We start from the raw sequence: 144,179 nt of genomic DNA, 5'->3' as shown, positions 1-144,179 counted from the left end.
GGGAAAATAAAAAAGAGTGGATATAAAAGAGAGTGTATAACAAATTCACTTTGCTGTACACATGAAACTATCAGAACATTGTAAATCAACTATACCCCAATAAAAATTTTTTTTAAAAAATTTGTGGCCTGATCTTTCTTAACTTGTTCTAGTCATTTGGAAGTCAGTGTATGAAATAGAATGGGAATAGGCAGATACGAGAAGACCAGGGCTGTAGGCCTAGATCTTCTGCAAATTGCTTCCAAGATTTCAAACAAACCTCTTATCTCAATGTGACTCAATAGCCTTCTATTAAAATGAAAAATTTTAATTAGTAAAAACTTATATTATTTAATAAATCAGAAATTGTATATGCATCCTTCTCACTTATAGTAAATATAATTTCTCCACTGATGCCAATTATACCATCTATTCCACAAAAAGAATGGTTAAAAAAAATGGAATTTAGGGCTTCCCTGGTGGCGCAGTGGTTGAGAGTCCGCCTGCCGATGCAGGGGACGCGGGTTCGTGCCCCGGTCCGGGAAGATCCCACATGCCACGGAGCGGCTGGGCCCGTGAGCCATGGCCGCTGAGCCTGCGCGTCTGGAGCCTGTGCTCCGCAACGGGAGAGGCCACAGCAGTGAGAGGCCCGCGTACCACCAAAAAAAAAAAAAAAAAATGGAATTTACTTCTAAGAAAATATACTTGCTTTGGTCATGTAGGAAAATATAAGAGATGCCAATATAAACGTACTAGGCCTCATAAACATGTTACCTAATAACAGAGGTTGGCAAACTACAGCCACTAGGCCCACCACCTATTTTCGTAAATAATGTTTTATTGGAACACCGCCTTGCCCATTCATTTACATGTTGTCTATGGCTAATTTCCAGCTAGAGTGACAGATCTGAGTAGTTGTGACAAAGATCAGACGGCCTGCAAACCCTAAAATATTTATCAGTCTATATGTAGAAAAAGTTTCCTAATCTTACCTAATAAAATGGCAGAAGACCAGTGTTAAATTCCATATCACATGTTAAAATCAAATTAAAAATTTTTGAGTTCCGTTTTAATGATTATTTTTTTCACTGTATACATTTCTTCACATGGTATATAAAAGGTGATGCCACCTTAACAAATAGTTTGTGATCTATTTCTTTTAGTTGATTTTCTTTTCTGGGATAGTAGCTAATTTGCTGTTACTTTTATTATTGTTAAATTAAGGAGAGGCAACATTATGCTGCAGTAATAAACAATCCTCCAAATCTTAAGGCCTTATAACAACAAAGTCTTATCTCTCATATCCACTGGGTCAGCTGGGGGGATCCATGTGCCCTCTCTCTGGGAACCAAGCTGACAAAGACTCTTCCATTCAGATAGGTGCCCATCACTGTGGCAGAAGGAAAGTGAATACAGCAAATGGCACACTGCCTTTTAAAGCTTCCACCAGAAATGATACATCCCCTGCAATCACATTTCCTTGTTCAAAGTAAGACACATGGTCACATCTAATTTCAACGGGGCAGTGTAATTCTACCACAGGACCAGAAGGAGGAGAACTAGAATATCTGAGACGGAATCTTATGACAGTCATGGTAACTGCCGAAAACAATCTGAAAGAGAGATGGAGTTAAATGCCTCTTGCCTGTGGTGACTCTGCATCAAATAGGGCACCACCACGGAAAGTACAACACTTTAATTCCACTGTAATTTACCAAAGCCTAGACTTTCTGGCTCTAAGTTCAGAGTATTGGTAAAAGCGCTATACCATTTCTGCAAACCCTATGACAAACATTTCTTTAGCAGTGTGAAGAAGTATTTCTTCAACTAAAATGTTAGTTTTAGTTTTCTGAACCCTTGGGCATTTCTGAATTCCATTTATTTGATATTCAAAATAATTCCTTGGTCCTTTCCAACATTTAAAATTAGCAGTTGAAGTTTAGCTGTGAGTTCTCTATAGAAATTTACTTGCCACACTGAGTAAAATGCACTTTTTAAAAAATCATTTTCTCACTATTAAAAGGAGCATTTAAATCATGGTCTATTTTAGTTTCTAAAATTACTTTCCTGCATTTTTTTAAAGAAAGCAAACAAATCAAAATAGAACTCACAAATGATGTACCACATTCTTTTCATTTAAAAACCATTTAAAAGAGAATGAACTTGCTTTTATTTAACATACTGCATTTACATATTAGCTGTTTAACATAATTTTACTTTTTTGGAACGGTCAGACATAATCAAGGAATTTGCGCCAAGCCTCCCTTTTGAAACCTACATCTTTAAATCACGTTGACTAATAAAACTCTCAGTGCTGCACAGCAGGAAAAAAGGATATAAAAATTATAAACCATTTTAAAATTGAAAAAAAAAGAGAAGGTTTTCATTTAAAGTTAGGCAAATATGGGGCCCACAGAATCCATGGCAAATCTCTTATATTCAATGTATACTCTTGAACTCTTGCTAAACACAATTAACGTTTAGCACGTAGGCATGGAACAATTCTGCACCTTCAGTACACAGAATTTTCTGCAATAATGGCTTAAGGAAAAAAGTGTATCTATAAAATATATACTGCTTTCTTGGTCAAATATAAGTTGACTTTATTTAATGCAAGATTATTTTCAGTCTGGGTGTCTTCACTATTGATAAAATAGACTGTGGATGGGCTCCTCTAGCTGGAGGGACCATATGCATAAGAAAATGCTTGCAGTGAAGATGACATATGTCATACCATGTGCCAAATACCATGCTAGATCTGGAAGTGACAATTTTCTCATATATACTGGCACTTGGAGCTCTCTAGCTTTGGATTTATTTCTTCTCCATAAGAACTCAAGTGACATTATGTGTGTTTCTGAAATGCTTGGTAGGAGGTTTCCTGGCAATTAGTTATATTACATTTTATATTTTTTATCTGATATCCTTTAATTAATATGCTTTGTAAACTATTCTTGTTGTACCTCGAAATGTCAGACATGAGCTTGCATCATCTACTCTAGAGTCTTCAGGTTTCTAAGGAACATGCAACTATACCCTTGTACACATAAGATAGATAATGAACTTTGCTCCTTTTTCTATGAAACTAAGTTTCTCTGGAAAATGGGGTAATTCTATTGCCATGTACCTTACTATTCAATTCATAAAAAATCAATATGAATGACCAACTGCCATATTTACTAATTATCTATTTACCAAAATATTTGTTTTTAAAAAGCAAATAGTTATAAAACGTATACCAATTTATATAGGATGGAATGGCTTCTGACATGTTGAGGAGTTCTGCAAAGTCTTAGTTGACTGATTTCTATTTCAGAATTTCATATGGAAATTTTTCAGTTTATTCTGATGTCTTTTCAATTCTCTTCTATGTCATTTCTGCTTTTTGAAAATTTTAAGGTTCTCTTACCAATTTTTCAAGGTGTATTTCAACATTAGTATGTGATCCCTAGCAATTAGTGGCCAAAATGTAACAAGTAATGTGGCTGTTCTTGTCTCTGCTTCGTTCAAATATACCCATTTTTAGCATGTTTAAGGTTTTAATGTTTTTAAGATTTAACCAAATGTATGCTTTTTTATTCTGTTATTGTTCTTTCTCACTTGAACTTAGTGTCTCGTCAATGTTACCACACATGGAAGTGATACCTTCCATGCATTCTCACTTCCTTTCCATCACTTTGATTGATTTGCAGGTTTTGTGCTGAATATCTTTTCAAACCATTGTTAGAAACCAAAAATTTTGTGTGACTTGATTATTTTGGCCACTTCTTGTTTCTATTATATGTGCTTAAAAGTTATTTAGTTCCTTTTTTTAATTTTAGGTGTTTAATATTCCTGTGTCAATTCCTTAAATTAACATGTAAGCCTTAATTTGTGTTTCTGGAAATACATTTTTAAATTTCAATATGATTATTTCTACCTGGTTTTGAATACCCAAATTTCTGGTAAGTGGATAAAATTAGAAAAATTGTCGAACTTGGCTATTTGAAGAATTGGCCAATCAGTTAAATCATTATTTATTGGATTGGTTTTGGGTGAGTTGGCCTGCTTCCCTAGATCATAAGTATTTGTAGTGATGAGTAAAATGGAGGATGCAAACGTTCTACACACACACACACACACACACACACACACACACACACACACAAAATGAGTTATATTTTACTGCCTATACAATTCAAGCATTCATCCCAAGTTTCAAGTATGATCTTTCTCTAGTACATACTAGGAAAGCAAATTTCTATCTCATTTTCCTATTAGTTGTTCCCTTGGAAGTGGCTCCCATAACAAGTGCACTTCCCCACCACACCCAGCTTCACCTCAGATCATGGCTCACCTCAATGTTAATCACCACTGAAAACTGCTAGACCCAAGCATTGCATTATAAGGCTTTTTCTTCTCTGAGAGCAACAGAGATGTTGTGTGGGGCAGACAGCACTTCTCTCTACAAGCCATGTCCTTCATCAGTTAATAGCAATTGCAGCATAGGATGTAGAAATGTAATGCTGGGAAACAGGTGACTATTCCTAGATTCTGGGGCTAAAAGATAAAGAAAGTAAACTCTTAAGAGGGAGTACTCTCAGGTTGGTACACAGTTCCAACCTGGCTCCTCTTCTTCTAACCTCAGTCAAGTCTGATAACCCTACCCCACCTCCCTCCCAAGTATTTTTTTAGCCCACCCTCTATCTTCAATATCCATTCCTCTACTCTGAATTTCAGTCCAGAGCAGTGTTACTCAGCCTTAGCATCACATTCAAATCACCTGGGTAGCATTTTTTAAATGTCAATGCCCAGGCCTCATCCAGAAATTTTCATTTAATGGTCTATGGGACTTAGAAATGGGTTTTTAAAGTTCCTCAAGTGATCCTAAAGTACAGCTAAGCCTAAGAACACTAAGAACACATCTAAAGAGAGCTTCCCAAACATTTCCACATCACTTTATATACTATAATGACTTTGTGAAACACACTGTGGTAAACTTGAACGGCTGCTGGAGGTTGCAGACAGTGTGGTGGTGTGGAGGGATAGGAAACAGTGGGGATCTCCTGCCTGACCAGATCCCATCCAGCCACCTAACCAACAAAGATGTAAGGGCTTTGATCTCCATATGCAAGCCATTTTTGGCATCGTCATTTTTTTTTTTTTTTTTTTTTTGCAGGAAAAGGGATACTGTGATCTACAGCAATAATCAGGGCAGCTTCCACAGGTTCATCAAGTATGGCTACTGGCACCCCAAGTGCTGAGGACTGTCCAGCCCAGTACATGGCTCTCCTAATATATTTCATTTGGAAATCACCCACTGCTGTGCATTACATGCACACACTTTCCAAATTGTCCATGGACTTACTATCAAAGTAAGAACAATCTAATTTACTTACTATCGAAGGCAGGAACCATGTAAGTGCTCTTATTACCTACCCTAAGGATAGATCCACACTACATTTCTAATAAACACTGGTTGACTGGTTAAAGGCCATATACCCTGATTAGCTACCATCAGTAAAAGCTCATAATCATACTCCCCAGGCAGTGAAATTTGAATAAGAGGCAAAAGACTAGAAGATCACAAGCAACAAATGGTTAATTTGGGGAGCTGCTTTCTTGTTTGGATAGGCAGGCAAAGCTCAGTCACTCCTCCCTCCTCAGATCAGAAACAGGATGGAGGAATGAAAGTCCAACATTGGGAGCTCAGACAACACCATTTCACCCCAGAGGAGGGTAAACTGACAGGACAGTTTAGGAAGAATCTCCATTTAAATAAATTGGCTTCATGGAGAGTGGGAGCAGCACAAGTTCACACAAGTGCATGCCAGCACAACAAGCTTAAGGCAAGAAATAAAGTAATGATGGTGAACAGACCCAGTCATGTCCTTTTCCTTTAGTCAAGGTTGGGAGGGCCACTTGCTTTTCATGTTAGGTTCTTATATATGGTGTAGATAATAACACATGCCAACTGTGTAAGCCAACTCAAAGACTCTTGGTACTAACACTAACCCTGACTTCACCTTGCTTTTTTTGTCTGACCCATATTTTTATCTATGAGAATTAGAGTACTCAAAAGATTTTCTATGTCTGTGAAGAATTATGATAATTTTTTTTCTAACAGTGATGGCACCTGCCTATAGGTACCAGCAAGAAACAAATGACTGGAAATGCACAGGGTAGCCCTTCCTGCAAGGGAAGCTTAACAATGGAAAGCATGTTCATCTTTCCTCCTATGATAAATTCAGAATTTAGTGTCCAAATAGCATTACCCATACATGCCATCCTAACTCCTAAGTAGTGAAATAATCAGAGCTGGGTTTAGCTGATAAAAGCTCTGGTGAAGAATGTAACTTACTTGGAGTAGGCAACACCACCTATCATTTTCCTGGTTTCAAATGTTTAATATAGTTTATTGAAAGTGGAGCGGTCATGAGTCTTGTTCAATCTGGATATTGATCCAAGAAATTGATCCTCTCAGTTTGTTATTGTTGGCCCTTGCCCTGTTTTCTCTAATGGAACTAATGTGGCTCTGGTTGAAATTATTGGTGGACAATAGGATAGAAGCAGAAAACTTTGGTTACTCTCCGGCAAAGATATGGGAGTCCCTTGTAGGACGGAAGTTGATAGCTCTATAGGATATAACAAAGGTCAAACATGACACTACCTTAAAAACGAAAAATTAGGTGAGGAGAGTGGTGGTCTATGCAGCCTGGCTTTGTCTACTTTTCTTCAGTTCATCAGAGTACAAAGAGAGGAGCATAATGTAAACTGGCATTCTTTCCCAACAGGAAGCAGCTCAGGTTGAAGGAAGAAGCAAACTTGGACTTGCATTTGCCCAAGTATAAGAAGCCAACTTGGGAAAATGGAAGCAATCCCTTGAAACAGGAGCTGCCATGATTAAATCAAACTCTCAATGATATCACTTGAAAATGCAATATTATACAACTTAGCTTTTATGTTTATTCAATTTTTATATAATTATTTGATGCGGTTTTGCAGAAAATACTTTCATATTATTATATAAAAAAATGAGCCCAGGGCTTCCCTGGTGGCGCAGTGGTTGAGAGTCCACCTGCCGATGCAGGGGACACGGGTTCGTGCCCCGGTCCGGGAGGATCCCACATGCTGCGGAGCGGCTGGGCCCGTGAGCCATGGCCGCTGAGCCTGCGCATCCAGAGCCTGTGGTCCGCAACGGGAGAGGCCACAACAGTGAGAGGCCCGCGTACAGCAAAAAAAAAAAAAAAATGAGCCCAAGGCAGAGGTGGAATAAAGTGCAATCCAATTCTGAGTGCAATTATCAAAAATGTGTGGTTGTGATTCCAGTTTCATTAGCAGGAAGAGCAACCCATCTTATGGAAAGTTGGAATAGTGACCTTAAACTTTGTATCTCTGATTGCTCCAGGAGGCTCACAATGCATAAATCTGAAAAACCCCACGGAAAAGCCTCTCATCCTAGCAGGGTATATGGAACAATCTCCTCTGAGCTCCAAGGGGAAGGAAGGTAAATTAGAGGTAACACTGGGCAAGTGGCATCTACTTGCCCAGCAGCTATCTACTGCAAGAGCAGTGCAAATTTACAGTTAAAGGAGCTGATGAATCACAAAGAGTTTACACCACAGGCTGTTTTTATTCTAACCAGGTGGCTCAACCTCTTTTAATTGCCCTGATCAGAACCTTACTATTGACACTCCTAGAGTATACTAAAATGAAATGGGAACCAGGAAATTTGTCTTTCAGTTCCCTGACAGTAAGTGGCAAGAAAGTTTAATTTTGGAGGAGCTGTTACACAACTAAAAATGCATTAGGGACGCAGGAAAAACCAGGCCTCTTTACATAAGAAGACAGGTACAGAAATGTTCATTGAAACACTGTCTATAATAATTCAAGACTGGAAACATACTAAAGACTGGAGACATATTAACTGTCCAACGACTGGCAAAATACATTGTATGAATATTCATTAGAACATGATATAGAAGTTAAAATACATAAATTTGAGCCATGTGTTTCAAAAATCTTAATATTTGTGCCCAAAAAAGTTACAGACTAGCACTTCATAAAATGCCGCTTGAGTAAAATGCTCTATTTTATTTATAAATATATACATTTAATAATGATTAAAAAAATGCATGGGGACTTCCCTGGTGGCGCAGTGGTTGGGAGCCCGCCTGCCGATGCAGGGGACATGGGTTCGTGCCCCGGTCCGGGAGGATCCCACATGCTGTGGAGCGGCTGGGCCCGTGAGCCATGGCCGCTGAGCCTGCGCATCCGGAGCCTGCGCGTCCGGAGCCTGTGCTCCGCAACAGGAGAGGAGGCTGCAACAGTGAGAGGCCCGCGTACCGCAAAAAAAAAAAAAAAAAATGCTTGGGAATGATAATAAATTTAAGATACTACTTCTCTTGGAAGAGGCCAGGAGGTGAATGAGAAGAGAGAAAAAGAGGCACACAGGTGACATTAATTTTTTCTGTATTTTTATTTCCTCAAAATAACTGAAGCAGGTATGGGAAAAATGTCAAGATGTGATTGAACTTGGTGAACAGGTATTCACTACTATTTTCTGTATTGTTCTGCATGTTTGATATACACTGTATAACAGACCTAAAGGGAAAAATAGCAACACAGTAGTAGTTGAGGACTTTAACACCCCACTTATATGAATGAATAGATCATCTAGACAGAAAAATCAATAAGGAAACATCAGCCTTAAACAACACATTTGACCAGGTGGACTTAGATATTTACAGAACATTCCATCCAAAAACTACAGAATACACATTCTTATCAAGTGCACATGGAACATTTTCCAATATACATCACATGTTAGGCCACAAAACAAGTCTTAATAAATTTTAGAGGGTTGAAATCATATCAAGTATCTTTTCCAACCACAGTGGTATGAAATTACATTCAGAAAACTAGAAAATTCACAAATATGTGAAGATTAAACAACATGCTACTGAACAACCAACGGATCAAAGAATAAACTAAAAGAGAAATCAAAAACTACCTGAGACAAATGAAAATGTATGTTACATTGAAATGGTATGAAATGTAGCATACCAAAATTTATGGGACATAGCATCAGCAGTTCTAAGAGGGAAGTTCATAGCAAAGAATGCCTACCTCAGCAAACAAGAGACATCTCAAATAAACAACCTAACTTTACACCTCAAGCAACTAGAGAAAGAACAAAGCCCAAGGTTAATAAAAGGAAGGAAATAGTAGCAAAGATTAGAGCAGAAATGAATGAAATAAAAAGACAATAGAAAAGATTAATGAAACCAAGAGCTGGTTCTTTGAAAAAATAAACAAAATGAACAAACCCTAAGCTAACTCACCAAGAAAAAGAGAGAGAGAACTCAAATAAATAAAATCAGAAATGAAAGATGAGATATTACAATTTATACCACAGAAATACAAAGACTCATAAGAGACTACTTTGAACAATTACATGCCAATAAATTGGACAACTTAGAAGCAATGGATAAATCCTAGAAACACACAACCTACCTAGACTGAATCATGATGAAATAGAAAATCTGAACAGATTAATTACTAGTAAGGAGACTGAATCAATAATCAAAACCCTCCCAACAGTCAAAAGTCCAGGACCAGATGGCTTCACTGGTGAATTCTACCGTACATTCAAAGAAGAATTAATACCAATCCTTCCTAAATTCTTCCAAAAAGTAGAAGAGGAAGGAACTCTTCCAAACTCACTTTATGAGGCCAGCATTATCCTGATACCAAAACCAGACAAGGATGCCACAAGAAAAAAATATTATAGGCCAATATGCCTGATAAACATAGATGCAACAATCCTCAACTAAATATTAGCAAACTGAATTCAACATTATATTAAAAGGATCAGGGGCTTCCCTGGTGGCGCAGTGGTTGAGAGTCCGCCTGCCGATGCAGGGGACACGGGTTCGTGCCCCAGTCTGGTGCTCCGCAACTGGAGAGGCCACAACAGTGAGAGGCCCACGTACCTCAAAAAAAAAAAAGATCATACAGCATGATCAAATGGAATTTATGCAAGAATGTTTCAACATCCACAAATCAATCAATGTGCTACAACTCATTAACAAAATGAAAGATTAAAAAAAATTCATCTCAATAGATACAGAAAAAGCATCTGACAAAATTCAAAATCTATTTAGGATAAAAATTCTCAACAAAGCAGGTTTAGAGGGAACATACCTCAACATTAATAAAGACCACAAGAGGTAACATCATATTTAATAGTGAAAGGTTGAAAGCTTCTCCTCTAAGTTCAGGAACAGGACAAAAGTACCCACCGTTACCACTCTGATTCAACATAGTATTAGGCAACAAAAAGAAATAAAAGGCACCCAAATTGGAAAGGAAGAAGTAAAACTGACACTATCTGCAGATGACATAAGTATAATATCTCTATTTGCAAATGATATGAGATATACATATAGCTCCTTAAAGACTCCATAAAAAAAACTGTTAGAACTAATAAACAAACTTAGTAAAGTTGCAGGATACAAAATCAATACACAAAAATATGTTGCATTTCTATATACTAATAATGAACTATCAGAAAGATAAATTTAAAATAACTCCATTTATGGGCTTCCCTGGTGGCACAGTGGTTGAGAATCTGCCTCCTAATGCAGGGGACACGGGTTCGAGCCCTGGTCTGGGAGGATCCCACATGCCGCGGAGCAACTAGGCCCGTGAGCCACAACTACTGAGCCTGCGTGTCTGGAGTCTGTGCTCCCCAACAGGAGAGGCTGCGATAGTGAGAGGCCCGTGCACCGCGATGAAGAGGGGCCCCCACTTGCCACAACTAGAGAAAGCCCTCGCACAGAAACGAAGACCCAACACAGTAAAAATAAATAAATGAATTAATAAACTCGTACCCCCAACATCTTCTTAAAAAAAAAATAACTCCATTTACAATTGAATCAAAAAGAATAAGATACCTACCTAGGAATAAATTTAACCAGAGAGGTGAAAGACCTGCATATTGAAAGCTATTAATGGAAGAAATCAAAGAAGAACATTAATGAAAGAAATTAAAGAAGAACATTAATGAAAGAAATTAAAGAAGAAACAAATTAATGGAAAGATAGTCCATGCTCACGGATAGGAAGAATTAATATTGTTACAATGACCATACTACACAAAGGAATATACAGATTTGATGCAATAGCTAATAAAATTTCAAAGCCATTTTTCACAGAAATAGAACAAACAATCCTAAAATTTGTATGGAACCACAAAAGACCCTAAATAGCCAAAGCAACCTTGAGAAAGAAGAACAAAACTGGAGGCATCACACTCCCTGACTTCAAACTAAATTACAAAACTATAGTAATTAAAACAGTATAGTACTGATATAAAAACAGACACATAGATCAATGGAATAGAACAGAGAGCCCAGAAATAAACCCACACATATATGGTCAATTAATTTATGACAAAGAAGTGAAGAATATATGAGGAGGAAAGGGCAATCTCTTAAATGGTGTTAGAAAAATTGGACAGACACATGCAGAAGAATGAATCTGGACCACTATCTTATACCATACACTAAAATGAACTCAAATGAATTAAAGACTTGAACGTAAGACCTGAAACCATAAAACCATAAAACTCAAATGAATTAAAGACTTGAACGTAAGACATGAAACCATAAAACTCTTAGAAGAAAACATAGTGGTAAGCTCCTTGACATAGGTCTTGGTGATATTTTTTGAATCTAGCACCAAAAGCAAAACCAAAAGCAACACAAGTAAAAATAAACAAGTAGGACTACATCAAACTAAAAAGCCTCTGCACAACAAAGGAAACCATCAACAAAATGAAAAGACAGCCTAATTAATGGAAGAAAATATTTGCAAATTATATATCTGATAAGGGCCTAAAATCCAAAATACATAAAAAAAACTCATACAACTCAGTAACAAAAAACAACCTGATTAAAACGTGGACAGAATAACATGTTTATGTGAATAGACATTTTTTTTCCAAAGAAGAAATAGAGATAACCAACAGGTACATGTAAAGATGCTCTACATCATTAATTATCAGGGAAATGCAAATCAAAATCACAAAAGGTTATATCACCTCACACCTGTTAGAATGGCTATTACCAAAAAGACTAGAAATAACAAGGATTGACAAGGATGTGGAGGAAAAGGGTACCCTTGTGCACTGTGGGAATGTAAACTGGTGCAGTCACTATGGAAAACAGTATGATGTCTCCTCAAAAAATTAAAAATAGAACTACCGTATGATCTGGCAATCCACTTCTGGATATTTATCTAAAGAAAAGGAAAACACTAACTTGAAAAGATATCTGCACTCCCATGTTCATAGCAACATTATTTATAATAGCCAAGATATGGAAACAGCCTAAGTGTCCAACCAATGGATAAATGAATAGATAGATTATGGTATATGTATACAATGGAATATTATTCAGGCATAAAAAATGAAACATTGCCATTGCAATAACATGGATGGACCTCAAGGGTATTATGTAAAGTGAAATAAGTCAGACAGAGAAAGACAAATGATCTCTCTTATATATGGAATCTTTAAAAATAAATAAATAAATGAAAACGCTAAGCTCATAGATACACAGAACAAATTGGTGGTTGCCAGAGGTGGGAGAGTAGAGGATGGGAGAAATGGGTGAACTATTTTTGTTCTGGTTTTTTTATTTAAAGAAATTGATTACATTTTTTAAAATTTTACACAATCTATTTCAGAAAATAATAGGGGAAGGAGCACTTCCCAAACTCATTTATGATTCCAGTATTACCTTGATTTCAAAACCAGACTAAAAAAGTATTTAAAAAGAAAACTATAAACCAATATCTCCTATGAATTTAGATGCAAAAATTCTCAAAAAATATTGGAAACTGAATCTATCCATGTGTAAAAAGAAATATAGACCATGACCAAGTTGGATTTATTCCACGGATGCAAGGCTCGTTCAACATTTGAAATTGATCAATGCAATCCATCATGTCAATAAACTAAAGGAAAAAAATTGTATAATTTTATCAATTGATGCAGAAAATGCATTGGACACGAAAAAAGAAGGAAAAGAAAAAATATGCTGTAAGAAAAATAACAGAAAACAGTATTGTGTTGGGGGAGGGAAGATTGCGGTGGAAGATGGCAACAAATTTTTTAAATGGGGCAAGAAGCAGAACAAAGTTATTGATGATGGTCAAAAGATACTGTTTCTGGGTTTAGCAACTAGATCTGGTAGATGTCACTTTTAGAAGAATAAACTGGAAGAACTGTACTATTATAACAAAAAGTCACACTATTCTTTTTATTATTATATTATAAAATGCATTATAAAATAAAAAAAGAAAACAAGGACCAACCAAAAAGAATGTGTTAATGGCATCTTTTTTATAGAGCAATCAAGTCAGGAAGACATGTAAAAGTTAGATGTTTCACAGATAGGTTGATGGGAGAGGAAATTCAGATTAGAGAGAGATGTATTAGAATTACTAGAATATAAATGTGTGAAGTTAGTGAATTTAGATAAAAGTATATAGACCGTGAAGATCTTTTAGGAAAATAAATATATGGAGAGGAAGCAAACAAAAGTGTGTACGTTTTGCCTTCGTGCAACCAAGAAAATGAGGTGATACATGAAGTAAGACCAGACAGTAGGAGTTTAACCAAATCAGATTCCAGTTTCCCTAAAGGCTCTAGTCTGCCTACATCCCTCCTGCTTGCCCTGGCTGGACTTCTCTCCCCCTTTCCACTACATTTTACTAAGAAACCACCTGAAAGGCAGTAACTAGTTATTCAAGGCACAGAAGTACTTGTTTTAGTTGGCAACACCTTGGAGAAAGGTGAGAGAAACCATTAGTGGGGATTTGTGATGAAACAAAAGGTCATAGGGAGCAGACAAAAGAGGAGGGCCTTGGCTGTGGGTGCAGGTCACCACAGGGGTCAGCATTGCTGTTGAGGAGACCCTTGACCTGGTGAGCAGCCACAAGATGGAATCCAGAACAGAATGAGACATAACATCAGTCTTTCCACAAGAACTCACATTAGTCCACACCATGCACTCAGATACACACAGTTAGGAGGGGCAGCCTGTAGAGAACTATAGAAACCATACTTATCTCTAAGGAAGGGTCCACATCAGTTCCCCCATCATCTTCTCTACCCACTGGTCCTCATTGTTTTTTTCACAAGTAACAGAGCAGAACGTGAGACAAGAGTCACAAATGTTCATCCCAGCTCCACTGCTATGTGACCCTGAAGCCCAGTAAGGCTGAGTGACTTGATCAAAACTTCATAGGCAATTAATGGTGGGTCTCTTGTTAGTGTTCCTATAGATATAATCATAGACATATATCTACACATATAGATATACAGGTATAGATACAGGTATATAGATATAACACTACCCCTAAAAGCAACACTGAGTTTTTTTTCTGACACAAATTGATGAATAATTAATTGTCCCCTTCTCTTTTAGGCAGCTGAACTAACTGAACAAAATAGGTTTTAAGGTTTTTGTTGTTTGTTTGCTTACTGAATTAGCAAAGAGTCTTTGGGTATATTTTGCCTTTTTTTTTCCTGATGAACAAATTCCATGACACTGCAAAAAAACAAGAGATTTTCTGGAGTATAAATTTCATATCAAGTATATTTTGAAAATTAAAAAGCCTTCCTGAAAATGACCGAAATATTTTAATTGCATTCAACACAGACCATAATACGCTACCACATGGCAAAGGACAAAGTAACTGGGATGGAATAAAACAGGATCCATACTCTATTCTTTCAATAAAAGATACACCATTGAGGGCTTCCCTGGTGGCAGAGTGGTTAAGAATCTGCCTGACAATGCAGGGGACACGGGTTCGAGCCCTGGTCCGGGAAGATCCCACACGCCGTGGAGCAACTAAGCCCGTGTGCCACAACTACTGAGACTGCACTCTAGAGCCTGCGAACCACAACTACTGAGACCGCATGCCACAACTACTGAAGTCCGCATGCCTAGAGCTCGCGCTCTGCCACAAGAGAAGCCACCGCAATGAGAAGCCGGCGCACTGCAATGAAGAGTAGCCCCCGCTCGCTGTAACTAGAGAAAGCCCATGCGCAGCAACAAAGACCCAACACAGCCAAAAATAAATAAAAATAAATAAATTTATTTTTAAAAAAAGATACACCATTGAGAAGCTTTAAAAGAATAGAATATTTGAGTCAAGCATTCTGGTAACAGAACGCTATTCTGTTTTAGCATTTATTTACTGGTGGTCCTCAATGCTGACTGTATACCAAGGTAGCTTTTAAAATTCTGATGGCAGGACACTGCCCCCAACCAATTAAAGCAGTCTCTTTAGAGTTGGGGACTAGGCAAATTTTTAAAGCTCCCTAGGTGATTCTAATATGCAGTCAGGGTTGAGAACCACTGATTTAGACATTGCTATCCCAATTAATATTTAAACAGTCACAGCCCGTTGGCTTCACTAATCCAGTTGTATTACAACTGGCATATAAAAGATTATTTTTTAAATACCATATGAAGAGGAAGATCAATGGGCTTTTGAGGTACAAGTTACTCTGTAATCCTTCTGAGGCACTGTCCATTCTGGTACTCCTCTTTTGTTTTCATTCATCACCTGTGCTTTTGTAGAACTGAAAGTGTTAATCCTTTTTCACAGACTCTACTGCAAACCTTAACACTGAATAATCCACTGAGTTGTGTGTTTAAGATCTTCGCTTCATTAAGTCACCAGATATTCCGGGCTGCAGAAGAGTGGCAAGATGTCAACCTGAGCTTTGCTGAGCCAAAAGAATTAGCTTTTACCGTATTTCTAAAGATGAACATGCTCTTAGACCATGTCCATTAGCCCTAATATTCTAATGAATATATGGCTTGACAGACACAATAATTGGCATAGTTCAGAGTGTAAGAGAATCAATTTGATGAATCAGAATAAGGTCAAGTAAAAGAAGAAACAAGGATTTAGTTTTTGCACATATTTCTAACCATAGTAACAAGAAAGATTAAATAGTAAAAAACAAGATTAGGTAGACATTGATAATCCATCAATGTGGGGTTCCCTCACCTCATTAACACTAATCAATAAAAAAGGGGCTTTGCTATAAAACAGTGGCACTTGAGTTCCATAGAAGTCACTGCGTATCCTAGCAATGTCTTTTTTTTTTAAGAAGTCTGAGAATCTTATCTATTGTGGCTAATCTCTGGAATTTCTCACCTTATCTCCTGATTACTACCCAATGAGAGAGCTCACTTAGGATAGTCTAGGATTTTATTTCCCCATGGGTTTACCATCAACATTTTCCCTTTCAAATATCAGCCCTGACCTTAAATGGAGCAGGGCTTTCTCTGCTGGCTCTGGAAATATTTATAGCACTCAGGTATAATTCTTCTGATTGAAATATGTTTTGCTTCTACTCTTCAGCGAAACAATACAGGTAGATTGCAGAGCAAGCCCTTTTATTCCTCCTGAAAGGACCTGCTGTGAACTACAAAAGCGAAATACAAAAGTAAATTGCTTCAAACTAACATGAATGTTGCTCGCTCATGCTGGGTCATACTAAAAGAGACTTCCCTCAGTCCTGGCAACAACAAAGAGGAATCTAATTCTTAACCAAGCTTGACATGTGTCTGGGACAAGATGTTAGTCATGCTTGGCTTCATCTTCTCAGGAATCTCTTGTTTAATTTAACTCAGTGACTTTGGATTGTGAAGGAGGAGTTGATCCAAAACTTGAGTTAGACAAAGGAATCTAAATAGGAACCTGAAACCATTCTACCTCTTCTAGGTTCTGACCTTACCATAATGAAGAAAAACAAATCAAGTTGGGAGAATGTGATCTCTTTCCTTGATAGAATCACAGATTTATAGGTCAAAAAATGGAATGGATTGTGATAAGCTATTTGGAATTCATGAAAGATGTTTTTGATAACTATCATATGTCCTATTTTTAAAAATTCAAAACAGATTTGCTTTGAAAACATGTGCAGATAGAAAATTGATGTGTCAGCTACTGACAGACAGGGATGGTGGGCAAAACTGCTGGGTTATAATGCTGGAACAGCTAAAATGATGCAGATTATATTTGACCTTCTTTAGTTACTCACATTTTTATTATTTTTCTTTTTATTTATTTATTTATTTTTTGCCGTACATGGGCCCCTCACTGCCGTGGCCTCTCCTGCCGTGGAGCACAGGCTCCGGATGCACAACCCCAGTGGCCATGGCCCACGGGCCCAGCCGCCCCGCGGCATGCGGGATCCTCCCGGACCGGGGCACGAACCCGCGTCCCCTGCATCGGCAGGAGGACTCTCAACCACTGCGCCACCAGGGAAGCCCACATTTTTATTTTTTGATGGGTCAATTAACAAAAATGTTTTATGAGATTACTATGTTCTCAGCATTACAAGACACATTGAAGAATTATATGACCACTTCTACTTCACAGAGTTTAACTTCTGGTTGGGAAGCTCAAAACACCGCTAAACAAGTTATGAATTATCAGTGGGAAAGACAAATAAGGCTATGTTTGAGGGAATTAGGAATTATGGAGTCTAACATATTCTGTTCTATATTTCAGCCGTTTTCTACTTCATAGAGTTCAGTGACAATTTGACCTTGCCCTTACTTTGGGACTGGTCCTCATACCCTTGGGAAAATTCCCTCTGTAAATTATTCTTCATTTTATGTCAGATGAACCCAATCCAACCCAATCCTATATTCTCTGGTGGCTTTCACAGATTTTTTACCCCACTCACAGTGAGAAATGTATTTTACATGATGACAGCATACACACTATAGTCATATAACATCAAAAATTTTATGAATCTGTTGTAAGTTTTACAACGTGAGACATTCTCTGATACTTTGTATTTGATTCAATTTTATTATATGGTCTTTAAAAAAAACTGTTGATCATGACCCACTGAATTGATTTTACAAGCACCTAATGAGTCACCCTGCTACAGTTTGAATGGTATCACTTGAATCTAGATCTTTACCTTGAATGGACCTAGTGAAATAGATCGTGGATTTAAGGTCACACACTTCATATATAAATTATAACTGGCTTTCCCACAGGGCCTTTAAAAACATGAGTTGGCATCATAAGCACCTGTAAACATGGGTGATAGATATTTGCTCGAATCAACCCTAAATCCATATGTCGTACCCTGTACTTTCAGCTTGAGTGGGTCAGAAATTTGTTTTCCAAGCCTCACCATCTTCTGGGCACTCCAATTTCTAACATTGATATTACACCTGAAGCTTCATTAGGCAAAATATGTTTTGATATCTGGCTTCTAGTGTTGTTACTTTGGGTCAATTTTTTTTCAAGTGCCCCTGGGCACAAACAATCCCTGCTGGCTTCCTTTCAGGCACCACAAATTCAAGGGCAGACCTCTTCAATACACTTCTCTGTTGTAAGAAGATCTTTAAAACCTTTGGCCTTAGGATCCTAAAATTATAGCTGTCTACGATTGAAACTAAAAGTGGAGAGATAGAAGGGAAAGATAACCGCTTGAATACTAAAGATTGAATATAATACTCAAATGTATAAAATTCATAATGAAAAGAATATCAAATTACTTTCAGTTTAAGGGCAGTAGAAATTCATTGTTTTAAAAAATAGAAGCATATTATAGATATTCTGTGTTATTTCAGGAAAGATACATTTTATCACTATCTACATAGGGGACAGAACTAACCAACTTAATTAATGATAGATCTAGATTTGTTATAATTTGTTTAGCCTCATATCCCAAGTAGAAAATGTTAAGAAGGTTATGATTCATTCAGTAAATATTTATTGAGCACAAAGTACATAGCAAACACTATCCAAGGCTCTGAGGAAACAGAGGAACAAGACAGGCACAGTCCTCAGTTGTAAAGACTTGCATTTTATTGGGTGCAGGTGGCCAAAACACAACAACAATAAATAAAGGAGATGAGCGTCGGAGAGTGGTAAGCGTCCGAAGAAAATTGAGAGAGGTGATATGATGGTACTGTGTGGCTACTTCAGATGGATTGGTTGAGGTGCGCCTCTCTGCAGATGAGACAATGTGACCAACAGCTCAGTGACTGCAAGCAGCAGTCCTGGAATGATGGGAGGAAAGAGCACTGCCCACCAAGGAACAGGCCTGCTGGAGGAACTGAAAGAAAGCTGGTGATCCTGCGGTGCAGTGGGCAAGAGGGGAAGCAGCATGAGATGAGGTCAAGGAAGAGGCAGGGACTAGGTCATGTTTGGATTTGATTTTAAATATCATGGAAAACTTTCATTGTGTTTTGAGCAAATCTGACTCATGCTTTTAACAGACCATTCTGATTTCCCTGTGGATAGTGAACTGTGGGGAAAGAGCGGAAGCAAGGGAGACTGGTGAGAAACCTACTTTGGTGTCCAGGAGAGACATGACATTTGCTTAGAATACAGTGACACTGGTGAGAGCTTTATTACTTGGTGATAATGGGTGATGTAACTGGTCTTTGGGTGAAGGTAACATGACGCTGCATAAAAAGTGATGTATGCAACATGTCCTTGTGTAAATGCATCAGGAATAAAGCAGAAAACAAACACAAGGGTAGAGCACACTTCAGCTCTCGTTTCTGTGTACGTTTTCAAGACGCAAACGATTGAAATTCAGGCATTGTCTACACTGAAAGTGTAAAGTCTCAAAACCACCATTGTTCTTGGGATCCTTGTTAAAACAGGGTATCATCCATTCTATGACTCAGGGTAAGAATCTTCCGTGAAAGAAGAGACTTGGTTCTGTAAAGAACACGCTGACCACAATAGACCAAGAGGTTAAAATGCTATGGAACAACAACAAAAAAAAAACTGGGAGAACTAGGAGAGAAAAATTTAAAAATAAAGTGTCTAGAAAGTCAAAAAGCTGGGAGCGGGGGGCGGGCGCGGGTGCGGAGAAAGCAAGAAATCAAAAATGTATCCACATGCACCGATCAAACCTCTTCTTAACCAAGTAGGCAGCAAATCAATCTATAATTTCTGCAACTCAGGATGGTACTGGGAAAGGCCCCAGAGATCACCAGGCCCTCAAAAATATTCGAGGAATTGAATTGAATTGAACTGAATTTTACAAAGAAGAAATCTTTGCCTTTATCCTCCCTAAGAGCTTTACTGGAGAATTCAATTCCATGCTAATCATAAAATTTAAAGTATTAAAATAATAATTTAATTTCAAAAGTGTCTTGACATATGTATCTGCCCTCTACTTGTCTCTACGAATTTATGTTCTGGAAATTTCTGTCTGTGAACTTATTTTGTTAGTCAATATATGGAGATACACCTTCTTGTTCTAAATTAAAATACATTCAGAGTTAAATTTTCACAGTTGGAGGGTTTTGCACCTTAGGTTACTTTAGAAACCGTTACTTAGATTAGGTTTAAGTTTCATTACTGAGTTTAATAAATCCTCCCAATTCCCTCCTCTTCTAGACTCATAATTTTATAGTCTGAAACAGCTCTTCCCCAAGGCATATACTTCATTTTGCCCTTACTTTGGCTGGCTGCCTTTTAGGCTTCATAGTAACAGGAATTAATTTTAATCAGAATTTCTCCTCTACAGGTTTTCATAACATCAACATTGTAGTAATGTAGCTTTTTATTCCAAAAAGGAATGTAGTTAAGGTTCCTTAGGCCTTGATGTACATAATTCCCTTAAAATAAGCTTTTATAAAAGGCAAAATATTCTGTCTCTTTTTTCAGAACTCACTTGATCTAACTGTATAAATACTTTCAGGTCTAATACCATTAATATAACTACATATTTCTTGCCAGCTTCAGTCTGATTCATTGCTCTTGGCTTGTACTTAGGTATAATACCAAAACTTTGAAGAAAGACTTCTTGTAACACCAAGAGCCAACCTCTGGTTCTTCTCAACTATGCTGTGATTATCTCAATCAGTATCTCAGGAATTAAACATACTAGTTTCAGACCTCTATTCATGTAATTATTCTTAGAAAAAAATTTCCCCCACCTGTTCTTTATGACTAAATCTTCAAAAGTTAAAATTAAGTAGGACAAGAATGATCTTATATGTATAATTTAAAATAAAGGGAATTTGAAACATAAATTATCCAATTAAGTGCTTAATTGTTCACTTTCGACTGAGGGGGTGGCAAAAGAAGAGGGAAGAGGAAAGAAGAAACTCCTAGAAGTAAAATACAATTTTCTTTTAATCTGAAAGAATAGTTTCAAAAATAAATCCAAACTTTTAAATTGTCTCAACATCTTGCCAAGAGTATAACCCAAACAAAAATTTTGGAAAAGGCTTTCCTAGCTATAGTATGGTCATTCCCTCCCATTTCATGGTCAATAAGATCTTATCATCTTTGCACAGCTGACCACTGGCAGGCAAAGGATAACTAAATAAAGTAAAACAAACAAGCAAAAACCAATAGATAAAATCTAAACTTCATCTGTGCTATGGTTTCCAAAGGCATAATGCATAATGGAGATTTAGCCTAAAAAAAAAAAAACACTAAATAAGACTGCTTCTTTCCTCTAAAGAAGGTTAATTCATATCAGGGAAAAATAACTCACCTGATTAATTCTTTCCCCTTACAGATGACTGAGAAATTTTCAAGACCCGGAACTGACAGTCCATTGTCAAGCACAGGGTATGGGTGAGCTTCCATATGCAGGGCTAGGCTTGGAGAGACTCAGAATGCTTCTCTTAATAAAACAGAACAGATTTGGGGGTGGGGGGGTTGGAGATATGATTCCAGGGGCAAAGAGAAAGGAGAGAGATTGGGTGAGAGGCCAATATCTTGGAAGTTAGAGACTGCAGAATAGCTTAGAGGATATATGAATGTCTAATAATCAATTATAAGTTGTTTGCGTTACAATGCTTCCTACATCTACTCAAACCGATAATAAAGGCCACCATACACGTGGGCTTGTTAGTGGGGAGGAAGTGTGAGGAAATCGAGGAAAAGGAACCTTGTGACATTTGGAACATCAAGGTACACTCAGCACATAATGAATTGACAGCTGCAGCTGAAGCCAAAGATGAATAAAGAAACATAAGCCATCCTTAGAATCCCCAGAGACCTGAGAAGAATGCTAGAGTCCAATGACATGGGTTGGGGTTAATCAAGGCAACTTCGCTTGAGTCTCTATATTAGAAAGAAAGGAAAGAAGGAAGGGAGGGGGCAAGGAAAGGGAAAGGAGGGAGTGATGGAGAGAGAGAGGGAGAAGTGGCAAGGGTACCTCTCTGAAATTTGGATTTTATTTGTCTCTAGAATCTCTAGATGGAGTTAGTCCCCTTATAAAATATGACCTCTGTGGCAAGACCATCTCACTAAACCCTCATACAGCATCAGCCCAGAGATGGCCTGGCCTTTTTTAGTTGGTCCCACTTTAATAAGTATTATTTAGGCAAAGAGTATGAGTGTTAAATTGTTTTCCAATATACTATTAAAGCATTTCTATTTCTTTCCACACATTCATTGGTTTGATAACAATAATTCTGTGCCTCCCACATGGTTTTTCTTTTCAGTAAACGCTGCATTGGGCTCTAAAAGTATGTTGAAAACAAAGTCACTCTCTTCATTCAGCCTGTTGTTGCAAAATAATAGAAAAATAAAATTCACAAATCCTATTGCAGAATGACTTTGTCTGAGCCTTGATAGGTGATATCTCTCTCTGTCTCTCTCTCTGTCTCTCTCTCTCTCTCTCTCTATATATATATATATATACATACATATATATATATATAAGAAATGTACCATATTTTTCATTTATTTATTCTACACTAGCTTTGGGGCTTGTGGGATCAATGACTTAACATAATTTAGTATGTGTGGTATGTAGTGCCGTGTTTTCCTATAGAAGAGAGGTTGGCAAACTGCAGCCCTTTGGACCAAATATATATATTAATAATTTTAGTGGAATACAGCCAATTCATCCATCCATTTGCTCTACAACAGCAGAGTTGAGTAGTCACAACAGAGACCCTGGGGCCCACAGAGGCTAAAATATTTGTTATCTGGCCCTTTATAGAAAGTTTGTCCACACCTGCAAAAGCACTGTTAAATTAATTAAACAGAGACCACTAGACTGAGTTGGCTCTAATGCTATAGATGTCTAGCTAAGCAAACCAAAATCCAAGCCTGTAAATGCCTCAAGATTATGAAATCAAAACCGTTAAGGATGGAACTTCCCTGGCGGTCCAGTGGTAAAGAATCCTCCTTCCAATGCAGGGGACATGGGTTCAATCCCTGGTTGGGGAACTAAGATCCCACATGCCGTGCGGCAACTAAGCCCGTGGGCCACAACTACTGAGCTTGCGCACCTCAACGAGAGAAGCCAGAAGCCTGCGTACCACAACTAGAGAGAAGCCCGCGTGCTGCAATGAAAGATCCCACGTGCCACAACTAAGACCCGACACAGCCAAAACAAAGACAATAAATAAATAAAATAAATATTAAAAGAAAAGCACTAAGGACAACCAATCACAAACAACCAACTAGGCTTTAAGTTATAGCCAATCAAATTACTTCCTTTCTTTGCTTCCACACTTTCTCTATGTCAGTCTTTCCCCTGGCTCCTTTTGGTGGAGTGCTCCTAACTACTCCCGGATCAATAGTGCCCAATTCAAATGAATAAATGCTCAAGTAAATGCTTAAATTTTTTAATATACCTCAGTTTATATTTAATAGCACATCATTACTAGTAGTTATTGTCACAGTCTGTGTAGGTGCTCAAAAACATTTCATAAAATATCTTAATTTCAAGTTAGTACACTGTGTTACATTATAGCATTAATTCTCAACCTGGGGTAATTTTGCCTCCCCTCCCCTGGCTATGTTTGCAGACATTTTTTACTGTAGCAAAACTGAGGGGTGGGGGCGTGTGCTACAGGCATCTAGTGAGTAAAGGCCAGGGAAGCTGCTAAACATAGTACAATGCACAGGGCTGTCCCCCCAAACAAAGAATTTTCAAGTCTGAAGTGTCAATAATGCCAAGGTTGAGAAACCCTGCGTTAGAGGATGATTTGGGGCTGACATTTTGGGGGACAAAATGAGTTAGAGGAGTCCAGCCAACTTATATTCCACACACTCTCCAGTTTAGAATAGATAATCATGCCATGTGTTGGGGGGGAAATGTGTTTTCCTACCATTTCAACACTAAGAGGAAAGATTTTTGATAAATAGGCACATCCTAAATAAGTTTAAAAAAATAGACAGCCATTTAAAACTTTTAAGCAAATAAATTTTCAAGTTTCACTACCCACTAAACATGAAAGTGAACAAGTGGTTCTAACACTTATTTTAATAATGTAAAAAAGGAGAAGAGCAAGTAAGCACATTGCTCACCATCACAAAAGTTAATGATAATAGAAGTAGCCTCAATGACTCAATTTATCTTCTTCCCCATCCCCCATCCCACTCGCAGTGGTCTCTTCCCCTAAATCCACACAGTGATGCATTTCATGCATATTACTTCCCACTTTGCCCCACAATTTCACACGTGGGCCCTTGTAGCAGTCAGTCAAACAGCAGCAATTTTGGTTTTTGTGGGTTTTGTTTTGTTTTTGTTTTATTTTGTCTTTCGCAAACTGGGTGGACACTCCTATTCCTACATTCTGTGTTACATCATTAGTGTTAGTACCAAAACAATGGTGTCTGAGAGAATCCTAGTCATTCAGCTTTTATTCAAAGTTGTCCTTCCTCACATGCCCACTCAGGCTTTTTACAACACACTTCGCAGGTCAGAACCCACAGGAAGGAGTCCACTGGGGTCTAGACCAGAAAACAAATCAGCTGCAAACAGCAAGACTCCATGCTGAACTCAAAAATCCCTGCTTCCTTCTGGAGATTGTCTTTGTTATTGGGACAAGCTTCACTGTCTCCCTCCCTTCTTTCCTCAGAAGGAAGGCATCCTCTCCAAGGAAACTTCCTCAGCCCTTCATGCACCGAATGCACAGTGCCTTGCTGGGCTTCAGACATGCCCAGACATGTCTGCATCCAAGGGGTTCTGCTAAAGCAAGACCCTAGTTACAACGGCATTTATTATATAATACTTTCACCTGACACGTAGTCAAAACCATTAGCTTCAACCGTTCCTGACTGGGAAAAGCTGGGTAATAGACCACCTCTTTGCTTACCAGACTCTTTATTAACTCCAGTTCTTTTCAAATCATCAGTATCCAAATATATTTAATTCTATAAAAATTAATACTAGACTAGAAATCTCCCAAGTGAACATATTCAATGGAAACTATGGAATATACTCATAGAAGCCAATCAGATGACTCTGCAGGTAAGTGCCTTTATGGAAGCTGATACTTATCATGCAACTTTACGGGAGAATACAGTAAAACCCTATTAAGAGATACCTTCCTATATCACTAATCCAATTCTACCATGGGACAAAATTGTATTTCTGTGTTAAAATGAAATATACGTTATTTCTCCTCCTATGATATAGAAAGTATATAGAGTTATTTTCCTTGGTAAAAGTGACAATGGTGATGAATCACACTTGACTATCTTAAAATTAATTCCTGATATATTGCATTATTTTTAAATATGTGAAATAAAAGCAAAAACCAATTTTTTTATATTGAAAAACTCCTGTCTCCTATTACTGTGTTAATGTGCAGAGCAAGAGCAATTCATGTATTATAATTACATCCTTTTCCTCTCTAGATTCAGCAGAGGATATGCTAAATTTTAGTAGCTCAAACAGATAGACCTCTGAATAGGTTTAGAACTGCAAAGATGAAATGCAGAACTGAATATACAAAGAGGTAAAACTCTGGGTCGTTCTTGGGCTTTGTCTCCTGGAGTCATTTCCAATGGCACCAGAAAGATTTGTATAAAGCAGTACATTGCACACAACAGCAGGGTGACTGTCTATGATCATGAAGTCTTGGAGATAGTGTGCTGCCAAGGCTCAAAGGATGCAGAAAGAGGACTGCACAATGGCTTACGTTCTAAGAAGGAATGCTCTGCTATGTATAAATGTGGACTGAAGAGAAATGTGGCATTTAGCAACTTTATGAAAATGGGAAGTATTTAGTAAACTGAGCCCATGTTCTTCTCAGGATCAGCTAATGTGACTCCAAAAACCATTCTGCTCAGTTAAACATGCATGAAGAAGTTACGTTTTGTGTAAATGTACTTCCCAGCATGATTAGAGTTCTTTCAAGGAGATACCTTATTGAATAGGTTTTTCAACTTCACATGTTCACATTCTTGAAAGACTAATGGATCCTTCATTAAAGAGATCGCAGCTTTTTAGGGGTCATGCTTGAAGGCACACAATGAATTGGTCATTAAGGAAATTCAGCCACGCAGAAAGGACAGGAGAACAACTGGTTGACTCTTCTAATGACTCAAACAATGTTGGCAGAGTGGCTTTCACTTAACAGGCTGGTTTATAGTTGCAGAACAAGCATTAATTTTTCAGACATAACAACAAGGTGAAAGAATCAACCACCTCAGGAGCAAGTGTCCACCTTCTGGAAAAACAGTTTGTATAATGGGTTGTTTTTTTTTTTTTTTTTTCATCAAAACAGATTTATTTCCACCTTACTGCTATCCCATCCTATTTGCCCATAACATGTTACACATCTTAGACATAAATCAAAGTAATCACACATAGGTAACTAATTACTTTCTCATTAAATCATATGCATTCAAGAGAGCACACCTTTAAGATTACTACCATATTTTGAAATAAAAATGCATTTTGCACTTTCCTAATTGCTTCGTGTGGATTTGTTTACCTTAGGCTGAGTCAGTTTTGATTTTCTTACTAGTAATGAAAGACACTTGACTTGCCCATTGTGTCCATTCAGGCCTTACCTTGAAACTCTAAGGAATGAGTAGATCTACATTCCTTCATCTGAGATTACCTAAATATTTGAACTCAAGATTTTTCTGTGCATGGCTGAAAGCGAGACAAGGATTAGGGAGGAAACCCAGTTTCTGGCAGCAATTTCACAATCCCCTTCTCTGCCCTTCTGCCATTGTCCTAGAGAAAAAGATTCTGGTGGAGGCTGTTCTTTCAAGGATAAGCTGACAATTTGCTAAGCCTTTGTAAAAACACTCTGGTAACTTCTTGATTAACTTTGAGATTTTTTTTCACCTTGTGGTGCTTCAAGGCCAAATGAGCCTTCAAGGAGGTCATAGGAACCTAAGAACATAAGAAATGCCATAATAGGTCAAATTAATGAACGAGTTACTCTTGACAGGCTTTCTCTAAGACAGGTAACAAGGCACATTTTGTGCATGTTGTCAATTTCAAAATATTTGAGGCGAAAAGCAGGCGTGTTTCTTAGAGCAGATATCTATTTCAAATTTCCATGTTCCCTTTATTAATGTGTAATGCATCTTCACCCATAAATTCATTTAAACATGTCTGAAAATATTTTAATCATGTACTGCTTTTTATATAGTGAGCTCTATAAATCTGTTAAACCTTTAATTTGGCCTAAACTACCTGCTTTACATTTCCAAGGGTTTCCTGACTGAAGTACTATACGCTGGGAATTGGTAGACCAGTAACTATGATTGTGTACACTCCATCTAACTGAGGTCTCTATAATGACTTGATTAGATATTTAAATCCTCCTAAGCAAGTGGTCACCAATTGTCGATCTACAACTCTTAGCACTTCTTGCCAGCTTTTCATTGCCCAGGGTCAATAAGTTCCTTCTTATAGTCTACTTAAATGTTTTCTGTTGTTTACCCTATTTCCTTCTTTTTACCAGAAAGAGCAAATGATCAGGATTCTCCTCACAAAAAGTAAATAAATAAATAAGCATTGTTTCTCAGGGCTTAAAAACAGGAGCTTGACCGCCAAGGAAACAGGATGTGCAGCCGACATGGGTCCATGAGCAGCTGGGCTCGTGGAGATGTATTTTTAATTGACAACAAAAAAATTAGCAATCCAAAAACTCATTGAAAAGGCAAGAATAAGGAACAAAATCTTTGTATTGTAGTCTTTCATCCACAAGAGTAAAATAACTTTTATACAAGATCTGTGGCATGTTTCTCATAAAAGAAAACACAATGAAACAAAATGACATTTTATCAGCTTGAAAGGAAGCAAGTGTTTGCTATAAAATGGATAGGAGGGGCCATCCGTGTCTTGAGTTGCAGAAAGGTCCACATTATGGTCTCTCGGCCCTTGCTAAACTGCTTTGTGTCTTGCCTCACTCCTATAATAATTTCTGGTTGGTCTAGAAGAGAGTGGCTCAGTCTTAGAGCTGGAAGGAACCTGAGAGATTTTTTCTTGTTTTATAGATAAAGAAATGAGCCCGGAGAGTTTAAATGGTTCTCTTGCAGCCACAGAGCCATTTTTTGGTAAAGCTAGGTGTTAGATGCAAATGTGACTGCCACCACACAACCAGGGGTAGCAGGGCTGCCCCTGCTACAAGGGTATGGATGGGACCTGTTCTTTCTTGGACCACCTAAGGTCACTACAAGGAAAATATCTTCTTTTCAATAATACTTTGTTTTCTTCTAAACTCACACAACATATGCGTTTATTTAGTAATTAAAAAATAAAAGGCAGACCAAATACACCCAAATCCTACCTTCATTTCTCAACCTACTGAGTAATCCAATAAATTATTTACTTTGGGATTACTTGGGTTAAACAGCATTCCCTGCATACTGTATGAGATGTCTTTGATTTCAAACTTGCTTTAAATAAATAGTTCTATCAAAATAGAATGGCTTTAACTTTCAGCCCTGGGAATAAACAAAGAGTCTCAATCAATGACGCTGAGACAACAGTTTAACATTTTTCTAGAGGCTAAAAAAAGAAATACTTTCATGCCTACAACATTAAGTCAGAAATAGCCTTTGGCACATATATAACTTGGTCTTTTCAAAGGTTGTGGGAAAATATGGGGAAAAAATATAAGCAAAATTAGCAAGGCTACCATGACAACAAGTAAGTACTCAGAGGCAGAGTTTAAACCCTGGAAATCTCAGAGGGAAGGAGAGGAGGGTCCCTAGGACAGTTCATCAGAGAAGAGGAATCAAGCATATGGAGAATTATTGCTAAATGGACAGATACTGGAACAGATATTTATTGTAATGGATTTCCTGTGGTGCAAAATTTTATCAAAAGGGCACTGTTACTGAGGAGAAACCATCTGCTTGAAATTATGTGTTTTTTGCAGTATTGAACTCAATGTGGAAATATATGCCCTACATTTTTATTTCTGTGGGCTGTCATTTGTTTTTGTTTAATGGGCACAAGAAGCTGCATGCTTGGGAGTAAGGAAAAAACACATGGAGAACTTTTTTTAATTGAGTTTGCCAGAGTGGCTGAGTTAGGACCCAGGAGTCATCACTGAGACTCCCAGTGTTCTATCAGAGCATGGATTTTTTTTTTCCATTTAAATTGCAAGCCCTAAATACTTACATTCTTTCATTGAATCAACCAATATTTACAGGCAATTGCTATGTACTGGTCTTCGACAGCTGTTGGGAATACAGGGTTGAACAGGAAAGAGAGTGTATATTAGTTACATCCTATTTGAAGGGAGCAAGAAAAAAGAAATAAGTAAACCAATATATAAACAAGAAAATGTCTAGACAAGAGGACCAACAAGTGCAAAGGTCCTGAGTGAGGAAAGGGTCTGGCATGCATCAAGAACAAGAGAAGGCAAGTCTACCTAGGACATAGTCAGCCAAAGGGAGTGTACTTTGTGATAATATTTGAGGTAGGGTTCAGTGCAGTGGGAATTTTCCATTCTTGTCCCCAACCATCTGTTTTTCACACGTCTGTCAGAATGGTATGAAAACATAATCTCTCACCTGGATTGTTGCAGTAGAGATAGATTCTCTATTCACGATGACTAATGAAGATAAAACTGTTAGGACATGGTGTGAATGGCTTGGATGTGGGATATAAGGGAAAGGGAGCAGTAACAACTCCTAGATTTTTGGCCCAAGACAGTGAATGAATGATGGTGTTATTTACTGAGATGGACAAGACAGGGAGAACAGATTTGAGGGAAAACTGCCTGATGGACATATAACTCTGGGTCATCCATTAGACATCCATCAGACAATAACAGTATGGTCAAGAAGACAGTTAAATACACAGTCCATAACTCACGGGAAGGATCAGGGCTGGTGAGTTAAACTTAGATGTCATCAGCCTATAGATGAGACAAAACAATGGACCCAAATGCAGTTACCTGATGTGCAGAAAGGAGTCAGAACCCATAACCTAGCCCTGAGCCACTTCCATGTAGAAGTGGCGAGTGGAGAAATCAACAAGGAGCCTGAAAGGAAGATGTCACAGGACAGAATGAAAATAAGGTTAATGTGTGTCACAGAAACCAAGACAGTAAAGTATTGTCAAAAAGATAGAGTAATCAGCTGGGTCAGATACCGCTGAGAGGTTCAGTAAGAAGAAAACAAAGAAGTTTATGTTGGATTTGGCAACTAGAAAGTCATTGGTGAGATTTAAGACTAGTTTCTCTAGAGTGGCAGGGATGACCACAGTTTTGAGTAGATTGGATTATGAATGAGGGGTGTAGAAGGAAAAGCCTTTTGCAACCAGGAAGTAGAAAAAATTGGGCACCTACTGGAAGGAAATAGAGAAGCAAGGAATAAAATTTGAAACCACTAAATTGACTCAAAAAAGACTCAAGGGAGGTAACCATGATCAAATTATTTTTACCTCCCAGTCTTCTTTTAAACTCTATTTAGGGATTACTTTCTTCTCTTTTCTCTGGATGAAAACTTAGATAATCCAACAACTTTTCTAATAACTCTTAGTGATTCCAAAGTCCTATCTTAAGTCACTAACATGATCTCAGTTTGGTAATTAGAATGTCCAGGAGAGAAAATGATCCAAGACGATCCAAGAAAGAAAGAGAAAGAAATTTTACAGAAGGAAAATTCCTGTAGTAGGAGAGAGGATAGGATCAAGAGAGCCAGAGGAGGGATGTGATGGTGTATAGCACAAGTATATCATAATCAGTGTTTCAAATGAAAATTTTTCAAAATTTAAAATGCAATTTAATCTCATTTTTATAACTATGAAGCAAATACTAATGCTTGTGTCTGTATGAACAGTTATCAGTAATACTTTACTGTCTTTATACCAATAACACTAGGATAACAAAAGTTTCCAAATATTTTAAAGATATTATAAACATTTAACTTAATGTTTTAAAACAATTCTATGATGCTTCCCTTTATTGATAAATATCTAAAAGGTTCACAAAGTCTACCAAGTTATACCAGAAATACAAAATGGTACAGACCTGTAATCCCTTATTTGAAATTCCAAAATCCAAAATGCTCTGAAAAACTTCAGGGTTTCTATATTTTTGGTTAAAAAGATCTGATCTGAACTGAAAGCAAGCTATTGATCGTCTCTGTTTATCTTACTGACCGTGAACATTCATACGTTTGCTGGGAAAATATGAATCTATTTGACCATGGGGGTTTGCCCCAGACCTTGCTAAAAATATTACATAATATATAGTATGTGCACAATATTACCTTTCTAAAACTGAGGGGTGGGTGGGAATCTGAATTCTTAAGCATTTTCGGCCCCAAGAGTTTTGGATGGGAGATTGTAAACTTTTCGTATAAACTAAAATGTAGTATTTTTGTGAATTTAAGACTACTTAGAATCCGAATTTATGGAATTCAGCATAAAGCAGAAACCCTGCTTTGGAGAAATAGTAGAAAGACCTTTTTGTAACCTTGTCTTACCTATATCACCAAGAGCATGCAAAGACTCCAAGGAACAAATTAAAGCAAGTTACAGTACACTCTCTCCAAAGAAAACTGAGCTTCTCCTAGCTTCCTTATTTTATCTGGCTTACAACATTAAGCATGGTAATAACTAGAGCTCTTCTGAAAGTCATTTGACCAAGCCAGCCTTCAGATCCCTGAAGTTCAAGCAAAACTGCACAGTAAATCTATTGCAGTAATTTGGAATGTGGATTACAAATACAAAGGGAATCTACATTTAATCTATCTCTAAAAACATACCTTAAAATCACTGGAAAGGAGGATAAAGTTTATGGTGCATAACCCTATCCTCCTGGAATTTTGGCTGACGATCATAATACCTTTTGATACCACAAATCTGCTTTAATCTTTAAAAAGTTCTGCACTTGACCAGAAAGGTTTACGAGAGCAATCATGCTGAAACTTGCTGTGTGGTCAACCATTGTATTTGGAGTTGTGCATCACTCTCTGGGTTATCACCTAAGGAAAATAATGCATTCTACTCTCTGAGAATCATGACCATGCAAATGTCTGATATCTTATGTGTTAAAACTGACTCACAATTAAAGAGAGTAAATATAGACATGCACAAATACTGGATATTATTTTTCAACCTGAAATGTGGAAACAAAAATCTTTTAAAACCTCTTAAGGACAAATAGCCTATTAAAGGAGCTGAAAATGTACATGTTGCAACTCTGTGCTATTTTATTCGCTTTGGAACTTGACTATGGTGGAAACAGGTTTAAAAAATATTCAATAATAAAAAAGGTGGTAATTTGTTTAGAAATTATTAAAATTTCTAAATTGTATTAGAATTCATGCCAAAGCATCAAATGTACTGTGGTTAGCCTGCCTTCTAAAATATTATAAGTAAAAAGAATAAAATAAAAAGAATGAAATTAGAACACTCCCTAACACCACACACAAAAATAAACGCAAAATGAATTAAAGACCTAAATGTAAGGCCAGACACTATCAAACTCTTAGAGGAAAACATAGGCAGAACACTCCATGACATAAATCACAGCAAGATTCTTTTTGACCCACCTCCTAGAGAAATGGAAATAAAAACAAAAATAAACAAATGGGACCTAATGAAACTTAAAAGCTTTTGCACAGCAAAGGAAATGATAAACAAGACGAAAAGACAACCCTCAGAATGGGAGAAAATATTTGCAAATGAAGCAATGGACAAAGGATTCATCTCCAAAATTTACAAGTAGCTCATGCAGCTCAATATCAAAAAAAATACAACCCAATCCAAAAGTGGCCAGAAGACCTAAATACACATTTCTCCAAAGAAGATATACAGATTGCCAACAAACACATGAAAGAATGCTCAACACATCATTAATCATTAGAGAAATCAAAACTACAATGAGGTATCATCTCACACCGGTCAGAATGGCCATGATCAAAAATTCTACAAACAATAAATGCTGGAGAGGGTGTGGAGAAAAAGGAATCCTCTTGCACTGTTGGTGGGAATGTAAATTGATACAGCCACTATGGAGAACAGTATGGAGGTTCCTTAAAAAATTAAAAATAGAACTACCATATGACCCAGCAATCTCACTACTGGGCATATACCCTGAGAAAACCATAATTCAAAAAGAGTCATGTACCACAATGTTCACTGCAGCTCTATTTACAATAGCCTAGAGATGGAAACAACCTAAGTGTCCATCATCGGATGAATGGATAAAGAAGATGTGGCACATATATACAATGGAATATTACTCAACCATAAAAAGAAACGAAATTGAGTTATTTGTAGTGAGATGGATGGACCTAGAGTCTGTCATACAGAATGAAGTAACTCAGAAAGAGAAAAACAAATACCATATGCTAACACATATATATGGAATCTGGAAAAAAAAAAAAGGTCATGAAAAACCTAGGGGCAGGACGGGAATATAAAGATGCAGACCTACTAGAGAATGGACTTGAGGACACGGGGACAAAGGGGTAAGCAGGGACAAAGTGAGAGAGTGGCATGGACATATATACACTGCCAAACTTAAGGTAGATAGCTAGTGGGAAGCAGCCGCATAGCACAGGGAGATCAGCTTGGTGCTCTGTGACCACCTAGAGGGGTGGGATAGCGAGGGTGGGAGGGAGGGAGATGCAAGAGGGAAGAGATATGGGGATGTATGTATATGTATAGCTGATTCACTTTGTTAGAAAGCATAAACTAACACACCATTGTAAAGTAGTTATACTCCAATTAAGATGTTAAAAAAAAATAAAATAAAATATTGGGTTGGCCAAAAAGTTCATTCGGGTTTTTCCCATAACAGCCACCAAAAAACCCAAACGAACTTTTTGGCCCACCCAATATAAGCTTAATAGAGGGCTATGACACAGGGACTAATTATATTCCTAGAAAAACAAGGTCAGAGAGAGCTTCCCATGAGAATATTCTCTTGATGCCTGTATCTCTACTGTGTGCAAAAATATTATTATAAGGTAATTGATATTCATTTAGGTTTTGTTTCTCAATTTATTTTCTGCATTAATTTCTAGCAATTATCATTACATAGAGAAAAAGGAGGGGAAGAAGATAGAGGAGAAGAAGAGATCAAGATGAAGAAAGCGAGCCCATAAAATTCTCCCATTACATACCCTAATCAACTGATGTAAACACTACTGACTGCTTTATCCTGAGATGCCGGGGTTTTTGTTTGTCTGTTTCCTTCATCTCACGTTCTGTTTTTCTTGTTCGTGTTGTTGTTTAGTCTACATTTTTATTTTATTATAGACTCTATACCTTCCTAAGAGTAAGCATTTCATCCTGTTTTTTGAATTTCTGGCACTCAGAACCAATAAAAAATAAATACCCAAAGAGGCTTAGGAAGTAATTTCCTAAATATCCTTACCAAATAAGGTTAAAAATAAACGAAAACCAAGAGCTGATCAAATGAGACGATGTGTAGTTGGCATTAAGTTTTAGACTTTCACACTCTTAATTCATTTTTATAAAAAAGGTGTAAAATGACCAAAAGTACTAGGGTAACATGAAGACCAACAGAAGCTATTGTTCAGAGATTTATTTTTTCCTGGGAGATAAAATTTGCTTTTCTAGCTTCTCTTCCAATGTCTTGATAAAATAATGATATGGTTTAAGAACATAAAGCTTACAAGTCCATTGTAGAAATTTCTGTTTTCATAGACCTGAGGTTAGATGGAGCTGCCCAAGTTTGCACTGCATATTATAAAGGACAGTGCCTCTGAGGTCAGAGCTATTGTTACAGTTTTATTTTCCAAATTTTTAAGTAGGAAATGCTTGTTTCAGTCAAGCTCACTAATTTTGGTTTCCAGGATAGTGTTCTTTCATAATTAGACATATAAAAAATTAAAAAGGCAGAAATAATGAAAGTATCTATTCAGTGGTGATGCCCCTTTCTGGTTAACACGACTGAAAAGAACCTGGAGTTGTCAAGAGGTACTACACATAAACGTTTTTTCAGTCAGGTGGGAACAGTAAGCAACCTTTCTCATACCCCTTCTCCTTTATCTCTGACTATAACACTTTCCGATTCTATTTAGGAGTGTGTCTAATTCATTCTTCCAGCTTCACACAACTTGCCCTGAGTCATTTCCTATTTCCTCTCTTGCTGTGAGCAGAGACGTATCTCTGTAGGAGCTGGTTGGTCCCAGTGATCATCTCCTTGGATGGAGCATGTGCAGGTCCTGCTCTGGGCAGCCAGGAGGATGTCTGCTCCTGCCAAGAGCAAGCCTTAATAGAGTGGTAATAAACAAACAGAAGAGGTAACTCAATAACAAAAGAGAATACCTCCCAAGCTTCAAAGTCTTTGAAAAACAAAAGTAACATTTATGAGACCATCCTATTAGAAACTTTTTTTAAAGATTTTTGATGACATTTTATAAAGCAGAAGTCTATCCCACTGCCCTTTGTCTACTGTTTAAAAAAATCTTTACTGTTGAAATTAAAAGAAATTGGAGAATAAAGGTCTGTTCTTTATTAAGAAAATAATTTAGAGTACATCCATTTCTTGACCTCACTATTCATTATACTTCCATTAAGGGCATTACTTTCCACTTGGCATTTTAGTCACTTTAATGCTAAACTTCTGCTCAAAAAAGCGTACACCCACATTTTTTTTAATTCACACTAAATGAAAATTATTTTATTTTGTCTTAATTTCCCTAAACCGACTTTGAAAATAGGCTTTTTGATGTATACTCAGTGCAACAAAACCTACCTACCACCCAGGGTCATTCTAATCCCTTCCCAAAAACACTCTCTTAATGGCAGCCATGACAGTATTATGGCTTCCATTTTTCTTTTCTATTTTTAAAAAAATTTTTGAAATCTGTCAGTGAATTGACTGACACCAATGGAAAAAATAGTAATATATCAAGTGATTATTAAACACACTTAAGACAATGTGATTTTCTGTTTTGTTGTTATGAATTTTAAAATGTGCACTCAGTTCAAAAGTGAATAAGCATATATATTTTCAAAAGAAGTCAAGAGAGCACATATGGGAGGGGGGCTGTATCTCATTTATTATAACTGGGTTAGGATCATACTGTATCATTCTATCACAGACAATAAAAGCAATAGATACTGATATTAAAAAAAAATTACCATTTGACTATCTTAAATTTCACACATGTAATTAAAGCAAACTGTTCACCTAATGTGCACAGACATCTCACTGTTCAGTATGCAATAATTCATGTATTGCCCTGCAAACAGAGTTCAGCATTATTTAGACTTCCTGAAGAAACATACAGGTAGAACAAAGGGGTAGCTAGTAACAGGTAAAAGTTCTTTCTTAATATCCCCCATCAAGACCTCCAACTGAAAAACACCAACCCACAGAAACATAAAATAAAAGTTATTTGTGTGTTTTGCAAAGACACCTTTAGGAAATTGCTCCGAACTCTCCTTTCTAATTGCATTTCCAGTTTAGGGCTATTCACAGAGACTCTAATTTTCCTTCCAGCCCTGTGGGAGGGTTGTACTTCCTGCTCACCTGGCTCAAGTTCGTCCTGTCATACGCCTTGCTTTGGCCAATGAAAGATGAGCACAAAGGAAATGTGTCAATTCTCATGAAAAGTTTCAAGATCCACATTCTCTTTTCCTTGGGAAGTTCTTGCCCAGTTGGAGCCTTCATTGGCTTTGACTCCTGAGTGGCAACGATGAACAGTATCTTCCCTCTGTCAATCTACAATAAACACGTAGCCTGAGCAAGAAATAAACTTGTGTGCTGTTAATCTACTGAGATTTTAGGACTTTTTTTTCTATAACCTAACTTAGTGTACCCTAATCTCATAGAGAAACAAGAACACCCAACAGGAGGCAGCAAAGTCAGCCAACCCCATAACAGTTTTATTCAAACTAACATAAATCAAGTTTATAAATCTATGAAAGGCCATTTGTTCTTTCATTTTAAAATCCAAGTCTTGTGTATTTTACAAGATGCATTGCTTTCCATTTAAAAAAAAGCAGCTATATTTTATTATAGTGAGGGTTTCAGTAGTCATAGGGATTTAACATAGTAGTCAACAGTAATAGTAATAACATTTACATAGCACCCTAAAAGTTTAAATTCATTTTTATGTTAATTTCATTATGATTGAGGGAGGTCTGATTTCAAGTTTCTCAGTTTTATTGTGCATGTCGTATAGGGAATAATATGGCAATTCATAGGTCAACACTGATTGAAATGCACTTTGCAAAATAATAGCAGAGTAAGTGAAAATACTAGACTTAAATGTTTAAAAGGAAATTAAATCCTCTAAAGAGAGAAACTGGTTTTATTCTAGATGCTCAAATATATTATCTATAAGAGAAAAAAAATAGCTGTGTGTTAGACTACTTGTCAGAATCCTAGAAATGTCTCAGAGAAATCATTTGGAAGTTAAAGAGCATTAGTTCAAGGTCTCAGTGGACACTCACAAGAAATGACAGCGCTGCAAATCCCTGCTGAATGGTGTGGCTTCATCAGGCCTCTCAGGAAAGTAAAATCACAAAGAAAGTCACCAAATACTATCACCTGTGAACCACGAGATACGACTGTGTCATGAAGTGTCTGAGCATTTTACAAAGCTGGACAAATGACACTTCACAGATGGTTTTGGGCAATCTAACAGAGAAATGTGTGAGAAATACCAGGACACAGAGTCATCCAATACCAGTTAAAAATTCAACAGAGGCAAAAAAATCACATATTCTTTTGGCAAATATTAATCCTATAGAAATGTGTTTGTGTGAGTGTGTGTGTTTGAGTGCTACATGTTCTACTGCATTTGACACGTATTTATTGAGGGCTTACTGTGTAAAAAATATCTAGACTTGGCAGCATGGACAATATAAAGATGTTTGAAAAACAGCCCATGGTCTCCAAAACTTTACAACCTATGCCATGCCAAGGATTCTAAGTCTTAGTGACATGATACATATCCTCTAGAGCACTTTGCAACCCAGTCCATGCTTTGATTATTATTATATAAAGACTTAAAAATACTTAGTTGAATGAATAAACAATAGCTGAGAATAAATCCCCTGTATTTATTTTTTATACATAAACTTCAGTTTCTGAAAACTTGCCATTCTTCCTTTGAAGTACTCACAAAGCCCCCTGAAATATAGGTTCTCTCTATCTCACAGCATGATGAATTTGTTACGGAAATATTGTGCAACTTTATAATTATCATGATACCACAATTTAAAGCATTAACCAATGCCTTACATAATAGAAGAGTGAACAGTTGAGTTACAAATGGCCAAGAGGAAAAGAATTAATTGCGATCATAATTTTAAGCAAGAACATTGAAATAAAATATCCAATAAGATTTTGATTTTACTGTTAATTTGAAACAGTGATGACAAATATTTGGAATTTTAGTCTTTAACTTGTACACTCTTTCTATCCCTAAAAATACCATCGGGAAAGTAACATTTATCAAGGCTCAATCCTATAACAGATGGCATGCATATATACGTACACATGTATATTTACATATTTTTTCTCCCACTTATTCCTAATACCAGCCTTATGGAAAATAAAGCATACCACCAGGATGTTTTAGGTTGCATATAACTAACAAGCTAAAGCCTACTCAAACTGGCATAAAGGGTTATTATCATTTTCATATCAAGGAGGCTTTGTTGATTAATACAATTGTTCACCAATGTCCTCAAAAACCTAAATACTATTCAAGTTTTCTTTGAGCTATACTCAGCATTTCCACTCTGTCTTCATGGTTTCAGAGCTGTCTTCATGTTGTCTTCGGCACCAAGCAGGCACAAAATCTCTCAATAGAAGAGGAGGAAAGTAATCTCTTCCTGTGTGTTTTCTTGTGAGCAGGAAAATCTCTCCCAAAAGCCTGGCAGCTCACTGCCCCTCCCCACACACATCATTAGCTACAGTGGGTCACATGCCCATTCCTAAACCTTTCACTGGCAAAGTGATTTGTTTAGATGGTTATGAATCAGCAGCAGTCCAGGGCCTCCTCTCTGAGCACATGGCCACACAGGAAACAGGAAACACAACTCTTTTGAAATTAGAAATTGGCCAACAAAGGCCAAGGTGAACATGGAGTAGGAAATCAAGAGTATCTGCTATAAACTTATTTCCCTTCCATGCACAGGCAATCCTATTATTCACAGAGTCCTTATTTGCAAATTTTCCTACCCACTAAAATTTATCTGTAACCCCAGAATCAATACACACAGTACTTTGGTAGTCATTCACAGGCATGTATGGAGCAGGGAAAATTCTAAATCACCGGATGTAAGCCCATTCCCAACTGAGGTCAAAGAAAGCAACACTCTGCCTTCTCACTTCAGGTCTCATACTATAAGTTAGTGTTCCTTTCTCAGTCTATTCAGTGCCATGTTTTTCAAATTTTGTGCCCTTTGTTGGCAATTTCACTATTTTAAATGACCCCCAAGAATAGAGCTGTAATGCTGTCTAGTGTCTAGTGCAAGGAGGCTGCGATGTGCCTTACAGAGAATATATGTATGTTAGATAAGCTTCATTTAGGCATGAGGTATATACTGCCTTTGGCCATGAGTTCAATGTAAATGAATAAATAACATATATTCAGTAAGATGTCTTTAAACAGAAATATACATAAAACAAGGTTATATATTGATCTGTTAATGAAAATACCATGATTAGAGGCTCACAGGAACCTCACCCTGTAATGCCCCTAGGAGCAATGGTTCAGTATTCCCTAATTTAATGTTCACAGGAACTTTATAGAACATAACTACCACAAATAATGAGGACTGGCTGTGTAATAAAACTAACATGTAACTAGATCAAGCCATACAACCGTAAGTAGCAGGCCAGCCTCAAATACAAATCTTATCAACATTGTTAAAAACTTTGGACTTTATCCTGAGAGCAATGGGAAGACAGTGAAAGGTTATAAGTAGGGAGAAATTTGAACAGAACTGCATTTCTGGAACATCATTCTGGCGAAGGAAGACTGCATTTGGGGAGACCATGTAAGAGGGCTATTGCAGTAATCCAGCCAAGAAGTTATGCTAGAGGCAAGAAAGTGGAGTAGGAGGCCATGGCCTTGAGTATAAATTGTCTTCTTCTGAGACCACAGAAAACAGAACCCCCGGTGAAGTAAAGACTGGCCACCAAGAGAGGATGTAAGAGGAATATGGAAAAAAAAAAAAAAAAAGAATGGTAAAGTTTGAGAGGGAAAAGCATACAGAATAGAAATAGAAAGAGGAAAGAAGAACCAATGTCAAAATATTGCTGGGTACTAGCTAAGTCTGGCTCAGTTTCAGATTCTCATCTGAAAATCTTAACAAAAACCTAGTTCATAGCCTCTATTAATATTAGAGCATTAAATTTTAATAAGTGGAAAATGGAATTCATAAGTTTTCTCAGTTGCATCCAATAGGGAGTTGACCAGTCGTTTGTGATTTTACGCATCTCTTGGTTGAAACAGAGTTACAAATACAGTGCTGAACACTGGGATACATCATGTAAATGTGTGACTCTCCCTGGAGGACTTTCTGTCCCCAAAGAAATGATTGAATTACAATTGAGTTATAAATATGATAGTCCCATCTGTGATCAACATTAAAATTTTCCTGATGTAGTATTTAAAGTAAATATATCTCAAACCCCCGAAAGCCTTCAGGACTGTTGCAGAAATGAGAAGTTAAGTAAAATAAGAATTATGATTCTTAATTTTCACTATCATGTCACATTTCAGTTGGAACATTTTGGAATTTGAAGTCTTGTCAAGTCTCCGTGGAATTATCTGAGAGAAGTAAAGAGAAAGGAGAGAAAGAGAAATGTCCTTGGTAGAGGATGGTGAACTTTAGAATGTTGGAGCATGTTAAATCCTTTTCTTTACCCAGTTTCAATGCCCAGTGCATTGTAGTGCCTAGTTCTTATGACATGTGAACAATTTAATTATATCATGATAAGAATATAGTAATATATTGTGCTACCATATCCAGGTCATTAATGCTAATATATGGCCACAGGCAAACATTTACATGCTGTACATTTGAAACATGTGCTAGACATATTACATAAATATACACACTTGGATAACCCATTGTACTATAATCTTTTAAAGTAAACTGTCCTTTGAAATTCTTAGCCTTTCATCAGGTTCATTAAAACTTTTCAGATAATACTATCAGTTAGAAAGATTAACAATGAAATTAGCAAGAAGGGAATCATTTTAGAATATTTTCCAAGTGTTGAAATTAAAAAGAGATACACAGTAAGCATGTATTCAACTTGATTCCTGCTTCTGTTGAAATTCTGCACGTGGTTTGTGCTGAGTGTCCCACAACTAGAATGTGATATTTTTCATATTATATTTATAAAGGTACAATAAATGCTAGCTGCTGTAATAGATAAGTCCCAACTTCTCTGTGGTTTAACACAAGAGAAGTTTACTTTTCACAGCAGATTCAATCAGATTGGGCAGTCTTCCACATGGTCACTCAGGGCCCCATGCTTCTTCTATCATCCTTAGGGCTCTTCTCTCTTCTAGGTCCTGGGAGTCCTCTTCATTTAGCTGATGGATGGGAAAGAGACTACGGCCCAAGCCCACCTGTTTCTTAATCACACTGGTCTGGAAGTCACTTCTCTTTATATTCCATTGGTGAGAACTAGTCACACAGCCCTGCCTACAATGGGAAGGACACTGAGAGATGCAGTCTCTGGCTGGGCAGCCACTGCCCAACATCATCTCATAGGCTGTTCAGCTAGGTGTCTCTGCCACACATGTCATTTGTATTCCTTGTCAACATCCATTGCCTTGAAAAACCTAAATTACAAAGGGAGTCAAATCATCGCACACATTCCGTATACGATGAATCTTTACTGTTATAGAACAGCAATATCTGTTATGCCTCTTCATGATACTAAATTAAACTTCAGTTGCATCTAGATGTTTATATGAAATACTGCTGATAATAACAAAATTGGGATGAGAAAAATTTCAACATATACAAAGAATATTTATCCTTTCCTATCCCATTCTGTTTTTTTCTTCCAGTTTTATTGAGATATAATTGACATACTGCACTGTGTAAGTTTAAGGTGCATAGCACAATGATTTGACTAACATACATCATGCAATGATTACCACAATAAGTTTAGTAAACATCTGTCATCTCATATAGATACAAAATTAAATAGAAAAAGTGTATGTAGTTTTCCTTGTAATGAGAACTCTTAGGATTTACTCTCTTAACAACCTTCACATATAACATACAAAAGTGTTAATTATATTTATCATGTTGTACATTACATCCCTAGTACTTATTTGTCTTTTAACTGGAAGTTTGTACCCTTTGACTATCTTCATCTAATTCCCCCTTACCCCACCTCCACCTTTGGTAACCACAAATCTGATCTCTTTTTCTATGAGCTTGTTTGTTCTTGAAATATAACTGACCTACAACACTATGTTAGTTTCTGGTATACAACATAGTGATTCGATATTTCTATACATTTCAAAATGATCACCATGATAAGTCTAGTTACCATCTGTCACCATACAAGATATTACATTATTATTGACTATATTCCCCAAACTGCACATTTCATACCCATGACTCATTTATTTTGTAATTGAAAGTTTGTACCTCTTAATCTCCCTCACCTATTTGTCTCCTCCCCCGATCTCCCTCCCTTTTAGCAACCACCTGTTTTTTCCTCTGTATCTAAGACTCTTTTTGTTTGGTTATGTTTGTTCATTTGTTTTGGTTTTTAGATTCCACATATGAGTAAAATCGTAAAATATTTGTCTTTCTATGTCTGACCTATTTCACTTAGCATTAATACCCTCCAGGTCCAACCATATTGCCCCAAATTCAAGATTTCATTCTTCTTTATGGCTGAGTAATAGTCCATTGTATATATATAACATCTTCTTTATCCATTCATCTATTGATGGGCACTTAGGGTGCTTCCATATCTTGGCTATTGGAAATAATGCTGCAACAAACATAGGGGTGCATATATCTTTTCTAATTAGTGTTTTTTGTTTTCTTTAAATAAATACCCATGAGTGGGATTGCTGGATCATACAGTAGTTCTATTTTTAATTTTTGAGGAACCTCCATACTGTTTTCCATAGTGTCTGCACCAATTTGCCTTCCTGCTAACAATGTGCAAGGTTCCCTTTTCTCTACATCCTTGCCATCACTTGTTATTTGTCATCATTTTGATAAGAGCCACTCTGATAGGTGTAAGGTGATATCTCATTGTAGTTTTGATTTGCATTTCCCTGATGATTAGTGATGCTGAGCATCTTTTCATGTGTCTGTTGGCGGCCATCTGTATGTCATCTTTAAAAACATGACTACTCAGGTCCTCAGCCCATTTTTTCCCCATCCCATTCTTTTCTCCTTATGATGAGATATATTTCCCCATTTCATAAAAATAAAGTATAGAAATTTTAGGTACTTCTAGAAGGGTCTTTAATCCAGCAGGGTCTTAGCATCTTGTAGGCCAAGGTCCAGTAAGATAGTGATCTTATTTACTTACATTTTTTTCAGATCTTACCAAATGGATAACAGATTCATACTGACACAGCCTGGCTCCACTGATCAAAACACCATCATTTGCTCTGAATATGACTTTAAGCAGTTGTGGAATCTAACTAACTTTTTTCCCCACTGCTAGAGAAATTATTCGTGAGTCAAGGAAAATAAGTGTTTATAATTTGATTTCAAATAAACAGGGCAGTAAATAGAAGAAGAGTTGTGTGAACTATAAATATAAAAATTACCTTGAAATGATCAAAAGATATCTTAAGTAAAGAAAAAAAGGATCCCATTTAAGACGAGGCAGAGAATCCATAGAGGCACAGCACAAAGAAAATTACATGCCTTTGGGCTCAAAAGAAATTATGCTGAACTTCAGCAGTGGGACCAGAAGAGAAGAAATAATGTAAAAATATTGATGACCAAACTGCCATGTTTAATAGTGTTCTTGCTCCCAAAGGCCAATTAATTTACACAATAATAATTATTTTAAAAGCATAGTAAGGATGCACTGAAGCAAGAGGATGTTTCTGATGAGTACTTTTTAATAGACAGCTGGTAGATGACGTCAGGTAGGGATTTGGAGCAACTCTAAATATACTCATGGACAGACAACATAAAGTGTAAGGAATATAAAACAAAACATTTTTCACGCTAGCGTGGAGGTTTACCTACAGTTCAAATGGAACTCAGATCTACCGGGAAAAAAAGGGTCAACCTTTAGCTATAATTTTGCCTCCTTCACAGTGTCCTAAAATTATTTCAAGCTTTAATTAGAAAATCTGGAGAAAGAAGTTTCTATAGAATAATGGAATTCTGCTGTGTTCAGTGGGGCCACCCTAAATATGCCCGGCTAGCATACAACAAGCATGGAAGAGAACACTTTCAGGTTAAAAATGGCATTTACTGGATGTGAAGATAACCATCACAGTTTGGCAGGCATTTGTTTTTAATTTAAAATGAATTAAAATTAATTTTGTCTTAAAATTTTCATACCATATTTTGGGATGATTGGAGTTACCCTGGAGAGTAATGAAACTGGAGTTGGGAATCAGTTTTAGTCTTTAGAGAGAAAAGCAATTTCCATAATTTCAAAATCATTTCATTAGTGGGTATATATGGTCTAAATTTTCAAATCTAGGGAGATGACCATATGCTTCCTTTCCTTTGAAAGAAATAGTGGCAAATTGCCACCATTCGACATGTAAAGAACTGGAAATGTATAGTAACAAGGAATTATAAGTATGAATATAAGAGTACTTCATTATGCATATTTCTTAATATAAATGTGTGGTCTCTGCAGTAATTGCAAAGCTTTTTTTCCCCTAAAGTTAAAGAGTAACGTATCCTGTCTTGGAGTTACCAACAGGTCAGCCAGAAGCTGAGTGCAGTCAAGAGGGAAAGACTAGAAAAGTAAAATGCGTTGCAAAATAGACCCTATATAATCTACTGGAAAGAGCTGCTCCACAATATAGGGGCATCACCTGTGATTTTTACTGTGTGGATTGTTAATAGGACATCAGGTTCCAGTAGTGGCAATATTCACTAGGGACCAGATTCACTCCCTAGGTTCAAATTAACAGCACAGTCTTACAGATTTCTAGAGAAAGATATATAACGCTGTCAAAAGCACAGCATACTGTGCTTAAATCATGTGTTAAAATAAATCCAGAAGTCATAGTAAAAAAATTTTTGTGCAAAAAAACCCACATAATTTGTGCACTAAAAAAACACACATTGTCTTCCAAAACAAAATATGCTCTCTACTTAACATTTTTGTATTAAGCCATTTTAAAAGCATTCTTGCATGGAATTCACGGCATTCAAAGCAACTTTCACACCTGATCTGAAAGCTCACAGCATCCCTGGGTGTTCAGGAAGGTAAAATTATATTCTTTTTACTCTTTTATAAAGAAGGAGGCAGTGAGCAGAGAGATTACGTGGGTTATCCAAAGTCACAAGGCAGAAAGGTGGCAGACCCAGGAATCAAACCTCTAATGACCAATGCTGTCACAGAAAGGGGCTGTCAAGAATACAAGTAGTCTAATGCACACTTTCACCTTCCAACATGTCTAAAACACGCTTGTCCAGGGCAAACAGAGCCCTAATTCATTCTTACATTTGCAATGTAGTAAGCCTAAAATGAATTAAAAGGCATATCATGCCATGGCCGTGGGAAAAAACATCCTCTCTCATTGCCATTACAGAGAGAGACGAAATCGTATCAAAGTAAGCTAGACAGTTAAAAGGGAATAGGAAATAAAAAGCAAGTGGCCAAGAGGTGCTGGTGGCAGCTGTCTGAAAGGGAACATCAGCAGGATCAAATAACAGAGCTTTCTTAGTTGATTCTTGAAAGCACAAACTAAAAAAAAAAAATCATACACACACCGTTATGCTGAATCTAAATACACATCCACGCATACTCAGTTTAGTTTAACAAGGTATAATGGCGAGCCTCTCACAGGCAGGCCAGATTAAGCACCAAAACCAAAGGTCTTTGAAGTCAGCGCAGACAGTCACTTACATGGCCTAGTTTGAGATGAGTTGAAAGCTCGAATCTCTTCATGCCTGGCATGGGGCCTGAAATCCCCTCCAGGAAAGCCATTTCTGAGGATTCCGGCTCAAATGCAAATGTGTTACAAATGAGGGACACTTTTAATCTAGAGTTACCCATTAATACAATAGTTCAAGGCAATATCTGGGAAAGAATCAGACATTGTAAAGAACATAGAAGGGGAAAAGGTGAGGAAAGGTCCAAAGGAATTTACTGTGCCTAGAAAGGGTGAGCCTTGCCACTGGGAAGCTCAGGAAATTGCTCTATTTGGTTGAAAGACTATCAATTTATGAAGCCTGGAGAGCAGCCTGCTAGGTGGTATAATAATGAATTCTAAAGATCTCAAAGGGTTCCAAAGCAGCATATTAAGCGGTTGGTCTAACCATAGGCAATTGGTTACCTTTCAAACCTTTCAGAGATTTTCTTCCCCTTCACCCTGCCCCTCCACCCTCTCACCCCCTTGGCAAAGCCATTATACATCTGGAGCCTGCCTACCTGCCAGACTTCATCTCCTTTCTCCTCTGCACAATCCCCCTTCCCTACATACATATACCCTATATTCCAGCAGCACTAAATTTTATGAATATACCACATTTTCTTATCTCTAGAATCTTTCATCCACAGTTCCTTCTGCCTGGAATTGATGTGCAAAAAAAACATGCATTTGGCAGCTCATACTGATTGTTAGACACTCAACTCATAGCTTGCCTCCAGGAAGCCCTCACCCAGTCTAGGTAACGTGACCCTTTTATATGTTCCAAGTTCACCATGTACACACAGAAGCCAATTAGAACTTTCTCATACATAGTACTTTAGAAAAGTGAACAAAAACAACTGCAGACCAGATACACTCTAATCACTGCACTAACTGACTTACATAGCTAAAAACGCACAAAAAGAACCCAAAAAGGGTTACAAAAGAAAGCAATACAGCATCCCATAATTCAGAAAATCAAAGTAAAAGAGTTCAGCTTTAAAAACAGAATCAAAATGCTTGCAAAAGATCCACGTACAAGTGAGTTCCTTTTTTCGTTCTTAGTCTATTCCCAGAAATCTCAATCTTGGGTTGTTAAAATTATAATATAGTTAAATGTAAGGGGGCTTTTTAATCCTTCACATACTGGCCCTAGAGACAATAGAAAGAAAAATGCAACGTGAAGCTTAAAGTTGGAAAAACATAAGGTTTTGTGCACCTATTGTGCAAAATTCTTCTTCCCTAGAATAGCATATTTAGCCCACTAGTTCCTCAAAAAAAAGGAGGAGATTATTGTGACCTTTAAATGAAAATATTGGGTGGCCAATATTTTGAAGCTGAGCCTCTAACTTGAAAATAAATACACTAATAGAGTCAAGTGTGAATAGCAATTCACGTTGAAAATAATTAGCTAGAACAGCTGGGTTATCAAAGTGACCCTTTCTTCAGGAACAAATCTGAAAAAATGTAAAATATTGTAAATTGTTTAATTAGACTTTTCGTTCTCTAAATAGTTGTGTGTCCTTTTACTTCAATGTATTATGTTTCATGATGGTAGTCTGTTTTTTCTATACTTTGTAGAATACCCGATGTACCTAGGAAAAGACTGTTACTTAGAAATTAGTTAATAATGATAATTCATTCATTATAACTGATTCTGATTACAGAGAATGACACAGTGAAGGAAAATAGAGATATAATGACCTGATTTTTATTTCTGACTCTGAATTTAACAATGCACAGTCATTTGATTTAACATAGTTAACCTATTTTTGAAGTATAGAACGGATAGATCATGAACTGTAACCAATCACTGAAATAAAATTGTACCAGGTAAAGGTGTAGGAAGACTCACTACTGATGGTTACAACATTTGAAATACGCATGTCTATTATTGGGTCTCTTTTTAGAAGTATCAACAGACTCTTCTATAAAATAAAATATTTTATTTCCTCTTGACTGATAGTAAATGGAACTGCCAATATGTGTGAGAAGCAAAAGCTTCCCAAAATTTTGTTATGAAGGCTGAGGAGAGCTAGCTATTGATGACCTTCACCCATTGGAGACTCTGAACATCTCTGCTTTTCAAGTAGTTTTCTATATCTATAGACAACATCCGAGTTGGAACTAATAGCCTGAACATAGGCATGATTTAATCAAAATGTCCTTGGTGCCTAGTGCAGCATTTCCATTTAAGAACTGAAATCCAGTTTCTGCATTTTAAAAATCAAATCTATTCTCTATGGAAAATTTTTACAAAACATCTTGGTACCTGCAATGCTGAAAATAGATCCAGCCCTATTTAAGAGAAAGTAACAACAAGTCGGGGATTTGTACAATGGCAGTAAAATGCAGTTCAGTGTGGTTGTGCTAGGTTTTAGTCTAGAGATGGGATTTTTATAGCATATTATAAACTTCTGAAACGAGAGGTTATTAGAGGATCAGTTCCCTAACTGTGTGGTTCTAGCAGGCCCTGCTCTGTTGCACTCTTTATTCTCCTGCCGGGAGCTCTGTCTTCTGAGGTGCAGAGCACATCCATCAGCCTTTTTCAGCTGTTAAGGCACTTCATTTATTGTAGTGTTCCCTTCATCTTATTCCCTTGCCTCTGTCCCCATGGACCTCAGAGATCTACAGTTCTCTTTGGCCTCTTAACAGGTATAATGGATCACCAGCTGAACCATCATCACACAGCCCTTCTTGCTAGGAAATTATTTCTCTCCTGCTTCAAATGTTCCTTCCTTTCACTTGGTGAATCCCTTTGCTGCTCTTCTTACTGTGTAGTTGCCTATATGCAAAGAGATAAAACTTGGCCAAAATCCTTTTGAAGTCATCTCTTGAGTACTATTGGTCCTTTGATCTTTGCCAACAGAAAAAGGAGATATTTATATATATATAATGTGAAAATACTTGCTCAAGAAAAGTAAGTGTTAATACCATCAGGTCTCTTATTTTGCCCCTAACAGATTATCATTCAACTATTTGGAAAATAAGCTCTATTGTTTTATTAGTATTAAAGTCCTCTCATGTTGAAAAGCACTTCCCTAAATACAATATTTTGTTTTAGAAAACAAGAAAGCTACTAAATTTTATGAACTAGAGAAAATAAAAGGTAGCAAAATTCACAAAAAGAGGCAATCTCAAACCCTTGAAATTGTTAATCATCTTGCTATACTAATGTCTGTTTCTGTTCCACACTATTTTTATTATTTAATGATGTACTGTATGGTCTAATACCTCCAGGAAAAACTAAAGTACAATTGACCCTTGAACAATCTGGGTGTTAGGGGCACTGACCCTCTCTGCAATCAAAAATCCATATATGGCCCTCCGTATCCCCAGTTCCTTCACATCCACTATCCAGCATTCACGGATTCAACAGTGGATCACACAGGACTATAGTATTTACTATTGAAAAGAAATCTGCATATAAGTGGACCCATGTAGTTCAAACCTATGTTGTTCAAGGGTCAACTGCATGTTCTAGTGGAAAAACCACTAGGTTGGTGGCTAGAAGACCTGAATTCCAGTCTCAGATCTATGTTGATTAATCAGTTGGTTTTGTGCAAGTCACCTAAATTCTTGGGGCCTCAGTTCCTCATCTGTATTAACAGCAGGTTAGAGTAAATCACTGTGATTCATTCTAAGCCTAGTGGTCTAGGAGGAAATTTAGACTAGCTTCTCCTTTTTACATTGTTCAACTATATCCTTTCTTTGAGGTCCTGTTGGCTCCCTACTATGTCCCAAAGTGAAGGTCCAATCTGGTATCAAAATTAACCTAGTCCACAGAGTGGCCTCTGAAAATAAAGAAAGATCTCATGATAGAATAAAAAGCCCAACAATACCTTGACCCTTCCCTAGTCTTGACCCAATAAAGTATTATACAATGGGAAGAATAAAAAAAAGATATAGTTAACCGTTTCCTACTGAAAACATGTAATTAATCTCCAGGAAAGATGGCTCTTGCACTTAGGAAAACATCTTAAGGGTCTTTTTGGATACGAAAGGTTAGCTCCCACCACCCCTTGCACCAAAATATAGAGGACTAAAATTGTCTTTGAAAAGGTATTTAAGGTTTCTGCCCCTGAAATAAAAAGGATGAGGGTCCCAGAAATTAAGGAAGAGGGATATGTAAGGCAGCTTGAGGAGAAGAAGAATTTCTAAATGCTAACAATTTTAAGAAATATTTAGACTTCATGTCATATTGATTTACCCCCTTCACTACCTCCATCTTCTACTGCAACATTCTAAAGCTATAGTAAAAGTCTGCTGCCCAAAGCAGGACTGTGTTGGTGATATGTGAGGCAAGAAAAGAGAGGTGGTGTCCAGTGTGGGGTGAAATAGTAGGAAAACAAACAGAGCCTCAGGAACCAACAGTGACAGTTAGTGGGAGCCCGACTGTGGCATGGACCAGTGAAGGAGAGGTATGATCTCTCTCACTCAGGCGCAGCCACCCTTCAGTTTCGAACATATTGGGATGTTCAAGGCCCCTACTGGTGCACAGCATGGAAGCTGGAATCACTTTATTTGGCTATTAAAGGTTAGAATGACCCCTGAAGCAGGAGGATGACAGGCCTTGAGTTCACAGTCATTGACCCATCCTGAATCCATTCCTTAACCCTTCCAACTGTCTTTCCCCAGTGCCTCATTTTCTCCTATTTCCGCCAAAACTGTTCTCCTGATCTACTCAAAAGTGAACACATTCCTCAAGTAGAGCAGTTCAACATCCAGTGATCAAGAGAAGCCTATCTAGCCTCTGATTTTCTCATGCCCCTCTGTCTACGTTGCGGGTCTCTGGTCATCTCCACTGCATATCAGCACCGCTGCAGGAGAGAGCTGGGGAGAAGGCATGTGAGAGCCATACTCTTCTACACCAGTTGACTGTAAAGCTGTAAACAGGGACCAGCTCTGGGTAAAAAGCGGGATTTACGTGCAGGTTATAGTCATCAATTCTCTCCCTCCACAAATTAGGACAAATCACTCAGTCTACTCCATCTTTCTGTCTTCCTTGCCTCTTTCTAGCTTTTTATTACCCTCTTTCACACACACGCACACACAATTATATTAGAAAAATTGTGTAAATAAGAACATGAAAACTAGTCTTTATATGTTGCTTAATGGTAATTTATATCTTTCACTTCACTTTTTCAAAATAGAAATAGCTTTTTTGTGTTTTATTACGCTTATCAGTGCTTATCATAAGGTAATTAGAAAATGTAGAAATGGATAAAGGAAAAATAAAGGTCATTCAAGATGCTACTAGTCAGATGAAACCACCATTTACACTTTAGACCATTATCTTCCCAGTATTTTCTAAATGCAATTTTTTTCTTACAAATACTAGATATGTTATTCATAGTATTTTATACCCTGCCTTTTCAACTAAAAATATATCATGGATCCCTTGATATAAATAGATAGATATCTGCCTTCTCATGGCTAAGTAGTATTCCACTTTATAAATGTACATGAAACATTTAACATCCCCAGTTTATGAATATTTAGTATTTCTTTTCGTATTTTTTCTATTAAAAGTAACACTGCAATGTTCACCCCTGTGTGATTTATGTGTTTGTTGAACTATTTCATGATGAAAAATTGCTGGAAGCAGAATTTTTTGATCAAAGGGCATTTTAAAGAATTTTGATATATAATGTCAAATAACTCTCCAGAAAAATTAATCCAATTTTAACCCAACCAGAATGGTATAAAATAAACCCCTCCATATACACATAGACATGCACCCTGGCCTACCTTGGACATTGTTAATTGATTTAATTTCTGCTAATTTCGTTGTAATGTGAATTCATTTGATTAATACTGCAAATGCACTTAAACATCCTTTCCTATGCTAATAAACCATTTTCATGTCTTCTGTAAATTTTTTCTTCTCATACTAAAAATATTAGCCTTCTTATTTCATGTATTTTATGAGTATTTTTCAATGTAACTATTTGTCTACATCGTTATAGCTGTGGAGAAATTTTTACTTCTTTTGTACTCACTTTTGCAATCGTTTTCTCTATCTTCCTGCATTTGGTGCCATACTTAGAAATGTTTTACACAGATCAACATTATAAAAATATTCACCTACATTTACTTTTATTCTTTTTCATTTTTCATATTAAAACACTTAATGCCTTTGGAATTCAATTTGTGTGAGGTGTAATTTTTTAAATCAAATGGTCAGCAGGTTTTCCCAACAAATTTATCATCTATCTTTTCTTCCACTGTATTAAAATTCCACTTATATCACAAACTGAAGTAATATGCTTGTTTGGATCTATTTCTGGAACTTCTAGTCTATTGTGTTAATCTGTACACCCCTATACCTATACCACACTATTTCAGTTATTACAGCATCTATTATATTTTAATACTCAGAAAGCATATCTCTTCTCACTATTCCTTTTCTCTTTCTTTTTTGATGTTTTTTCATGTATCTCTTTAGCCAATTTAACTTTAGAATCATTTTCACTTTCAAAAAATATATATCTGGTGCAGTCTTAAAAAGAAAAACTTCACTCAAGTGGAGATCAGATTAAATTATCTGAGAGACTAGAGAGAAATTCTGACATAGTAGAAATAGCAAAAACCTGCACCTGATCTTTGACTCTCAACTAAAGCTATTAATTTGGCAAGAATTTTTTAGCCTCTCTGAACCTCAGATCTTCATCTGCAAAATGGAGCTAATAAAACCTATGTGTAGCAGGCATCTGACATGCTCTCTGGCCATCCATCACTAGAAACCCATCCCTAAATTTGGAGAATTCCTCACCTAAAAATTCTTGTGAGAGGCACTGCCCTTCTACAGACAGCTAATAATGCCAGGTACTCATTCTTCCACCATCTTTTGAAGCAAAGCTGGGTCAAGAGCCCCCAGATTCTACCAGTGGCAGGCACACACCTCACTTTTGAATCAGTAGCTGAAACAGGGAAAGGAGTCCATGAGGAAGAATCTCTGGCTGTTATGGCAGCTTCAGCAGTTGCTGCAGTAGGAGCAGCAGTAGTGTCTATGATATAAACCCAGGGTAAGGAGCAGTGGTATCCTCCTGGAAGTGGATTTTCTAAGTGTCCCAGGGATTCCAGAAGGCTCTCAATATCTTTCCCTGCTTAAGCCAGGTAAAGTTGGTTTCTGATGTTTGCAACGGAAAATCCTGCCATACACTACCCACCCTGGGCTGTTTGAGCAATGAAATGAGAAAAAGCCTGCATTCTCAGTATATTCTCTTTCTTTTTGACTCCCCTTTCTACACCTTGATCTACCTGTCCACCAAAATGGTAACCAATAATGAACTGCACTAATGAGCTTCCTTCTCTTCTCGTTTCCAATTGAGTTCAGCCAACAGAAAGCCCCAGCATAAGGTGTGATGAAGAATGGAGAGTTGGGGGAAAGTATGTACATATTCCCCTAGTTCTTTCTCTAAAGGCTAACTGATCACTGACTATATCCCTCTGCTGAGTTGGAACTCCTGACAGTCATTCTTCTCTCTCTGAGTTCTATTTGCCCCACAGGTCTGAGAGTCATGAAAATATTCTAATTCTACTCTTACTATCCCTGAGGTAACTCACAATTCCTTATGGTTTTTCTATACAATATCCACACATTTTTTAATTGTCTTATTATTATTTCCTTCCCAAATTTCCACTTTTAGTATGCTTTCTGTTTCTTGATTAGGCCCTAATATACAAGCAAAAGCTCCTACTACAGTACTTGGCTTATAAGAGGGCTCCAGAAATTTTCCATGAGTGAAAATATCAACTGTATTCCTTTTTCTTTATTCCGTTTATGTAGTAATGTAAGGGAAGCAAGAATAAAATTACAAGTTAATTTTATGGACATCTGCAGCCCTCTGGTGTTTTCAAACTAAGGTTAATGGAGTCTTCTGTCTCCTAAGAGTCAGAGTAGAAACTCTAGAAGCATGTTCCTCAAGTAGAAATTTGCCCGGTTCATCTTCCTCAGTAGACACTCAACCAAAGTTTCTCAAACTCTGGCTCATGCCCATTTAGACCCATCATAGGCGTCAGAGTGCATACACATACATACAAATACCACCACCACCTTCACCCATGGCCACCCTCAAATTTAATGGGTATCTATTATATCTATACCTCTTAAGAACCTCCCCTTCCCCCATTCTACTCACTGATGTCAGGTCTGGTTTTGAATGGATCACAGCACTCTATCAAACTGTGTGCAAAATTCTGTAAACTCTTTAGAGCAGCAAAAACTTCCCTTCAACTGTTCTTTCCATGTCCATATAATAAATGACAGTAGATACTACTTGAGTGTCCAGTTTTTTGTATCAATATATGAGTGTGAAGTGCAATTAGCCATTGAAATAAAACTAGTAATGAATACTAATTACTTCATTCTATGGGGTCTGGGGTAATGTATTCCAAGACTTTCCTCATTACTTTGAGAAATTTAGAGTTGGCTATATAGCAATCTACAGAAATTCTGAAAAGTACTTAAAGCGTCAGACATTAGCTGGAGCTCTGTATAATTGGATCTGTTCTGCACCCCTTGCATATAAGTTTTCTTGATTCAGAGCCCTGAATGCATAAAGAAAAGAGAATGTAGAGGGAAGAGCAGCTTCAATCTGCTTTGCTGTCATCTGGATCTTTCAAGTTCTGAATTCTTTTGGCAGCTCTAATATAACAGAAGAGCTTTTCCTTCAGCAACTATAAAAACCTCATTTGGAATGTTTTTCTCACACATTTATGTGAAATTTGCCAATGGCTACTTTTATTAATTCTCACCCTAGATAATGATTTACAGAAGTTTACTGAAGTACGAATAGTAAATACTAGGAACTGTACAATAGATATCTTTGCCACAGAAGAAAAGTGCTTTCTCTACATACTTGTATGTTCAAAAATCAAACACAGTTTCATTAGATTCTGAAATAAAAATTGAAAGATATCACTCCTTATAATTTATTATATTCTGTGTTATTATCAGTAATTCCTATCATCACAACAAAAGCAAAATGAAATCACATTATAAGGACAGAAAATTTTTGACGTAAAGGGGATGCTGTTTGTTGGGAATACAGAGAAAACAGAAAATTTGTTTTTCTATTAGGCCTACACCTGAAGTAAAGCTAGATTCTGTTTTCAGCTCTGTAACTAACTGACACTGAAAAAAGTCACCTGACTTCTCTTGATTTCTGTCATCTGTGAATCAGTAAGTTAGCCTAAATTACCTCAAGGACTCCTCCCAGCATCATTTTTTTTGTTGTAATTTCCCATAAATATTCAGTAAATTTCACCAATGGGAAATCAAACTAGATCAAATCTAACCCCTCCCATTCTTTAGCAGTAGGAATTTCTTTTAGAACTCCCTTTACTTGAAGGTTTACTTTAACTTTTAAGATAATAAATAACTTTAAATTTGGAAGTCCTAGACAGAAATCACAGTTGGCACCAGGTAATGCATGTTTTGCATTTGTGCCAAGAGTATCTGTCATAGCAGAGGTAGAAGACACTTCTTAATAGGTAGCAGCTCCCCAGTGATGTGCAGTCTCCAGCAGGGATAGTCTGGAAAAAATGTCCACATTTTCTTAAATCACATTCTAATCAGAAGATGTTAAAATCAGGGTCTTGCCATGTTTCTCTTGTGCTGAAAAGTTCATGCAGATGCTCACAGAAGGGCTGAGGCAGGAGGCATGTGCCCTGGCCAGAGTCCCGCCTCCCATTATTTGACTCTGGAATGCCCCGGGCTGTAGATGAGAGACTGTGGAGAATGTAATGTGTGCCCCATCTGCAGCCGGAGACACCAGCACCACTAGCCACTCGCTCAGGTCTTCAGGATCGTCAGACAATGAACAGTGCAATATGGAGCCATATTCTGTTCTATTCTAGTCCATTTATTTCTGATGAGCTCAGGAGCAAGTGGATTGAATACATGAAGGTCAGCCAGCACTGAGACAGGGTGAGAGAGATGAGGGAGCTGAACCTCAGCTCCCAGCACTAGTTAATGGAAATAACAGAATCAGAAAAGATTGGTAACAGTTTGCAATGAGTGACCTCACTACAAACTAATACATACATGTTTCCATTTCTTTCATTTTCAACTACTTCTATTGATAAATACCTTGAATAAATCCATTAATCCATTAATCTGCTTTTTTTAAGAACAACAACAACAAAAAAAAAAACATGAGAAGATTAATTTGTGTCCTCCCTGTCTCTCACCCTCTCTCTCTCTCTTTCTCTCTCTCCCACTTGCTCCCTCCCACCCTCTTATTCCTTTCTCTCCCTAAAAACAGAAAACAGCACTAGCAGGAACAGCAGTGGAAAGGCAAGGAAAATCTGCTCCAGAATAAATTGGTTGTGCTGAAACATTTGTAAATAAGCATGATAACCAATTACAGAAATACCTGGGGTAGTTCAGTGATTTGCTCTCCCATATCAGAGGTCTCCTAATCAATTTGAAATAACCAGACGCTCCTATAGAAAATAAGCAAGATCACAGTGCTTGCTAATGAGTCTCAAAAATGGATTTCACTGCATGAAAATGTTCATTGTCAGGAGAGAGACTGTTTTCAGAATCTTGCGGGTCATTTTCATTTGCATTTGATTGGAGAAAATTCCTTTGTTCTTTTCTCCCTTCTCACTTCCTTTAAAACACTATCAATTTTTTTCTGGTGATTTAATATTTTTGTATCAGTATGTTGTACCAAGCCCTAAAAATATACCAAAATAAATCCCTCTGTGCTGAAGTAGCTAGTATCCACTTCAATTATTACTTAATTTCACTGTTTTCAATGAGTTTTCTTGAATTTAAATTTGCAGATGTACGACACAGAGGGAAACTGACAGAAGTTGCAGTCATGGAACTCTGAAAGCAACACAAAAGCCCCATGGTGTATCATGTACAGCAGCTTCTCAACAGTTCTCAACTATAGTGGAAAAGCATTTTGAAGGCCTCCAATCAAAAACATAGGTCTACCTATATGTGATAGCACATCACAAGGCTGATGAGTATCTGCCTTTTCACAGAAAAGAAACAGGAGCAGAAGAGGCAGGTACTTGAAGAGGAGAGAATATAACACTTCTGATTTCTTAAAAGCATCCTTACCTAAGACATCTGCAGCTTTGCACTGGTCATCACTAGATCACGTGTGACTCACTCATAAATCTCTTAGTAAATTTATGGTGTAAATATTCTTCCCCAGACCATATTATAAGGGGCTCAGTATGTCTCTCTTTTCTCTCCTTTCTCTTCTGCCCTATCCTATCCTATCATACTCTCCATTACCCCTACTTTTCTCTCCCTCTATTCTGTTTTCTCACTTCTTTCTTTCCTCTTAGCTGTTCTAGATCTCTGGGTGTATTTTGCAAAGCCTGAAGGACCAAACATTTTCTATCTCCTCACATCTCACTCAGGACCATAAGAAGCAGAAGACATGTGCTCCCACATGTGCACAGCTTGGTCATTTCACAGCACTCCTAACCATGCCCTTTCCCTGTCACCTCTTTTAAGAGAAAAAATTGCCACACTCATGAATAAATATTCTACTCAGAGAAGCACCCAGTGTGTGCTAGATAGCTGATCCTCCAAATCGTTTTTTAAATTCTAGGATACAAGAAATCTTGTGATGAATTGAGAGATTGGGATTGACATATATACACTAATATGTATAAAATGGATAACTAATAAGAACCTGCTGTATAAAAAAATAAAATTCAAAAAAAAGAAATCTTTACCCCAACTAGTATCACAACTCTTGTTTATCTTTTTTAACTTGACAAAGTAATTAAATGTTTCCAGGTTAGTTAGAAAACTATTCTTCAGACTCATTATAAAATTTAAAAAATAGATTTAAGACCCTTTGACATTCTCTAATACATTCCAATTTGTCTGTATCTCTCTGAATAGAATCCAGAATTGCACACAAGACTTTCGATGGGGTCTGACCAGTGCCAATGGGGTGACGTTCACCTCCATCCTTCTTTTCTCCAAATAAGTCTATGATTCCATTGGCCTGTGTGGCTGCCCGATCACTGATGGTCCTTCCTGAGAATCGTCTATATGCAGATGCTCTCAGCAGGGAGGGGTTTGTTGTTGTTGTTGAAGATAGGCTTTTACTTTTAACTCTATTAAATTTCATCCTATTAAAGGAAGCTTCTCAAAATGTTTTCAGATTTTGATTCTGTCATCTTGTATATTTGCTATCCATCCCAGCCTTGAGTCATTTACAAATTTGATAAGCATATATTCTATGTATTCATACACATCATTGATACGTGAATTTAACAAGATGTGGCTAAAAGCAGAGCTCAGCAGCACAGTGTGAGAACCACCTTCAGGCTGATATCTCCTAGTTAATCAGCAGCCACTGAGTAACTCTGTAATAGGGAAGAACAAATCTGACTCCATATTAGATCTGTTCCCTTTACTTTAACCTGTGTCCTTTGTTGCCTGTGCTTAGTCAGGCTGGCTCTGCACTTTTTGTAAAAGACTATTGCCTATAGCCTGAAATATACAGGACAGCCTATTCTCAGGGCTCTGACCTTTAAGAGTCCATTCATATACAGATAAAAAGTTACAGAACAGAGAATAACATTTGTCTTGTTGGAGGTTTATAGGAACATGGCGATCTGACCTACATGGACAGATGCAAGAACAAAGGATTCTGACACAAAAAAGTTTGCAACAACCAACCTCGCCCCTCCCTCACCTTGCCTTCAAAAGTGCTTTGCTGATGGCACAGGGATATCGGCCTGGTGCTTTGTGACAGCCTGGAGGGGTGGGATAGGGAGGGTGGGTGGGAGGGAGGGAGACGCAAGAGGGAAGACATATGGGAACATACGTATATGTATAACTGATTCACTTTGTTATAAAGCAGAAACTAACACACCATTGTAAAGCAATTATACCCCAATAAAGATGTTAAAAAAAAATCTACAAACAATAAATGCTGGAGAGGGTGTGGAGAAAAAGGAACCCTCTTGCAGTGTTGGTGGGAATGTAAATTGATACAGCCACTATGGAGAACAGTATGGAGGTTCCTTAAGAAACTAAAAATAGAACTACCATACAACCCAGCAGTCCCACTACTGGGCATATACCCTGAGAAAACCATAATTCAAAAAGAGTCATGTACCACAATGTTCACTGCAGCTCTGTATACAATATCCAGGACATGGAAGCAACCTAAGTGTCCATCGACAAATGAATGGAAAAAGAAGATGTGACAATTTATACAATGGACTATTACTCAGCCATAAAAAGAAATGAAATTGAGTTATTTGTAATGAGGTGGATGGACCTAGAGTCTGTCATACAGAGTGAAGTAAGTCAGAAAGAGAAAAACAAATACCATATGCTTACACATATATATGGAATCTAAAAAAGAATAAAATGGTTATGAAGTACCTAGGGGCAGGATAGGAATAATGATGCAGATGTAGAGAATGGAGAATGGACTTGAGGACATGGTAAGGGGGAAGGGTAAGCTGGGTCGAAGTGAGAGAGTAGCATGGACATATATACACTACCAAATGTAAAATAGATAACTAGTGGGAAGCAGCTGCATAGCACAGGGAGATCAGCTCGGTACTTTGTGACCACCTAGAGGGGTGGGATAGTGAGGGTGGGAGGGAGATGCAAGAGGGAGGAGATATGGGGATATATGTATATGTATAGCTGATTCACTTTGTTATAAGTCAGAAACTAACACACCATTGTAAAGCAATTATACTCCAATAAAGATGTTTAAAAAAAAAAAAGTGCTTTGCTGAAACCCTTTCGGGGAGTATGGGGTCTTGGGGGCAAGAGCCACCTATCTTCTTGCGTGGCCCTTAAATAAACATTTTTCTGCTCCAAACTCCAAAGTTTTGGTTTGTTTGGTCTCCCTGTGTGTTAGGCGCACAAACTTGCATTCAGTAACAACTCTGAAAAGCACCACACTAGGCACTATACGGGACACAAAGTGGTCCAGTTTACCCTTCCTAATGGGAGGTTTTCAAGGATCTGAGCAGAGAAAAGACATAATAGGAAAGCATTTGTGAAAGATAAGCCTGACTGTGGTGTCCATTAAGAAGTGAAGTACCAGAAGCAGTAACTTAGAACACTATTATAATATTATAAAACAAGAGGAAGAAAGCCTGGACTACAATCTTTATTTAAGAAGAGAAATTACTATTCATGAATGAGATCATTATATCAATTTATCTTCCCTATTCCTAATAAAATTAGGTAATCTTACTAAGTTTTCAGATGAGGCCAGGATTTACTTCAATTCAACAAGCAATGGATAATGTGTTTCCTCTGTACCATGTACTGGGCTAGATAATGGGTAAACCAAGGTACAAATGTAACTTTCTTCCTCTTCCCTCCAGTCACACAATCTACCATAACACGTGTGATATGTTATTCTAATAATGTACTAGTAGTCAGGGAATACCTCTCCAGAAAACATTGATATTCTATTGCCAGACAGTGCAAGGGTAAAATTTTCCTTAATGAATTAAGATTTTCACAGGCGGAATTTTGTAATTCAATAGATCTATAACATCTATAGTGTTGCCTCAAATTCCAGATAGTAAAAAACTCAAGCAGACATGCTGATCAAATTGTTCCCCTATTAAATATAAGGATTTCTTGTCCCTAAAGTTGACCAATGCTTAAAAACTTAATGAAAAGACAAAAGCAATTTTATACTCACAACACATTAAAACTGTGAATTACTAACATTCTTAGGAGGAATTAAAGATAAAAATGATAAATATTTGGCTAAAAATAGGAACCTAAATGGAAATGAATGAGTATTCCCTTTCCTGTGTTATGTGTCTCTCTTGCAATCTCCTCTTTCTAAGGCCTTGCCCTAGGCTAATTTGTCTGGAGCAAAGTTCACTTAGAATATGTACAAAAGAACAAAGGGTGTCATCACCAAGCAGGAAGCTTCTGAATACATTCCCTATGTCCGTAAAATCCAAAGGCTCTGGAATGTCTGTCCAGGCAAGTTGTAACTTTCACTTCCTGGGGAGTGCATTCAGAAGAAATGAGAAAAAAAAAAAAAAAAAAAAAAACGGAAGGTGAGCCTTGTAGGGCAGCAGGAAAGCAGTAACTCAGACTTGAAAGCTAGCAAGTAAAGCATCCCACTGAGTCACCAAGGATTCAGAGACAAGCTTGGTATTACCGAAGCCATTCATAGACTATTCACTGCTTATCCTCAGCAACTCCTCTCTTCTCATGTTGCTTTATAAAACTGGTTGGCTGAACTTCTCTAAATACTAAGCACATCAGCACTTATACCAGAGTACCAGGACCCTTTTCCCACTGTTGCCCAAACTTACCACAAGATATTTAAACAAAGCCTGAAGAAACCTGTTCAAAATATTTTTTTAACTATTTGACTCTTTTTCTTTAGGTTCGTGAAGTTGTCATTCATCTCAGTTGAAGCTGAAGTTGTCATTCATCTCTGAAACCTAGTGTGATGTTTTTCACTTTAATGAACTAATTTGATAAGCATCATTGAGACCAAAAAAATTAATATAATCCAATCAAATAATTCTATAGATAGCTATTAAATGTCAAAACATTGCTAAATAGCTTAATGCAATGGGGGAAAGGCCACAAGAAACATAACATTAATCTCCTAGACTTTTATTGAATTTTTCCTGAAATAATACACAATTATAGACTTTTTAAGGAAATATGTAATATTTATCCCCAAACTTTTTGTTTCCGCTGCACATAATGAATCAATAATCTTTTCCTTTTAATCCGATTCTGTGTATTTACACAATTCATAGTTAATTTGAATAGCATTACCCTAGTCCATCTTTCACAAATGAGTTCTAGTTAAGATACATTTTTTTAAGAGCCTTCTATAGTACTAAGTCAAGCCATCTAGCAGGAGATGGAAAGCCTGTCCAGTTAACTAAATTTAAGGTGCTTACAACAGTTTTGGAGACCTGCACTGTGGCGCTTCCCTTCTTGAGGAAGGTTCCAGGCAGGAAGCTCCTCCTTCCTCTGAACTTGCAGGGTCTAAGATGCTCCCTTTCCAGGCATCTGAATTGTTGTTCTCTCTTCACTGCCACTAAGTTATGTCTTCTTCAAGTAACTTTACCTTTTTTCCCATCATCCTTACTCTCAGACCTTTCATGCAAAAATGTGAAGTGTAAGAGAGGTAGAACATCATTATGAAACTTAAAGAGGCTGCAAATGTCCAACCTGGGCCTCCTAGGCTCTAGGCTTAGAAATACAAAGGCAAAGGTGAAAATTTTTTACCTTAGAGAAATTATGTTTTCTAGGGAAAATAGACATAGAGAGAGATAGTAACTATTCCATATGACTTATGAAAAAATACAAGTAATATTGAAGTAATACAAAACAAGGAATAATTACCCCTGGATAATGATCAGGACAAAGGGGTAGTGGGATTTATATAGACTTAATTTTGAAAATTCAGAATGCTGCTTTGACCATTCCTGGGCACGATGCATCACCCTTTTCCCTGAGAGTAACCTCAAGCAATCTGGTTCATACACTCTCTGGGTGATAGCCCAACCAAAAGGAGTGCCAGAGGATTCAAATTCGGTTCTGGTTCAGCTGCCTGGATTCTTTTGTTAGATTGGCATGGTCTTAGATCACAAGCATAATGAGCATGATGGGCTAATGACTTTAGAACATAATGCTAATGACCCCTATTCGTACCCCTACAATGGCTTGGTGGGCCCAGGTTGGACACTTGCAGCCTCTTTAAGTTTCATAATGATGTTCTACCTCTCTTACACTTCACATTTCTGCATGAAAGGTCTGAGAGTAAGGATGATGGGAAAAAAGGTAAAGTTACTTGAAGAAGACATAACTTAGTGGCAGTGAAGAGAGAACAACAATTCAGATGCCTGGAAAGGGAGCATCTTAGACCCTGCAAGTTCAGAGGAAGGAGGAGCTTCCTGCCTGGAACCTTCCTCAAGAAGGGAAGCGCCACAGTGCAGGTCTCCAAAACTGTTGTAAGCACCTTAAATTTAGTTAACTGGACAGGCTTTCCATCTCCTGCTAGATGGCTTGACTATAATTTGCCCACTGTTCCCCCTACTGAAAACTCCATCAGAAACAGCAAAATAGCCCCAGATCCTAAACCTCCCATGCAAAATACCTGTTAATATCTCCTTATGCCTTTCCCTCCTCCCTTCCTTAGGAAAATGTTACCTGGCTAGTGGTGTAGACACACAGGAAATACTGAACTATCCTCAGTCATTCTTTCTGAAATCAAGGACTAGACTCAGTTATTCAAACTGAACTGGGGCCCCCTAAGACTTAGCAGCCAGCCAGATGACCACATTGGAGGCATTGTCAACCTGTTCTCTGTGACAAATGTGTCACTTGGGAGGGCCCAACAAGTGGAAATGGCACTTTCTTTCCAAAGGTATTACATGTGCCCCAGGACTCTACTGCTTGTGAGGAAGCCAAACATTTACTTGCCTCTCTCCCAAAAACACCTCGACTTGCACCTGAGGGGTGGGATGAGAGACCTGCAAATGTTAGGAAAACACCACCCGTGGATTATGTAGCCAAAGATGGCTGTGAAGATCTTTCCAAAACGAGTAGGGCCTTGGTTATTCAGGGGAGCTTCCTGGAGGAACAACTGATTTGTCATTTATGTGGACCCCTGGGCAGTTATTCCTATGATGGGAGCCATCCAGTTAGAAAATATGTGCTTGACTTAAGTGATCAATGACATCACCTCAGGCCTGGAGTGCATTCAGGTCAGCCTCAACTCACTGGCCAGGGATGTTACACATGACAGACTTGCCCTAGACATCCTCCTTGTGGGCCAAGGCAGAGTCCATGCAATCACTAATTCATCCTGCTGTACCTGGATTAATGCTTTGGGCCAAATGGAAAGTCAGTATAGAAGTATAAGGAGAAAGCTAGCTGGCTTTCTAAGATAGATCCTGATGGTTTATGGGATGTGTTCACCCAGAGTAGCTTTAATCTTATGAATTGAAAGTTTCTATTTCAAACTGTAATTTTGAAGAGACAATTTTTTAATCAATAGACTTTATTTTTTAGAGTAGTATTAGGTTTACAGAAAAACTAGAGAAGAAAAGAGAGTTCCCATATACCTACCTCTTCACCAACCTCCCTCTACACACACACAGTTTCCCTTATTATTAACATCTTGCATTATTGTGGTACGTTTGTTACAATCCATGAACCTACACAGACATGTCATCATCACCCAAAGTCGACATTTACATTAGGGTTCCCTCTTTGTGAGGTACATTCTATGGGTTTTCCCAAATACATAGTATCATGCATCCACCATTACAGTATCATACAGAATAGTTTCAATGCTCTAAAAATCTCCTATTCTCCCCCTATTCATTCCTCTCCTCTAACTCACCTCCAACCCTGTCAATTCCTGGAAACCACCGATCTGTTTCTGTCTCTATAGCTATGCCTCTCTTGGAATGTCAAACAGTTGGAACCATACAACGTGTAGCCTTCTCAGACCGGCTTTTTTCACTTAGCAACATGCACTTAAGTTTCCTCTGTGTCTTTTCATGGCTTGATAGCTCATTTATTTTTATCATTGAATAATACACACTTTGTTTATCCACTCACCTATTGAAGGACATCTTGGCTGCTTACAAATTTTAGCTATAATGAATAAAACTTCAGAAGAGAGAATTTTTAAAAATCTATCTCTACCTCCCCCTTTCTAAGGATCCTAATTTTCTAGAAAAGCCAACCTAATGGAAAGCCCTATGGAGTTGTGCTTTTGCTCGTGTATTTTAAGCCATGGCAAGGAAAAAACAGAAACTTTTAACAGTGACCTTACTTTTGTAGAATACAAAAATTTATTTTAATTTTGAATTGATACTGACAAACTTGAGTATCTCAAACTCAATTATTTCTATCTGAATTTTATTAAATTGCCTGAGAAATTTATATTTCCTTTTCTCTCTGGAAATTTATAATAATGTCCCATAAACTGAAAAAAAATCTGTCTCACATGCACATGTGCTCACACGTCATATATGCATTTGCAATGCTTCTATTTGCGAAAGGGAAAGGTATTTTTCTCTAAAAGTCTACCTATGTGTAAAAAAAAAAATTAATAAAATATGCTTGAATTCCCCCACTCAAATTGCCACTCTTCCACAAATTAATTACATTAATGTCTAAGACTGGAATCCAAGCTAAGAAGTCTGCGTAATTAGATTTTCATTTATAACCTATTGACAGCCTCAAGTCCTTGTTTGTTCAAGGAAGTTCAACCGAAGGCCTCATTATCCATTATTGATAGCTGTCAATAAGATAACATTATTTTATCTTGTAAGTCTAATATTGATTTTCTTTAACCCCATGTCAGCTCCATTGAAAATACAAGTTCTGAATTAAACTGACAGATCATTTCCTGCCCAACAAACATGCAAACCAGACAAGGGAAGCCTAACTCCTGAGCGCACATAGGAATGTGGATGGTGTGTGCCTTTGCTCTTTGTCTAACCTCACCAGGTACACAGCAGCTTCTTTCCTCATGACTGTGTTCATCCTCTGAACACCTGAGCCATTTAAGTTTACTTAGTGCTGTGCAAACCCCAGTAAGCAGGCACAGGGCTCCCTTTTGCATTAGTGGCTGTCACCCTCAGTTCCTCTATAATGCATGATTTAGCTATGCCTTCACTTGTCACTAGGCTGCTCTGCAAGTGCATCCCCTTCGCCTGGATCTAAATGCTTCCACAAACTTTATTATATCATATTGCTTTTCACTTAAAATAACATCTGCATCATTCCACTATTAAAGCACATATAAATTATTTTTCTCTCAAGTCCACTCAGTGGTATCACTTTAATGTTATTCCAACAATTTTGTGCCTTTCCCCCCGCCCCACCTTGATTTCTAGGCCAAAAAAACTGTCCTATTTCCAAAGCTGACATCAAGGACCTTCCTGCCTAGAATCTGAATTACCACTGCATCTCATAAACTTATTCCCAAAGTGCTTTTAAAATGAATAAATTTTACTCCCATGTATAAAATTCTTATACAAATATCCACTTATGGGTCAATGTCTTTTGAAATCTGCCTTGGTTTTGACTTCACTTTTGTTAGGTTTTAATGTCTGCTTTTGACTTCCCTCTCTTTTTTTAGAGGAAAGATCAAGAATATTACTGATGTGAGGGTCATTTTTCCTTGCAACTTCTCCTTGAGCAATAGGTTAGCTCTTTCAGGGCATGTCCTACACCAGGTGGGAACTACTCTTCATCATTCTCCACCCCTTTCAGGTATTAAGGGGTAAAAGATTGCAGACAAGGGCAGGGGTAAATGTTTTATATTACTTTATGAAAGCCAAGAGGTGCTACAGAATTAAAATATTAAAGAATCTTGAATAACAGATTAGCAAGCCAAAAGCAGCATTTCAGGGAAATTGATCTCCATAATTCCTTCTCCCTAGGTTTTATTAACAACTTAGTATTGGGCAAATGCCATAATCACTCTCCAATCACTGATTGCTTAAATTAAGATTTTACTTATGATTTTCCTATATTAAAGCAAAAGTGTTTCTTAGAAGGAATGACAACAGAAAAGTTGTGATACAAACGGAAGAAAAGTTCACATACCATCTGGCAATAAAATATCTCCCACATGGGAGATATCACCTTGACATAAATTAGGATACTGCTTATGGTAAAAAAATTTAATTTAAATATAAAAATATAAATGTCTAGTTTGATGTATGCTGCATAAAAGCAAAGAACAAACCTGTTCCAAAAGCCAATAACTGATACAAAAGACAGAAAAAGGAATATGAATGAGAAAGAGAAGTGATTTTAAAAGCAACTTGCTACTTTAAAAGCTAATTCCTTACTATAAGAAATCAGAAGACATATTTCCATGCTGTGGTATAAAAACATGAGAAAGGAGAACAAGTTTTGTATTTTAGTAATTGGAAATTTTGCCACACTTCTTTGAGGAGGCCATAGATTCTCTCCTTGATTCAAACGCTAGTGACAACACAAATTACTAAAACAATTTATGGAAGAAAATGGGGAAAAAAAAGAAAAGAAAAATGCTGTTCCCATTTTAAAAATCTTCATAAGTTATTAAAACATGAATTTAAAAAATATATTTTAAAATTAATATTTCCAATTGACAATCACTTCACAAAGTTGATACTTACTGAGTCATTTTACGGTAGGCATTATGTTAGCAAAAAAAGGAACTAAAAGCAAATAACTTTGAAATTAAGCATCAGTGACAGGAAGTCAAACATTCTCCTAACAGAGATTGGAAGGTCACTTTCCTTTTACTTATATCTGAGTACGGGGCACCCCTCAAAACCATCTTGGTGTTCTGTACACTCACAATCTCCTTCTTAGCCTTTGGTGAGCAGGCTAATGATCATTCCCTGCTTTGGTCTTATCGGAGAAATGGGAGTTGACAAGGGCACACATCATGTGTGGCCATGCAGGCACAAACCTATCTCACTGAAAAGCTCAAAATTTCAAGTCCAGACAATGACCCATGTTCCCATCCTCTTAAACAAAGTTATCTAAGGAAGAAAAGAGTCTCATCTTGACTTCTCCAACCCCACTCATCCTTTCAACTACTTTAAACTTTAGCTACTTTCAATAATTGGGGACACATACTTCTCAATATTTTCCTAAGATTTTACAAAAATATACAAACACATACACATTAAAGAATTGACATTATATTACACATTTTTTCACTCAACAACAACACAAACATTTTTTCATGTTAGTAGGTATAACTCTACTCCATTCTTTTTAATGTTTACATAGAATCCATTGTAAAGCCATGATGTACTTATTGTACTGTTTTCTTATTAATGAACATTTATGTTTGTGATGGGCAAAAACATATGCTTTTGAACCCATAGCTATAGCTATAGGTGAGATTCCTCAGAATGATATTTCTAGGTTATAGAAAATGTGCATTTGAATTTTTAAAAGCTATTACCAAACTGATCTCCAAAGGTTTTACAAATTCCCTCTAACACAGTAATATATGGAAAGGTCACTTTCATGCCAGAGCATAGCCTCACATAGCACAACACACAATGTTTCCTATTTTCTTTACATTTTCCCAATCTAATAGTCAAAAAGGGTATCCTGTTTCAATTTGCATTACTAAAGGAATTATTAGTACTTAAGTTAAACAACTCTTTATGTATTTATCAGTCTTTTCCAACTCTTCATCTCTAAATTGCCTGTTCATATTTTTGTCCACTTTTCTATTAAGTGATTAATATTTTTCCTCATTGTATTAGAAAAGCTCCTTAAATATTAGGAATATTTGTTACATACACCTGTTATATATGGCAGCAGTTTCCAACCTTTTTGGCACCAGGGACCGGTTTCATGGAAGACAATTTTTCCGTGGACGGGGTTGGGGGAGGATGGTTCAGGCGGTAATGCCAGCGACAGGGAGCAGCAGATGAAGCTTCACTCGCTCACCCGCCGCTCACTTCCCGCTGTGCAGCCTGGTTCCTAACAGCTGGTAATGGTCCTCGGCCCTGGGGGTAGGGGACCCCTGATATGTGGTACAATTATTTTCACATTAACTGTTTGTATCTTAACTTTGGATTTGCTGTTGTTTATAGAATTTAGAATTTTAATGTACTAAATCTGCCCATGTGTTTTCTTTATGGGTTCTGGTTTCCAAATCTTACTTAAGAATGCCACTCCAAACTTATAAACATTTTCTTCAAATAATTTTGTAATTTTTATATTTAGATCTCTGATCCATCTGTAGTTTATCTTTTGTGTATGGTGTGAGGGGGGAATCCAGTTTTGTTTTGCTTTTGAATACTTAATTATCCAAACATCTTACAGATTTGAAATACCATGCTAAACAAATACTAAGTTCTCATATTTGGTGATGTGTATATGTGGCCATAGTCCAGTTGAATTCCATTAATCTGCTTGTTTCATATTATTTCTTTACACTAACTCTTTGTCTCCTTCAATACTACTGTGTTTATCTCATCATTGTTAATTCTCTCGGATTTCTTCCCTGTGGACTATCAACTTTTTGGATGCTGTTTGGGATTGAATCATATTTTTATATTCATTTAGCAAAGACAGACATCTTTAATTTAATTCTTCCCATCCAGGGAAAATTCTTCTAGACTTCATTTTATATAGGACAAAAATGGTAAAAACTATTCTAATGGGTCCCAAAGGACAAGCATTGATGAGAGTACATTTTAAGTCAACTCTCTAACACAGTAGGATACAACTATAAAGAAACTATGAAGTTAATTCCAGGAATCTTTTAAGTCTGGACTTTGCTCTAAATGAGCAGAACATCTGTCATTTTAAAGACTATTTTTCTTTTCTAACACTGTTTTTGCTTTTGTTTTTGCTTTTGTTTTGTTGAACTAAATTTAGTATGTATAAGGATTTTGTCACAGAGATAATCGAGAATTGAAGACATGTCGTTTAAGGGAGTTTAACTCAGTTTAACTCAGGTTGTGACAATGAATGGTTTCCTCCTCTCTGCCTGGCCAATGGGATTACTGGGTGCAGTGAGCTCGGTAAATGAGCGATGGTGTGAAAAGACAGAGCATTTTGTCACCCTTCCTTATGACCTCTTTAGCCCTGTTTCTGAAACCATCAACCAGGGAGACAATTAGTACCGGTTACATTCTAGTCTTGTGACATGGACAGCTATTTACTAAGAAAGAGACCAATTCATTTCATCCAGGTCGCTAAGCAATTGCTGGATCATAAAGCCTTTTAGTCACTGCCAAAGTGAACTACATTTGAACCACCAGACCCAGTTATGTGAGCCCATCTATCATTGCCATGCCAACTGGTCACCCATAAAGACATTGCATTAAATGCAATGGCCTCCAAGATGATTTATAAGTTCTCCTTTAAATACAAGTCTATGTCTTAGATATGGAAAAAATCACACAGAAGGGATGCATAGATACTTTTTACGTCTGTTGCCTTCCCACTCTAATCTGTTTTATTGAATGCAACATGATTTAATATATGCAGTTATAAAACTCAAACCACAGATAATCCTTACTTTTCTGTCTCAGTTTCTCCTGGACCTTACACTGCTTAATTCACATAAATAGGACACAGCGAAAAAAAAAAAAAAAAAAGGATCCAGAGTTAAAAATCTTACCATGACTGTCTTACAAAAGACAGAAGGCTGTAATACCCAAAGCTCCAAGTTACAAAAGCTTTTATAACTGGCCTTTTTTCTCTTCTTCAGACCTAGATAAAAGTTCAGTTAATTGTCCATCCAGAGTGGACAGTAAAAGATGGTGGTTGTATAAAATAATAGAAGCCTTGAAGAATTGTGTGGCACTGGCAGAATAGAATAATAGAAGCCTTGAAGACATTGTGTGGCACTGGCAGAATACATATTTTAGGGCTTCCCTGGGGGTGCAGTGGTTGAGAGTCCACTTGCCGATGCAGGGGACACGGGTTCGTGCCCCGGTCCGGGAGGATCCTGCATGCCGCGGAGCGGCTGGGCCCGTGAGCCATGGCCAGTGAGCCTGCGCGTCCGGAGCCTGCGCTCCACAACGGGAGAGCCCACGACAGTGAGAGGCCCACGTACCGCAAAAAAAAAAAGAATACATATTTTAGATATTGGCTGTGCTTCTAAATAACATATGAAGTCAGAATGGAATAAATTTTCTGAACCATTCCTGAGGAATATCTACCAGTGTTTGATCTCTCTGGGCATTGGGTTCTACTGCCAGCCAACACAAATGAAGATAAGCCAGTCTTCTAGATAAAAGAAAAGAACAAAATCTTCTGGGGCTTTTTGGATTTTTTTTTTTTTTTTTTTTTTTGTAGCCAGATTTCATCTTTAATCTTGAACTTTAATCTTGAATGGAGAGCAAGTTCTGAAGTAGAGAGGACATATTTACCATCTATCTTCTCAGTACTTCTTCAGATTATTTATATTTTTAAACTCTGAATTAATTTCATTTGCTGGTGAAATTAAAAGAGATTGTTCCATTTGGTACAAGTTCTAAATGAAATCGTAAGTAGTAGTTTTCTTGTATCCCCAGTAGATGTTATAATAGAAATGGCCAAAGCACCTGTGTATCGGTTGTCACCGTACCATCCAAAGCAGGCAGGTGGATACACTGAGAGAATCAGAACTAGTTAAGTCCAGGATGCAGAGAGAAGTGGCCCTCAACCTCCACCAGCCAGGAGCACCCTGATGAAATTCAATGTGCAGTCAGGCCTTAGCACCAGAAACTTCCAGGGAGTAGATGGCATTTTCTCCATTATGGTCATAGTCTTATAACAAATTTTAAAATGTAGAACCATGTTCATTATTTCCTTAGTTCATCTCAAAAGAGCCCTCTGAGATGACTGATACGACGCAGTTAAACTTTCAAGAGAAAAAGAACAATCTGGGACTTCCCTGGTGGCGCAGCAGTTAAGAATCAACCTGCGAATGCAGGGGACATGGGTTTGAGCCCTGGTCCGGGAAGATTCCACATGCCGCGGAGCAACTAACCACGTGTGCCACAACTACTGAGCCTGCACTCTAGAGCCTGCTTGCCACAACTACTGAGCCCACGTGCCACAGCTACTGAAGCCTGCGGGCCTAGAGCCCGTGCTCCGCAACAAGAGAAGCCAACGCAATGAGAAGCCCGTGCACCACAACGAAGAGTAGCCCCCGCTCGCCGCAACTAGAGAAAGCCTGCGTGCAGAAACGAAGACCCAACGCAGCCAAAAATAAAATAAAAAGAAAGAAAAATATTTTAAAAATCTGCCAGCGACAAGAAAGCCCAAATTTGAGAAAGAATTATGAAAATCCAACTCAGCTGTGCCATATTTTTATAAAATTAAGTTCAAATAAACAAAAGTTACTTTGTGCAAGAAGAATATGCTTAGAGACTATACAAATAAACAATACCATGTATAAACCTGAGGTTTTCAAGGTCCTAAAATACTGCTCCATGTTGCTGTCGTGAAAGGAGTGAGGAAGTTAACTGAAAGAAAGCTTCTGGTTGCATATCAGGAGCACGTTACATGGGGCCGTGAAAAATAGTCTTTAGTAGCCATTGCTCAGTATTTACTGAAAAGCACATAGAATTTATACTATAAATAAATACAAAGTTATGAAAATAGGGAAATAATTTTACCTGCTTAATGGGAAGTATATTTGGGACATTTATTGTTTTTACTCCTGCTCCACAGAATATACTACTCATGCCTGTGTTCCTGTGCCACAAGAGAGAGAGCCCTCATCCTAGTGCTTTACATTTTCGTTTCCATCTTCCACAAAATAAGAACAAATGCATAAAATGGAAATGAACTTGAATATGCTACATGATGGAAAAGAATGATTTAGAACTGCAAGGCAGAAGAACAAAAAATGTATTAATAAGTTGAATTAACTTTCATTGATCACTCCTTAGGCCCTAGACACTGTAACAGGCACCTTACAGAGATGACCTCAATTTAAATTTTAAAAAAAAGGTTTAAAAAATTAACAACTGAATCAAGGTAATGCATATAGTGCTTAAGCAAGAATTTCAGGTACAGAACGGTATGTAAGGACAGGACAAATCACAAAAGCACAGAAAACAAAGTCTTTTCTTTTTTCAGGCAAGAATAAACTGGGGAATGATTAATTTACAATGTTTATTAGAAACCTACAGCACTGCAAAGGGAGCCAAAGCATCTAAACGTTAGGTGTTGTGTTACCACAATGGTGAATTAAGTAAGAAAGGAAGGGCTACGCTACCAGAACACATGAAGAATAGCTCGAGACATTTTTTTACAAACTATAATGGCAATGACACCCAGCAGCTTAGTATCGAGAGCACACTAATGTTTTATTTCTCAACTAGATCAGACATTCTTTGAAAGCGGGGATCATGTCTTCTAAGACTAGTACTCCTAACACAGTCAAAGATACACGCAACAAAGGCCAGTTTATTAAGCGCTGATATCAGAGACTCGGAGACTCTTGTACACTTGGATAATCGACACTCAAGATGTTTTACATTTAAGAAAATAACCAAATGGGATTTTTAGACACCCCAGTTATAGGGCATGATTTATCCTTGACTGTAAAGGGGTAAAACTCTCTTCCTGGAGCTAAACACCATCTCTAAGGACACAGTTACAGTGTGGCAAAGAGAATAAGGGGAGGGGAGGTACATGCTTTTTTTCTAGCACTTACCATCAAAGGGAGAGCACTGTTTTAGGGCCAATTGATAATCCCCAAGGGATACCTAGACTTTAGGTCATAACTGTCCCAGTATATGTGGTAATCGTCCAACACTCTTGTCTTCTTTGGCCCAGAGGGGAATTGTGAATTCAAGCCAATCAGCTGAGAGTCCACACCGTGCTGCCAAGAAATAACCCCGGTGTTCACATGGCGCTGTCGCTGCCGGTCCTGTTAGCTAAGTCCTTCCCGGCTCAGCAGTGTTCGGTTACACTATACACAGCTGCAGGGAGAGGGCCGTGCCGTAGACCAACAGCCCGGGCGTTCTTAGACAGCTAACACTTACCAAGTTCTCATGACATGCCCGCGACTTTCCTCAGCTCTTTACACAGATTGATTCATGCAACCCTCAGGGCAGCCCTGTTAGATGGATACTGCAGGACCCATCCCCAGTTTAAGATGAAGGAACTGAAGCAGAGAGACGTTGAGAAACTTGCTAAAAGTCACACAGCTATTAGAGAGAGATGCTGGAATTTAGATACAGGGTCGTATACTATATCATTCCTCAATGCTCCTGGCCACCACGTCACTTCTGCTGAGGGTTCATGCTCCCCTCTTGCTTACCGAATATCTGGAATACCAGCTAACCCACTGTCCTCTTCATGCCTACCTCACAGTATTGTGGATCCTAAGGACTGCATCCCTTCACTCCACTGTCTTATCACAAGTTCTTCCTTTTCACTTCCCCCCATGTTTCATGTCCTCCCTGCACCTGTCCTACTTCTCCTAGCTACCTGTATGAAGCCCTGTGTAATCCTCCTGTTTGATCCTCAAACTCTTCCTCAACAGTGGCTCCATGGCAAAGACAAAAAAAAGAAAGCATAGATAAAGAAGATATTGGACAGATGCCAAAACACAAAAAGACCTGGTTTGATTAGGTGACTACAATACTCAGAAACTTCTTAATTGCCGGACACCAACATATTCCAAGAGCCAGTGATAAAAGAATACTAATATTACATAAGAGAGTGAAAATAAAGTTAGTAAGTAAAGATTTTTAACACCAGAAAAACCCTAAAAGCAACTCTGTGTGACTGTTGAGAGATGTGCTGTTCTTGTTTATAAGGATATGTCCCTGATATAGAATACTGGCCGCAAAAGTCACTTTGACAAATTCTGAAACTGCTTTCCAGATCCATTCATAAAGAGTGTAAAAACTTTACTGTCCACTGCAGTCAGTGTTAATGATGACCAAAGGATAATAAATTCATTCTAATAACCATCCTGGCTAGCAATGTGGGGTGGACTGCCCAGGGAGGAACAGTACTCAGGCCAGATACAGCAGGCTGATAGTCTGGGAATATTAACATTTCTCTGGACATAACCTTAGGACTTCACTTCTTCCCCTCCAGTTCCCGGCTGATACACTATTGGATATAAACTCAGAAGTGCAGCACTGTTTATTTCTCATCCGAAATGTTCATCTTTGCCTAGTTATTATCAACTTCACAGTGAATATAGGTGGCTCCATAAAACATAAAGGTAGTAGGAAGAGAAAGTTGAAGATGCTGTAGGGTTTAGTGTCATTTCTTTACTAGGTAGGAAACTAGACTTATGACTGTCAGGTTTGTTTTTATTATTTCGCTTGTAAGGAAATAGGAGATTGTAAGAGAGGTTTTAAAATAGGCTCCGTATTTTCTCCTCTGTTTCACTCAAAATTAAGTATAGTGATCATGCAATTATTTAATGTCAAAGCTAGAACACTTTTGATAGTAAAATAATGCATTATCAATAATTAAACCAGTATAGAGAAGACCTTCAAGATGGCAGAGGAGGAAGATGTGGAGATCACCTTCCTCCCCACAAATGCATCAGAAATACGTCTACACGTGAAACAACTCCTACAGAACACCTACTGAACGCTGACAGAAGGCCTCAGACTTCCCAAAAGGCAAGAAACTCCCCATGTGCCTGGGTAGGGCAAAATAAAAATGTAAAAAGAAAGGCAAAAGAATAGCGATGAGACCTGCACCTCTAGGAGGGAGCTGTGAAGGAGGAAAAGTTTCCACACACTAGGAAGTCCCTTCACTGGCAGAGATGGGGGATGAGCGGGGTGGGGGGAAGCTTTGGAGCCATGGAGGAGAGCACAGCAATAGGGGTGCAGAGGGCAAAGCGGAGAGATTCCCGCACAGAGGATCGGTGCCAACCAGCACTCACCAGCCTGAGAGTCTAGTCTGCTCACCCGCCAGGGCGGGTGGGGGCTGGGAGCCGAGGCTCAGGCTTCGGAGGTCAGATCCCAGGAAGAGGACTGGGGTTGGCGGCGTGAACACAGCCTGAAGGGGCTAGTGCGCCACAGCTAGCCAGGAGGGAGTCCGGGAAAAAGTCTGGAACTGCCTAAGAGGCAAGAGACCATTTTTTCGGGGTGCGCGAGGAGAGGGGATTCATAGCACCACCTAAACGAGCTCCAGAGACGGGCACAAGCTGCGTCTAACGGTGCGGACACCAGGGAAGGGCATGAAACACTAAGGCTGCTGCTGCAGCCACCAAGAAGCCTGTGTGCAAGCACAGGTCGCTATCCCCACCTCCCCTCCCGGGAGCCTGTGCAGCCTGCCACTGCCAGGGTCCCATGATCCAGGGACAACTTCACCGGAAGAACACACGGCATGCCCCAGGCTGTTGCAACATCACTCTGGCCTTTGCTGCCGCAGGCTCGCCCCGCATTCCGTACCCCTCACTCCCCATGGACTGAGTAAGCCAGAGGCCCCTAATCAGCTGCTCCTTTAACCCCGTCCTGTCTGAGCGAAGAACAGACGCCCTCAGGTGACCTACACACAAGAAGCGGGGCCAAATCCGAAGCTGAACCCCAGGAGCTGTGCGAACAAAGAAGAGAAAGGGAAATCTCTCCCAGCAGCCTCAGTAGCAGAGGATTAAATCTCCACAATCAACCTAATGTACCTGCATCTCTGGAATACATGAATAGGCAACGAATATCCCAAAATTGAGGCAGTGGACTTTGGGAGCAACTGTAGACTTGGGGTTTGCTTTCTGCATCTGATTTGTTTCTGGTTTTACGTTTATCTTAGTTTACTATTTAGAGTTTATTATCATTGGTAGATTTGTTTACTGATTTCATTGCTCTCTTCCTATTATTTTTTTATATATAGATATATTTTTTTCCTTTTTCTCTTTTTGTGAGTGTGTATGTGTATGCTTCTTTGTGGGATTTTGTCTGTATAGCTTTGCTCTTACCATTTGTCCTAGGGTTCTGTCTGCCCTTTTTTTTGTTTTCTGTTTTTTGGTTTTTTAGTATAATTTTAGCACTTGTTATCATTGGTGGATCTGTTTATTGGTTTGATAGCTCTCTTCTTTCTTTCTTTCTCCTTTTTTATGACTTTTTAATTTTTTTATTTTTAACAATTTTTTTATTTTAATAACTTTATTTTATTATTTTCTTCTTCTTTCTTTTCCTTCCCCTCCCTTTTCTTCTGAGCCATGTGGCAGACAGGGTCTTGGTGCTCCAGCCGGGTGTCAGGGCTGTGCCTCTGAGGTGGGAGAGTCGACTTCAGGACACTGGTCCACCAAAGACCTCTCGACTCCACGTACTATCAAACGGTGAAAGCTCTCCCAGAAATCTCCATCTCAACGCTAATACCCAGCTCCACTCAACGACCAGCAAGCTACAGTGCTGGGCCCTCAAGGCCAAACAACTAGCAAGACAGGAACAGAACCCCACCCATTAGCAGAGAGGCTGGCTAAAATCATAATAAGGTCACAGACACCCCAAAACACACCACTGGACGTGGTCCTGCCCACCAGAAAGACAAGATCCACCCTCACCCACCAGGACACAGGCACCAGTCCCCTCCACCAAGAAGCCTACACAAACCACTGAACCAACATTACCCAGTGGGAGCAGACACCAAAAACAGTGGGAACTAAGAACCTGCAGCCTGCAAAAAGGAGACCCCAAACACGGTAAGTTAAGCAAAATGAGAAGACACAGAAAACACAGCAGATGAAAGAGAAAGGTAAAAACCCACCAGACCAAGCAAATGAAGAGGAAATAGGCAGTCTACCTGAAAAAGAATTCAGAGTAATGATAGTAAAGATGATCCAAAATCTTGGAAATACAAAGGAGAAAATACAAGAAGCTTTTAACACAGACTTAGAAGAACTAAAGAGCAAACAAACAATGATGAACAACACAATAAATGAAATTAAAAATTCTCTAGAAAGAATCAATAGCAGAATAACTGAGGCAGAAGAACAGATAAAGTGACCTGGAAGATAAAATAGTGGAAATAACTACCTCAGAGCAGAATAAAGAAAAAAGAATGAAAAGAATTGAGGACAGTCTCAGAGACAACTGGGAAAACATTAAATGTAGCAATATTCAAAATACAGGGGTCCCAGAAGAATAACAGAAAAAGAAAGGCACTGAGAAAATATTTGAAGAGATTATACTTGAAAACTTCCCTAAAATGGGAAAGGAAACAGTCAATCAAGTCCGGGAAGCGCAGAGTCCCATACAGGATAAATCCAAGGAGAAACATAACAAGACACATGTTAACCAAACTATCAAAAATTAAATACAAAGAAAAAATATTAAAAGCAGCAAGGGAAAAGGAACAAATAACATACAAGGGAATCCCCATAAGGTTAGCAGCTGATCTTTCAGTAGAAACTCTGCAAGCCAGAAGGGAGCGGCAGGACATATTTAAAGTGATGAAAGGGAAAAACCTACAACCATTACTCTACCCAGCAAGGACCTCATTCAGATTCAACGGAGAAATTAAAACCTTTACAGACAAGCAAAAGCTGAGAGAATTCAGTACCACCAAACCAGCTGTACAACAAATGCTAAAGGAACTTCTCTAGGCAGGAAACACAAGAGAAGGAAAAGACCTACAATAACAAACCCAAAACAATTAAGAAAATAGTAATAGGAACATACATATCGATAATTACCTTAAATGTAAATGGATTAAATGCTCCAACCAAAAGACACAGACTGGCTGAATGGATACAAAAACAAGACCTGTATATACGCTGTCTACAAGAGACTCACTTCAGACCTAGGGACACATACAGACTGAAAGCAACGGGATGGAAAAAGACATTCCATGCAAATGGAAATGAAGGAAAGCTGGAGTAGCAATTCTCATATCAGACAAAATAGACTTTAAAATAAAGACTATTAGAAGAGACAAAGAAGGACACTACATAATGACCAGGGGATCAGTTCAAGAAGAAGATACAACAATTGTAAATATTTATGTACCCAACGTAGCAGCACCTCAATACATAAGGCAAATGCTAACAGCCATGAAAGGGGAAATCGACAGTAACACAATCATAGTAGGGGACTTTAACACCCCACTTTCACCAATGGACAGATCATCCAAACTGAAGATAAATAAGGAAACACAAGCTTTAAATGATACATTAAACAAGATGGACTTAATTGATATTTATAGGACATTCCATCCACAAACAACAGAATACACTTTCTACACAAGTGGTCACGAACATTCTCCAGGATAGATCATATCTTGGGTCACAAATCAAGCCTTGGTAAATTTAAGAAAATTGAAATTGTATCAAGTATCTTTTCCAACCTATGAGACTAGATATCAATTAGAGGAAAATAATCTGTAAAAAATACAAACACACGGAGGCTAAACAATACACTACTAAATAACCAAGAGATCACTAAGGAAGTCAAAGAGGAAATCAAAATATACCTAGAAACAAATGACAATGAAAACACAATGACCCAAAACCTATGGGATGCAGCAAGAGCAGTTCTAAGCAGGAAGTTTATAAAAATATAATCCTACCGCAAGAAACAAGAAACATCTCAAATAAACAACCCAACCTTACACCTAAAGCAATTAGAGAAAGAAGAACAAAAAAACCCCAAAGTTAGCAGAAAGAAAGAAATCATAAAGATCAGATCAGAAATAAATGAAAAAGAAATGAAGGAAATGATAGCAAAGATCAATAAAACTAAAAGCTGTTTCTTTGAGAAGAAAAACAAAATTGATAAACCTTTAGCCAGACTCATCAAGAAAAAAAGGGAGAAGACTCAAATCAATCAAATTAGAAATGAAAAAGGAGAAGCAAAAACTGACACTGCAGAAATACAAAGGATCATGAGAAATTACTACAAGCAACTCTATGCCAATAAAATGGACAACCTGGAAGAAATGGACAAGTTTTTAGAAAAGCACAAGCTTCTGAGACTGAACCAGGAAGAAATAGAAAATATAAACAGACCAATCACAAGCACTCAAATTGAGACTGTGATTAAAAATCTTCCAACAAACAAAAGCCCAGGACCAAATGGCTTCATAGGTGAATTCTATCAAACATTTAGAGAAGAGCTAACACCTATCCTTCACAAACTCTTCCAAAATACAGCAGAGGGAGGAACACTCCCAAACTCATTCTACGAGGCCACCATCACCCTGATACCAAAACCAGACAAAGATGTCACAAAGAAAGAAAACTATAGGCCAATATCACTGATGAACATAGATGTAAAATTCCTCAACAAAATACTAGCAAACAGGATCCAACATAACATTAAAAGGATCTTACACCATGATCAAGTGGGGTTTATCCCAGGAATACAAGGATTCTTCAATATATGCAAATCAATCAATGTGATAAAACATATTAACAAATTGAAGGAGAAAAACCATATGATCATCTCAATAGATGCAGAAAAAGCTTTCGACAAAATTCAACACCGATTTACAATAAAAATCCTCCGGAAAGCAGGCATAGGGGACTTATTACCTCAACATAATAAAGGTCATATATGACAAAACTATAGCCAACATCATTCTCAATGGTGAAAAACTGAAACCATTTCCTCTAAGATCAGGAACAAGACAAGGTTATTCACTCTCACCACTATTATTCAACATAATTTTGGAAGTTTTAGCCACAGCAATCAAAGAAGAAAATAAAAGGAATCCAAATCGGAAAAGAAGAAGTAAAGCTGTCACTGTTTGCAGATGACATAATACTATACATAGAGAATCCTAAAGATGCCACCAGAAAACTACTAGAGCTAATCAATGAATTTGATAAAGTAGCAGGATACAAAATTAATGCACAGAAATCTCTTGCATTCCTATACTAATGATGAAAAATCTGAAAGAGAAATTAAGGAAACACTCCCATTTACCATTGCAACAAAAAGAATAAAATACCTAGGAATAAGCCTACCTAAGGAGACAAAAGACCTGTATGTGAAAACTATAAGACACTGTTGAATGAAATTAAAGGTGATACAAACAGATGGAGAGATATACCATGTTCTTGGACTGGAAGAAGCAACATTGTGAAAATGACTATACTACCCAAAGGAATCTACAGATTCAATGCAATCCCTATCAAACTATGAATGGCATTTTTCATAGAACTAGAATAAAAAATTTCACGATTTGTATGGAAACACAAAAGACCCCGAATAGCCAAAGCAATCTTGAGAAAGAAAAACGGAGCTGGAGGAATCAGGCTCCCGGACTGCAGACTATACTACAAAGCTACAGTAATCAAGACAGTACAGTACTGGCACAAAAACAGAAATGTAGATCAATGGAACAGGATAGAAAGCCCAGAGATAAACCCACGCACAGATGGTCACCTAATTTATGACAAAGGAGGCAAGAACATATAATGGAGAAAAGACAGCCTCTTCAATAAGTGGTGTTGGGAAAACTGGACAGCTACATGTAAAAGAATGAAATTAGAACACTCCCTAACACCATACATAAAAATAAACTTAAAATGGATTAAAGACCTAAGTGTAAGGCCAGACACTATCAAATTCTTAGAAGAAAACATAGGCAGAACACTCTATGACATAAATCACAGCAAGACCCTTTTTGACCCACCTCCTAGAGAAATGGAAATAAAACCAAAAATAAACAACTGGGACCTAATGAAACTTAAAAGCTTTTGCACAGCAAAGGAAAACATAAACAAGATGAAAAGACAACCCTCAGAATGGGAGAAAATATTTGCAAATGAAGCAACTGACAAAGGATTAATCTCCAAAATTTCAAGCAGCTCATGCAGCTCAATATCAAAAAAACATACAACGCAATCCAAAAGTGGCCAGAAGACCTAAATACACATTTCTCCAAAGAAGATATACAGATTGCCAACAAACACATGAAAGGATGCTCAACATCCCTATCATTAGAGAAATGCAAATCAAAACTACAATGAGGTATCACCTCACACCAGTCAGAATGGCCATCATCAAAAAAATATACAAATAATAAATGCTGAAGAGGGTGTGGAGGAGAAAAGGGAACCCTCTTGCCCTATTGGTTGGAATGTAAACTGATACAGCCACTATGGAGAACAGTAAGGAGGTTCCCTAGAAAACTAAAAATAGAACTACCATACGACCCAGCAATCCCACTACTGGGCATATACCCTGAGAAAACCATAATTCAAAAAGAGTCATGTACCACAATGTTCATTGCAGCTCTATTAGCCAGGACATGGAAGCAACCTAAGTGTCCATCGACAGATGAATGGATAAAGAAGCTGTGGCACATATATACAATGGAATATTACTCAGTCTTGAAAAGAAACAAAATTGAGTTGTTTGTAGTGAGGGGGATGGACCTAGAGGCTGTCATACGGAGTGAAGTAAGTCAGAAAGAGAAAAACAAATACCGTATGCTAATACATATATACGGAATCTTAAAAAATGGTTCTGAAGAACCTAGAGGCAGGACAGGGATAAAGATGCAGACGTAGAGAATGGACTTGAGGACACGGGGAGGGGGAAGGGTAAGCTGGGACGATGTGAGAGAGTGGCATGGATATATATACACTACCAAATGTAAAACAGATAGCTAGGGGGAAGCAGCCGCATAGCCCAGGGAGATCAGCTCAGTGCTTTGTGACCAAGTAGAGGGGTGGGATAAGGAGGGTGGGAGGGAGATGCAAGTGGGAGAAGATATGGGGATATATGTATATGTACCGATGACTCACTTTGTTAGAAAGCAGAAACTAACACACCATTGTAAAGCAATTATACTCCAATAAAGATGTTAAAAAAATAATAATAATTCAAGCAGTACAACAGGTATACACTGGACCTATCGCAGGCAATCCAGGATGGATGATTACCCTAAAAGTAAGCAATCCTCCTACAAACTGTTTTTCAACTTGGAACTGAGATCGGTAGAGCTCACCATTGGTGCTCTCCCCAAACAAGGTGGGCCACCTGGCCAACAGTTTGCTTTATTTCCACATTTGTTCCAGTCACAGCTTCTCCTTCACCCCTTCTGCAGTCTCCATCTCTTCTCTCCTGTTACTAATAACCAGAAGCATGGTTGCCCATATAGTTATGTACTCATCAGAATTGCATACATTTATTATTTCCCTTACTAACTTATATAACATTGCCAATCATCTTTGAGTTATCCTTGCATATAACTAAATGCCATTTAATTGCACAGTTTATTTTGCAATTGTAGTATCATTTACCCAGCAAGCTTGTCATATAGTCAAAAAGAGTGAACAAACAATTTATCAGCTACAGCTAGCACCATGGATGGAATTTTCCAGTGCATCAAGCTTAGAAGATTCCTATTCCCTGGGAAGGTGAAAATGAAAGTTGGGTAACTGTTTTACAGAATTGAAATATGCTGTTTGCTTTCCAAGTCTTTTCCTCAGTATCCAGAGTATGGAGATAGTTTGAGCTCAAGAAATGAATAAGTGCTTATCCTACATAAAATTCTCACAGTATCTAATAATGTAATATCCATAGATTACCAGAGTACAGTTTATGACCTATAGGTATTTTAAGTTTAACAGGAGGTTTGTGAAAATAAAATGCCTTCAAGGCCTAAAGGAATGAATCTCCAAGTGAGTAATACCAGATATTTGACCCACACCAGTATTTCTTGAATCATACTACCCAGGGATCTGTTTGATTTGACATGACCCAACTCAAATGCAAAGACACCTAATGAACTGCATCACTGGGAATCCACTATTCCACATAAATGATTTTTCCAAATTACGGATGCACACCTACTCATTTGCCTTACTGCACTGTCATTCATCATCTTCTTAAAGAAATCATTACTAACTTTCTAAGGGAAAGTGGCTACAATTTAACTTTTCTTGAACTGTAGAGTCATCTTTGTGAGGATTCATCACTGTATTTCTGTTGTATTACCCTCAATGTCTGCTCTGTGGTGGTGGTTGTTCTCCTGCCGCTCAAGGTTAGCTGTCAGGTCTACTGTCATTAAACTTCCATCTAATCATGTCACCTCCTATCCTAATTTATTGCTGCAAAACTGCTAAGTGGTCAAAAACTACATGTCGAATATAATTAAGGACAGTTTGTTAAGAAACAGTCACTTGGATACTGAGTAAGCCTTTTCTTTTCTTGTTTTGGATTTGGAACTAAACTACCAAGAGTTCAAAACAGACCTTGTACGTGGAATATGAGTATCATCCCTTACTAGTCTTCTTTCCAACCCTTTCCATGAAAAGATGTGATTTTCTTCTTTTATTCATTAGCCATTGCCTATCGTTTTATGATTTTATGTCCTCTCTTATTAGTTTACTAGATCCAAAAAGCAGTTAGTTCTTTTCCCTTTCTTTTTTATATTATGTTTTAAAGACTTCACAAAAATAAGAAAGTCAAAGCACCAAGCAGGTCAAAAACCATTTCCAAACATCTTCTCTATTCAAAACAACTGCACACAATGAATCGTGTTTGCCTATGCTAGGCTTCAAGATGGTTTGAGAGATGAACAGAAAACTTGCATACCACTGCCAAGTACTCCATTTCACTCTCGTGTTCCAAATTTTAAAATTCTTGTGCTTGAGGCAAAGCCATGCTAAATTCCCTCATGTCCTAATATTAGGCATTCCTGAGTTACTTTTGTTAGTAAGTTATCCTGAAAATAGCATTATAGAAGGTCCAGAACACTAATCAAAATAAAATAATGATTGGCACCCCATGGCTAAATTACACAGATCACAGGACAGCGATTCCATCACATGAGCTTAATTGTCACCACCATCTCTCCCAATACACTCAAACCAGAATGTCATCAGCAACACAAAGCAGAGTGCATAAGTGATTACCTGACTAATTCAAACAGAAGTAAATTTCTTTTGTTTCAGCTATGTTATTGGGAATCCAGGCAGAAGTGTCTCTGCTACCTGGATTATCTAAGCAATTACCTCAAACCTCTATTCATTCCGAATCCTGTCAAAGAACATCCACTCTTCACATTTATAAACAATGGTATCTCTAAGCAAATTACAGAGGTAACATTTAAATCCAGCTGTTGATCCCTCCAAGGTAAAATTCAGAGCATTTTATTCTACAGCTAGCTATGCAGAGAAAGGAAATGGCTGAGAGAAATGCTAAAATCCCAAGCACAAATTTGCTATAGAATTAATATCACAATTTGTCACTGATAATGAAAGCGTATAAAACAGGTCCTGACAGCATGTTATTTCTGTTGCAGATCAGTCTTTATAAAATCCAAACGAGGTTTTCCTTTACAACTGTGAAATGAGCTTTTCCCTAAATGTACAAAGCAAAATAATATTAATATTGTGGTTAGTAGCCATCTGCTTCATGAGAATTCTGTGCAATCATTAGTCTAAACTGATGGCATCATGGCAAGCTGCCATGTCCCAAGAGGCCAGCCTCTAAAACCCAGCAACATCTCTGCATCACTCTCAACTCTGAGAGGGTGAACCACAAACCAGGAAATTTGCTCTATGGGAAGATCCAGATCACTAAGCTCTGTTTAGATCTTGCACCCCAAAATATTTTCCCATCCCAGTGTATATTCAGAGGCATGCATCAGAAGGGCGATCAAATGGAGCCACTAGTCAGTAAGGAATAAACACGAGGCATTTGGGTCAAATGCCAGATCCAACAGAGCAACTAGCAACCTGTGCTCCACTCAACAACAGTGGTTTTCAATACAAAGTCAGGGAAGGATCAAGCTGTGAGGAGTTCAGTTTACCACATAATCTCACTGAAGTCACTGTAACTTTTTAGTGAAATGCTGCAGAGGCAGCAACATGCAGAAGGATTCAAAGGAGGTGTGAACTAAGTAATATTTCTCGCATGGTTTCCACCATAAAAACTTGCACCAGAAAAATCTGAATTTAAATGTTTCATCCACTAAGCTATGTACTCTCTTGCCATTTTTAATAGCCTGGTCTACTGATTTTCATTTAGAAATGCAAAAGGATGCTGTATTTTTAATGTTTCATCAATCTTCAAGAACTCTGTATGTTTGTAATCACGGGCCATTTGAATGTTAACAGAATAAGATATGTGCCCCAAAATGATTTAGTAAGACACACCATAACTACTTTTCTCTGGCATCATAATCACATAATCATTTTCTTTTTGGAGAGCCTAGATGCTCCAAGCAGAGGGTGGAAAAAGGGAGGAAGAGGTAGTATGAAATGAAGGAGTCAAACTAGAATGTTAAATGCTATCTCGCGATACTTATGCAGGTAATTCAAGTTCCCCTTGTATATTGCCTCATTTTATGGGAAGTCCTTAGTGCAGGAGCAGAGAAGTGACATATGATGGGGTTGAAGTCTGACTACACATATGCATGAAACAAGTCACCCTTCAAGAATCTACCAGTTTTCAGTGCAAAAATGTTGTTTCAAGAAAGTCTCAATGAAAACTTAGATGAAGGCTTGCAAACATTTGCAAATAAATGCACAAATAAAAATAACAAATGAAATTACTATCTTTAAGCACACAATATAACTTGTATGCACTTATCCAAAACCCTCATGGATGAACTGTCACAGATGAAAAATGTCAACAAGAAAAAAAAAATACAAGAGCATATAACATTGTACTATTTCTAGGTCTAATTGTATGTGTGTCATCACTTATTTAAAATGAAACCCTCTGAGGAAAGATAATCAATTTAATCTTGAACAGCTATATAATTTTATAAGATCTGTCCCCTTTTCTAGCAGCATCTCCAAGGGGCTGAGGGGACTAAGGATAGGCAGGCTTTGTGCTTCCTTCTCCTTCCACTTCAAACAAGCATCATATTCAAATGAGCAAAATGTGAAATGAATCTTGAAAAATAAAGAACTGAGCTGTGAGGATCAGGCAAAAGACAGGAAGATTCCACCAGCCAGTACTGGGGGTAGTAGAAACATTAAGAGACAAACTGGATATTATCATATCAGTAGAAAGAGCTTGCGTTCCAACTCCTCTGATTCACTGCTCAGAGCTAGTCACTCCAGGACAGGGGCTCCAATATGTCTTAAGACACAATGGCTCTGCCTTATGCTTCACCAAAAAAATGATCAGATTTTGCAAAATAAAGAAGACCAGCAGAAACCTTACCCTCCTTTTCTATTGCATGTACTTATTCACATCCACATAAAGCCACAGTCTTGCTGCCTCACCAACTGCAACTTGGGGCACATGTATACCCAAGAATAGAAAGTGTCACCACAACTATTTCAAACAAAGGTGATACATTGAACCTCATTAAGTATATTGAGTTCAAGTCACACGCAGGATCTGGGCTCAGATCCAACCGTTTGTTGGCTGTGTTACCTAGAATAAGTTATTTAATCTGTCTAGGTTTCTGTTCCCCATCTGTAAAATGAGGTGAATACTGACCTTAGAAGGTTGTCATAAGGAATCAAAAAAGGCAACTCATAAAGCACTGACTGTAATTCCTGGCACCTAATAGGCACTTGATAAATGGAGTGACTACTGATGTTCAAAAATGGGAAATTTCAAGCTTCTGAGAATTTTAGGATCTCGTTTTTGAGTTAGAGACAACTAGATTATAAGCATACACTTTTCAAAACCAAAAGCTCAGAAAGTAGACAATTTCATCCCATCCCCATATTCTGGTTCTAATAGCTGAAGATAAAATACTCTTGTTTCTAATGCATTCTCTCAAAGTCAAACTGTAGATTCCTGTTCAGGACTTTCTGAGTCTTCCTGCCCTGCCTGAAAACACAAAGGCTAATAATATCCGTACCGTCTACTGAAGAGAACTGTAGTAAACACACAGAGCAGCAATGAATGTGAAGCACTTTATAATCCGGAAGAGCAATATAGCACAGGCTGTTACCAATATAGCTGTGGATGAGTATCTGCCACTCCGATGTTTGAGTGCCTGGATTCAAAGCTCCACTCTGCTACAGGCCAGCAGTGTGGCACGCATGTTAATGAATCTCTCTAAACGTTCATTTACTCATGGACCTGATAAAGTAACTACTTCACAGAGTTGTTGAGAGAATCAAAAGAATACGAACAAAAGCTTTTAACACATTGCCTGGCATACAGTAAGTGTTCAATAAATCTTAGCTACTAAAATTGCTTTTAAAGATTATTGTGGGGCTTCCCTGGTGGCGCAGTGGTTGAGAGTCCGCCTGCCGATGCAGGGGACGCGGGTTCGTGTCCCGGTCCGGGAGGATCCCACATGCCGCGGAGCGGCTGGGCCCATGAGCCATGGCCGCTGGGCCTGCGCGTCTGGAGCCTGTGCTCCGCAGCGGGAGAGGCCACAACAGTGAGAGGCCCGCGTACCGGGAAAAAAGAAAAAAAAAGATTATTGTGTATACATGGACCTTTTTCAGTTACAAAACATTCAGCTCCCTTTCAAATTTGCAATTAGAAACTCCTTATTTGTGTTGCTTTAGTTTCTGAAAATATTAACTAATTATTATCAACTTTGATAACGACTAAAAAGTTTCAAAATATCCTTTAAATGCCTTTATCTGCATTCTTAAAATATTGTGGCTTGTGATACTTCTCAAAAAGGCTCACGGCCTTTTTGAACACGGTAATGTTCACGGAGATACGTGATTATAATGATAAAGACTCTAGTGGTCATAGAAATAGTAATAATCATTTTCCTCAAATTCTCAAATATTACAAAGAAGTACTAGTTCGTATCACAGTTTAATACCAATTAATAAAAAGGCATTTTAAAATATTCACTGTCTCATTAAGAAAAACCGGCTTTCCCTGTGGTGGTTCTTCACATTATTCCAAATTAGTAATGGGAAGCAAGTTTCAATAGAAAGGTCTTTCCTTTGTCCCCCTAGTGGCCATACACAGAATAGCAACATATAAAGAAAAGACAGAATAATGACTGGAGTAAAAAACTACTTCAACACCTTCATTTTACAGATAAATAAACCAAGGCCAAGAGACAAGGGATTGGTCAAGACTACACAATTTTTCAGTAAACTACCTGCATATGAAAATATTTTTTGATATTTTTAACATTATGATGTCTGGAAAAGTACCCCCCAAAACGGACTTAACTAAGGTTCTTTTAAAATTTTTCTTATCAATTGACACCCAGCAGCTTTTTTTTCCAGTTTTCTTTCTCCTTCTAAGAGAGATAATAAGTATAGTTTCCAAGGAGCAAAGAGAGGACCTCAGCTGTGAACAAGAATTCTGCCTGCATCCGCTGTGAAGGATTCCTTTCTTAGGAATAAAGACTGCCCCCTGAGGGTTCAGAAGTGCACAAAGATAGCTCTCCTCAGGAAAAAAAACAGTAAGAATCAATGCATCTTTACAGATGGCCAAGGGCCCACAATGAATAAAAACAAAGGTCAGGAAATAAGTTAAATACTGATTTTTCTCAACTTGGGGGTACCTCTAGGTAGGAAAAGAGTAGGAGTAGGATGGGATAGGTACATACACAGCAGAGAATAAAACTGAATTTTCTTGATTTGAGAAGTAAATTTACTTTATCAGTTTATCGATAAGCTTTCTGCTGGCCCTAAAATTTAACAAAAGCACTTAAGGTTTTGTTTGAACATAAATGCAGTGGAGAGCTGAAACCATTATCCAGATATCTTGAGGCAAATAATTTAAAAAAGTAATGGAACACCCAAAAGCATGTTTATCTTAAAATCAGAAATTTCATACTATGGCAGATTTTGATTTTCACACCACTCCATATAGATTCTGCAGTAAATTCTGTGCCCCTATATAGTGATTTAGAGTACAGGACTCACTTCAAAGTTTGTGTTTGAATCTTAGCTCTGACTCATACTAACTGTGTGACTTTGAACAAATTACTTTACCTCCCATTCTTTAGCTTCCCCATCTGCAAACAAGAATGATAATACCTAGCCCATGAGCCATCACATGGATTAAATGTGATAACACATGTAAAGAACAAGTAAATGACATATCGTATATAGGCGGAAAATGTTAGTTATTGCTCTTATCAAAATATTGTATGTACCCATTTTCTATACTGCAAGCTTGAAGAGAAAACAAGGATAAGCAGTAAATGAAAGTAGCTTCATATTGGAGTATAGTTGATTAGCAATGTTGTGTTAGTTTCGGGTGTACAAAATGGGAAGCATGGACAGACCAGTCTTGGTCTCAAATGAGATGTGTGACTTTGGACAAAGCACTTAACCTGTATTATCCTTGTTTTCTCATCTACAAAAGTAAGAGGCTGAGAATTCAAGAATCTCAAGTTTGACAAAGATGTGAAAGATCATTCAATCAGAAAGTTGGTAAGTTCATTTATAACAAGTGTTTGTCCAGTCTGTGATTGAATGCCTTCAGGAATGGGACCCATTGCTATGCTGAAGCTGCCAGTACCTTTCATCTTGAAAAGAACTAAGAGTTTGAAAATTCTTCCATATGTTGAGCTGAAATCTACCATCTGCACGTCATCAGATCAAAGATGCCAATGGTAGTAAGTCACACAATTATTTTATGTCATTAAGAAAGAAGAGACACTGTCAATTATACCATGACATGATCCTTTATTATCACATCAATTTTAAGAGGCATCATAATTTCAGAGATGTTAAAATGGGAAAATACAGGTATCTTAGAATTAACAAAATGCAGTACCTTCCAGTGGCTTCTCCAATAGATACTAACTGAAGCTTCTGTCACATTAAAAGCCAGTCTAATTTTCTTCCATATGACAGTTCATCAAGTATTTGAAAGTGCTCATGGCCAATTTGAACCTTCTCTCTTCCAGCCTTGTCACCTTTAGCTCATAAACATGATCTTAAGTCTATGAATCATCTCCACATTCTGTCTACTATATCAATTCTAGTTTATCTAGATCTCTACTTACTTATACATGCAAGCACCAAGCATTTTTTTCAAGCACCAGGAGCTAAAATGATAACCAAAACAGGCAAACGCTCTACCTTCAGTAATCCAGTGGATATACAGTCTGGCAGACGAACAAGAATACGTAAACAATGAGGTCTAGCTAAAGTACTACACGTATTTTAGAAAGTACAGTGAAAATACAGAGAAGGGGCAAAAAAGAAAAAGGTATTTAAGTGTGGTACCTAAAGAGGAACAGTAGGTTCTAAGGTGAGGTCTGGTCTATTCTAAAGAGGACATTTATGCCTATACAAAGGATAATCTTCTTGTCTTTGTCTTCTTTTGACAAAATCTGTGAAATTTTAATACTCTATGTATATATTCCCAAAATATTTCTGAACATGTGTTATTATACTGTCTTTCCCACACCAGCCTGCCATTATTCCCATCAAGTGCTTCTATAATTGGGAGAGGGATTAGTGGGAGAAAGGTATTATTTTTCCCTCTGGATCCAAGTGTAGGATTTTCTGTTTATTCTCATCTATACCAGTTATTTAAGAGAGTATGCTGACACCTTGCATATCCTCCTAATGGGCTGTTTCTTCTAAACCAGGGCATGCTTCTTCACTAACACAGTACAGTCTACCAAACTTGAATTGTAGATATCTGATCAGACAAGTTTAGATTCTACCACTAAGCAGTGAATAAAATATAAAAGAATTTGGCAAAAATTGAAGCCCACTCTACCAACCTGGAAATGCCCAGAGTACTAAAATGTCCTGTGTATGTCAATAACATTTTGCTGCTGTGCATTTATCTCATTTGGAAATCTCCTGGCTATTGTAATCTACCTATAGTGATGAGTCAAATATAATGATCAAGAGGGAAATGTCTTAATGCATCCTGGGATCCAACCCATTTTAAATACAGTATTGGAAACTCTCCCAGGATTAGAAAACCTGGATAAGCACACAAAGTTTGTGTGAATTTATTTTAGCTTGTATTGAGATGTCTATTCCTCTATGGCTCTCACAAAAGAGGAATTCCATCGAGGTTTCCTGTCTCCTTTGTTTCAGTTCAATAATACTCAGAGTGGTTAAATCTTTTTCCCCCTTAAACACTGGTGTGTGTGTGCACGCATGTGTGTGTATGCATGTGCACACACGTGCATACACACATAGGGCAGAGGTGGGAAATAAACACTCATTCCTCGGTGAAATCTGTTCACATGTGCACATCGTGATGATTAAGTAATAAGCATTGTAACGTGTGTAATTTTTCTGGTAGCAACACATTTAAGGTAAATTTTAGACGGAAGATTTGGATGAAGCAAAACTATCCATGCCAAGATTCTTAATTAGGCACATGGTTTTAAAAGTGAACTTTTTTCTTCTAATCAGGAATAATTGTTGATGATCATGAAAATGTTTTTATCAGATAATCACTGCATAGAGATGCATATTATTGAAAAGTCAGAGAATTTGTAATTATTTATTTATATGTATCCCCATTATAAGGATAATATGGCCTCTTAATCATCTGAAGAGAGATTTAGAAGTTGAAAAATCCCTCATCAAAATTAATATCCCTAGTAATGGTCTATGGAGGAGTATTTTTTAAAAACTGAAACTTTGCAAGTTGTAAAAGGCGAGAAGTACAAGTAATTTTGACTGAAGCATATAAAATAATGAAGTAGTCTAAAAACTGATGAGATACTTCAGCTGCACCAAATTACTAAACAAAACAAGCAAATGTATAGAATGGGACACTTTTTGGAATGTATTCCCAGTTCACAAGGGCATTCCCTAGCTGCTGCCCCTCTTTGGGGTCCTGGGGCACGGGGGGCTGGGGGGCGGGTAGTCGACTGGTCCAGGAGAACACCCAACCAATCAGAGCTGCTTTGCAAGAAATTAGAAATGGAGCAGAAGGAGAAACTACTCTCTCCAACAAGTAAGCTCTGGAACTATCAGTGGTACTGCTCTGAAGGTCTGACTGAATGACAGAGGAAGCAAGTGTGAAGGGAGACAAAACAGAAGCAGAAGCACAGTGAGGACAGGAAAGTAGTACCACAGGTGGAGTATTGGTGGCTTCTCAGTGTCTGCTTCCAAGTCTTTCCAGAAGCCCTGCAGAATTTCCACTCTTGAGTTTCGTGAGAAGACCCTACATGATGATGGCAAAGACCCTCTCATCTGTTTACCTCTAATTAACTTCTGTTACTTGGCAGCATGTTTTGGTGTGCCAGAGGATGAACTGGAAACAGTACTTATATGACACTGGATAATCATTTAACCTCAGTAACTCTTGTTTTTTTAATCTCTGAAATAAGAATGAAATAATTCTGGATATTTATATCACTTCTGTAATTGAAAAGTAATAATGATTGTAGTAAATATTGCTAGAAATCCTCAAAAATCACCCAAAAATCTTTTTTAGTATTAAAAAGTGCTATCCTTTATGTAATTTAATGTTGCCACTTGAATTGTTCCAAAGCAAATTGATTGTTTATCCATTCTTAATAAAAAGTAGTTGTTTTAACCACCTTTGATATGTAGCTGAGAGGGGTTGGAAGAATAGTATATTGCAAACAATTAGAGATTTCCTTTGTGAGATACAAACTTGTTCAACAGGGGGAACATCAACTTCACTATTATCCCACTTTTACCACAAAAATCAGTTATTCTGCATATCTTTCTGCAAAAGGCAGTCTTAAAATGTGGCTTATTTTTATAGGCATATATATATATACATATACACACATATACACACACATATAGCCACAGTTTTACCAGTAATATTTCTGACTCTTCTGCTTACCAGTTTTTATTGCCTTGGACATGTTAACCTATGCAATCTCATCACCAATCTGCTTCTTTTGTCCTATGGGAAAAAATCGGACCACTTGTTGAAAGAAGATTTCAATAAAATAGTCTGTGAAAGTACTCTGTAACCAGTAAATGACTATACAAACATAAGGAGCTAGTATTTCCAATTAAATGTATAAGAATTCATAATCTGAGGAATGGAAGCAGCTTTCTTCTCGCCTATCCTTCCTCCACAAGAGTCTGAATAGCTGTATGAAGACAAAATGTTCAGCCTCTTTTTGTAAGTTGGTGGCAATTCTTCATTAAAGGAAGATCTTTTCAAGAAAGAAATTCAGTCTTTCCATCTTCCATGTGTGGAACATCTGTGCTAAAACCATTCCATGCACACATCTTTGAAGCAGTGACTGCCTAGAGGAAATACTTTGATTTTGGCTTTATTTAAATGCCTGAACTTCTATTGGAGAAACAAAAGATTTTCTAGTAAGAGCTCAGTTGGGAAGGAGACCAACCTCCAACCTGTTTAACCACTCAGAAGCCAAAACAGCCTGGATTTTTTTTAGTGCACCATGCAATGAAATCTCCCCACAACTTACAGCATACACTAACAGCTGGTTTGGGATGCTACTGACCCGGGGTGCAATCACTGTGGTAATTAGATTTAATTTTCCTAATCTAACAGTGCCTGGCTCCATCATGTCTGTATCTTCTATATAAAAAACCATTACTCTCACGTAATACTTGGACATGCTTAAGATTTTGCAGCTTAGTTCCCTAATATTAGAAATTATTTTTTGGTCACTGTAAATATAGCTATGCAAACTGCTATGTACCAAACAGTTTAATTTGGAGATTATCCTACTTCAGGAACTTTCATCTTAAACTGTTAAGCAGACCTGAATATCATCACACACCTTCTGCAAGTCTTTTGCGTTCTTGTATTAACTCATTCAGAAAGATGGAATCAGCCATAAGTCAGTGGTGAGCCTGAAGGGTTTGGGATTTGAATGTTTCTGCAAGCCCAGGGAAGCATGGCTTCATTTTCCAACATCCTGGGGTTACTCACTCCGAAAGAGTAACAGAGATCATAGGACTATGCGAAAAACCTGTCTTCCTGGAAGGAGAGAAGGAAAGACGCGTCTGATTCTATGCCTACTTGTGTCTGGAAAACGCCTGTTTATGTTGTAAAGAAAAGCCGTCAGTATTGTTATCTCCGGAGACCGGGTTTGTTTTATATGTGTGTGCATGTTATGCGTGCTATAACACGAAGCTGACCAACTGATAGCGCGACGAGGTACTGGTGTCCCTGGGAATTGTAATTGTTCGGTTAAAAAAAAAAAAAAAGAATATCCAACCGTTGCTGATAATAGCACAAGGTGCATTTTGATAGTATAAAGGAGGGAACAGACGAAGTCATGCAAGTTCTGAGTATGTCTTAACCCTCCAAAAAATAAGAAAGGAAAAGAAAGGAAAGCCTGGGGCAGAGGGAGTGTTACAAGGAGCGAATTGCTCAGGACTTCAAACACAGGGAGTCATTCTGTCAAGGGGAGGGGGCGGGCGGGGGCAGGCACTGGGCCTCTCTAACAAAGTCCTCCTCTCTTTGCTCCCTCCCACTTCATTCACTTGCAAATCAGTGTGTGCCCACAAGAGCCAGCTCTCCGGAGCCCGTAACCTTCCCGTCCCGAGAGCTGCAGTTTCAGCCACGACAGCAAGAACCGCTAAGCGGGCGACCGCAGCGCCGGCGGAGGCAGGAGCAGCCTGGGCGGGTCGCAGTGTCTCCCCGGGTGCAGGAAGGCGAGCAGAGGTGGGTTCGGTCTCAGTTGGCGATGGTGCATGCCTTTTCTTTTTTTAATTCTGTAGCGTTGATGGAAGCCAATCAGAAAGAGAGCCATCTCCGCCCGTTGGGTGCCGCACGCTGGAGTTGGGAGGGATGTTCAGCCTGCGAGCCCGGGTCGGGGCAGGCGCTCGGGTCCGGCTGCACGGGCGGCGCTGCTGCCGCTGCCCAGAACGGACGCCGGTTCCCAGGGAGCTTCGGCGCCACTCCTCCGCCTTCTGGTAAGATCGCGGCGGGGCTTGGTGGGGGCATATGTGACGGGGCCGCCGGGAAGCACCCACTGTCTTTCTCTCCGCCGGCAGAGGCTGCCAAGGGAGCTCCGGCATTTGCAAAGTTGGCTGGTCAATTACCAAGGGCGCTGGTGCGTGCAGGACCCGCGGAGCCGTTTGGGGCTTGATTTATTCCCACCTGCCCACATTACAAGGGTCTGTGCAGGGACTGCTTTGGCCGAGTTACATTTCTTGGTTTGTGGGCTAAAGCAGAAAATTAGGTAGCTTGAGAAGTCCCGAATGCTCCCAATAAGGAAAACTTAGGCTAAAGAGATGATTTGTGTCGGAGAAGAAGCTTTAAAAAAACTATTAGCTTGCACGTTGGGGGCAACGCCTGCCGGCTCACATAGGGCAGAAATGCTTAGGTTGCAAGGAAAGTCAAACGTTGGACTCTGAAAATGGAGCACACCGTCCAGGGAAAAGTCAAACGGAAGACGGAGCTCGCTCGTGCTTTCCAAGGCTGGCCAGGCACAAATCTGGGGGATAACGCCTCCCCCGGACTGGCTGGAGAACAAACCAAGTGCGCCTGATTTTAGGTGTCCGATGCAGGAGAAGTGGAGCCCCCAATGCGTTAATTACGGAATTTAATAAGAGGGAACGTTGCTATGGTGTGTATTGCAGAGCTGGGATTACTTCTGTAGTTATTCTTATGCCCAGAGTTATCGGGGATCTCGAGATGGGAGATGCTGGAAAGGTCAGCGTCGTACTGAGAAGTGTTGTCACTGCTGCAATAAAATCTGTATTTTATGGGAAGTTATATGCAGGTCCTTGTTAGTGCAAGGGGCTGTTCACCTGAGTGAACTACAGAGAACATCCAAGTACCAAGAAGTTTAATCATCTGGAATAGCCACACATTTCTCTCTCGCTCTCATTTTTTTTTTTTTTTGTAAAGACATTTTAATTATGATATTCACACTGTGGAGGTGTATCATCCCGTGTGTCTCAGCCAATATTCATTTTCACTTACTGAAGCACATAATGTAGGAAAGAAGAGGTTTTTTCCTGCAAAAAATGTTGCTGGAGTGGCTAATGTGTACATGTCTGACTGCTTTGGAGGGGTGCACATGCAAAATATGGGCTTTCGAAGTGGTTATAATCCAGGGGGTGCAAAATCCTCCCTGTGTGGGAAAAGGAACACAGGGATATACCTTGCTAATGCACAACTCTTCTAAGAATGAAGAACAAATAAGCTTATACAAACGGTGACCAAGGATTGCTTATTACCTTTCTTTTCTTGCTGATGCCTGTCCCTGAAAAGGAAAACCTTTGGTATTTTACTTTAGGAGAAAAAAATCTCTTCCAGTTTGGCTTGAGCATCATCCTTTGTGTATCAGCACTTGCATGGCTCTGTGCTGGCTGTTTTTTTAGAGAGCCAGAAAACAAGTTGTGTGAAGAAAGGGGATATGATCAAGCAGGAGGAGGGCAAAGTTTATGCCAGAGACCAGATTTTCAATGCAGAGCTCAGAAACTTAAAAGAAATCTAACAATTTACTAGAAAATGCAATCACACAGGATTGTATCTCACCCCCTTTTGCTCTTTGCTGTGCTCAAATTAAAAAGGTATTGGGGGGAAATAAAAGGCGGATCTTTTTCTACCTGTTTTGATGGTTCATGGCGTACTTTAGAAGCAGAGGAAGTAACCCATGTCTTCAGAAAAACATGAGAAGCAGCAATACATTTCTGAAGGATAATAGCAATGGTTAGTTCTTCTGTACTTGTCTACAATTATCTTTTGCTACCATTATAAGTGACAGACTGGTGTCTCTATAGGGACTTTTAGTCCCTTTACTATCTGGCTTTTACATCAATTTATTGCAATTACATTTCTTAATGCTAACTCTGCAAAGATAGTATATAGAAACATAATCATTTTCTACCAAGTTGCCCGCTATCAGAAATGTGTATAATACCTCCTCCACCCACCACTTCCATCAGCTTTGCAAGTAAAAACTTAATCTGAGGCACTCTTCCTTTTTAAGCAAAAATCTATCTTGCAAAATATTGCTCTAAGATACTTGAAACAGCTAATATCTCTAGAAAGCACACTACAGTGCCAGGACATCAAATGACACTTCCTTTTTACAAATGTATCAGTAACTTGGAACAACAGGTTCTGAATATCTAACTAGAGCTAATTGAGTGATTGTGCCACATAAGGATAAAAAAAAGAGATAAAATATGACAGATAATCTGAATGAAACCATGTTTCTCCCTAAGGAAGTAAAATGTGCAGTCCCCCCTTCTGGCCCTTACTCGCTTTGCAGTCGTGAATGCCAATTTACAGAGGCTAAATCTTTTGAACTAAGTAAACTTTTTTAGTTGGAAGGGACCTCTAGTGGGTCACACCATGCATTTCTCCCTGCAGTTCAGCTGCATCATGGATTTTGTTATTTAAAATAATACGCACATAACAGCTTCCCCTTCACTATCAATATAAGATATTCCTTATTTTTAACCTTGCCAAGACTGTACTTCTTTCACTCAAATTTACCCTATAATAATAATGGCTCCAAAAGCTCCACATGAAGAACCTCCACCAGGGGGGTTCATGCAAATATATGAAGCAATATTTGCAGAAAAAAATTAATTAACCCTTCAGAGATCCATGAACATCCACAAGTTATACTGAACTAGAGGCTTCTATTTTAAAGAAGTCCACATTCAAATAAGCATATATTAAAAGTCCAAAAGATGCTTAGATGCATGTGTCACTCTTATTCCAGGAAGTGTTTTTTATTTCTCTCTTTGATGTATCACAACACATTTTAGGTAACCTAGTCCTTAAAAAAACTCTGCCTGGAACTCATAGTAAGATAAGTTCTACAGTGGTGAATCAGCCTTTTCTGCTGACAGTCTGCAGGTTTCAACTTCCAATTTAAAAATCTGTTCTAAAGTTTGAAATGTGTTCCAAATGAGATAACATCCGGCAGAAGCCAGTTGCTTCTGCTGCTAGCTTAGTCACAGCAGCCCATTCTTTGGGGTCGATGAGAATTAGGGTCTCGCTTATAAAAATAACGAGCAGTAACTCAGTCTGAATTGCATTTTTTAATAGTGTTTCAGCCTAGCTAGCGTCTACTGAGCTTACCTTATTTGCTTCACAAAAAGGTGAAAACGTAGATAATCAAACCTTCTCTGGTTTAAATTTTTTTCTGAATAAGGATTCTAAATACAAAGACTCAAGAACATCATGCTAATAGTGAAATTGCTGAAAGAAGAAAATTAAAATTCACCTACACACAGAGCACCCAGTTGTGACACTGTTTAGAGAAGAAATAAAGAAATGTAGGGTTTGGGTTGGTTTTTGTTTTCTCTTCATTCTTTTCTTTTGTTCTCTCCATTAGGACTTTTTGTTTTATTTTGAACACAGTTGAGAGTTTGAGAGAGTTTCCTAGATCTAAACAATATTTTTGTTTGAGCTTTCCTCTTATGAAGATTAAACCGGCCTACATTTTTAAAAGTTCCTATTCCTAAGGAATGCCCCCCTTTTCAAAGCAATCAGATGAGAAACCTCAAGTTCTCCCTAATTAAGGTATACAGCCAAAAGTAGATAGCCTTTATAACCCCATCACTCACAAAGTAGAGAGAGAAGGTAAGAGGGGAAAAGTGTAAATAATCCTTCAAAAAGGTGGTGCACCTTCATTTACTACAGATGTAAATGGAGTAAAGCTCTTTAAGCCAAAATGATTGGGTCAGAGGGGACCAGATACAGTCTATATTCTAGCTGTTCAAGACTGAACTATCCAGGAAATTTTTAACTCTTCCAACAAAGAAAACTAACTGAAGAATGAATGCTGTGAGCACACATGCAGTGGACGCATATGCAGAGGGTTCTGTGTCCCCCATCCTCACAGATTATTAGATTATTTTACCTTGTTTCATCTGTTTAATATCGTTACACTAAAACTGTTGGGTGCTCATTTCCTCTATTAATCAGATCACCTTGCTGAGATTTATAAGAGGAAGAGTTTAATTAAAGCCAGAATGTTACTATTAAATTTGATGTGCAGTATAAATGGGCAACATGGGTCCCAAGCTTTTCCTACCATATTCAGTGCTATCTTGTGGAAGAGAACAACTCAGGTAGAAGACGAGGAACATAAAGCTAGCCACACCACAGGGTATAATTTATCTTCATATTTCATCACTTGAAAAAGCACTGTGTTTTTCTCCTTCTATAATTCCCTAATTTGGTAGATCTGCCCAAAAGATGTTCAGGAGACCTAATAAATGATAGGAATGGAAAACAGCAAGAAAAAAAATTAAATTGAGGAGGTGTTCCAGTTGAGTAAAATGAAAGGAGATGAGGAGGTGAATTTTTACATAAGAGGAAAACATACGAATATAGAAATAGAATTAAAATTGCCATTTTTATACAGGGTGCATTTTCCACTTTACAGATATTGCTACTATTAAATACAACTTTATAAACATGATTACATCGTTAACATGTTTATAAATACTATGCTTCTCTACCATGGAATGCAAATTTGAAAGTTATCCTTTAAAAAATCACCATCTAGGGCTTCCCTGGTGGCGCAGTGGTTGAGAGTCCGCCTGCCGAGGCAGGGGACACGGGTTCGTGCCCCGGTCCGGGAAGATCCCACATGCCGCGGAGCGGCTAGGCCCGTGAGCCATGGCCGCTGAGCCTGCGCGTCCAGACCCTGTGCTCCGCAACGGAAGAGGCCACGACAGTGAGAGGCCCGCGTACCGCAAAAAAAAAAAAAAAAAAAAAAAAAATTCACCATCTAAAGGAAATGATCCTGCATGGATCATAAAATAAGCAGAGGAGTACATTTTTAAAAAGTGGTCTGAAATCCCAGCAGAATCAAAGAAAGGTTTTCTTAGTGCTTTGAAGAATATCGACTCCTTTCCTTCTATTATCTTTATTGTCCTGTGAGCTAAATAGATACACTGTGTGTCCTTCTGACACCTGCAACCCAAAGTATACAAAAGTGATAAAGACCAAATTTAAGTCATTCATTTGGATTCTATATGTAGTACAGTGTGAAGAAAAGACTGAACTAGCAGGACAGCACACCCCTACCCCATACATGACTGATAACAAATATGGCAAATATATTTTAAAATGTATATGTGAATATATATATTTTTTTCAGCCAAGATTAAAAAATACCAGTAAGCTCAGAATTTTTATACATCCAAATAATGACAATGATAATTATAAAGTAAATGATAATAAACCTTTACTGAGCTTTTCTACATGTCACACACTGTTCTAAGTATTTTACATGCATTCTGTATGTTAATAATTATACAGTAAGTCAAAAGGAAAATGTTATGCTTGTGTCCTTTTAAGCCCTTTTTTGGTTTGAATTTCTAGGAAATTTATTTGAGCCAAGCACTCAATGAATGTCCTGTTAACAAACACTTGTGGTATCTTAGAAGTAAAAGTGTGACTCTCTGAGAAATACAAAGCAGCAGAGAGCATGGGAATGATTTGATTATTCTGAGCAGAGCAAAGCAGATTTTTAAGGCTGAGGAAAATGTCTGTAGGTTATTCATTTTTTAAAAACCACTTGGAAGCATGGATTAGAGTTTATAATTGTAGTAAAAAGGATTGTGTGGGCCATTTTTATGAGCATAATAATGGTACTTTTTATAAGAGAATAAATTATCTTCTCTTGCCTTCAGAGAGGGCCTCAAGTTGGAGGGGATACTTCAGGAAGGTAGCTAAACATGACAACTATTTATTTCATTGACAGGGGGCTTCGCAACCTCACTGCACCCCCTGAGGGCCTCAGTCCTTTCTTAGTGCATTGACAAACTCACTATATGCATAGCTCTGGGGACTGTAGGTGGAGTTGAATAAGACTATTTATTTCCTTCCTTTTTTGGTGGGTAAAAATAGTTATTTTCTTCTTTTATGACCACAGTTTTGTTATTTCATTCCCACCACAGTTCAGTGTTTGTTCTGAATCATGTCTTTACCAAGTAAAATTTTACAAGAAAAGGGAAGGGGCAGGGTGGGGGGGAGCAGGAAGGAGAAAGGAAGAAAGACATCCTCTTAGCAATACAATAATATTGTATATGGTTGACAGTGATAAGCCATTTTCATTAAACTCTGTTCTTTCAATAACCACCATTCAAAAAGTCATGTAGTTAATCCAGCCTTCATGGACAGTTTGACAATTAGAAATATAATCAGAGAATGTGAGACACAGAAAGGAGCTTAGAGATGACTTTACCCAATGCCCCTCATTTACATTTGAGATACCTGATGACCAGAGAGATGAAGTGGATAAACTAAATTCATTTTGTTCTTTATCTCTTCTGTAACTTGACTTCTAGTTTGGAGTACTATGACTTTTTATCATCTCCACTCAATTCTGGCATTAAAAATTGAAAGAGGAAATTTAAATCTATAATATTGTTATTTACAAATATGCTATGAAGGAGCAGGCATGGAAACTTATGGAGAAAAGAAGGATTTAGACATCCTTAGGAATTTTATGTGTTCGTACCCTTTTGTAAAGCTCCTATTGCAAAGAAGAACTAAAATCTTCCTTCAAAATTTTGACCAATACTTGGGGCACATGATAAAAATGTAGTTTTTTGTTTTATTTGTAATGGCTTGATGGTAATTTTGAGTGAACTTTATCTAAATCAGTAATTCCTCAGGTATCCAAAGTCAAGTGTGCATCTTTGCCCAAAAAAGAAAAAGTTTATTGGTCAGTGATCAGATATGAAACATGATGACAACCTATTTATCATGTTTTTCATAACTCTCAATTTATTCAATTTAAGGACTCAGTGACCTTCCCACTTCTTTGGAGTCACAATGGCAGTTTTTTCATGAAAGTGTATGGATAAATTATATTGTTTTTTTCCCTTGACAAAATTAAAATCTGCAAGCAACCCAATGTCAACCCTCCCCCCCTTAAAAAAATAACTGTTAATGTTCCGTGAAATCCAAAAGTCTGAGGACCACTGGGTTAGATAATGAATAACATAATGTTGTAAAATGACTGACTTAGTCTTTTACTTGTTTGGATGAATAAAAACTAAAGGGGAATTACAGTGATAAGCCAAATAGATGGCCCAAAATATAAAGTCGTTCAAACAAAAGTTATCTTTTGATCCCTTAATTAAGCTTTATAGAGATTAATAATAACATTTGGAATACTAATACAACCTTTGACTATATTAATAGGTCCTCCAAAATTGTGCTTTACCAAGATCATGGCCAGAATGTGTCATCAGCAATGAATTCGCCTACTTGATTACATAGTGGATTATTCAGTAGAAAACAAGAACTTTTAAATTTATATCTAATTTTTTTAAAAACCCAGCTCAATTTAACTGTACACATTATTAACGGGGTATCTTTTTTTCCTAAAAGTGAACTACATATAACTGTGAACAAACACAGATTTTCTAAGGTGTCAATTTGTATTTTAAGGTATGCGTTGTTACATCAAAAAGCAATTGCCTTCTAGCTTATAGTACAGATTTCAGTCATGAAAATGAGCTTATCATATTTTGAGCTGCAAAGCTTAAACCGCCTTTGCAGGATTAAAAAAAGAGTTTTATTAATCTACTATCATCCATTTTATAAAATGTTTGGCACTGCTCAATTTCACATTCAACTAAAATATTCTAATCTCTTCTTAGCAACAGGTTCCGATTTAACACTGATCAAAACCATGTGGTCAGACTAAGTAATCACCAATGTAAAATGATAAAATTCACCAAGACTGGTATATTACTGCTGATCCTAATTTGAATCAAGTAGAGCTACTATATCTTCCAGCAATTATTCGCTAGTAAATTACTTGTACAAAAGTATCTAGTTGGGGTTTTGTCAGTGTTTCATAAAGAATTAAATTCTATGAGGAAGGCCTTGTGATAAAGATCAGTGCCACAGTTTTACTCCTTCTGACTCATATCCCTTTTTATCAAAAGAGAGATGTTTGGGGCAGGTCCTAATTAAGACAGCAGAATGAAGGGGTCATTTACTGGTAACTGTCGTCAAGAAGGGGTGGTCCCAAACCTCCAGATCCAGAAAGTACCAGCTCTGCAATAATTTTTGCATGCAAGGAACATGTATTTACCTGCAGGTAAACTGCCTTTGAAATAAGTGCAGGCATGCCAAATACAGGTCCCATATTTTAAAATTTTGTGTCGCGATACTTCCCTTTCTTCCTCAATGTGCTTTTAATTCTCAGATGCCACATTCCAAAATAGCTTTACAAATAGCACCATGGTTTATGTTTTAACTTTCCCCCCTTGAATTTAAACGTGTGTGTACTTTGTGTTCTAAAAAAACAATGCAATTAAGTTTAAGAGATGACCCAATAGAGGGAAAGATAGTGCTAGATATCTAGCAATCGTGTGAATGACCACTTTTTCACCAAATAGAATGCTAAATAGGACAGTTACTTTACTTAAAATATGAAGTTGAAAGCTACATAAGAGTAAAATGCTCTCAAGCGACTGAGTTTAATGTGATGTAATGAAAGATTTTTATATAGTGGAGAGAGAGGGGAGAAATTATTGAAACCCTATGCTGGGTTAATTGTGCACCAAAGAACAAGAAGTTTGCTTTACACCCTGGATGTGCTGAACATTAATAGAGCATATGTCTGCCTCCCAATTTGTCACTAAATTAAAATAGATTTTTAAATTGCTTATTTTTTCTTCTTTCTCCTTATGATAATCATGGCTTTTTAGAGAAACCAATCACGAAAACAAGAGCCAAACCTGCCCTGCTTTGTAATTAAGAAATAGGCAATAATATCCATGATGTTATCAAGAAAGACTTTAAAGCAAGTGAAATTTGGGCTCAACAATCCAAAGAAGCAGCCACAAGGCTCCGACTCCTCAGAAGATACTACACTTGTCAAATACTTTCCAATTTAGTTTTCACCTGATTGACAAGTGCTCCTAAAAACAATGCCAAGACTTCAGGAAATTTTCTTGATTCCCTGTACAGCGAGAGCCCACATGATACAAATATAAGATGGCTTGTGGAATGAATAAATACAGGCTGGGAAGAAAGGAGAAAATGGTTTTAAAATATCACTTCTTCCATCTCAAGATCACAGTTTTACGCTGAAGGCATTACTAGCAAATGTAAGCATATAGTGAAGGCTCAATAAATGCTTACTGTGAAATTCTTCTCATACAAGCTGCAAAAGATTCTCTTAAATAAATATTTCTCCAATTTATTTCCTTTTCAAGTTTATTCACACCAGTGAAAAAATATAAATTTTCTATCCTGTGCTATAGTTTTAATAATTCTGACTCCTTTAAAAGGAGTCAGTTTGAAAGGAAACCCTATCAATGGTGTCCTGAGAGCTAGAGGGACTAGGCATGTAAACAGAGCTACTCAGCTTTCAGAATTGGCCACCAGACCTCTTCTTCCTCCAGACAGATTTTTATTAAACTTGGTATAAACAATGTTGCCTTGAGCCTGATTAACAATTTATGCCTTCCTAAACAGATTAGCAGAAGTCTGCCATCTTGATTTTTTAATTCTTAATTTGTGTTTGGTAACAGGATGTTACCTCTGAGTTTATACTTTCAATTTATGTATTTTATTTTTCAGAATTCAAACCTAAACAACATTGTTCTTTCTGAATTTTTTTCTTTTACAGTTTTAGTATCCATGTGTGCTACTGTATATTTTCTATGATAAAGCAGTTGCGTTTTTTGCTAAGTGACTTTTTTTTTTTTAACCTCTCATTCAAATAATCCTAAATGTTCTTTTTAAAATATGTTGAATCTGTTACTTGAGAAAAAATAAGAAAGATTTTGGGAAAAATGAGTAGAATAATAATAAAAGATAACACTTGGCACTTACAATATTGCAGGCTGTATTCGAAATGGTTACATGAATTTAACAACAATGTTCTGAAGTAAATACTGTCAATCTTCCAATTTTAAAGACAAAACTGGGAGACAGAGCACTTAGGCAACTTGCCCAGTGTCATACAGGTAGTACTTGTCAGAGCTAAAATTAAATCCTGGCAGTCTTGATAGCCCATACTCTTAAATATTAAATTCTAGTGCCTCTTATGCTTAATATATATGTATGTATATATACCCAAATAGATGGTAGATAGACGGATAGATTCAAATGTTTGTATCTCAAATCCAAAAGTAATGTCAAAGGTGTAGAGATTTATATATATATATACACACACACCCACACATATATATATATGTCCACATACATATATATGCAATATATATAACGTGTACATTTTTCTCAGGACTCAAAAAATATAATTAACATCTTTCTCTTTCATGCCTCAATGAATTCATCAGTATACTCCCACAACAAGTTAGATCAATTAATTATAGCCCAAAGCAGCAGATATCAGCCTCACAAAAGCCTTTTAGCTTTAGGCCAGGCTTTTCACTTTAATTTGAGTCAGTCTTACAATCACTTACTGTTGATCCCAAGGGAAACCTGGCAAGAGTTTTTGGAAGGTTCAGACTCAGCATTCATTAATTTATTCATTCTCTAATATTTATTGAGACCCTCCTGTGCCCAGTGCTGGAGAGACACTGGGTGATAAGACAACATACACTAGCACTTTGAGGGAAATAGTTAGATTCTTTCCTCATATTCTATACAAGATAAATCCCATAAGAACTAAAGATTAAGAGTGCAAAATAGAACTGTAACTTTACTGACAATTAGGTGAATATATATTTATAATCTTGGGATAGTAATGGACTTCCTAAGCATGAAGCCAGAACTTGAAAACAAAGTGAAGGAAGACAGCAAAGGGAAGGAATGCTTGCTCTAGTAATAACAGGCCAATCAATAGTGCCAGCTTTGTATAAAATGAATAGGATATTCAGAGTTGATTATATTTGTCTTCTCCCCATACCTGCATCTTACATGAACATGGAAATTAGCCTTTAGTTTCAGTATATTATGATTTATAGGGTCTCTATTCATTTTAGGATTTGGTTTTTGACCTCCTGCCCCAGTTTAGAAAGAACCACCACATCCCTCTTCACTACCAAAAGCTTAGTACAGTTTTATTTTTAAGAGCATGCCTCAGAATACTTTCATGTTGTTTCTTTCACTAATCCCTACAATTCCCCCAATGAGTTTGTGGACTATAAAGAGAAATACTTTTCAGCAAGAAATCATTTTACACAAGAAATTTAAGATTCAGGTGATGGCATTTCAATTTAATTCAATAACCATTTAATTAACACTTAAGTATAAGACATTGTGTTGGGTGCCATAGATAACACCATGACATCCAGTTGGTTACAATATGTATTTAATACAGGCATACCTTGGATATTGTAGGTTTGGTTCCAGACAACTGCAATAAAGCAAGCCACATGAATTTTCTGGTTTCCCAGTTCACATAAAAAGTATGCTTTCACTATACTGTATTCTATTAAGTGTGAGATAGTATTATGTCTTTTAAAATGTACATATCTTAATTTAAAAATATTTTATTGGGCTTCCCTGGTGGCACAGTGGTTGAGAGTCCGCCTGCCGATGCAGGGGACGCGGGTTCATGCCCCGGTCCGGGAAGATCCCACATGCCGCGGAGCGGCTGGGCCCGTGAGCCATGGCCGCTGAGCCTGCGCGTCCGGAGCCTGTGCTCCGCAACGGGAGAGGCCACAACAGTGAGAGGCCCGCGTACCGCAAAAAAAAAAAAAAAACAAACTTTATCACTAAAAACTGCTAACCATCACCCGAGCCTTCAATAAGTCGTAATCTTTTTGCTGGCGAAGGGTTTGAAATATTGCGAGAATTACCAAAACGTGACAAAGAGACACAAAGTGAGCAAATGCTGTTGGAAAAATGCACCAACAGATTTGCCCAATGCACGGTTGCCCCAAACCTTCAATTTGCCAAAAACAGTAACTGGGAAGTATAATAAAGTGAGGTGCAATAAAAGGAAGTATGCCTGTATTAAATAATACTGCTAGAAACTGCCATTTTAGAAACTTATTCAATGAATAGGTAGATATTCTGTCAGGATTGAGTCTTTCAGTCATGAAATAGATTAAGGTCTACCATTGCTAAATCGAGACTTTAATGTGCTGACACCCAAGCTCAGTACCAATATTAATATTCAGCTGGTATACACTGGAACAGCTGTCCAGGCTGCTTACCTCCAGTGTCCCCACTCACCTTCACTGACCAAATGGCACTGGATCTTCAAGGAAAAGGGCAAGAATCTGTTTGTCTAGGAAGCTTTCCCTGACTTCCACTCACCTGTCCTGGACTCAGCTTAGATTTTTCACTGCATGATCTTATAATAGCCTTTACTTAGCCTCAGTGCAACTGTAAACATGTTGTTTCAAAAGTATCTACAAGATTGTTCAGGTCTCACCTATCACACTGTAAGCACCTAGAGAACAAGGCCTCTGGGTCTTACATTTATCACTAAGGCCTAGCACTGTTTTTGACAAATGATGTTTGTTGCAAGAAGAAATGGAGAGTATTCATTATAAAATTCTGGACTACCTTTATATGCTTTTACATTATTCATGTTGAATGCTAGTTTTTGTTTCTTGTAACCTGATTTCCTTTGAACATATTGCAGGAATACACTTAGCAAGCAAGAAAGGTCAGTGCCAGCCTCCTAGACAGCCCAGAACAAAGGGGTATACCCAACAGAAGGGTGATGTCCCCAGGATGACCTCGGTGCCTGTGGCCAAATGTCTGAAATAGGGTTACAGACCACATCACTGATGGGTCTCCTAATACAATACTTCAATTTTTTATTTGGGATGTTTTCTTATCTAAAAGTTGCAATTTCTTTGGTCACTCCACCCCAAGGCATAGAATTGTTTAGAGCTTTCATTAATGTGTTCAGGTTGAAAACTAGAGCTGTGTATATTTTCTCTCTTTGGTGCGAAGGCAAGCAAGATAAACCTTGGTTATCTTTTGGTTTATTATCCACCCATAATAGTACATCAAATGGAATCTACAAAACAATCTTATGTACATGTTTTATGAGCAAGATCATTTTTCCCCTAAATTCCTACCCTGGACATGTTTCTTGAGGTTCTATAGGAAGTCTAATACCAGATTCTACATACCTTGTTATAACCTTGAACACGACTGCACAAAATAGATTGAATTAAATTCAACTGATTATGTAGTCCTGTTTCATTCCTTAAGTGGCAGTCAATGCATGGAATGGGATCTTCGTGAATACTATTTGGCAATGAAATATGCAGTTCAGCCCAGCTCTCTGACATGCAAAATGTTTTGTAAGGTTTGAGATGAAGTGGGAGAGGTTTGGATGTTCTTTATACTTCCTCCATTTAGTGTGATATCCATCAGCCTGAAGTCAAAGGTACATGGAGAATTTTAAACTTAGCAATCAATAGAAGTTAGTTTGTTTTACGGAAGTGGATTTCCTAGAGCAGAATAGGTACCATGGTACATTCCTGACAATTTGTCTCCTGTATCTCACCACTATGGGAAATTGTAACTTCCAAGGAAAGGGAGTAGAACTATGGGTTCAGAAAAGTTAGGAAAGTGAGTCCCAACATTGCTTCTCTGCCTCTACACCATTCCTTTGGTTAACACTTTCAATCAGTAACATCTTGCGTTAACACAAGTAACCTAAACATTGTAGGTGCAGCCTCTCCCACACTTCACATCCCCAACTTTAGAATGATAAGTAGAGAATTAAAGGATTTTCCGGAGTGATTAAGCTATCGGGGGTAAAGGGGAAGCCAATAAGCACGCCCACTAACAGAGGAAAGGCAATCAAAAGTAAGCTATAGTAATTCATGTTCAGCATCCTGAATATCTGATTACTTCTTACTCTTTCTCACCAAGTATTTTCAGCTTGTGTATTAGGATGCTTTGGGCTATGGGTGAGAAAAAAATCCCACTTCAAACTGGAAAGAAATAAATACAATTATATTTTACAAAAGAGACATCCCATAGAAACACAGGTTCCAAGTGATCCATAGATGACGACTGGAATGATCAAAAACTCTAGATTTTTCTGTTTATCCCTCCTGCCATCTTCAGCATCAATGACATTCAATCAATGATTTCCCTCAAACATTAAGATGATTGCCAGTGGCTACTGGGACTACATCCTTCCTTATTTTTGTCTAGCAGAAGAGAGAGAAAGACCTCTCTCACAATCAAGGATTAAGTCAGACTGAGCCAGTTCAGGACATATGACCACTCCATATATTATTAATTGCTGGGAAATCCCATGTGCTAATTGGCTTTTTTAGACTAAAGATCTATTCTGGGGATCAGCTTCCCTTGATTTATTTGTGTGTATGTGTGAGGGTGTGTGTGTATGTGTTTGGGGGAGGAAAGATACCTAGACAAAACTGGGATTCTATCAGGAAGAAAGAAGATGAGAAATGGACATTGGGTAGTTAAACAAACCCTGTCTACTACAATTTAGCCGGAGAATCAGTATTACTCTAAGTGAAAATCTAAGTGTTACATAGGTGCGGGATTCAATGGAATTGTTTCATAAACCATAGCTTTAGAGGTAATAGATGATAAGACCAAAACCCCCCTATTCCATCAAGCGAGGGGTACCTGCAAAATGGCAACTAGAGTGATACTAAACCATTTTAATGACCTCTGTTCCTATCTTTTATTTTACTCTGTGCCTGAAGTGGGTTTTTGGTGTATTTGTTTGGGGAATTTACTGACTAGAAATACATCACTGTCCAAAAAGAAAATATTTTTTTCATCTAGGGAATTGAGGATTAACTAGCTGGAAGGGAAATATAATTTCATTTTGTTCTCCTAGTCTCATTTAGAAAATAACCTTAAGAGATTCAAAGGACATCATGCCATGTGAGCACTCTCCTTACTCTCAAGGGACTTGGTCTGGGCTTTAACTTTTCTAGCATTTTCTGAAGTGTTTTCTTAAGCAACATTTTTGCCTTTAGCACTGTCCTAACCACTGGAGCTTTAAGAAATCTTTAAAAAGTGTTGTTTAAAAATAGCATCACAAAACAATTTTCTTTTCTCTGCCTTACTAAAAATATCCCAAATCTTTAAGAATGTTTTTTTTTCTTTTAGGTTTTATTTGAAAGGCAACTAAGCTGAAATGCACATGTTTATCTAAATCCAAGTCAAAACGGTATGAGAAATAATTACAAAATGTGAAAATGAAAGCTCAACAGAGTGCTGCCCCTGCTATTTGGATAATTTAAGGCAAAAGTGAGGTTCTGGGGTTGCTTTTTTACAAATGCGTTTATGTGGATATGCTGTATGCCACACAACAGGATGTTCTGAAACATCCTGTAATAAAGTCTAAAATCTTACATTTTTTTCCTCATCTTATTTGTGTTCCTTAGAACTGACCTTGCCACAGTGAGTTCACTCACCTCTGCAATTGTTTAACTATGATAAAAACGTCTTTTTTTTTTGCCAAGCAATTTAGGGTCAGAATTAAGGAGCCATGACCATAAAAGCTTCAAATTTAAGCAGGAGATGAGCTACACGTGAAATTTTGAGGAAAGGGGGCATTGAGCTCTTAAACTGTCCTACTCTGCATGACAAAGGGAGTCCCAGGTTGAGGTGTAGGTACAAATACTTCCCAGCTGGGCAGATGACCCTGTTGGATGTTTCTCTTAGGGCATTTTTCTCCTATAAATGTGGATAATGGTAGTTCCAACTTCAGAAGGGTGTTGTGAGGAGTAACTAAGATAATGCTAAGCATGTAGGAAGCACCCCCCAAAATATTAGGTGTTTCTGTTGCTGCTGTTTTTTTTGTGACTTATTCCAAATAGTCAATCAATTTGAGGGTCCTGGGTATTTTTAACATGCTACAAGTTTTGTTTTTTTGTGTTTTTTTTAATTTCACTAATTGAAATGATGCACATTTTTTATGTCACCAACGTAATGTGCCACCGAGGGCAACATGCCCATAATTCTATTCACTGAAACGGGTTTTGGCTGACACAGTGAATGTGCCAGATGTGGCTTAAATTCAGAATTTCCTCAAAGCCTTTTCAGCACCGTTCCCCAGAAAATCTGCAACCCGAGCTGGGCTCCTCATTTGAGTTTGCAAAGGCGTGAACTAACTGCAGCCAAAATGAAGTAAAAATTGTAGATATGAATTCTGTTCAGCACATCGTTGTCTTGGGGATCTTATTCTAACCTGACGGCCAGCTGCCCTTGCCCATGTGGCAACGAGTGGAGGAAAAAAGCAAGAGACCACAACTCTGGCCTCAGAAACACATGGCGCTGGGATGAGAAGGCACACATGCACGTACACACCAGGCACACAACACCAGCTCCACCACCAAAAACACCTCAATCAGGGCAATGAGAAGGTTCTCATTCAAAATGGCGACGTCAGACGGTCCCGACCGCACTCCTCCCACGAACACAGGGAACCTACCACCACAGACGGAACTACTTCCTCTGAGAAAAATCCAAAAGCTGGCTGAGCAGCTCCTACCAGGGAAGACCCGCATGCAAACAAGAAGGAGACGTCAGAGCATCATCCCGCCCTACACCGCAGCCCCCCCTGGCGCGGCAAATCCGGAGGGAACTCAAAACCGCAGCTTCTCCGTGAGGAGCGAAGGGTTTGAACCCCACCGCCCGCACCTGACGGATCAGAGAATCGGCTCTTACGGGGCTCGCAGGGGCAGGACTCACCTGCCGCAGGCCCAGCGCGGGTGGAGACGAGGGGCGCCGGCATCCGCGTGGGAGCCCTTCACTTGCTTGACTTGCGGCTTAGCTTCTGCCTGAAGGGCAGGCCTCTGATTTGACACATACATTGAGGGCAGCTGTGGAGCTCCTGAGAGGGAGGCTGGCAGGCTCCACCTCTAAGCTCTCTCAGCCCGCGCCCCAGCCGTGGCGCCATCTTCGCACCTTCGCGCTCGCGCCCCCTCCCCCCGTTCCTCGCACCTCCTCCCCGGTTCCTCGTGCCCCCTCCCCCCGTTCCTCGCACCTCCTCCCCTGTTCCTCACGCCCCTCCCCCTTCCTCGCTCTCCCCTCCCCCCCTTCCTCACGCCTGTCTCCAGGTGGGAGGTTTCACGCACGCCTGGTGCCCTGGCTTTCAAAGCTACCGCCCAAGGACACCTCTTAATTGCCCTCCTCTGGTGACAGGGGCTTACGTTCCTGGATCTCCGGGACAGTTCTTGGCAGGCTGCCACCCTGGGCACTGCGGGGACAGCACAGGGAAACCCCCTACCCGTTCCAAGAAAGAGGCCCATTCGTTTGTCTTGGAACTTGGGCTGAGGGGCAGGCTTCGGATTTGGCCCAGAACTGGGGGCCCAGGGCCCTGCTCTCAGGGAACAAAGGCCAGTGCCTGCCATCATCTCTGCACTTGACCTTCGCCTCTTTACAGTTGGCAGTATCTCCCAGACAGGGCCTTATACCCTCACCTGGAGCCCGGATTTCTGGCTGCCACCCAGGGGACACCTCTGGATGGCCTGGCACTGAGGCCAGCAGGGTTTATGCTTGCAGTCCCATAGGGCTAGATCTATGAGAATTAGCCTGTATCATATAAAGTTTACTTTTATGTTTATAAATATAATTATATAACTATAAAAGTTTGCAGTGTAAGTTGCTTTGTGTCATAAGAATAATAGTAAAGTCTAGTCAGAATAAAATTAGTATTAGAGACTTGCAGAAAAAAATGTTATTTCAAATTTCAATTCATATATATAATTTTTGCAAAGTGTATGTGATCAATATAAGACATTCAAGCATAAAAATTACATTAGATTAAAATATGTGGGGGAAGTTGAATGGAAGGGAGCTCATAACAGAAGGAATGGTATAAAATTTCAGACTGTTAAAATGATCTCATGCACATATTTTTAGATGAGGCATTGTAGCTGTTGAACTGCTATTAAGATTCCACTGGAAAATTTTTAGAGTGATTTGATAGTTTGTTTTACTGTTAATATTTACAATTGGCCAGAAATTACATTATTTTCAACAACTTAAACTTACAGTGAAATATTTTTAACTGTTAACAAAGTGGAAGAAATACGTAGATTTTTTTCAGTATTATTTTGATTAACATGAAAGCAAAAAGTTTGAGGTCCCCTGTGGTAGGCCGTGGAAAACTAATGTGTACATATACCACTCATATTGGTAGAACTTTAACTGACATGCTTTTGCTCTGAGACTCTGGTTCATCCTTAAATTCCTCAGTTGGGGCACTTTTGTAGCTGGCATTAGATTTCCCAGAAATCTAGTCCAGGTAGCTCTGCACCAAGCCCAGGCTGATTCCTTTGCACAGTCCTTCCCCTAACATGAGCGGAGAAAACGTCAGACCAGCAGGTCTCTCCTGGCAGGTTTCCAGTTTTAAAGTCTCCTAAAAACAATATATTCATCAAAAATAAGACACACAGACGCAGACCCAGCTGCGTCTAATTCTCTATTTCTCTAACTCTATAATATGGTTTTACTAACGATACACTTGATACATTATTAAACATAATACTTATTCTAACAGTTTTCAAATTATTAATTTAGATTTAAGGCGTTTTACCTTTTTTTTCTAAAAACAGTGAGTGGCTGCGTGTGTTATATTAGTATTTGGGGTCTGCATCGGATACCACACATGCACCATTTCAGATCTCCTAACTTCGCCTGTGTCTCATTCCAGCCACTGCCATGACAACCAGTTGTACGCATATTCTGACCCACTTTTTGCAAGTGCACACCTTGCTTTCTGCCCTGGGGCTTCTCTGTTGATACCACAGAGTGAGACACTACAGGAACCTGTTCCATGCTAACCCCTGTACAACGCAGAAGTGCAGGTGATTTGTTTCAGGAGGTGAATCTTTGACAAATCAAGGCTTGGAGCCTATGGATAAGTGTTTCTCCCTTTCTTCCCCAGGAGAGATGGTCCTGAGATGCATTTCATAGGATTTCTAGGATGATCCCATGAAGTGGTGGCCGACTTGATAATACTTTCTTGTAATCAGTTCTCCTTCTTTCTCTCTTTCCTGCCCCAAAATTCTGTTCGCAGGAGAAACAGCACCCCCCAGAAAAAATTTGCTTATAAAAAATGGGGGGAATGAGTTACAGTTCTAAAAATCAAGGCTACCAGCTTATCTTTCTAGCCCAGCTACGTGCCCCTGAACACCTCCCTTTGCCATTCCCATCTCCTGTTCTTCTGATAGCCATCATTCATTCATATTCACTCATTCATTTATTCATTCTTATTTTCAGCAAGTATTGAAGGCTTGCCTACTGTATGCTAATGACAGCAGATACAATGATAAATATAACCCGTTTCCTTCACTGAAGACTCTACATCTCCAGGCAAACTCTCAAAAAGGACTGGTAGGGGACTCTCGGAATGCATTTTTCTCAAATCTGAAAGCACAGATGCAAGCTACTTCACTGGCTGGATGATGATGGGAAAGAACATTAGAACCCAAACAATGAAAGCACAGAAGGAAGGCTACAATATACCCGCTGGAAAGCCTCTCAAGCAATACAAGTCTCAGACGTTCAGAGGTGAAGCAGTGTATAGTTTACAGCAAGGATGAAAGGGCTAAAATGAAAACTACATCTCCAGACCACACACTAGATGTTGGCGTCTCCATCCTGTATGGAGCTCAGCCAGAAAACAGAGGTGCTGCTGAGCACCTCTGTTGGGTGAAGGGCTCTGGAGAGTGGGTGGTGCGGTGGTCGTATTGGAAAACAGCAGACTGTTAAGTGGAAGAAGCCCAGCCTGAGCAGTAAACTGCTGCTGAAACAGGTTTATGGAGAATGTGATTGTATGTCTTTTTAACAGCCTCTAAAAGTATTTCTTTAAAGCCTTTTCGGAAGTAGTCTCTTTTCCTGTTGTACTGTCAGTTGGCAGATGCCTCTGGGAAAGGGGGATCTGCTTTCTAAAAGCCTCTTAAATAATGTTGGTTAAAAATTACTTTTAGGGCTTCCCTGGTGGCACAGTGGTTGAGAGTCCGCCTGCCGATGCAGGGGACACGGGTTCGTGCCCCGGTCCGGGAAGATCCCACATGCCGCAGAGCGGCTGGGCCCGTGAGCCATGGCCGCTGAGCTTGCACGTCCGGAGCCTGTGCTCCGCAACGGGAGAGGCCACAGCAGTGAGAGGCCCGCGTACGGCAAAAAAAAAAAAAAAAAAAATTACTTTTAAAGCTGGATAGCACCTTGCCCTCTTCCTCTCACCCTCCCCAGTGCCTTTCTTTTTCCCCAGCCCTATCTGATTTGCCAATTACTTTCTTCAGAATCCTCTCTCGTTCCCTTGACACCTGTGCTGACAGAACATCCCGTCCTGGCAGGCAACTGCCAATTCTCATCGGAAAATGATTGCTAAACATTTCAGCACCAGCTCACAAGAAGAGTTCCCCCCTCTGCCCACTGGCACCATAGAAACCACCATTATTCTTCATAATTGTGAGTCCCAGCCCTTCTCTTTGTAACTCTCTACCCATGTGGCCTTCGTCCGTTCTGCAACAGCATGACAGGGGAGGGCCTGTCTTCAAAAGACGATGGTTTACCAGAGGGTGCCATGAGGGCCAGAAAGGTGCACAGAAGGAATCTGTGCCTCAACAAAAAAAGCAGAACAACAACAATAACTGGACAGCACAGCAGGCTGGGAAAAAGCCAAACACACTGGGCAGTGCTGGTGATTTCAGGAAGAGGTCACGGGGCATATCAAACAACTAAACCATTCTTGTTTTGAACGTTTTTCAGGATTAAATCCTGCAGGCCATTTTCATACATCTTAAGGGAATAAAATATCATCCATGTATTTTTTAAAGTTATTAATTAAGTTTAGCTCTGACACCCAAGAGTAATGGTCCCTGACCTGAGCCCTGACCTCCAACTAGGGATTTCGGGTGAGGCTAATGGTTGTTGCACAATCAGCTCTGTGTCACATATTGAAAAGAGGTCAAAGGGTGACTGCTCCCTGCAAAAAAATAAAATAAAATAACCTTTCTTAAGACACCATTTCATATTAGCATAGGCCCATATGCTCAGGATCAGAAAGAAATTGTGTTCTATCTAAAAGAAATCACTTTAGGAGAAAATCACATTTGAAGCTAAGGCATTTGACAATGGAACTACATTTCTGTAAACGTTTATTTACTGATTGCAGATAAATCTTGACCTGAAATTAATGAAAAATGTGAGCATGTCCTAGTAAAGTTTTTGAAACTCATATGCACTGACAACTTTGAATGATTTTGTACTGTGATTTTCCTCTTGCTACTTTCAAAATGTATAGCATCAAAAAGCTTAAAGCTGGGGCTTCCCTGGTGGCGCAGTGGTTGAGAGTCCGCCTGCCAATGTAGGGGACCACGGGTTCGTGTCCTGGTCCAAGAAGATCCCACATGCCGCGGAGTGGCTAGGCCCCGTGAGCCATGGCCGCTGAGCCTGCGCGTCCGGAACCTGTGCTCCGCAACGGGAGAGGCCACAACAGTGAGAGGCCCGCGTACCACAAAAATTAAAAAAAGCTTAAAACTTTGATGTAAAAAGCGTTACAGTTCATATCAGCTCATTCGTGAAATCCAGTGGAAATGGATCAAGTCACATGTGTGAATTATTAGATTTAATTGTTTTTTATCTGTTGTGACAATTGAAATTATAGTCCTGCTGCTGAGGAGATATTTTACCCAATTTGGGATAAATTAGCAAAAATTAGAGCTATAAATTCCTTTCTACTATAATTCTTTCTGAATATTCTCTAGAATAATGTCTGTCTTTGATATATTTTAACTATAATTACTAGAATAGTTCTTTGTTAAGCACCAATCAACTAGTTAGTGATGGTTTACATGATACTTTACTTTTTTATTGAAAATATTTAACGAATTTTTAAATCCTTTAAATACAGTATCACATAGAATTAGATATTACATTTATTGAGCCATAATAAACTGCTGCAGGTATGAATATTATTCAACCCATTCTTCAATATAGTTTCTACACTGGATCCCTAAAATAATTTGAAACATTTAACTTTATTAGTAAAAACATGCCATTAAGAATGCAGTGAAAGTGACAGGTTTGAGGGAACCATCAATAGTTAGGCAATAGAAAATGTAAAACCAAATAGCTTGGGGCCAATTCAGTTCCTCCATGTAAAATAACGCTGATTAGAGCAAATCAATGTTTTGAAGATGTAGCCTAATCAAATATAATGCTAATAAAGTTAGGTAAATTGAGAATTCCACGTATGGTGTGCAGAAGACTGATTACTCATTCCAAAACAAGGATTTTAATGTTTCCAGGTCTAAAATAAAGAGTGTTGCCACATATAAGCAGATTCAGGGAATGATTAAGGTTAGGAGTCAGTCATGTGGATTCCCACTATCCATGTGACCTTGAGTAAATCATTCAACCACTATCCTTTTCCCTCAATGTCCTACTTTAAATTATTGTGAGGATTAAATGAGATGTATTATAAGGCAGTCCCACAGTTCTTGGCTCACAATAGTTACTCAGTAAATCTTGACCATTTTGATTTGTAATATTATTTGATAATGATAATGATGATGATATTTGACTATTATTTTATACAAGTAAAAACATGACCCCTGAATCCTCGCAGTCACACACACACACACACACACACACACACACACACACACACACAGAAACCAGCCAGCTCTCTTCGTAAAATCAAACCTGTATCTTCAAATTTGACAGTCAAGGAAGAAGCTCCACATGGGAAGCAGGAGACAGATGACCTAAAACCTGTTTTTCCTGATAATGACTGTAATGTAAAACACAGTTACTATTGTAAAGTGAGAGATAGGCTTTTTGATTTTTTCAAAATCTGTTCCCTCCTACACCAGAAGTATAAAGAGGTTTCACATGTTTGCAAATTCTACCAGATAGCCTACCATATTATTTAAATAATTCATTTATGCAAACTCTCAGTACATTTTAAAACTTATATCTGACTTTTTTTTTTGAAAACTTGAGGTTTAAAAAAATATGAGACAGTTTCTGGGCTTAAGGACTTTGTTTGCAATCTAATGTTTATTTTGTTGATTTGGCTGCACAAAACCATTACAGTAAATCTCTTGGGGAAAAGATATTTTGTTGCTTTTAATATAGGAGTCAGCAGTCTAAGGCTCTCAGGCAAAACCCACTGCCTAGTTTTGTACAGCCTGCAAGCTAAAAATGGTTTTCACATCTTTAAATGGTTTTAAAAAATCAAAAGAATAGTATTTCATGATAATTATATAAAATTCAAATTTCAGTACCCATAAATAAAATTTCACTGCAACAAATCATTTGCATATTATCTATGGCTGCTTTCACACTACAATAACAGAGTTGAGTAGCTGCAACAGAGACTGTATGTAGGCCACAAAGCCTAAAATCTTTACTGTCTGTCTCCTTAGAGAAAAAGTCTGCCAACTGCTGCTCTAATATAGCAAGCCCTGCTACCAAAAAAAAATTTTTTTTGCATAAGCATCCTCCAACCTAGGAACAGGTTTTATACTAAAAATTCATTTGGAAGTCAGTTGTCCATGAGAACCAAATAATAAATGACAGTTTGATTCCTAGGCTAACCCACAAATGCTGATTAACGTAGAATTTGTTTTAACTGTTGTACTAAGAGCCTGAGTTATGAAGTTTGGAAATAGGTGGCCATAAATTGCAGGAAAGAGGAGGAAAAAATTTCCATAACCTTTTCCTGATTGCAAGGCTATAGCTGGATACATAGAGTTCTTGCTGGGTGCTCCCATGCTCTTTGAGCAGAGGAACTTTATATTATTTTTGTATTCCTCACAGTACTTAAACAAGAGCATTTGTAAGTGGACAATATATACTTGTTAAATGAAATGGGATCTATTTATTTCTACGTTATGTGTGCTGAATAGTCGACATGGCCTCAACTTCCCCCATTTTCTCTGTCTGTCTCTTATTATTAGGCATAATTTTCATAAACTTGGATCCTTTTGAAAAAAAATAGCCTTTTTGACTTCAAAACCTAGACCAACTTTTCAACTTTTTCTACTGCAAAACCATATACAGTGAGAAATATATTTTACATCACAACCAAATGCACACATTCACATATATTTATAACCTTAAAGTTTCATCAAAAAAAGAGAAACCTTTTACATGCAAAGCTCTCTTTTCTATTATATTCTATTCCTTTAATTATTTATAAATTCTCATCAGACTTACTAAATTGGTTTCATGACCAAATACTGGGTCACCATCCACGGTATGAAAACCTGGGTCCATGATATTCAGAATAAAAAGTTGAATACTCACAAACGAATTGAGTTCTTTCAGGACTATTCATTGAACACCTTGATAAATCCTTGGTCCAGACACCATGCCAGACACGGAGATGTTGTGATCAGTAAGACATTCTCCCTCACCTCAAAGGACTGGATGTTTAGGTGGGAAGGTAGCAAGAGTGAAAGATGTGGAAGCCGAACAAAGCTCAGCTCAGCCAGGGGTACACACAGGTTACAGTACCAAGTTCCCAGCAGCAATTAAAGAATTCCCAGTGGAGGCACAGCTTTGCCTCTATTAAGTTAATATTTTAATTAACTTTGGACTTAGGACATGGCTTCCTGTTCTGCTATTTAGATAGATCTAATCACTCCCCAAAAATTTAAACCAGTTTTTTAAAGTAGAAAAAACTCTAAGATATATTTAGCTTAAATACAGACACAAATTGAGTATAAGTATAGATGATATGGAATTAGGCATTTAGAAGTTTCTTTGCTTAAGTAGAGAAGGCATTTGTTTTTTCCATTGTCATTAAAGTCCTTTAAGCTCATTTTAATTCATTTTTATAACCAAATTACTGAATATCATTATTATAATACATTTGAAATTGCAGAGCATTTATAATTGTGGAAATGCTAACTTAAAATATACTTGCAATATCTTTTTGTAACCATTACTATTTTAAGCTTAATTATATTATCCAGTGATGCAATTAGACATTTTATAAGCAGAGAAATTCACAAAAACAAAAAAATGTACACAATACCCAATTGTTGTATTTAAAATTATAGCTAAAAGAACACTGTACCTGAAAGAGGTTTATCTCACATGTCTCAAAGATTTATAGTTAATTAAAGTAAAACATGGGTAGGTAATTCCAAATGTACTGCAATTTCATCCATTTAACAAAGAACCTATTTTACTGGTATAAATTACAGATATGAGAAAACACACGGTGTTCTGGGTTTTCACGATATTATACCCACTCCCATTTATTTTGAGAGAAAATTCCGAAATGTGTGCCTCCCCCTCTTTCCCATCTTACTGGGCCCCCTTTGAGTTAGCCACACATTCAGTCCATCGGTATCCAGTCACCTCTGCTTCCCAGATATGCCCAGAATCCTTCTCCTTTCCTCTCTCTCCACTTGCAGAGCCTAAGTCCAAACCACCATTTCCTTTTGCCTAAACTACCACAGAAGCCACCAAACTTGTCTCCCTAATTTCTCTCTCTTGCTCCTGTGAAATCCAGGCTCTACACAAAGAAAGAGTCATCTGTAAAATTTAAACCAGAACGTGTTCCTCATGCGGCTTCAAAAGCTTCAGTGCTCATTGACATATACACACTAATATGTATAAAATAGATAACTAATAAGAACCTGCTGTTAAAAAAAATAAAACAAAATTAAAAACAAAATAAGCCTCAGTGCTTTCCACTGCACTTGGCTGCCCTCATGTCCAACACCCCTTTCCTTGTACACTGTGCTTCAGTTACATTTAACTTCTTTTTCTTTCCCAGCTGTAATGGTTAATTTTATGTGTCAACTTGGCTGGGCCACCATGCCCAGATAGTTAGTCAAACATTACTCTGGATGTTTCTGTGAAGGTGATTTTTGGATGAGACTAACTTTTTTTAAAATTTATTTACTTTATTTATTTTTGGCTGCATTGGGTCTTCATTGCTGCGTGCGGGCTTTCTCTAGTTGCAGCGAGCGGGGGCTACTCTTCGTTGCGGGGTGTGGGCTTCTCATTGTGGTGGCTTCTCTTGTGGCGGAGCACAGGCTCTAGGTGTGCAGGCTCAGTAGTTGTGGCACGTGGGCTCAGTAGTTGTGGCTTGTGGGCTCTAGAGCGCAGGCTCTGTAGTTGTGGCGCACGGGCTTAGCTGCTCTACGGCATGTGGGATCTTCCTGGATCTAGGATCGAACCCATGTCCCCTGCATTGAGAGGTAGATTCTTAACTACTGTGCCACCAGGGAAGCCCCAGGATGAGACTAACTTTTAAATTGGTGTGAACTTTGAGTAAAGCTGATTACTCTTTGTAATGTGGGTGGGCCTCATCTAAGAATTGAAGGCCTTAAGAGAACAAAGATTAATACCTCCTACCTTCCCACGCTCAACGCCCCAGCAAAAAGGAATTCTGCCAGCACATGGCCTTTGGACTTGAACTGCTATTCTTCCCTGAGTCTCCAGCCTGCTAGCCTACTCATCAGACTTTAGGCTTACCAAGCCTTCACAACTGCATGAGCCAATTCCTTAAAATAAATCCAGATAGAGAGGTAGCCAAGTATCCTGTCTGGTCTGTTCCTTTTGAGAACCCTGACTAATACACCAAACATACCAAACCTTTTCTCACTGTAACACTTTCAACACCTATAGCACTAGAACACCTTTGCTCTTTCTGTTCTCTGTCTCTGGAACTCCCTCCCCAGGCTCACCATATAACTGCCTCCTTCATGTCATTCATGTCTCAGCTCGGAATAGCTCACTCAGATACTCCATCACATCACCTCATTTCATTCCCTTTATGGAACTTCTCGTCCTAAAATGATCTTTACTCATTTGTTTTCTTGTCTATTTTCTGTTTCCCTCTGACTGATTCTATGAGTGAAAATACCTGTTTCTAAGAGGGAAAATACCTATCTTGTTCCCTGTTGAGTCTCTAGCAGTTAGAACAATGCCTGGGACACAGTAAGCATTCAGTAAGTATTTACTGAGTAAATGAATGAACAAATTAATAAAGAAAGCATTTTTGTTGAAGTTCAAATTACTTCCTAAGCACTGTCTGTCAAGCCTCAATCTGTTTAGTCTAGGAGGTCATTCTCCACTTAGAATCCATGAATGAAATAGAAAGCTGGTTAAATATCTCATGAAAAAGTAGCAGTTCCCCTGTTAGTTTCCACACATAATCATGGTACTTAAGCCTTAAATAGGAAACCTCAGATATATGCTAAAATTGCCTAGATCTATCTTTCTCTTTTTTTTATAGTGTAGTCTAATAAATCTAATTAAATCAGAGTGAGAACATTATTATTCCTTTGTAAACTTCCATGATTAAAAGGAGTTCTTTATATTTCCTATGACAATCATCCCTATTGGAAAGCACCAGAGGGTCTTGTCAGGTGTAGACCTAGTATCAAAGGTTCTACCTACTAACTAGTTTCTTTATTCTTTTTTGAATCAATGAGACAAAATTGTCCATATTGCCAAAATTAAAGTAAATACTGATTTTTTTAATGTGAGAACTCAGGAAGCAGGACCAACTCCAACAGGTATGCTAAATCCATTTAAAAGTGTTTAGAATATTTTAACTTCATAAACACATTCCAGCACAATCCTTGCGTCTCATATTATCACAAAGAGTTAATGTAGTTGATTAAAGTGAGGGTGGCCAAATTCTCTCTTTATTTATTTTCTCATCTGTTCGTTCATTTCATTGTGAAGCATTGCTAAGCACCTTATACTTACCTAGCTCAGTAAGTATACACTGAGCTAGGTAAGTATACACTGGTGAATAAAAGACATAGTCCCTGTCCTTGAGAACCTTACAGTGTAGAGGAAGCAAAAATGGGTAAGCAAATATATAATTCAATATATAGACATGTTATTTAAAAACTATAATGTGTGGTATGAAGGAAACAGACCTGAGTGGAATGCCAGAGAATAACCAAGGGAACATACACTCTGATAGGGAAGTCATGAAAGACCTCTTGAACTAGTGATATTTTATTCCCCAACCTGAAGGATGAAAAGGAGGAAGCCCAGAGAAAACAGGGTGGGGAGATGGAGATGGACAGAGGGTACCAGGAAGATGGCAGTATGTGTAAGGACTGAAGGGAGGAACGTGCTTGATCCAGTTTAAGAACTGAAGGGATCTTTTTCCAGGAAACATCATCCTTAAAATCTGGATTTTTTTCTTTGCTTTAGCCTCTGGCTAAGATATACTGCCTTGCCTGAATTTTCACCCTATCCTGGATAGGCAGTGGGCAGAGGGAAAACATTTAAATTGAAGCCATGTAGTTTGTCATGCAAATTGCATCTCCTGAGCAGAATTTGATTTAATAGTTGTCCTGGTTGTTCATTATGCAAGCACAGCTTGGCTGCACTTTGATGAAGTCCTTTGTCCTTTGCAACTCAGTTTGTCCCCAGTCACTCCTCCCTCACTAGTCAAGCTCCCCAGCTCACTGCCAGAACCCTTTAGAAAGTAAACACTTCTGATTGGATGAATTGAATCAATAGTCTTTTCCTTACATACCAACAGTATTGAATATGTGGGCCAAAGTCAGAAACCTATTGTTGGTCTTGCACTCAGCCCACATACATTTAGGTCATCTGAAATCAACTTTAATTCTGTTGCAGGAAGGGGGACCCCTTCCAGGGCCCAAGAGTGGGCTCTTGTGTAACACTCAGAAATGAATTGTCCGAGGAGACACATGTGCTGACAAAGCAAGAGACTTTATTGGGAAGGGGTGCCGGGTGGAGAGCAGCAGGGTAAGGGAACCCAGGAGAACTGCTCTGCCACATGGCTCGCAGTCTCGGGTTTTATGGTAATGGGGTTAGTTTCTGGGTTGTTTCTGGCCAATCAGTTTAACTCAGGGTCCTTCCTGGTGGTGTGCGCATCACTCAGCCAAGATGGATTCCAGCGAGAAGGATTCTGGGAGGTTGGTAGGACATATGGACTGGAATCTCCTCTTTCCCTTTGACCTTTCCCAAATTCTTCCAGTTGGTGGTAGCTTGTTAGTTCTGCGCTCCTTACCAGGACCTCCTGTTGGAAGATAACTCATGCAAGTGGTTACTATGGTGCCTGGACAGTGCGGGAGGTCTCAGGCAGAGGTTCCCCTAACAATTCTATTCCAAAAGAATGAACCCAGAATATCTCCAGGGCATAGAATCTTGTAATTAAGTGGGAATAGTCCTCTAGATCTTTAGAAAATTCAACTTATTGATGAAGACTTTACCTTTTTTGAATATACTTTTATTGACCTTCATTAATGATTTTATTAAACACACTTGAGAGAAGGCAGTCATCAAAGACTGATGACTTGTGGAAGGAATTGGGAGGAATCAGAAGGCTAGAATGGGTCACGATAGGATTTGATGACTATGTGGCATCTTGCACTTGGTTTTATTCATCATTTGTTCATCTGTAAAATAGAATAAATGCCATCTCTCTGATGAACAGCATGAGTTAACAGATTCAGGAACGTTAGTCAATCAATATGAATGTTTGTTGTCTGAGGTGTTGGGTGAAGGGCTGTTAAGGAAAGGCAGCATGCTGTGGTAGGAAAAGCTTGAGTTGTAGAGTATTATACAACTGTTAAGTTTCCAACTTGGCCAGTACTAGTTGAGTCTTTGAGACAGGTGGTTCCTCAAGTTCTTTAAACTTAGTTTTTTCATCCATAAAAATAGAGACCACACTGCTAGATTTTTTTGTGCGGATTACATGTAAAACCGTATACAAAACCATCAAGGATGCTTTCTCTCAGATAGTAAGCTTTCAGTATATGTAATTGCCTTTCTTTTACAGATTAGCATTTTCAAAAAAACTATGAAATACCTTTTCCTGTTGTATTTTTAAGAATAGAAAAGACTTTCCAAACCAGATTTTTAAAATAAAACTCCTTACAAGAGAAATAAATCTTAAAATGACCCAAATAACTTTTTTTTTGGATAGGAATATTCACTACTTCTAGGGATGTTTTAATATTTGAAATATATAGCTTTTAATATATACAGTGACCAAACTCTGACATCAAGCGAACATTCTTTAAAACCAATTTTTCCTTACTCTAAGAATGTAATCCTGCCATCTTGTAAAAGTGATTGATATAAACATAAAAGTTAGCCCTGCACATAAATCAGAGAGTGCAAATTAGATATAAGTCCCTTATTTTTCCATTGTTATTCACGTCAAACCTTATGCATTCTTACTTTGCCTGGGATAATGCTACAGAAAGTTTCTAATTAAAAAAAATTCCAAAAGAGTACTTTAAATTGGGCTTAACATGAAAGTGTTTTCTTTTGATGACTGAGATAATGGTATAATAAGAATCACCTCCTGGGTGCCAGGTTCAATGCTAAGACTTTGGTACACTTTATCTCACTTAATCCTCTCAATATTTATAAGATATAAATATATAAATATTTAGATTCATTTATACAATTATATAAAATTGATATACAAAGAAGTTAAGAAACTTACTTAAGGTAGGACAATTAGTTGATGATGGTTTTATAACCTAACTCAAAGTCTGTCTAATTCCACATGGTCTCTATTCATTCACTGCACATAGCAAAAATTAAAATTAAGTCAATCTAATATAAATTTTAGGTCATTTTCTGTTTTTCTTATTTTGTGCATTATCCTGATTAATGCCATGATCATTAGATATTCAAGAGACTATATTCTCTTGCAAAGTCCTGATTTTTTGAGATGGTGAAGTCCTTTGTTCGGCAACACCTTCCTCTCCCTCTCTCTCTCTCGCGCACACACACACACACACACACACACACACACACACACACACAGACAGCTTTCTTTCTAGAATCTTTTCATTCCATTAACCGTACAGTACCTTTCAGCACCTGAAAAAAAAATCCCTCCCATTTCCTTTCCAGTTGACTTTCTGCAAGCTCATTGAGACCATCTTTATCTTTTGAGTAGTAGAGATTTGTTTAGAAGCCCTTTTGAAAATGAACCAGATTTTAAGGACATAGTTCATAGTGGGGGATAAAAATGGCTCTTAAGGCTTCCTTGATGTATTTTCATCTCCTTTTCTTTAACTGCTTTGCTCACATGAATCTGGCTTAGTATTTATTTCTCCTTGAAGAATTTGTTGTCACAAAAATTAATTACTTTGCTGCTAATAAAATTAGGATTTCGGAAAAAGAGAAGCTTTGTAACATTATCATTCCTTCTGGGAAACATACTTGTGCTCTCTAATGTGGAACTTAGGAGTTTTATAAATCCAGTACTTTGTTTAAATAATTTAATGAGATTCTTATTTTATTCTTTTTTGTAATTATTTGTAGAATATGCAGCTCTCGGTGATTTAATTCTTAAAATTAGTGTGCTATGGAATAATTTGTCTTTCGTTAATTTCCACTAACATTACATTTTGGCTTTGGTGGTGTATGTTACATTGGGTTCCCTGTGGGCATCTCTGGATGAAATGCATATTTAACTGTGTCCAATATAATGATTACTAATGAATGAATGAGTCCAAAGGAAAAAAAGGTTGGATATTTTGATGAGGCTTTCACTTAGAAGACTGAAGTTTGAAATCCTATAAAGAAATTAAAATGTATTTTCTCAAATAATTCTTTTTTTAAAGCTATACTCAATTGTTGAGAGATACTGCAGTGCTGCATAGAAAAAGATCAACGATGATGGTAATGATTGTGGTGGCAGTAGCGGTGATAAATAATAATGAAAGAACAATTACCAACATTTACTAAGTGCTTTCGTGGGCCTAACATCTTGACATTATCTCATTTAATCCTCACAATAACCTGTTATACATGTACGATTATTATCCCCATTTCACAAGTGAAAGAACTTGAACTTTGAGAGGTTAAATAAATTATCTAAAGTCACATGGAGAGCTAGAGGTAGAGTGAAATTCCAAGTTTCCAGAGATAAGCTTTTAACTATTCTCACTAGCATGTTTAGTCTTTATGAAAGTAACAAGTAATCTCACAGCATGTATATTTTAGTCTAGTTCTCTATATTGTTTAGCTCATCATTTTAAGGCAGTAAAGGTTATCAACCTGCAGTGATTCCCTCTCCCCACCCAAGGGAACACTTGGCAGTGTCTGGAGGCATTTTTAGCTGTCACAACTGGGATGTGAGTGGTACTGGTCTAGTCGGGGAGAAGCCAGGGAAGCTGCTAAACATCCTACAGTTCACAGGACAGCCCCACAACAGAGATTATCTGGCCCAAACTCAGTAGTGCTGAGGCTCTGAAACCCTGTTTTAAGGAGCTGTCCAGTGAAGGACTTTCTGGTAATCATGTCTTTATATGGCTTGATTTCTGTCCTAACTGCTCTATCTTGATGAATAAATGACTCTGGGCCTTGTGTTTATAGGAGAGACCGCATAAAACAAATGCAAAAGGCTTACATCATCTCTTAGCCTCTCTGAGGGTATTAAGTGATGTACACTTTGGGCTTGATGATATTATTACTGCTACAGACACAACATGAGAGCCCATTCTAGACATACAATACACCGACTCTGTTACATATTCAGATGCTCACAATGATAATGCGTAGTAGGCGTGACTTTCTCCATGTTGTGCATAAGAATCTGAAGAGTACAGAGATTAAATAACTTTCCTAAAGTGGAGTAGCTCATAAGTAGAAGGACCAACATTCATATCGCAGATATGGACTGTGTTCGTATACCCCAGATATAATTAATTAGTAAGAGAAATTTACAGTCCTGAGTTCTGTGCTAACCCTTTACTGTACAAAAGTAGGGTTTTTCCTCAAATAAAATCTAAAACTTTTCAGCTTAGATATAATTGAGTAGCCCATTGGATATGAGAGTTTGAAAAGAAATAGTCTCATTTCACAGAAAAATATACTCTGGTATCTCATAAACAGGGTATAAAAATAGATTATTTCTTTTTTATTCTATTTGCTTTATTTTATTTTTTAATACATCTTTATTACAGTATAATTGCTTCAGCATGCTGTGCTAGTTTATGTTGTACAACAAAGTGAATCAGCCATATGCATACATGTATCCCCATACCCCCTCCCTCTTGAGCCTCCCTGCCACCCTCCCTATCCCACCCCTCTAAGTCGTGGCAAAGCACCGAGCTGATCTCCCTGTGCTATGCTGCTGCTTCCCACTAGCTATCTATTTTACATTTGGTAGTGTATATATGTCAATGCTACTCTCACTTCGCCCCAGCTTCCCCTTCCCCCAGCCCCCGTGACCTCCAGTCCATTCTCTATGTCTGCGTCTTTATTCCTGCCCTGACACTAGGCTCATCAGTACCATTTTTTTTTAGATTCCATATGTATGCGTTAGCATACGGTATTTGTTTTTCTCTCTCTGCCTTACTTAAGAATGGGATGTGAATGATCATCTCTTCTAATGAGGTGTTTCCCTTCTTAAAAAAAGGAAGCAAGGCACAGAGAGCTTGTGTGACTTAACTGTGTTTACATAGCAAGTTGAGAGCGGGGGTGTCTGTGACCAGGGCCCCGTTCTCTTCCAGTCCCCTTTTGCTTCTCCCCACAATGCACCCACCTCCTTGACCTGCTTCTCCCTTCAGGGGGCTGATGGTAGGAAAGCTGTAGGTTCATCCTCCTCCTGAACTAGTGAAATGCTTTTACAAACTAGGGACACAAACTCATTATCCTTGTCACTTTCAGAAATTGTTTAGGACCGCAAATATGTTGTGGGAAATTAGTCCTTTGAAGAAAGATGAGAATGGTAAAATTCCACAATTCTCATTATTATGCAGTCAAATCACTCTGTAAAACTAATTAATGATTTTGCAGTATTTTATGCTCCTCAGTATCAAATGTGAATAAATATGATCTCATGACTTTCATAAGAAAATGGTAAGTCTGTTCATAATCTCGAAACCTGAAAATCGCTCCTCCCTGGAAACTGTGCCCCTTCCCCCAGCACAGTATGTTATGTGCAGACACGCTTCCCTTAAGCAGGGTTTCTCAACCATCCAAGGTCACAGTCTCTCTACCTAGGTCATGTGCTAATTCAGAGGAGTGCAGGTTTCATCTCACCCTTTCCCACTTTACCCCCTTTCTTAAACTAAATTGGGTAAGAGACAAGGAAAGGAAATATGAAGGGAGGCACTCTCTGCCCATCAAATCATGTCTTCCCACACCTCTTCCATGCTCTACACCACTCCATGGTGACTGTGGAAGATAATCTATTAGAGTTTGGGAAGAAATGTTTGAACTTCTAAATTAATTTTTTGTCACATATACTTCCAATTTTTTTTGTTTGCTCAATACCATATACTGTATGTTAGTACAGAAGTACATGGATATAACTAATAAATAAATATACATATTTGGGGGTTACAACCTTTGGAATTTGGGGAGCTCACTGTTCCTTATGTTCTGGAACAGAAACATTTCTGACTCTTTCCTAGAATTCTAGAGTATATTCCTCCTCTCCTCCCTGGCAGTGTATCAGAGGTGAACACCCTAATTCCTTCACCTCCTTCTGAGCCTCACAGGCCAAGGCTTCCTCCAGAATTTACACCTCTATGGCCTCCAACCCCAACAATAAATATTTCTCTTAGAAAGCAAGTATAGATCCCATCCCAGCCACAAGATGTGGTTGTGCTTCTCAGACACTTCCTGCCTATCAACTGCCCAGCTTCCAAGATCCATCCACCTCCTTCCTCTACCTGACCACCTCCATCCAGACAAGCAAAGCTTGAGAGCCCTGGAAAAGGCAAGGCTCCTGTATTAGTTGCCTATTGCTGCTATAACAAATTACAACAATTTAGTAGCTTAACACAATACAAATTTATTATCTTACAGTTTCATAGGTCAAAAGTCGCTCTGGGCTAAAGGCATCTTGTCAGTAAGGCGTGTTTCCTTTGGGGACCCTAGGGGAGGATCCGTTTCCTTGCCTTTTTCAACTTTTGATCACCAGCATTCCTTAGCTCAGATGGAGCCCTTCCTCCATCTGAGGCCCCTTCCTCCATCTTCAAAGGCAGCAGTGTAGCATCCTCAAACCTCTTTCTCTCTGACTTGTGCCCCACAATCACATCCCTTTTTTTAATCCTCCTGCCTCCCTCTTATAACCCCCTGTGATTACATTGGACCCACCCAGATAATCCAGGATAATCTCCCTATCTCAAGATTTTTAACTTAATCACATCTGCAAAGTGCCTTTGCCATGTGAGGTAACATATTCCCTGCTTCTGGGGATTGGAACATGGACATCTTTAGGGGGCCATTATTCTGCCAAGCACACATCTCCTGTGCCAGAACTCAGGAGCTGAATCAGCTGAAGGAGGAAACTGCATTCACCTTGATTACAAACTTGGAGAAATGGAAAAAAGTGTGTTTCCACGGCTAGACATACCTAGATTCCCATCCCAACTTTGCCAGTAACAAAGCTGTACGATCTTAGGCATGTTAACCTCTTCATGAGTGTTTCCTTACCTGAAACATGGAGGAAATCATGCCTCATATAGGGCATAAAAATGCAAAAGTACCTAGCATAATGACAGACCCTTAGTAGGTGTTCAATTAAGGTTAATTCTTTGATGCTATAGCTCCAATCTCATGTAATACTAAATAACAATTTTGTATGGCATTTCCAAGGTTACCAACTCTCCCAACCATGTTATCTTTCTTAATCTACATGGCCACCTGTGAGCGCCATCCAATCTCCAAAAATTGAGTCTAATGAAGAAGGTTAACGGACTTAGTGATAAAGAAAGAAGGGGCAAAGCAAGGACTGCAAACAAAGTATTTTGACTCCAAGTCCTCTGTTTTTCTATTCTATGTTACAGACCTCTTGTTCTCTACTTCTGGTCACCATACTGGTTAGAAATTGAATGTTTGGCCAAAATAGATGGGTGCATAGGAAATGAGGCATATTGTCCATGATCTCTGTGAAGTTTGCAGAACAGCAAAACAGATGAGGAACTGTAGGCTCAGGAAAATATTTTCTCTCTGGAGCTGTTAGGCATTTGTAACAAGCTGTTGAGGCAGCTTGGCTCTTATGACTACGGATGGTGCCAATTTGAAAACGTTTACAGGTCTCTAGTTCCCCTGATATTATTGGCTAAACCAATAAATATTATTGGCTAAACCAATATTATTGGCTAAACCAATAAATATTATATTATTTATTATATTATATTATAATATATATATTATATATTATAATATAATATAATATATATTATATTATATATATAATATATATATTATAATATAATTATATTATATTATATATAAATATTAAATATTATTGGCTAAACCAATAAATATGGTTAATTTTTTGTGTAAAAGGAATTGTAACTCTGAAAATGCTTGTGAGAATTAAAGAAACTCCAGAGTTACACCTAAGGTTTTCTTAGTGAAAGTATTAACTACAGGAAAGAGAAATCTAATTGCCTACAATCATAGTAACTGAATAAATATTTCCCAGTACTTAATGTTACAGAACATAAAAGGAAGTTTCTATTTGTTTCTGTTCTTGTTGTTCCTAATTGAGATTATTACGTTTCAATGTAATTGTGGTCTGATGCTTTTTGCCTTTGGTGACATAAGGTGCTTTGCTATCCATTCTCCTGGCTGGTGATTAACGGCCCCTCGACTTGGATCCTGGTATGACAATTAGGATTGAGCAGTGTCATCTGTTTCATAATTAAATCTGTCTTCCCTACCCTTTGAACGCTGTATTGCAGTTTAATTGTCTGATGCTATCTCTGCTGCCACTGTGGCTTGTCTCCACAACAAAGTCAAGATAACAATGGTCCCACTCATCGCAGTACACCCCAGCTAAAGAGAATTCGCTTTCTCTTTTGCACAGAAAGCCCTAAAGTCCCAGTTTAGAAGCAGTAGTTAAGAAACCGAGGGCCTGTGTGTTCCTCCAAGTACTTATTCATGGTAATCTTTAGGGTCTACCATGGCAAATCAAAAGATGAACTCAATATACAGAAGAGGAAAGTCCTCTCTGTCCAATTGATAACTTCTCCTAAAAGATACAGAGAATGCACTAAGGGATGATGGATATTGTATAAACAGACTGTGCACAGGCTTGTCTGTGTAGCCGTCACAAGCAGAGAAAATCTCCAAAGAGCCTGGCTCATTTCCACCTGCTAGAGAAACAGCCTCTCTGAATATGTATTAAACTGTTTATGTTAAACACCATTAAAATATGCTTCCAATTTATTTCATTTTATTTTATTATTATTTTTTTTGTGTGGTACGTGGGCCTCTCACTGTTGTGACCTCTCCCGTTGCGGAGCACAGGCTCCGGACACGCAGGCTCAGTGGCCATGGCTCACGGGCCCAGCCGCTCCACGGCATGTGGGATCTTCCCAGACCGGGGCACGAACCCGTGTCCCCTGCATCGGCAGGTGGACTCTCAACCACTGCGCCACCGGGGAAGCCCCCAATTTATTTTTTAAGAGAGAATACAGAAGCATTAGCCTTCCTCATCAGGCATATCGTCTTGTTTAAGAAAGCAGCAGAAGGTGTTTAAGACCATGAGGTAATGTAGTAATGAAAAATGAGAAAAGAAACTTACAGCCAAAGCAAAAAGAAACAAATGCTCTATGAAAAATGGAAATGACCAAAACAAAACAAAACACAACAAAAATGATTTTAAAAAACCATCTGCAGGATAATCCTGATTCTGTTCTCAGGTAGCACAACAAATCCGTTCAATTTAGTCAAAATCAAGATAACGCTGAGGGGAAATTTGAGATGCATACAAAAGTAGCTTAACAATACAGTATACCACCCAGGTAAAAATATTGTGTGTTAATTAATAAAGAAACAATTGTAAGAGATTTCACAAAGTGTGAATGAAAAGATTGACATGAATCTTTGTGCAAAATGCTTAAAGCTGTGTTAACATAAACTCTTTAAAATTTAAGATCTAAGCATATGAAGAATATGCTGTAAGCCTTATGTGCTCTTTTTAATTTCTAATCACATGATTATATTTTAATTATAGTTTTCATTTGTTGGAAGTATATTCTAATACAATATTTTCCTTTTCTACTGGGCGGCAATCTCTATTGCCTTATTTTCATCTCAGCCTGTAGTGATTTAGGGGCCAAACGTTCAAATTCTTTTTAACAGTTCGCTCATGATGCAATTAAAATTAAAATATGTGCATAAAATTGATATATTAAGCAAATCATCGTGTCTCTGAATAGTGGTTTAGAAATAAGGAGAATGAGAGTGGCCTGGAGGCCCCAGGATTGTGTCTTCACTGGGCTTTGGAAATTTCTTTCTTTTTTGATATCCTTAATGCATGGCTGTTCTCTGGGCCAGAATTCCCATGAATAGTATTTAAAGTGATCCCAGTTCATTTTGGATGTTGTGTGTATACTTCCTTTGTAGCTGAACGACTAACAGAGAGAGACAAAGGGGCATTATCATGTCCAGTTTTAGAACTCTGACCTAAGAGGAAAAATATTCATTTAGGAAGGAATGGTAGTAAGCCTATCATAATTATATTTCTTTTTAAATCACCCTGATTTGTTCCTCTTGTTCCATGGGAATTCTTTGTATCTTCCCATTCTTGACCCTTATGTCAAATGACTTTTTCACACTTCACAACATAGACATTCCCATTTAGCTCCTACTTCTGGTCTCATACTACTTTTTTCCAACTCTTTAATTAGAAATGGTTAATTTGACTTCTTGTCTTAAGGCAAGGAGAAAATGAGTCTTAAACAGTATTAAGCTCCCATAAATATTTCACTTTATGCTAATTCCCATGCTTCCAGCTGAGCTGTTTGAAGTTCTCCAAAAAGTGTTTCTGTTCCCCTCAATTAAATACACAACTGGAAAACAGTAAAATAATTATCAGTTTTACTACCCAGTACTTTTTTCCTAAACTTTAATTCTGGGCATTTAAATTTTTCCTTCCACAGTGTTTGTAACCCAAGCCCAGTGTCGTAGCACCCAGTCCCAAGGCTGAAAAGGCTGAGAAGACCAGGGTTTTGGAGAAATCTTGGAGCTCCCTCAAGTGGACACATATTTAATGCACCCTTAACCTCTAGAAATCATTTTTGGAGGCACATTCTCTCCAGGACAGAAGCACTTATTCTTCCCAATTTAGAAACAGAAGTGTCCTCATTAAGCTTGAAATATTCCAAAAACAAATGAGAGTTCAAACTAGTTTTCCAAGTAAATGAATATGAGTAGCCAATGAAAAAATATCAAGTCAACTTTTTGATTATTGGTTTTGCTTGTAGGAGTGTAAATTGAAGGTAAAAATTGTAACATAGTCTAATCATTTGGATAAAGTGCTACTTGTTGAGAAAATTATAAAAGTAACAGTTACATAGCACTTATACTATTTGCCACATATACTATATGCCAGCCACTGTTCTAAGAGCTTTATATATATTAATTCATTTAATCCTCACAACATCCCTCCAAAGTAGGTACTGTACTAATCCCCATTGTACAGATGGGGAAACCGAGGCACACAGGGGTTAAATAACCTTTCAAAGGTCAGAGCTGGAACGTGGAAGAGCCAGTATTCATACCTAAGCAATCCGAAGTCCACCATGTCATACTTTTAACATGCAATGAACAGTTGAATAGACACATACATACACATGCATGCACATATATACACAAATATGTATATGCATGTTACACATCCATACATATCCACACATACAAACACAGACATGCAGAGAGAAGGATATAAGGAGGATATTTTATACCAAAAAAGTAATATTTTAAAGTATAAAAGCTAAGAGAGGAGAACTATGTTACAAACATTTAAATTACCAAACTTTGCTTATTGTATTTCCTAATTCTCACTGATTTCAGTCTCCAGTCATCTCACCTCCTACTTCAGTTACTCTGGCCTTTGCTCTATTAAGACGGTTGAAAGTTTGCTTCCTCCGTGGCCATGGCACTTGCTGTTTCCTTTACTAGAAATTCTACCAGTTCTTCCCATGACTGGCTCGTCGTGATGCCAGTTTTTTCACAGAGGGGTCTTCCTTGACCTCATATAAAATAGCTGCCCCGGGCTTCCCTGGTGGCGCAGTGGTTGGGAGTCTGCCTGCCGATGCGGGGGACGCAGGTTCGTGCCCCGGTCCGGGAGGATCCCATGTGCCGCGGAGCGGCTGGGCCCATGAGCCATGGCCACTGAGCCTGCACGTCCGGAGCCTGTGCTCCGCAACGGGAGAGGCCACAGCAGTGAGAGGCCCGCGCACCGCAAAAAAATATATATATATATATTACTTACCTATCCATGCACTTATTCCTATAGTCCATCTCTCCCACTAGAATGCAAACTCCACAAGGCAGGACTTTGTGTCTGGGGCATATTAGAATCTCAAAAATAATTCTCAATGAATTGCTGAATTATTAATTTTCAATTCTGATGGCTTTTAAGTGAATAGAAAGTTATGATAGTCAATATCTCAAAATTTCTTTTATCATAATGCCATTCTGTTTAATGTGTGTTCTTAATAAATATTTTGATAAAATATCATATTTTAAGGTCTGGAAATTTATAAACGTCCAGCCTAATAATAATGGTATTTAGGGTATATTTTTATTCTTTATTAATATGTTACTCTTGTCCAATGATGTAACAAAAACTGATAAAACATTAGGTTTTTAAATACATGAAAAGTTTATGCTAAAATAATACCAGTAAAGAAAATATGTAAATTTTAAAATTTCATACACTGGTATAAAATTTTTTAAAAACTGTTTCTGTATTTTATAATGGATTGTGGATTGTGTTGTGACTTCAGAGTCTTGTCACATGTATTGAGTGTATGTGTGTCTGCTAATTAAGTTATATCTTTAAATTTAGCAAAACTATCACGGAATGACAATGGGAAAGTATCCATAGAGTAATGACACCAAGAGAAAGTTACTAATAGCTAAGATGCTATTTTCCTAATGTCTGCCATTCAGAATCCGATACAGCTAGAAGGGAAGGGAAGTTGGATGGGGACTCGCATATCCAGTCCACACTGGGTTCCCTGTCAGCTCGGGGATCTCACTGTAAATCACTGAATATCAGCATTCGTTCCTTCCCACTGTTTGTTTCACTTATTCTGTGACACCTTCCCTTGCCCCCATCCATCTGTTTAGTCAGAGTTTATAAAACATGTCCTCTTTTCTAAGCTCCAGGCCTTTTTACTTAGGCTTCTATTATTATAATGATGATTAACCCAAGTTACATATACATTTAAGCCAAATTACATTTGTAAACAAGTCTGTATATATATACATACATACACACAAATATACATACATGTATATACATACATGTGTATATCGATTTGCACACATAGAAGTATATACTCTTTATGTAAATTTATAACCATACATATAGTTTTATATATTCCTTATGGTTTTGCAGCTACATAAGGATCATTTTCTTGTTCTATTAGTCTAAGTAACCCAAAGCATCCTGTACCCAAGCACTCCATTATCCACAGGTGTGCAATACCAAGGCACTCAGTATCCCTGGGGGGTGAGGGGGCTTGCCGCACTGAAGTCAATGACCCATTGGGTGACTGCTTGCTCGCTTCAATCTATTTAGACTTCAGACACTGAGTGAGCTGACGTATCAAAACCAGTTGAGGGAACCAAACAGTGGAAGAAGATGTTCCAACCACCTAGTCAATCCAAGGTGTTACTCCTTGGAAATCTCTTTCATAAGGTTTAAAGATATTTTTATATTACTCTATGCCCTCATTTTTTTTTACTTTGTGTGTGCCATTGTTTTCAAGCCCAAAGTTAAAAATTTTCCACTTTTTCAGTCAATACATTATATCAGAGCCAACAACAACAGCGAAAGGATAGGTCTGTGATTTCAGTGGCTCCTCTGTGCCCATATATTTGTAAGGAAATATTGTCCTGTGATTTCATTTCAAAGTGGACAGTTTTATTGCTGTCCACCATCCTGGTACATACAGAGTTTTCCTCTATTTGATTTCTACGATTCTCCCTTATTCTTCTGACTCCAGTTTGCAGTAATGACAGTGAAAACTAACGACTCATACAATTTCTCTGCGAACAGCTACTGGACAAAGTGGAGGAAAATAACAAATTTTATGCATGACTGATTGAGTAACCCTTCATTTTAGAGAAACAAGCCTCAAATGAGTAATTATTTATAGCAATGAGAACCAAATAAATAATTTCTTGTATTCAAGGAGCAAATGAAAGACAATCTCATTTCCAAACGTATTTTCTTTTTTTAACCCAAAATGAAAGGCCAAGAACTAAATATACTGTAACACATGTAAGAAGCTATACGTTAGTCACAATTGAGGATATTAATTAAGAAAATTATTTAATTTATATTTATTATAAAATACCTTTTTTACAGTTTTTGGCATTATTTGATCAGAAGAAGGGAATTGTGGACATTAATTCACCTCATTTGTGTTACTTTGTGCCTGTTGTAGCAGAATTGATATTTGCATGTTTCTTGCTTTTAATTGCTAAAAACTTATTCTTTTTGCCATTCATGTTTTGAACTATAGAAAACATTTTTCAGGTGTTTTAGTAAGAAGCAGATGTCTAAAAATATGTAACAATTTATTATGAAGTATAAAGTTTATTAATGCTTTAAGTATAAAGAGCAATTTTATACTTTGACAAACCTCTTTTCTATATTTAACTGGCTAAATGTAAGTAATTTTCTTTAATCACAGGAAAATTAGTGGGAAAATTTGAAGACACCACTAAATAATGATAGCACTCTTACCAATTATCCTCATCGTACTTTATAGTTTACTAATAACCACCTCAATCAAGGTGTCTTTCGCCAAAACAAATCACTCAACTTTATTTCAGTTATAGTTTGTAATGACCCACTGAGGTATCCTAATGTACTCCCCTAATTAAGAAGTTATGTAAACACAATATGAATGAAGGTGATGGGAAGCAGGGGGAAAAAAAATGCAAATCTCCATCTGCTCTACTTGGTTCTCAGGGATACACAACCCTTCCTGGGCGCAGCCATGTGGTGAACTCTGGCAGGGTTCACATTGCCATGTGCTCTATCCCACCACAAACACCATTAAATCCCCTCCAACTTCTCTGGCTAGCTTTGTTGCTTTTAGTCTACTGGAGCACTTTGGGGGATAAAGAGGAAGGCCCTGCTTGGAAGGGAGTCCCCTCCCCTCTCCCCCTGTCTCCTAGTTTCACTTTGTCCTCTATCTGAACTTGAGTGCACTGGCTGTGAACCTGTCTCAAGCAGCAGAACTTGCCAGTCTGGCCCCTCATGCTGAGATTTCATGTCAATATTTGTGCCCAACCTCTGAATGGAGAAGAGGGTCCCGATGCACCGTTTTCTCCCCTGTCTTTCATCACAGTTAGTGCCTTATTCAATGTGATTTCTGATGCTTGGGGAGTACTGTGGAATCATGCTGATAAGATGGTAAAGAGCAAAATTTATCTCATTTTGGGAGGAAATCCACATAGATTTGTATATTTAAGACTACATGGCCATTTAGCCATCTTATATTTTTAAACATGCAGAAAAATAGCTGTTTGACAAAATAGCATGTTTAAGAATGAATGAACCCAGTTTGTTTATTTAAATCTTGTCTGTTACAGAGCAGATTTAAGGCAGCTGAACAAGGTAGGTAAGCAGAAGGAATAACGTTTAATAAATGGTTAGCAATCGCAGACATGTCATTTGGAAAAGAATGAATCAGACACAGGATTTAGAGTCTCTGTTATCGCAAGGCAAAAAGGAGCCCTTTGTAGGCTTCTAAGAATGTTACATGACCTGAGCAAATTTGTGCCCCCAAAAGGAGAGAGGTGTCAGCAGATGGTGGTAGCCACATGATCTCCCACACACGACCAGCATCCCAGAATTTATGGCATACACTATGGGCCATGCTATCCACTAGCTCTTCATTTATTGTCCCAAAGGATCAGACTTCACACTGTTCGCCTCAAGGTCAAGGGCAGGCTGGAGGCAGAGATTCCAGTCTCTTGTTTCTGTATGGACGTTTATTCCTCCCAAATAGTAATAAACTGAGCCTCTCTCCATATTTAATCTCCAACCCTGAACTCAGCATTTTTGATAGGTTAGCCCCCGGTCAACCTTACACGTATAATTAAAAATTGACTTTTCAGTCCTGAGACAGAGGTAAAAGAATGGATTTGACCTTTTTTATCCCCGGTATTTCTTTGGGTGTGAAATATGTTTCACACCCGCAATTCTCTTACAGGCGATGTTCTTCCTCTCATATTTTCTCTGGGAAACAAAGCAAGAGAAGCAGCAAGTTTAAATGGGCTTTTAAGTCACAAGATACCGAATCCATTTCTGACCTCGTATTGCTCACCACGCAAATGTGAACAGCTGATGCAACTTCTTGGAAACCTCTGAATATGTTTCCACATCAGTCAGTGGAGACGATCATGTCCACCCCCACAGGGTTATTGCAAGAGTTAAAATTCCATAGATATTAATTCCTTTCTTTTTTTTTTTTTTTTTGACTCTTCCCCTCATGAAAACCTGAAACCAAAGTATACTCTGAAATTAGGACCACGTAAATCTTTATTCAGCTATTCCTGTATTTGACTTTTTTTAAATAGGTAACAAATTGATTTTTTTAATGGAGGCTTTAGAACATAGGCATGATTGATTCAAATGTTGGTCATTGGAGATGTTTTAAATTACCTTCAACTTAACATTTAAGGAGTTTTTCAGTCTGGGATACAGCTGTCAGGTGGTGGCAGCTGGCTTTAAGGTAGTCAGGTTCTGTTGTACATTTTAAGTATTCTAAAAGACAATCAAATGGGGAAATTTTATTTCTACCGTAGAACGCTGTGCTCTCAGGCTGCGGACAGAAATGTACCCACTAAGAAGTACTATTTCAAAGAAAGGAAGACCATGCATAGAAATGGCCTTCACTCCCTCTCTGTCCCCACACCCTCCCACCCAAAAGCTGTCCCCTAACCCCAAAGCAAGCTCTCTTGGTTCACTTGCCTCCTTGAAAGTAGAAGGAAGAAGTCTTTCGCAATTCTTCCTCTCTTTCCCTTTTGTTTTCACTGTTGTAGCTCAAAACAATTACTGTAATCCTGGCAATAAGTAAGAAGGTAGTGAAAGAATCACATATGCCTTAAACAGAATGAAAACCCTAAGTTTGAAGTGTTATTAAACATAAAAAATTTAAATCTTTGAAAATGTGTTGAAGTCCTCTGAAGGGCCATGTTGAAGGTTCCCAACTCCTTATATGTCTTCTTTGGTTTAGCAGAATTAACTCAAGTATAAATAATTAGAACAAACAAACAAGAAGATTTATTCTTTTATTTTATTTTGTGAAATTACTATTCTTTCAATAGTACTGTATTCTACTATTTTCATTGCTTATACACAATATTTAAGCTTTAAAGGTTAAATAAGCTTTAGAGCTGACCTGGGAAAGTAACCAGCCTTTCACTGTATTGTTTTGAGGTTAAAAAAAATTGAGAGAGAAATGACACAAAAATTTAGAACCGAGCCTTCTTAAAAGTTTAGAGCTACTTATATTGATTAATCTTCCTATGGGAATAAAATAGAATTCAGTGTTGCCATCTAAAGTGTTCATTAGCATGACAGAATCCCTTAGAACAGTGCTGTCCACTAGAAAGATAATGAGTCACATATGTAATTTTAGATTTTCTAATAGCCCTATTTTAAAAAGTAAGAAGGAACAAGATTAATTTTAATAATACATTTTATGTAACCTAATATACCCAAAATATTATCATTTCAAAAAGTAATCAATATATTAAAAGTAACCAATGATATATTTTACTTTTTTTTTGCACCGTCTTCAAAATCTGTTATGTATTTTACCCACATCTCAGTTCAGACTAGCACCATCTCAAGTGCTCAACAGACACGCAGAGCTGGTGGCTCTGTATTGGATAGCACAGCTGCAGAAATTTTTGCCTCTTCTCTGTGCTATGAGCATATCAACTTTTTCCGAATTTTGTACTTGATCGTGTTGTAGGATATTCAGAAGTTAAAAGTTAATCTGAATTTGGGGTCATACATTTATTTCTCTATACACATTTAGGGAAAAAAGACACACTTAAGTAGCCAAACGCCCAAACACAATTTTGACTGACGGCTAGAAGAATGATGATGGTTCATTCATCTTCTATAAAATAACGGGGATGATATTCCAGTCAGGTCATCTATTTCAGTGTATCATGGATGTGTGGCTCTAGAAATCATAACTGTTCCTCTGCAGGGCATCACAATGACAGATACATACTAAAATGTGCTAAATGTGGAAATTTAGGAAAAATAACAGTATGAGAATCATTGAATTTTATAGCTTCAAAGGTCCCTAGAGGATATCATCTCCAGCCCTTTCATTTTACAGTTGAAGAAACTGAGGCCTAAAAGAAGTAAAGAAACTTGCCAACGGCCACAGAACTTATTAGAAACACAGAAGGAACAGAAACTAGGTTTCCTGCCTCCAAGTTCATAATTTTTTATTTTATGAGTAATGAGAATTGATAGTTATTGCTCACATACTTTAGATGACTACCAAATCCATATTTCTAATCCATACTATTTCAGTGGAAGATTATTTCTCCATTTGTGTAATGAATTTTTTAAAAATAAAATTTAGCTCATTAGAAATCAATGATATAAAGATGTGAAATGGTAAAAAGGAGAATTCCTGGAAGTATATAGAAACAAATGTTTATAAATGAATGGTTAATAAACCCAACTTTAGAAGCAAGATGAGTTTAGGGTCTGCCTTGATTAGACCAAAATGTGTGGCTTGCAAGTACTGCTTCTCTTATCCACATGGGCCGTTTAAAAGTGATGCATGTGATGAAAAGTGGAAAATCTGACAAGGCAAAAGCATAGTATTCATTTTAAAACTCACACGAAAATTATGTATTAGAAGAGTCACAGAGGAATTCGTCACTCTCTGGCGCTGGGATTAAACATGCATTCCTGTTTCACTGGCCTTCACTTCATCAAGGGATAGTCTGCCCTCTCTCTAGTCCAGGAAAAAAGCACGTAATCTTAACACAGACAATCCTTCAAATGGTCTTTTAGATAAATGAATAGGATTTCACTAACTTTCTCTTTTTATTCACATCCATTCATTACTTGTGAATTTTTGTGCACAAGGGGAAATGAATTGGACCAGCAGGTCTCAAAGTATGGGCTGATGAACACTCAGTCCTCTAAAACAATCTGGAGTTAAAAGAGGGTCCATGGACTTAGAAGTCTGTGAAATTTTACTCTCTGCGTCTCTGCCATGAGCTCCACCACAAACGTTAGCGTAATCAAGGCTGTGAGAACTTCTGTGGTAAAGAAAAAAACTCTTCCCCTTTGTTTAATCCAGCTTTACCCAAGTTATTTGATCAAAGAGATTTTTTTTTCCTCTTTAGCATCTATAAATATCCCATGGAACTAGATTCCTGTGGAACACACTTTAGGAAATGCTAATTTTGTGTATTTCTTTCTTCAATTTGGGTGAAAGAGGTAGAAGCAACTGCAGTGTGCCGGACCAGAAGCAGTGGTCCACAGAGAGCAGTGAGGGAATATTTCCACTACCATCAACACCTGAGGTATTCTGACCTTCACTTAGAGACAAAGCGTGGTCGGACACAGCCAGATCACTTAGGTCATCCTTGGAGCAGAAAATATGATGCTGAATAAATCACTTCATCACCTTAATCCCATGGGCAGCAGTCCCATCAGGAACTCCTCCATTCCTCCCTTATGAAAACCTCCATCTTCTCAGATAGCCCACCAACTGCCAAGAAGAAATATAGCAATTTTTATTTATTAATATGAATTGGTTTCTCCCACAATTAGGAAGCATAATGGTAGGATTCATTCTGACTGTTCTCCGTGCTCATCTAGCAACACAGAGTGAAAAGTAGAGGGTGTATGATGACTATAGCGTCACTCTAAGTTGTGTTTAACAGTCAAATGGCATGAAATGGTTTTCCTTTTCTTCAATTGCCACATTCTTTCATGCTCTCTTGAATCTCTCTTTCCCTCCCTATTTATCTTGGGCAAATTCCATAACTTTCTGGTTACCTTGTTATTTTTAGAGTCCACTCTGGTCCTGTCCAATTACAAGTTCCAATGTCAGATCTGACCTAATCCTGTTTCACTTCCTCAACCTCAGTGAGGCTACAGCAGCAGAAACTTGTTTTGGAGACAGGTTGTTTCCCTCCTGCTCTTTCCCACCAGCCTTCAAGTTATTGATCCTCACCACTGGGTGCATATAAGAGAAAGCTAGACAAAGCAAGTGTCCCTTGTCTTACTGGTCATGGTGTCCCTTGGACATCAACAGTGTATGGCAGGCATTCAAAATAAAGTTCTCATGTATGAACCAAGTATGAGTTTTTCAGGCATCTAACAAGGGCACCTCAACTGCATGTTTTCCTAAGATGAGAGAACCACTTCAGACCAACCTCTTCCAACTTGTGTGCTTGAATCTCCTTGTGGTCTCTTGCTGTTTGGTTCCCCTCATCCAGAAAGCATCCCTCTTGGATAGAATACAGACATAAAGCCCTGTGGGCAGGCTCTCTTCTGAAGTGTGCCATTGACTCAAGGGAAAATTGTGCTTTTAAGGGGTTTGTAATTAATTAGTTGGGGTAATGCCAGTTGCTAGAACAGATAAACCTGAAATTTGCAGTGGTCTAACCCAGGAGATGTTTATTCCTCTTTCAAGTAAAGCCCCAAGAGGGTATCTTTGGTCAGATGATGGTGGCCTTCTAATACCCTAGCTCCTTTTATCTTATATGCTAGGCCTGCAAGTAGCATATAATGCTCCCCTCACAGTCCATTGACAGACCACAGTCACATGCTCACATCTAGCTGCAAGGCAGGCTGGGAAT

Source organism: Leucopleurus acutus (genome assembly GCF_964270905.1).
Source record: "Leucopleurus acutus genome assembly, chromosome: 3".
In the NCBI taxonomy this organism is placed as follows: Eukaryota; Metazoa; Chordata; class Mammalia; order Artiodactyla; family Delphinidae; genus Leucopleurus; species Leucopleurus acutus.
The sequence above is the reverse complement of the archived record's forward strand: the minus strand, read 5'-3'. Positions refer to the sequence as shown.